Below are 144,179 nucleotides of genomic sequence, written 5' to 3' on the forward strand. Positions count from 1 at the left end.
ACATAACGATTATTTTCTGCTGAATGCTGCGCACATAACGATTATTTTCTGGTGAATGCTGCGGACATAAGGATTATTTTCTGGTGAATGCTGCGCACATAACGATTATTTTGTGGTGACAGTTGCGCACATAACGATTATTTTCTGGTGAATGCTGCGCACATTATGATTATTTTCTGGTGAATGGTTCGCACATAACGATTATTTTCTGGTGAATGCTTCGCACATAATGATTATTTTCTGGTGAATGCTTCGCACATAACGATTATTTTCTGGTGAATGCTTCGCACATAACGATTATTTTCTGGTGAATGCTTCGCACATAATGATTATTTTCTGGTGAATGCTTCGCACATAGCGATTATTTTATGGTGAATGTTGCGCACATAACGATTATTTTCTAGTGAATGCTACGCACATAACGTTTATTTTCTGGTGAATGCTGTGCACATAGCGATTATTTTCTGGTGAATGCTTACCACATAGCCATTATTTTCTGGTGAATGCTGCCCACTTTACGATTTCTGGTGAAATGCTGCTCTCTTTACGATTATTTTCTGGTGAAATGCTGCTCTCTTTACGATTATTTTATGGGGAAATGCTGCTCTTTACGATTATTTTATGGTGAAATGCTGCCCACATTACGATTATTTTATGGTGAAATGCTGCCCACTTTACGATTATTTTCTGGTGAAATGCTGCCCACTTTACGATTATATTATGGTGAAATGCTGCTCTCTTTACGATTATTTTCTGGTGAAATGCTGCCCACTTTACGCTTTCTGGTGAAATGCTGGTCTCTTTACGATTATTTTCTGGTGAAATGCTGCTCTCTTTACTATTAATCTCTGGTGAAATGCTGCCCACTTTACGATTTCTGGTGAAATGCTGCCCACTTTACTATACAGGTAACAATTATTTTCTGGAGAATGCTGCGCACATAATGATTATTTTCTGGTGAATGCTTCGCACATAACGATTATTTTCTGGTAAATGCTTCGCACATAACGATTATTTTCTGATAAATGCTTCGCACATAATGATTATTTTCTGGTGAATGCTGCGCACATAACATTTATTTTCTAGTGAATGCTACGCACATAAAGTTTATTTTCTGGTGAATGCTGCGCACATAGCGATTATTTCCTGGTGAATGCTTACCACATAGCGATTATTTTCTGGTGAATGCTGCCCACATAACGATTATTTGCTGGTGAAATGCTGCCCACTTTACGATTTCTGGTGAAATGCTGCTCTCTTTACGATTATTTTCTGGTGAAATGCTGCTCTCTTTTTACGATTATTTTATGGTGAAATGCTGCTCTCTTTACGATTATTTTATGGTGAAATGCTGCCCACATTACGATTATTTTATGGTGAAATGCTGCCCACTTTACGATTATTTTCTGGTGAAATGCTGCCCACTTTACGATTATATTATGTTGAAATGCTGCTCTCTTTACGATTATTTTCTGGTGAAATGCTGCCCACTTTACGATTTCTGGTGAAATGCTGCTCTCTTTACGATTATTTTATGGCGAAATGCTGCTCTATTTACGATTATTTTCTGGTGAAATGCTGCTCTCTTTACTATTAATTTCTGGTGAAATGCTGCCCACTTTACGATTTCTGGTGAAATGCTGCCCACTTTACTATACAGGCAGCACCTATACCCACCGTGGCTCGCTTAGTATGCCAGACTTGCTCCTTTTTTTGGGGGGGGGGGGGTGTCTTATAATAGTCAGCACCGGGTGTCAAACGCCCTAGGTACGCCACTGGCAGGAGGATTGCATAGTCCGAATGGCATAACCAGATATTCAAAGTGACCGAATTTGGATCTGAAAGCTGTCTTCCACTCTTCGCCTGCCCGGATCCGTATTAGATTATATGCTCTTCATAGATCGAGTTTTGAAAAACCTCTTGCTTCCCGTAACTTCTGGAAGAGATTCGACATCAAAGGTAATGGATAACGGTTCTTAACCATGATTTTGTTCAAGTCTCTGTAATCCACACATGGTCTGAGAGTTTTATCCTTCTTTTCAACAAAAAAAATCCCAACACCTGCTGGAGATGAAGAAGCCTGGATAAATCCTTTCGCTAAATTTTCAGCAATATAGTCCGTTAACGCCTTTTCCTCAGGTTCAGAGAGCGAAAAGGTACGGCCATACGGAAGATCCAGGAAGTAAATCGATCAAACAATCGTAAGGACGATGAGGGGGTAACTGATCTGCTTTCTGTTTACCAAATACATTCAGGTACTCATGATAACTGACTGAAACCAGAGATGTCCGAGACAACTAACAGAGAGCTGACTTGGTTCGGGTTACTAAGTTGAATACAATGTCTGTGGCAATAATCTGAAGAGAAGGTGACTTGTTTAGTGGACCAGTTGATAACTGGATTGTGTGCTTTAAACCAGGGCAGTCCCAAGATGACAGGATATATTGATGAAGAAACTATATCAAATTTTAATAGTTCAGAGTGCTGTGCTTGTATAGTGGAGAAGATTGGAATAGTCTCAATTGTAACCGGAGCTAATTGATGAACCATCAGCAAGATGGATATGTAATGGAGAGAGACGATTCTGAAGAGGCGGTTCTTGTAGGAGACAAAAAGGGCACATGGAGACCGGGAGCCCGATCTGGTGTATTATCAATGGGACACCAGAGGATAGATATTGAGAATGAAAATATACTCACAAAGGTGGGTTGCTGTATAGGCAACCACTCATCAGGCATGTGAGGAAGTGCCGTCCTCACTCGGTCTTGCTTTAGGTATTAGGGTCGGTCGCAACTCCAGAAAAAGATCACACTCCTGGGGGTTCCCACGTGTGCACTCCCCTGAATAGGGGTGCGGATAACTCTAAGGGGAGAGATTGGAGGTGCCCGTAGACTTGTACCTGTATTTCTAATTGTAAAGGTAGCCATACACTATCGAATCTGATCAGAGAGGGATCGTATGGCTACCTTTACTGCAAACAGATTGTGAACCGATTTCAGCCTGAAACCGTTCACAATCTGTGGTGGTGGTGGTGCTGCCGCCGCTTCCCCCATCCGCATACATTACCTGCTCCGCTGGCGCGAGTCCCGGGTCTCCGCTCTTCTTCTCCGCTCTGGTCTGGTCTGGTCTCCGGCATGCTTCCCTTCTTCCTGTCTGGGGGAAGTTTAAACAGTAGAGCGCCCTCTGTTTAACCACTTCGCCCTATCTGGACGGATATATCCGTCCAGATGGGCACTGCTGCTGCAGCCGTGTGGTGCGCGCGATCGGGCGCGCGCACGCGCGCGCTCCCGCTGCCTCCCGCTGCCCCCCCGATCAGTGAATGGGAATATAATTCCCATTCACCAATCTAAGTCTCCGGCAGAAATGCTGACGCTTTCTCATCAGAGAGCGCAGTATTTCTGCCCCCAGGAAACATCACCTTCTTCTTATAGTTCCTAGATGCGAGATCGTTCACATCTAGGAATTTTTTGAATGTGGCCATCTTGTGGCCAAATAGTAAACTGCACCCACATACCTAAATTAAATAAAAAAATACATTATATTACATCTGAAATTAGCTATTTACCTCCCAAACTAAAATTACCCAAATACATTTTTGTATTTAAAAAAAAATAAAAAAAATTACAATTAAAAAAAAAAAAAAACTACATAAATAGTTACCTAAGGGTCTGAACTTTTTAAATATACATGTCAAGAGAGTATCTTATTAATTTTTTTAACATTATAAGCTTATAAATAGTGATGGACGCAAATTGAAAAAATGCACCTTTATTTCTAAATAAAATATCGGCGCCATAAATTGTGATAGGGACGTAATTTAAACGTTGTAATAAGCGGGACAAATGGGCACATAAAATGCATGGGTTTTAATTACTGTAGCATGTATTAATTTTAAACTATAATGGCCAAAAACTGAGGAATAATGATTTTTTACCATTTCTATCTTAATCTTCCTGTTAAAATGCATTTACAGTAAAGTGGCTCTTAGCAAAATGTACTACCCTACTAATTAGTGGCGGAAAAAACAAGATATAGATCAATTAATTGTGATAAGTAACGATAAAGTTATTGGCGAATGAATGGGAGGTGAACATTGCTCGGATGCTTAAGATTTTCGACGCGGTAGGCTGAAGTGGTTAAACTTCCTGCCGGGACAGGAAGAAGGGAAGCATGCCGGAGACCAGAGCGGACAAGAGCGGAGAAGAAGAGCGGAGACCCGGGAGTCGCGCCGGTGGAGCAGGTAATGTATTGCAGCTCTATTGCGTCGGTTGTCGGGCACTTGAACGCCGCTAGCGATGCGCTCTTTACTCACGGGCGATCGACGGTTATTTTCCGCACGGCACGATCGACGGGATCGGACGGAATGGATCGAAATTCGGCGTGTAGCGCGAACGATTGGCAGCAGATTCGATCCCAGTGATCGAATCTGCTGTCGAAACGGCGGCAAATCGGGCCAGTGTATGGCCAGCTTAAGGGTAAAAGCTATACAATAGGGTGTACTGCAATTGTTCCTACCTTAAAGGAGTCAAACGCACACATAAGGTAGCGACAAAACTTCTTAAATTTTATTAAGGCCTTAATAAAATTTAAGAAGTTCTGTCGCTACCTTACGTGTGAGTTTGAGTCCTTTAAGGTAGGAACAATTGCATTATACCCTATTGTATAGCTTTTACTCTTAAAATTAGAAATACAGGTACAAGTCTACAGGCGCCTCTAATGCCCCCCCCCCCTTACGATTCTGAAGAGGTATTTGGTGAGATGTGGTGAAACTTGAATCAAGAAAACAACTGCAAGCTCCTGAATCCAAGATGTCAGATGTTCTAACGATCCCGCCTGGGAACTGTAAAGTAATAGGAATAGTGAAATTATTATCACCACCAGGAACAGGAACATAGAGATTTCTCGGTGAAATCGTTTTCTTACCTGACGTTTTCGCAGGACAAGATCTCACATAATGTCCAGGATTCCCACAGTACATACAGAGGTTTTCCCTTCTGTAACGGTTTCTTTCATCCGTAGAAAGGGATGGACGAATCATTCCCAACTGCAATTGGCTCACTGGAATCAGAAGATGCACCTTGATAGGACTGGGTTGGGGAACCAGCTGGACTGGAGCTAACAGAAGAGATCCAGGGTGGACGGGAGTATCCTGTTTTTTCAAGTTGGCATTCACGGAATCTCCGGTCTATTTGAATTGATAATTGGATCAGGCCTTCTAATGTTTCTGGCTCTTCAACACGAGCCATCTCATCTTTTAGGTTCTCAGAAAGTCCCATACGATACTGATAACGGAGAGCAGAATCGTTCCATGTGGTTTCGATAGCCCAACGATGGAATTCCGCCGTATATTCCTCAACGGGCCTATGGCCCTGGCGAAGGTGCCTTACCGTGGTCTCTGCTGTGATTTCTTTCTGTGGGTCATCATAGAGGGTTGACATAGCTTTGAAAAACTCGGTTACTGAGATCAGGGCAGGGTCTTTTTGTTCCATAAGGTTGTGGGCCCAAGCCTGGGGTTTCTCTAGTAATAATGAGATGATAAAGGTTGTAGCGAGTAAAACAGCTGGCAAGCATTTTTAACCTCTTGAGGACTGCAGTGCTTAACCCCCCTAAAGACCAGGCCTTTTATTGTTAAAATGGCCACTGCAGCTTTAAGGACAAGTTTCAGGGCCGCACAACACAGTACACGAGTGACCCCCCCCCCCCTTTTCCCCCCATCAACAGAGCTCTCTGTTGGTGGGGTCTGATCGGCCCCCTTAGTTTATTTTTTTTAAAATAAATATTTATGTTATTATTTTTCTATTTTTTTTTTTTACTATTTTCTTCTTTTTTTTCTTTGATCCCTCCCACCCCCCAGCCAGCCAATAATGGCGATCGGCTGTCATAGGCTTCTGCCTATGAGAGCCAATCGCTATCATGTGCCCCAGGGGGACAGCCGTGTCACACGGCTGTCCCCAGTGCAGCACTGCTGCTGATCGCAGCGCTGTACATGTAAATACACGGTGGTTTCGCCGTGTAAAAGTCTTCCAATCGGAGACTGAAGGCGGAGCTCCGCTCCACCCACCAGGCAAGAGGTGTGCGCGATCTCCTGCAAACTACTGCCCCAGGACTTTACGCCAATCGGCGTTAGCTGGTCATGGGACTGCCGCCGCGGCCACGCCCGTCGGCGTGACACGGTCGGGAAGAGGTTAAAGGCTCTGTATTTTGCACGGTCACCAGAAAAATGTTCAGGTAATGGAACACGTGCTTCTGGTGCAGGGAACAAAATCAGAGTTGTAGTTGGAGCTGGAGCTAATGATACAGGAGGAGAATTTACTGGAGGAGCAGGAGCTGCAGAAGCAAGAGAGTCCAGGCTACCTTCCAGATGGTTGTATCCAGATGGCAATTGTTTAATGGAGTCTGATTATGTAGTAAAGCAAGGCAATAGGTAATACAGGCAGTGTGCATGACAGGAGCGCACCGCAAATGCGCCGACCGATGGGAATCCCAGTGACGTATTTCCTGCCCAGCAGGAAGTACATCACTAGCCAGGGAGCGGACCTATGCATATGACCCTGTAACCACACGGTGGCGCAGGGACATATGAAGTCTAATTTCAGAGGTGTGATGCAGTGCTCGCATCGCATCACAAACAAACCTTAGGAGTGCAACCGACCTGAATGTTGAGGCTTAGGCCAACTTTTGCACTCTCATCAAGAGCAGTGGTGCTCATCCTGAACTCGTGATCATGGCTAACCCATGATCACAAGCCATTTTTCACGATCGCGGGCTCGGTATTCAGATCCCGTGATTTATAACGATCACGGTCCGAATTTGAGTGCATTCAAATTCCGCCCGTGATCACGGGCGGTATCCAGGGGATGACGTTGTCCGGCCAATCAGAGGGCCCCCAGCCGAGGCCCTAGCAACGAATCAGAGGAGGGGAGCCTGGTCCTCCCCTCCTCTATATAAAGCGGCGGCCATCTTGAGGAACTCGTCCTTGCTTGTGACTCTGTGATACTGAGAGCATCAGCAGTGCTGCTGTTCATCTGATCAAGTGCTTTTCTCACAGTTTACCCAGCTTTTTTGCATATTAACACATTGTACTGACTTATAGATAGATAGTTGATTGTTATAGTTCAGTCAGCTAGTATAGTGTATACTGTATACTGTGCTAGGCTAGCTGTTAGGTCTGTGTGCAGGCTAGGGCCTACTAGCCTAGGTAGCCTTAGCCTACTAGCCTGTAGGTTGGTTAGGGATTAGTTGTTGTGTAGTGTAGTTCATTTGTACTGTTAGTTGATTTAGTGTTAGACTAGCAGCTGCAGTACTAGTTAGCAGGCAGGCCAGCATCTGTTTGATTATTTCTGACTGCTGTGTCTGCCTGTATTGATTGTGTGTGACAGACAGTCTTTTAGGCTGGGGGCACACCAAAACCGCTAGCAGATCCACAAAACACTAGCGGTTTTGGGTGCGGATGACAGAGTTTAGTCCCAGTGCACACCGGGCGGATCTTAATGCGATCCGCCGGCCGCATCCGCGTGGCTAATGTATCTCTATGGGCTGGTGCACACCGGCGGTTTGAGGTTTTAAGCAAACCGCAAATGTGCAGCAAGAGGCACGTTTGCGGTTTGCTAAAAACCTCCAACCGCCGGTGTGCACCAGCCCATAGAGATACATTAGCCACGCGGATTTTCAGGCAGATGCGGCCGGCGGATCCGCCCGGTGTGCACTGGGCCTAAGTGTCAGTGTCTGTCACTCTTGTTAGTGCTACTTATCTACTGCTGTTAGTTTTATTTAGTCCACTACTACAAGTCTACTACTACAGCCAGGCAGCACCTATTTCTGACTGCTGCCTGTATTGTGAGTGTGACAGACAGTCTTAGTGTCACTGAATGTCTGTCACTCTTGTCTCAGTTAAGTGTTGTGCTGGTAGTTCATTCAGTGCCACTGACCGTTTACGTGCAGTGAAGTGAACTACCTGTCATTTTGACTGATTTGTGTATTTCGAAAAAAAATAAATAAATAACATTTTCTGTCACCACAATCACTCACCACACTTTATTAAAGTTCACACACTTTCCCCCCTTTTGTATACATATATTTTTTATTTTTCTTATTGTATTTGCGTTATATTGTGCAATGTCTGGCAGAGGCATCAGGAGAGGTAGCGCCATTGCTGCCACTGCTGGCAGGTCTGTGACTGGTCCGCCACCAGCCACTGACCGCAGAGTTGTGGGGGAGGGAGCAGAGGCGCAGCAGCAGCGAGTTGTGCCCATATTTGCCGTGGGTTGTCATCACAGACACATTGAGGAGAGTCAGGCACAGGCTGTCGTGGAACTGATGGTGGAGCAGCAGGCCACTAATTCCAGCAAGACCACCACCAGCGCTCCGGTCCACCACCGCTTGAGGTCATGTCAACCGCAGCGGCCAGCCTGCCCTCTCTGAGCTTGCTGTTTACCCCGCGGACCACGAGCACCTTGAGGGCAGTTGTGGCGGAGTTTGAGGAGGAGATGATGGGGACAGGCGAGGAGGAGTTTGAGTATAAACAGCCAAGGAGACAAGCACTACACCACAAACACAGGGTGCTGTATGCACTCAGACAATTGGAGCCGCCCCTTCTAAATATATAATATAGTCTCTACAGAAGGTAGTGCATACACAACTCAAGCTAATGAGCAATATACGTTTTAAAGAGTTCATATAGTCTTTATACGATCCACATCTGCCACTGAGGGACAATCTTCACAGTGCCTTGCTATATCTTCCTACTACCTCCACCAACACCCTGTGAGCAGACATTCACCGGATTGAAAGACCTCCACTCAGGTCTATTAAAGCCTTGGGACACTTTGGGCCGTTACCTACCTCACCACAGCGACCTTGTCACCTCCTTCTCCACTCACTGCAGATGTATCTCCATATACACGTGACCTCAAAACAAATGCATCACATAGTGTAAAACTATAAACATTTATTGTAGTATAAAAATCAATTGCACTCACAAATTGTCTTCTTGTTAGGTACAGCGTAGAGTTTGGTTACGGGCTCTCCCCCGTTTAGTTGGGCCCTGGCTGGCACTTGTAGTTCCTTGGCTGAAGGCGGGACGCTGTAGGCGAGCCGGTCCATGCCCCCATGGACTCCTGGTGCAGCTGTTTTGGGACAGACAGGTACCGCTACCTGTCCTTCACGGCTCACTGGGTCAGCCTGGTGGAAGGGGGTGAGGAAGCAGCAGCAGGACCATCATCGGGCACAGCAGCAGCAGTCCAGTGGGTGCTGCCACCCCGCGGGGTCAGGGGAGATGCAGCAGGCTCCTCTGATCCAGTTCCCTCCTCCGGCACACCAGCCGCCAAGCATCCCTGCCTCAGCAGCAGTGTGAAGGCCCGCCACTGCCAAGCGCTACTGGAGATGGTCAGCCTGGGGAAGACCAAACTGACGGCAGACAATGTTCTGGCCAACCTCAGGGAGCAAAAGCAGAGGCGAATGACCCCCAGAGGCCTCAGAGTCGGAATGGTGGTGTCCGACAATGCGGCCAACCTGCTGTCTGCTATCACCAGGGGACACTTGACCCACGTCCCCTGTTTGGCCCCATGTCCTAAACCTGGTGGTGCAGAAGTTCCTGCGCACCTACCAGGGGATAGACAATCTGTTAAAAGCGGCAAGGAAAATTGTGCGCCATTTCCGCCGCTCCCTCAGCAAACCTGGCCGACCTGCAGCAGCACGAGGGCCTGCCACGACACCGGCTTGTCATTAATGTGCCAACTCGCTGGAATTCCACCCTGGCGATGTTGGAGTGGCTGGTTGAGCAGAGGAGGGCTGTCAGCCGCTACATTGTTGACGCCACTGTTTCCGGCACCACCAACCTCCAGGTCCTTTCCAATGCACACTGGGGGAAGATGCAGCAGGTGTGCTTGGTGTTGGCTCCTTTCCATGCAGGGAACCAACATGGTGAGCCGGGAATAGGCATCCCTCTGTGAGTGGGTGCCCATGGTTTGTCTGCTGGACAGGGCCCTGTTCAATCTGCTGGAAGAGGCCGCCCTGACCCAGCTGGAGGCAGCTGTACAGTCCACCTCTCAGGAGGATGAGGAGGACTTGCAGTTGGTGGAGGAGGAGATGGAGGTCCCTGATCTTGTGTTCTCTGAGGGGGAACACCAGAACGCAGCTGCAGTGATGCAGTCGGAATGGTGGTGTCCGACAATGCGGCCAACCTGCTGTCTGCTATCAGCAGGGGACACTTGACCCACGTCCCCTGTTTGGCCCATGTCCTAAACCTGGTGGTGCAGAAGTTCCTGTGCACCTACCAGGGGATAGACAATCTGTTAAAAGCGGCAAGGAAAATTGTGCGCCATTTCTGCCGCTCCCTCAGCAAACCTGGCCGACCTGCAGCAGCACGAGGGCCTGCTACGACACTGGCTTGTCATTAATGTGCCAACTCGCTGGAATTCCACCCTGGCGATGTTGGAGTGGCTGGTTGAGCAGAGGAGGGCTGTCAGCCGCTATTGTTGATGCCACTGTTTCCGGCACCACCAACCTCCAGGTCCTCTCCAATGCACACTGGGGGAAGATGCAGCAGGTGTGCTTGGTGTTGGCTCCTTTCCATGCAGTGAACCAACATGGTGAGCCGGGAATGGGCATCCCTCTGTGAGTGGGTGCCCATGGTTTGTCTGCTGGACAGGGCCCTGTTCAATCTGCTGGAAGAGGGAGAGGCCACCCTGACCCAGCTGGAGGCAGCTGTACAGTCCACCTCTCAGGAGGATGAGGAGGACTTGCAGTTGGTGGAGGAGGAGATGGAGGTCCCTGATCTTGTGTTCTCTGAGGGGGAACACCAGAACGCAGCTGCAGTGGTGCGAGGGTGGAGAGGGCAGGACGAGGCTCAGGGGGCAGAGGAGGAGGACCGCAATGTGGTCTCTGGGGTTGATGATGACCCTGATGTCTCTGTTGTCTCTCACCTGTTCCCCATGGCAGCGCACATGCTGTGGTGCCTGCACAGGGACCCAGGGTGATTCAGATGCGTGCTCGGGAGAACATCTGGATCAGCATGATCCTGGACCCACGGCTGAAGGGGAAGGTGGGTCAGTTCCTGCCAGCTGGAGACCCTGAGCACCGAACAAGGGAGTTGCAGCGGGTCCTTGTTCGGCGATTGGAGGAAGCCTTTCCCCAGCCTTCCACCCCCTCTGTTCCTGTCCAGCCAGCACAGCAGCTGGTGCCTGCCGACAGCAGCAGCAGAATCAGGCGCTCAGTACACCTGCTGTCTCTGACTAAGGCACTCTACACGACGGTAGAGCTACAGAGAGAGGAGGTGCCTGCAGCAGTGGATCAACTAAGATTACTGTTGGACAGATATCGGTACAATGTGGTTTGATCCTGAATGCGGACATGTCTTGTATAATGTCTTTTCCACTTTCACATGCAGTTGGTCAGTTGCAATATTGGTGTGCGGAAATGACAAGTCTTTTCAATGATGTCACCAGTAAAGTTGTTTCCACGACGTTGGTTGTCTGTTTTCCGCAACTTTTGTTGGGTACGTATACGGACCTTAAATAAGTTATCAGGCAATCTTAATCTAAATCCGATTTAATTACCTGGGGCTTTCTCCAACCCCTCCCAGCTGTCTGTCCCATGCTGACAGCTCTGTTCACAGCCGCCGGCCCGGGGTCCCCGCACGGTGCAGAGGACAACCTCGAGGTCGTCCTCTGCGTTCTGCGTCTGTTAGGTTCTCTTAAGTCCCTGTTGACCCTCCCACGAAGGAAGAGGCATTACCCAGTAGTGGAGTCTAGGTGACCACGGGTCTTCACCCACACCCCCTTGAGGGGAGTGCAGGGATTGCCTCAGCGAGTGGTTGGGAGAACAGGTGACACTAATTGTGAAGTAGACTTTAAACAGATGAAGTATAGAGATCCAGGCCAGGAGGTGTACTACGAAGGTCGGAGTCACAAGCCGGCGGACAGTGCAGGCGGCAGACAGCAGTAATCCAGGTAACAAGCCAAGGGTCAGGGCAGGCGGCAGACAGCGGTAATCCAGGTAACAAGCCAAGGGTCAGAGCAGGTGGAGATCAGCGGTAGTCGGGGTCACAGGCCAAGGTCACAACAGAGAATCAGATCAGAATCAGCAGGAACAGGAACACGGTTCACCAACAGGCTAGCCAAACTGCCAGAACAAGCAGCACTGCAGCTGAGGGCAGTGCTGCTTATATACTTGAATTTGGCGCCGAAATTAACACGCGCAACACCTTGCGCACGCTCAACCCTATGCGCGCGCAATACTTTGCGCGCATGCGCACAGCGCGCCGCACCTGAAGGGAACACAGGAGAGCGAATGAGCCTCTTTGCGTGCGCACCAAGGACGACATCCCAGAAGGACGTGACCGGCCGCCAAGGCTAGTGTGACATTGCCCCCCCCCCACCCCCCCTGGGGGATCTGGCCTATCAGGAAATTTTATATGAAACCATTTCACCAGTCTAGGAGCATGTACATTACTCGCAGGTTCCCAGGAATTTTCTTCCACTCCATAACCCTTCCATTTAATAAGGTATTGAAGTGAATTCCTCACTCTTCTACTTTCCAGAATCTTTTCTATCTCAAATTCTTCTGATCCATCAATGAGGACTGGTTGAGGAGGAAGGGGAGAACGACCTGGAAAAGAATTACGTATCACCTTCTTCAGGCAGGAGATGTGGAAAATCGGATGAATTCGTAGAGATGCAGGGGGAGAAATCTTGAATGCCACCGGATTAATTTGCTATAGGATAGGAAACGGACCGATTAATTTTGGAGCTAATTTCTTGGAGGGACAACGGAGTTTGAGATTGTTGGTAGACAGCCACACGAGGTCTCCTGGGGAAAAAACTGGAGTTTCTCTTCTGTGTCTATTAGCGAACTTTCTCCCCCTTTCTTGTGCAGACTCTAGAGCTTGATGTACAGTATCAAAGTTCTTTTCGAGAGAAGAGAGTCTCTCTTGTACTTCAGGACATGGTGAGGAAACATCCAACCCAGGCAGGAACGAAGGGTGGAAGCCATAATTGATAAAAAACAGAGACTGAAGTGTGGATGAATGTGTAGAATTATTAAAGGCGAACTCAGCAGGAGCCAACAACGGATACCAATCATCTTGGGCAGCGGAAGTAAAGCATCTAATGTATTGCTCCAATGTCTGATTTGTTCGCTCCGTCTGCCCATTGGATTGAGGATGGTACCTGGATGAAAGAGAAAGATTGATTCCAAGACCCTTGCAGAGTCCTTGCCAGAACCTAGAAGTAAACTGTGCTCCACGATCGGATACAATATCTGACGGTAATCCATGGAGACGGACAATTTCTCGGTTGAAAACCTGAGCAGTCTCTGAGGCCGAAGGGACATGTTTAAAAGGCAAAAAATGGGCCATCTTTGAAAATCGATCCACGACCACCAGGATGGTGGTGAACCCTTCAGAGGGAGGTAATTCCACTACAAAGTCTAAGGCAATGTTCTTCCAGGGTCGAGTTGGAATAGGTAAAGGATTCAAAAGACCCCAAGGTCGAGTACAGATGCTTTTAGATCGGGCACAAACCTCACACGAGGAAACATAAGAATTGCAATCCTTGGACAGTTCCGGCCACCAGAAATGTCTCTGAAGAACTTTGTCCTGAAAGTAGTAAAGACCCTCCACAATCGGCAAATCTGGGACCGTGCTGAGGCAGGAGGAGGCTTGTTTGATATGATCCAGCAAGCTAAGCTGCAGAAGCAGAAAATGTTGGGATGACAGGATATTTTTGGGAGCAGGATCAACAGTAGTTTCCGGTTGGTACATCCTGGACAGGGCATCTGGTTTAACATTCTTAGCCCCAGGACTGTATGTCAAGTGGAAATTGAACCTGGAAAAGAAGAGAGACCACCGGGCTTGTCGGGGCCTCAACCTTTTCGCAGTATGGAGGTATTCCAGGTTCTTGTGGTCAGTGAGCATTAGAATTGGTTGCTCCGCACCCTCCAGGAGATAGCGCCATTCCTCGAGAGCTACTTTAATAGCTAGAAGCTCTTAGTCAGCCACATCATAGTTCCTTTCTGCCGTGCTTAATTTCCTAGAGAAGAAGGCCACTGGATGGAGAACGGCGTTTGGGCCAAAACGCTGAGACAAGATGGCCCCCACAGCTATCTCAGAGGCGTCCACCTCTAACACAAAGGCTTTGGAAGGATCGGGGTGTTTTAAAATGGGTGCGGAGGTAAAGCAGGCTTTTAACTTCTCAAATGCGGATTGAGCTTCAGGAGTCCATTGAAAAGTTTGTCGGGTGCTGGTCAGCCGGGTGATAGGAGCTACTATCCATAAGAAGTTCTGGATGAATCTCCTATAGAAATTGAAGCCAATGAAGCGCTGTACAGCTTTTCGATCCACCGGGACAGGCCAATCGAGAATAGTCGACACCTTTTGAGGGTCCATTTCAACTCCTCCTGGAGATATCTTAAGGCCTAAGAACTGGATATTTACTTTATCGAACTCACACTTCTCAGGTTTGGCATAGAGTCCGTGAGTGCGAAGGCGACTCAAAACCTTCTTCACGTGATTTCGATGTTCCTCTTGGGATGAAGAAAAGATCAGGATATCGTCTAAATAGACCACCATGAAATTGTCAATATAGTGTCTGAAAATATTGTTTACAAAGTGTTGAAACGTGGCCGGGGCATTAGTCCAAAGGGCATTACCAGGTACTCAAAATGCCTGAAGCGGGACCGGAAAGCGGTTTTCCACTCGTCTCCCTCGCGGATTCTGATCAAATTGTAAGCTCCTCGCAAGTCCAGCTTAGAGAAGATGCAAGCGGATCTGAGTCTCTGGAATAAATCAGGCATGAGAGGTAGCGGGTATCGGTTCTTGGTAGTAATCTTATTGAGCTCCCGGTAATCTATGCAGGGTCGAAGAGAACCGTCTTTTTTTTCGACAAAGAAGATCCCAGCACCAGCGGGAGTTATGAATGGCCGGATAAAACCTTTCTGGAGATTTTCTTCTATATAGTCTTTGAGTATCGCGGTCTCGGGTTCAGATAGTGGATACGTTCTTCCATAAGGAATGGGAGCTCCAGGTTGAAGTTCAATAGGACAATCATATGGACGATGGGGAGGAAGAGCGTCTGCCTTAGTCTTGTCAAAGACGTCCAAGAAATCGTGATATGCTGCAGGAATGATGTCTTTCTTAGGAGAATCCAAACAGAACAAAGTTCCGGCACGTGGAAAAGAAGAGCGTCGACAGTAATCTGAGGGGAAAGATACTTCACGAGAAACCTAATTGATGGTAGGGTTATGTGTTCTCAGCCAGGGCATCCCCAGGATCACGGGAAACAAAGGAGAGGGTAGCAGGTCAAAGCTGAGGTATTCTTGATGCTCCCCCTGGATAGTGACCAGAAGTGGCAGGGTCTCTGTAGTGATGGGGCCGGAGCCGATAGCTGATCCGTCAGCCAGCTGGATGGCGAGAGGTGAGCGTTTACGGCAAGTGGGAATCAAGAGTTGTTGGGCCACTTGACAATCCAAAAAACAGGAGCAGGCTCCAGAGTCTACGATGGCCTTAATCGTGACGGTCTCTCCTTGCGGGCCCTGTAACGAGAGGGTGAGCGGTATGTGAGAAGAAGAAAGCGGAGGAGAAGGGAAACCTCCCGCACCTACTGACAACTCAGGCTCACCAGAAGGTCTGACTGGCCAATTCATGCGGAAATGACTGGACGCCCCACAGTATAGGCAAAGGTTAGACGATCTCCGACATTGTCTTTCTTCCTGTGAAAGGGCCGGATGGGCCAGGCCTATCTGCATGGGTTCGGGTTCGTCTTGAACCACAGAGGTAAAAGGTACTGGAGCAGAAGATACTTTAGGACTAGGCAGGCTCCAGGCTGGTCTGACAGCCCCTGACCTCTCGGAACGTCTCTCCCTTAAACGTCTGTCTATTTGGATAGACAATTGGATCAAGTCCTTCAATGATTCCGGAACTCCGACTCTGGCAAGTTCATCCTTGAGTGTGTCTGAGAGGCCTTGACGAAACTGGAATCGAAGTGCAGAATCGTTCCAGGTCATATCTGCTTCCCAGCGGCGGAATTCCATAACGTAATCTTCCACCGGCCTTCTTCCTTGTCTTAGAGATTGGAGAGCAGTCTCAGCAAAGGCGGTCCTCCCAGGATCATCATAAATTTCCGCCATAGTCTCAAAGAAGGTATTAAGACTATTGAGAGAGGGATGCTGCTGCTCCACCAAACGAAGGGCCCAGGCCTGGGGTTCCCCCTGGAGAAGCGATATCATGGCTCCAACTTTAATCTCTTCGCTCGCATAGGTCCATGGAAGTAAAGAGAAGTGAAGACGACAGGCGCTCTGGAACCACCTGAACTTGGAACGATCTCCCGAAAACCTCTCAGGTAAAGGTAGTCTGGGTTCCGGAGGAAGAGAAGCAGCCCCCTCGACTGGCGCTGACCCATCACCAGCCGGAGCAGGTATCACAGGAGCAGAGGCAGGGGGTGAAACAGGAGCAGATGTTCCATCATAGACAGGAAGAGTGTTGCGAAGTTGATCCCGGAATTCTTGATAACCCCTTTGGACCTCATATACAGACACACGCAGTTGCGTAACCAGTTCATATAGGATCTCCACAGGGGAACGAGCTTCACTAGTGTCCATCTTGGCTGCTCGTTACTGTTAGGTTCTCTTCAGTCCCTGTTGACCCTCCCACGAAGGAAGAGGCGTTACCCAGTAGTGGAGTCTAGGTGACCACGGGTCTTCACCCACACCCCCTTGAGGGGAGTGCAGGACCACAACCCCAGGAGGGGGATGTGGAACTTCGCTGCCTAGTGCCCTACCAGGTCACTACTGGGATTGCCTCAGCGAGTGGTTGGGAGAACAGGTGACACTAATTGTGAAGTAGACTTTAAACAGATGAAGTGTAGAGATCCAGGCCAGGATGTGTACTACGAAGGTCGGAGTCACAAGTCGGCGGACAGTGCAGGCGGCAGACAGCGGTAATCCAGGTAACAAGCCAAAGGTCAGGGCAGGCGGCAGACAGCGGTAATCCAGGTAACAAGTCAGAGCAGGTAGAGATCAGCGGTAGTCGGGGTCACAGGCCAAGGTCACAACAGAGAATCAGATCAGAATCAGCAGGAACAGGAACACGGTTCGCCAACAGGCTAGCCAAACTGCCAGAACGAGCAGCACTGCAGCTGAGGGCAGTGCTGCTTATATACTTGAATTTGGCACCGAAATTCGCGCAACACTTTGCGCGCGCAATACTTTGCGCGCATGCACACAGCGTGCCGCGCGCCGCACCTGAAGGGAACACAGGAGAGCGAATGAGCCCCTTTGCGTGCGCACCAAGGTCGACATCCCAGAATGACGTGACCGGCCGCCAAGGTGAGTGTGACAGCGTCGTCCTGTGTGAAGCTCCATGTCAGAGCGTCGCAGAGGTCATCCTGTGCGTCCTGCGTGAAGCACTGCCGTCAATCAAGCCCATGTTGTCCACTGCGTACTGCGCAGTAGTTCTGCACCTGCACAGTATGCCGTGGACAACGTGGGCTTGATTGACAGCAGGGCTTTACGTAGGCGCAGTAAGGACCACCTCAAGGTTGTCCTCTGCACCATGCAGGGACCCCGGGACGGTGGAGGAGAGGGGAAAATGCGGCAGTTCATACCCCCCTCCCAAGCAGACGCCAGGATGAGCCACGTCCGGGATGCCCTTCTTCATTGGGTAGAAGATGCCTTTCCTGCACCTGTATCTTGGGCCCAAGCTACCAAGCCTCACCATACTCAGCAAAGGTCTTGTGGTCCCACTCAATAGCCAATCTGTGAACCTGCTGAGTATGTTGAAGGAATTTTATCAGCCTATGGCCTCGATTCATCATTCTCTTTGAGATAACTTTTTCCAGTTTGTTAAATTACCGAATTCGAAGTTTAGCGATTTCTAGTTGTATTCATCAAGGTTTTTCCTCATTCGGTGTGAATTCGATAACAATTTGGTAACCATTCGGTAACGTGTCGATATTTCCATTTTACAGCGGTAATTTAACACAAGGCTATAAGATTCCCATGGAATTGTGGGTAAAAGGCAGTCCTTTGAACACTACGTAGCAACATTCTGAATAGGGCTTAACACCTGGACCAGGATTCTGTAAGTGGCTTGGGACAATCCCACAATTTGATAGGAGCCTTTTCTAAAAAAATATAGTGCAGCTAGAAAATTAGTTAACCCTGGCACTGCCTGTGTTCTCTTACAAGATGATTCAAGAGAAATGCAGATATCCTGTTATAGCAAATACATCTATTCTCTTGCAAATTGATATGGTTCTAGATCTTATTCTTGCCCTTCTGCACCTTTGAATCACTCTCAAAATAACCACTTCAAATGGCTCCATCTTCTCTGTCAGCAATGATCTGACAGGAATAACGACAGAGCAGTGAAGGAGATAACTAATCCTAAATTTAACGATAAACCACGCCTACTTTCATTTTCATGAATTGCACTTTCTTCCGTTTTAACGCATCACTAACAAATTATTACCGAATTATTACCGAATGCTCGCTAACAGCTGTAGATAAATTTGATGAATCCTGAAATCAACTTAACGAATTCGGTATTTTACCAAACTGTCGTTAACCAATTCGATAAGTCTTGATGAATCGAGGCCTATGCCAGATACTCCTTCTAGCAGCAGCACCTACAGCGAACAAAGTGGTCACCGCCAGCAGCTGTCCCGTATGGTGAATGATTACTTGGGGTCGGCCAGTGCTCCAGACAATATGGAGAGTAATGATGACCCCATGGACTATTGGCCAAAACAACTGGATACCTGGCCTGAACTTGCTCAGTATGCACTGGAGGTTCTGGCATTCCCCGCCGCCAGTGTTCTTTATGAGTGAGTATTTAGTGCTGCCGGTGGGGTGGTCACCGACCATAAAAATGAACGAGTCATGGATCAATGATAATTACAAGGGCCCTCTCACTGACTAAATTACAATGTGCTGTTTTTCAAGCCTCAAAGGCCCTCCCTCTCAAACTCTGCTGCCTATCACTACCATTGCATATTTTTGCATTTTAAGGTAAAAAAAAATCCTGTTTTTGCAGCAATCCGACGTAATATCACTAACCCTTTGCTTTTGGCCAATGACTACTCTTGCTGCTTTAAAAAAAAAATTGTAAATACTGCCGTGAAACCACCTCTAGGTCCCATGGCCTACGACAATTCCTGCTGCTCCAAAACAAAAACTGCGGTGACCGCCATGGAACCACCTCTAGGTACCATGGCCTACGACATCCCAAACAAAAATTGTGATGACTGCCGTGGAACCACCTCTAGGTCCCATGGCCTACGACAACTCCTGCTGCTCCAAAACAAAAATTGTGATGACCGCCGTGGAACCACCTCTAGGTCCCATGGCCTATGACAACTCCTGCTGCTCCCAAACACAAATTGTGATGACCGCCGTGGAACCACCTCTAGGTCCTATGGCCTACGACAACTCCTGCTGCACCCAAACAAAAATTGTGATGACCGCCATGGAACCACCTCTAGGTCCCATGGCATACGACAACTCCTGCTGCTCCCAAACAAAAATTGTGATGACCGCCATGGAACCACCTCAAGGTACCATGGCCTACGACATCCCAAACAAAAATTGTGATGACTGCCGTGAAACCACCTCTAGGTCCCATGGCCTACGACAATTCCTGCTGCTCCAAAACAAAAACTGCGGTGACCGCCATGGAACCACCTCTAGGTCCCATGGCCTATGACAACTCCTGCTGCTCCCAAACACAAATTGTGATGACCGCCGTGGAACCACCTCTAGGTCCCATGGCCTACGACAACTCCTGCTGCTCCCAAACAAAAATTGTGATGACCGCCATGGAACCACCTCTAGGTCCCATGGCATACGACAACTCCTGCTGCTCCCAAACAAAAATTGTGATGACCGCCATGGAACCACCTCTAGGTCCCATGGCCTATAACTTCTCCTGCTGCTCCCAAATAAAAATTGTGATGACCGCCGTGGAACGACCTCTAGGTCCTATGGCCTACGACAACTCCTGCTGCTCCCAAACAAAAATTGTGATGACCGCCGTGGAACCACCTCTAGATTCTATGGCCTACGACAACTCCTGCTGCTCCCAAACAAAAATTGTGATGACCGCCGTGGAACCACCTCTAGGTTCCATGGCCTACGACAACTCCTGCTGCTCCCCAAAAAAAATTGTGATGACCACCGTGGAACCACCTCTAGGTCCCATGGCCTACAACGCCTCCTGCTGCTCCCAAATAAAAATTGTGATGACCGCCGTGGAACCACCTCTAGGTTCCATGGCCTATGACAACTCCTGCTGCTCTGAAACAAAAATTGTGATGACCTTCGTAGAACCACCTCTAGGTCCCATGGCCTACGACAACTCCTGCTGCTCCCAAACAAAAATTGTGATGACCGCCATGGAACCACCTCTAGGTCCCATGGCCTATGACAACTCCTGCTGCTCCCAAACAAAAATTGCGATGACCGCCGTGGAACCACCTCTAGGTCCCATGGACTACGACAACTTTTGCTGCTCCCAAACGAAAATTGTGATGACCGCCGTGGAACCACCTCTAGGTCCCATGGCCTACAACTTCTCCTGCTGCTCCCAAATAAAAATTGTGATGACCGCCATGGAACCACCTCTAGGTCCCATGGCCTACGACAACTCCTGCTGCTCCGAACAAAAATTGTGATGACCGCCATTGAACCACCTCTAGGTCCCATGGCCTACGACAACTCCTGCTGCTCCCAAACAAACATTGTGATGACAGCCATGGAACTACCTCTAGGTCCCATGGCCTACGACAACTCCTGCTACTCCAAAAAAAAAAAAAAATGACTGGTGGAGCAGCCACTAGGTCCCATGGCCTACGATGTTTCAAAAACGAAGTTTCAAATGAGATTACTGAAATTGTACTGCCGGAACGCAGAATTCCGTCGGAATGTAACAGCTACGGAATTTCGTTCTGACGGAATTCCGAATTTCCGCGGAAACGGAAATCGCCCTTTCCGATCATCCCTATACTTACCTAAGGAGAGGGAAGGCTCTGGGTCACTAGCCTAGTGACAGTTCTCATAGGTTTCATTTCATACATTTTCCTATCCAATCCAGTACAATGTGCAAAGTTTGGACTCGCGGTTCAGCTTAGCACAACGTGACAATTGGTTTTGTTTTTTTAAGCAACTGGAGGCAGGTCCTATTTTTCACATTTAGGATCCACTTCCCCAAGTGGGTGTGAACCAGCCCTTAGCAAGAAATGCATAACATTAGTGGGAGGAGCAATATGGGTGGTCTCATAAGCTCATGTCATTTCAATTTACCAATCACATGCAATATAGAAAAACGCATTGGATTATGTGCCGCGGAGATGAACCCTGAAAGGTTTTGTAACATTTGATAAACTCAATTTCTGCATAAATATTTTAACTAAATAATGAGAGCCAAAATTAAACAAATGAGTCTAAAGCATGATGCTTGTTCATTTATTTATTGCGAAAAATGATTCAAAGTTGCGTATTTGTGGATAGAACTATTTGAGCATTTGCTTTCAGTAATTGGTGTTCTCCCCTGGGGCAGCAATAATTGCAACTAAACATTTCCAGTAATTGCTTTTCATTCCAGAAGAATATGAGCCGTTTTGTATTACTGAACAAGTTCAACTTAAAGTGAACCTCCAGACTAAAAATCGACTTAGCAGCAATGAAAAGGCTTGGTGTTTCTTTAACAGTTTCACAGCATCAGAACTTTGTTTCTCTTATACAAGCCTCATTTTTAGATGCACAGAAGAAAACTGCCCGGGCATTTTTCCACTGATGCTGTGCAAAGCATGATGGGATTTTTTTTTAACATTTTGAATTTGACATTTGAAGCCTAGCATGTGCAGCTGGGAGGGGTGATCAGGACACAGGACAGTTGGAACTGTGTCTCCTGCTCCTTGTCACCTCCTTTCAACCAAAAAGATGGCTGCCCCCATGAAAAAGATGGCTGCCCCCATGAAATCACAAACATTTGCCTTTTCTTTTAAAACAAGGTGGGTAAGAGATTATATTACCTATCTATTCTAATTAACATAACTAATGTAACTTAATGACAGTATGTTTGTTTAGGCTGAAGTTCCCCTTTAAAGTGTACCAGAGCTGAATGCCTGTAACAGATTTATACATACCTGGGGCTTCCTCCAGTCCCCTGCGCATGGATCGCTCCCACGCCGCTGACGGCGGCATAGGAGCTGGAGGAAGCCTCAGGTATGTATAAAACTGTTACAGGCATTAAGCTCGGGGTTTTCTTTAAAGAGACTCTGAAGCGAGAATAAATCTCGCTTCAGAGCTCATAGTTAGCAGGGGCATGTGTGCCCCTGCCAAAACGCCGCTATCCTGTGGCTAAACAGGGGTAACTTACCCCCCGAAATCCCCTCCGTGCAGCCGGGGATCTCTTCCTGATTGAGGCAGGGCTAACCGCCGCAGCCCTGCCCCACGCGCGTCTGTCAGCGCGTACCTCCGCCTCTCCCCCACCCAGTCTTCCTTCACTGAGAGGGGCGGGGGAGAGGCGGCGATGTGCCGCTGATAGACGCGCTGAGAGGCAGGGCTGCAGCCGTTAGCCCTGCCTCTAGGAGCAGCAAAATCTACGACCAATTTGGTCATTGATTTTGCGGGGGGGGGGGGGGGGGGGGAGGGGGGTGAAGGGACCCCCGTTTAGCCGCGGGATTGTGGCGTTTTAGCAGGGGCACACGTGCCCCTGCTAACTATGAGCTCTGAAACGAGAATTATTCTCGCTTCAGTGTCTCTTTAAAGGAAGCCCGAGGTGGGCTCAAAAAAATAAAAAAAGTAGGCTACCTGATCCGCGGGGTGCTCCACACCGGTCCCGTGTGCCGCAATGGCCCACTTTCACCTCTGGGTCACGACACTGCAGTGAGAGACTGTGTGTCTCTCATAGTGTGCAGGGAGGCAGGGGCGCGGCTAGGGAGAGAGAACTGCCCAATGGCAGCTCTGGAAACCCTGCAGGAACGCCCCTGGATTTTGAACAGGGAATCCCTCTCCCTGTGTTTACCTCTGAGATAGCGACAAATATTGTTGCTAATCTCGGGCGGGGGGTGGGCTATAGCACGGCGGTGGGGGGGGGGCAGAGATTGGCGGTGTGGGGACACAGAGGCACGTTATAAGGCAGAGAACATGCCTCTGCGTCCCATATCCCCCCCCCCCCCCCATCTGCCCATCTCAGGTTCTCTTTAAGGACGTTGGATGGCTTCCTTACAGTACATAACTGCCCGCTTCAGTCCTCTCACAACACTTCAGTTAGATTAAGGACTCAGCTATTCTAGTTTCATAAATAGTGGCCTTGGGTTCTTTGAGAACTTCTGGTGTATTCATGCCTGGTTGTTGCAGTGATCTTTTCTTTGTGGGATGACTACTACTGAGGAGGGTGACAATGGTTTGGACCCCCCTATGTGCATCATCTCCCCAGTGGTGGGCTTGTGGAGCCCCACCTCTTTAGTTAGGTGTGGAACTACAGACGAGCAGCCCAGAGCTGTAAGGAAGCCACAACTCCTACTTTACTCCCTCTGCTAAAAGGGTCCATCCTTCAGATCATCAGGTGTGTTTATGGCTACACAAGTTATGGGTTTGAAGATTATGATTGCCACACTTGTTTTATGACCCTTGTGAGATGGGCCTCCAGGCTGGGAGGGTCATCAGGGGTAGGCAAAGAAAGGGCGTGAACACTAGGGAGCCTTATGATTTGTAGTAATGTCTTTAGTAATAATTTTGTAACCTTTTCTTGCCTGGTGAGAATCCATAAATGGTTTTGGAGATCCTTAGAAATATTGTGTTCATCAAGCATTTGTATAAATGACACAAATCAATTGTCAAAGAACTACGCCATACCTGTAGATTCTTCTATTTCTAACTGTACATTTCCTAACCTGGATTGTGTCTACTCTGTCTACCTGAGCCTTATTCTCCTAACCCTATTTTAATTTTAATTATAATTATGATTTTGCTAATTCTATTTCCCCCAACCCCAATTCTCCAAACCTGAACTTTTTGAACCCTAATTATCTTGACCCTAAAGGCGGCATTTACCGCCAAGCGTCCGGGATTCGTTGGTTAAACGTTCCCATTCAAGTGAATGGGAGCGTTTGACAACACTTGGCTATCATCAATTACCGTTGATTCCAGCAAACGCAGCGTTCCGATCCCAATTTTCCCTGTCGTTTCAGGCGACCCTGGACGCTTCATGCGGCTTCTAGGGTCGATTCACCGTCACGTCTTCATGTCCCCTTGCGGGGTCGAAAACCGCTGATGTGGCGGACACCTCCCGACGTATCTCTGCAGGAGAGCCCCCGAATGAGACGCCGCGAGACAGACGAGACGAGAAGCCGGAACCCGCCCGTCTGAACTGCCCCTAATTCCCCTACCTCTGCTTCTGTTAGCTCTCATTCTTGTAATCCTCATTTTGCAAGTTCTCTTAATAGAAACACAAGATGAAAATAAACTGATGGGAAAAACAATTGTATCTATACTCTTTCTCTTATTGTTTTACTGTTTCATTGTCTCTTCTCAGTGACACATACATAAACTATTGAACCTTTTTATCTCTTTCCTGCTCTCAGAAGCCATTGAAAAATATTTTATGGTTGTAATTCGTTATAAATGAGGGTTGCCCTATAGTTCTGACCAGGTCCTGACTGTACAGAACCTGCAATCTCTCTAACTTTCCTTCATTCCTTAATCCTTGATTCGAGTAACCCAACTCTTATTCTTTTACTTTAACCTCATTTTTTCTAAGCTTAGTTCTGCCAATTTTAACCCTAATTTTCTTAACTCCAATTCTGTTAAACATAACCCTAATTTTCCTAACTCTTAGTTTTTTAAAGCGTATCTGAAGTGGCATGATGATATAAACATAGGGATATACAGTACTAGTCATACTAAGAAATTGGATTCAAGTCATCAAGCATTACCGCATCCGGTAATGCTGAAAACAGCTGATTTTTTTCTGAGCATTTTGTAAAATGTCAATTCATCAAGGCTGTTACCATATGGCAAGTTGAAAATACCGAGCAGTGAGGTAAATTACCAACTTGTGCGGTAAACACCTCAACAAATGTCAACAAAATGTCAATAAGTCAAGATTACAGCATGCGGTAAAGCCCAGTATCAGTGTTCGGTGATGACCGGCAGATGTAGTATGTTGGAAACAGTGCGAAGACTGGGCGAGAACCGTGACTCACAGAAGCAGAGAGGTATAAGCTATGACTGACAGTAGCAGAGAGCCAATATCAACAGCTTCTGTCTCTTGCAAGTCCCTGTGATAGGATCTGAAGCCTTCTCAGGAGGGTCTATCTTTTCTACTATCCAGGCAGCAGAGGAGAGAGATCCCAAAGCAAAGAGGTTTCCCCTGTAGCCCTTCAGCCATTTAATCCCTCAGGTTCCTGTTGAAGATGCGGAGGAGCTAGTAGGGAAATCACCTAAGCGTGGTATGTGTGTAATATCTCCAGGAAAGTTATCTCCTGGAAGGTCATCTAAGCTGTGGCAATTAAACAAATTGTTAAGAAAGACTAATAGACAGATTTAGAGGGAGCAGAGGCACTATAACAAACATGTACATTCTAAAGAGATGCCTTTTATTTGTGTAATGTCGTCTCTGCACAAACAGCATGTAACAAAAGAGAGACAACTCCACACCGTTCTGCTGTTACCGAACAGGTTTTTGTGAATTGAAGCCATGTGTTTCGGTAAATTACCAAACTTCTACCGCACCTGTGAAAATCTTGATGAATTACCAAAAAAAGTGTAAAATACCGAATGTGGTATTTTAACTACTTTTTTTTCGAACAGGTTTTGATGAATTGAAGCCATTGTCTGAAGTTCCTTTCTGTTTCCCTGGAGAGAAAATGGAAAAAAAAAATTAGAACTGTTATCTGTGCAAATGATGCTGTCGAACAGTTAATGGAATTCAGCTCGGTGTCCTAAAAAGTAAATAATAGCCAAATCAGTTTTATCTGGCTGAGAAAACCCTCCTGATACAGTTTTAGTGCAACATCACAGATTTTACATCAGACTATCATGGCTGCTTTTTAGAATGCAGTCTTAAAAATTAAGTTCTTAAAGTGGACCTCTTGCACAGGACTGAAGAAATACATAGAGGAATGCACCCTGTATGTATTTAGAGTTTAGCCTATTTAATTCACCCTCATTTGTGTCTAATCACAAGTTGAAATCTGATCACTCCTCTGTGTCACATGCCTATGGCAGAGATGGCCATTTGAAAATACAGACTGCTTCCATGAATCAGGAAGTTGAAACAGTGCAGATGTATGTTAAGATTTGTATCAGCTGTAACAAAGAAATGTTTTTTGTTTAAATGTTATTATGCTGTTGTGTATCTTTTAGAGCAGAGAGGAAGTTCTGAGTTCAGGTCTGCTTTAAATTGAAAATAAAAATATAAATGTTCTATTTACCATTAGTAAAACACATACAGTTAATTATCTCAAAAGTTTATTTTCATTCCAGGTTTGCTTTAACCCTAATTTATGAGAATTAGTGTTAGGCTTCTTCCACACTTTAAAGTGTACCTGTAAGGAAAAAAAGTGCCCCTATGGGGTACTCACCTCATCAGGGCCAGCCTCTGGATCCAAAAAAAGCTTCCCCCATCCTTTGCAGGCCCATTCCAGCGCTGGTTCCCCCAGAAAGAGTTTGCCGACAGGCGCAGTGGCTCTGCCCCGTTCGGTTTTCTTCGGAAAAAGCTGAGCTGGACCGCGTCTGTCCCACAGTTACAATTGAGCCCGGCTATTTCCGCTGGAGCCCAAGCGCAATGGAGCTAGCGCGCAAGCGTGAGAGGGCTCGACTTTTAGGGGTCCCAGAGGTGGAAGGGGTCTGCGAAGGACAATGGGGGAAGCGGCTTTAGTATCTAGTGGCTTCCACCTCCCGAGGTGAGTACCCCATAGACAGAGATTTGTTTCCTTGCAGTCACACGGCAACAGTCCCGAATGGTCGCACCGCATACAGTGAGGCATACAGTACAATGACTGTATTCCTCACTTACGTGGTAAACGCACACATACATTTTTTTCATTGCTTATTGTTTAGGCAGAGCTTCTGTTTGGTTTCAAGGTGCGTTTGTAGTTTCTTGGGGGGGCTCAGCACACCTCTGATTAGTGGCCATTCGGAGGCGGCCTGGTGATGCGCTGATCCACCTTTGGGCAATTTTGAATTTTACTTGGTAGCGCACCCAGGCTATGCATATGCATAATTTAGGATTAGTTAGTGTTAGGGCCCCTCCCATGTGGCCCTTCGCAGTGGGAGGGACAAGTACTTAATAAGTTGCATGCAAGCTGTTACAGAAACCAACATCCTCCAATGGTAGACAGGTGCCTTTTATTTGAATGCTGGGTGTGTATTTTATCCCACTAGTGGGGCTTGCACTCTCAAGCAGGTAGTCATAAGGATGCAATCTGTTTTTAAGTAGCGCTGTTCCTTTCCTCGCCATGTACAAATGTGAGTAACTTTGGTCAGCTGCTCCCATGTAATAGCATTGCTTATTGATGTTTATGCAGAGCTTCTGTTTGGTTTCAAGGTGCGTTTGTAGTTTCTTGCGGGGGCTCAGCGCAACTCTGATTGGTGGCCATTTGGAGGCGGCTGGGTGATGCGCTGATTCACCTTTGCGCACATACATTTTTTCATGTTTTTGCTAAATTTCTCTAACATAAAATTGTGTCACAGCAAAACTGTTGTTGGCAAGTTTAGATGCTCCGCGCCGTTTGACATTCCCAGGTTCCCTCTGGCTATGCAAATGTCCTGATCTACAGCATCTCAACACATATTACCCCAGGCATTTTAGATGGGTGATGGCTTCAGTCACAGTCAAATTTAATCTAAAAATGTTCATGTGTAAGGAAATGATGTCGCCTTTCAATACATTGAGAAAGTGTTTATTTTAGGTAAGTAAAAACACAAGTGAATATTAAGAAATCACTGATAAATAACTAGGATGCAGTGCTAATTTATTTATATATTCCAAGTGGAATTTTAGGTAACAAAGTGGCTTACTGGTTAGCAGTTTTGGAGCTTATATTAAAGAGGAACTCCAGTGAAAATAATGTAATAAAAAAGTGCTTCATTTTTACAATAATTATGTATAAATGATTTAGTCAGTGTTTGCCCATTGTAAAATCTTTCCTCTCCCTGATTTACATTCTGACATTTATCACATGGTGACATTTTTACTGCTGGCAGGTGATGTCAGTGGAAGTAGCTGCTGTTAGCTTTTTTGGCAGTTAGAAATAGCTGTAAACACTTTCAGTTTACCTGCAGTTTCTTGGTCTACCTGATAGTGGCACTGGATTGTAATTTTGTGCTGCATGTCATTCCACTGGCCACCAAATGCCACGGGATTCCTTCCAAATGCCATGCAATGATGTACAGCGACCGCGATACTTCACTAGCATGGCCGCTACTCACCATTAGAAATACAAGAAACCCTGAATTTTGTTTCCTTAGGTATTGATCCCATTCCTTTGCATAGTAAAGTAAAGTAAAAATAACACTGTATATCACAATTCTTTATTTTATTACAAAGCTGCAAGGCATTAAAAAAATGAGATGTATCCCTTTTGAAAGGTTAATGACGTGGTCGGAAAAATACAGTAGTGCACTTTGTCGCTCCTAGGAGATCTTAGACTGATTTATGTGAATGCATGTGTATGGTAGAACCTGACAGGCCTCAACGTGAAATCCAGGTTATGAGCATGGGATGTTTGCTTGCTATGGGTAGAGTAGGGAACCTTTCCATAAGAGGAAACCTCATCGCTGGTGAAAGGGTGAAGTACACAATGCTTTTGCATGCAATCCATTTTAGAAGCTAATTTTCTCTTTCTGCAACTGTATACATTTGTAAACTAAAGGTGCCCATACATTAGAACGAATATGGGCAGATTCGACCAAGAGACAAATTTATCTCTAATAGAATTTGTCTCTAGTCGAATCTGCACATACACTAAAGGCCGATTCCCGTCCGATTTCAGCATGAAATCATCAGGGAATTGGCTGAGCCGCCGCGTCCGCCCCGCCGCTGCCCCCAAAATGTATAAATGTATGTAGTGTGTGCATTTATACATTACCTGTCCTGTAGCAGCTTCCGCACAGTGTCCATCCATCTCGCCGGGTAAGCCGCATACACGCATAGCGTCTGACGTCAGACCATGGGCGCCTTCGTGACGTCAGTCATAGCGCCGCCGGCATGTATGCGGAACCTGGTGAGATGGACGAAAACCATGTGGAGACTGACACCGGACAGGTAATGTATAAATGCACTACACACTGCATACATTTATACATTGCAGCGGCAGGGGTTTCGTCATCTCGTCGCTCATTCGCAATTCGGCCGCCGTACCGCCGCGCACCTGACCAACCAACTTCGGCCCGACATTTTCCAACATACACAATCGACCGTGCGGCCAATTTCTGTCCCGAAATTGGTCGCTTTATCAGGGCTGATAGCAAGCAGGCTGAGCAGTGAAGGATGAAACAGAGAGCAGGGTAGGTGTTTTCTCTAATATTCCCACTGATATATATATGGAAAAATACATGAGGGTGCTTTATCTCTGGTACACTTTAAAGGAAATCCGATGTGAAAATAAACTGACGAGAAAAACAATTGTATTTATCCTCCTCCTCCTAAAAAAGGGGGAACATTTATGGGCATAGCAGTTAACTTTGTCATATTGACTTGTAGACCTGAAAATTGCCCAAATGAGTCCAGTACTTTATTGTCTTGATGTCCCTGTTTCACTTGAACTATCATTCATGGATGAAAACTAGTGTTGCAGATTGAATTTAGGTAAAAGTCAACTTCATCACTAATATCAGTCATCTGCTTCGGGTTGTATCAAATAACAGATGTTCAATGAAAATGGGGTAGGCGCATAGGGCTATCCCATATTGCCCTGCTCCAGGAATTGGTGTCAGGGGACTCTGGTAGACATGCAAGTGTTGGCGCTTTGGTCACCTAGTATGTGCCCAATCCAAACCCAATAACAAAGAGCAGATGGGTGATTTAGGAGGTAATAAGTTTGTTGCTGTCTAGTTATATAGATCAGTGGTTCCCAACCTTTTCCGGCCCGGGGAACACTGTCCGACCAAATTTTTCTCCGGGGAACGGCGCGCGCGGGGGGGGATGCGGCCCCCGGTTGTTTGCGCGACCTAGTGGACAGTGCCGTGCGCAGCAGGCTATGGGGGGGGGGGGGGGGCTGGGGTGCGGCTGCATAGCTGGCATAGTTGCCTCAGTATAGCTAGTATAGTGCCCCAGTATAGCCAGTATAGTGCCCCAGTATAGCCAGAATAGTGCCCCAGTATAGCTAGTATAGTGCCCCAGTATAGTCAGTATAGTGCCCCAGTATAGTGCCCCAGTATACCTAGTATAGTGCCCCAGTATAGCCCCCCAGTATAGCCAGTATAGTGCCCCAGTATAGCCAGAATAGTGCCCCAGTATAGCTAGTATAGTGCCCCAGTATAGTCAGTATAGTGCCCCAGTATAGTGCCCCAGTATAGCCAGAATAGTGCCCCAGTATAGCCAGAATAGTGCCCCAGTATAGCCAGAATAGTGCCCCAGTATAGCCAGTATAGTGCCCCAGTATAGCTAGTATAGTGCCCCAGTATAGTGCCCCAGTATAGCCAGAATAGTGCCCCAGTATGGCCAGTATAGTGCCCCAGTATAGCCAGTATAGTGCCCCAGTATAGCCAGTATAGTGTCCCAGTATAGCCCCCCAGTATAGCCAGTATAGTGCCCCAGTATAGCCAGTATTGTGCCCCAGGATAGTGCCCCAGTATAGCCAGTATAGTGCCCCAGTATAGCCCCCCAGTATAGCGCCCCAGTATAGCCAGAATAGTGCCCCAGTATAGCCCCCCAGTATAGCGCCCCAGTATAGCCAGAATAGTGCCCCAGTATAGCCAGTTTAGTGCCCCAGGATAGCCAGTATAGTACCCCAGAATAGTGCCCCAGTATAGCCAGTTTAGTGTCCTCCCGCACGTCCCCGCGGCGGCCGCTGTTATTACCTGAACAGCTGCAGCTCTCCCCTCTCCAGCGCATGTATATTCAAGCAGCGTATCTCCGGCTGCTCTGTGTGATGCGGAAGGATGGAGGGCAGCGGCTTCCTGTAGCGGCAATATGTATCGCCGTTACTATGGTAACCGAGCCCTGCCTCCTGCGCATCACATACAGAGCAGCCGGGAGATACGCTGCTTGAATATACATGCGCTGGAGAGGGGAGAGCGGCCGCTGCTAAGGTAATAACAGCGTCGGCCGCGGGGACGGGTGGGAGGGGGAGAAGAGGACGGCACACCAGGAAACGTTCCGCGGCACACTAGTGTGCCGCGGAACAGTGGTTGAAAAACGCTGATATAGATCACTGCTGCTGCGGAGCAGAGTCAGATTTATTGAAAGGCCACAAAGGTCAAGGTCTTGGGTGGAAGCTGCCCAAGTAGCATCAACCCCTCCTAATAGCTTTGCTGCCAGGAGAGTGATCCAAGACTAAAACAATGTCATTTGGGTATTCAAAACTATTTTAATGTGGTTTTATGTTTGAAATCTTAAAAGTGAACCTAATACTAAAAGGACAAAGTTGTGCACATACAGTGCTGCCCATAATTATTCATACCTCTGGCAAATTTTGACTTAAAGTTACTTTTATTCAAAGAGCAAGTGTAACGATTGTGGGATATCTCCGTGGTCAGCGCACAAGATGTGCGCTGACACTGCGGAAGTCCTCCACAAGCGTGTCAAGATACTAGAACCCAGCTTTTGGTGCAAGCACCAGTAGAGGGGAATTCCCACCGGCAGATGGAGCTGTGGAGTGCAGAGGAATAAACCCTCTGCGCTGCCATAAATGCCAGATGGAAATTGTAAGAAGAAAAGCAACACAAGGCAAGATAGCCCCCAAAGAGAGAGAACATAGAGACAGAATCAATGTGTGTCCACCAAACTAGTCGCCACCCAGCGACGGTGAACACACAATGGTGGAAACGAAGTGGGAACGCAATCGCAAGAAAGGTGATTGCCAAATAGTGACACCAGACTGAGCAGGACAGAGCACGAGAGTAGCAAAGGCACAGCAAACAACAATAAAAGATAAGGAAAATAACAAACGCTAGCTAAACGCGAACACCGCACTCATTCGCAACAGCGAACGCGTTTACAGAGCGGTCTCCGCACGAAAAGCGCAACAGAGACAAGCACGCCACCCTAACTAGCCACAAGTAACACAAATGAGCACAAACAGACAAGACAGACAAATGAGGTAGCCAGTAGCAACCGCTGCTCCAGCTTACACTCCAGGAACTCAGATCAGAAGGATCCACAGCCGCTACCGCTAGAGACTAGTGCGATCCAAACAAGACAGACAGATGAGGTAGCCAGTAGCAACCGCTGCTCCAGCTTACACTCCAGGAACTCAGATCAGAAGGATCCACAGCCGCTACCGCTAGAGGCTAGTGCGATCTAAACAAGACAGAGCGATTCGCTATCAACCGCCGCTAGTGACAGCGCAATCGCGACAGACAAGACAGGACAGAATAGGCAGTACAAATTATACACAAACTGACTGCACTAACTAGGAATGCAAGGAGCACTCCCCAAGAATTAACTATACTAAGATAGCAGTGGCTGACACTCCAGGTGAGTGCAGAAGGAACTAACCTCTATGAGCAGCAAAAGACTCTGGGATCACATGGCATTTATACTGCAAGCCTTCAAAGGAGGCAGCTAGGCCGTTTGCATGACAAGTGTATGCAAATTGCCCAGCAGCAGAGCAAGTCTGACACTTGCAAAGCACAGGCAGGTCTTTTTTCCAGAGACCTGCAGCCCTCAGACTTAAGGAATGGACAAACAGCCGTCTGCCCGTGCAGACAGCTGAGCAGACCGTTACAGCAAGTAATTTTTTACGGGAAATTACATAGGTGTCTCCCAAATGATAATATGTACAAGAGGCATTATCGTGGGGGAAAAAAACATTTCTTAGCTTTTATTTACATTTGAGCAAAAAGTGTCCAGTCCAAGATTATTCATACCCTTCACAAACTGTCACAGTCTGTGGGAAAATCCAATGTTCTATACCATTCCAAATAGTCCAAGCTGTTCTAAAGCATCCTAATTACACTGTTTAATTGGGAACAGCTGTTTTAATCAACTCAACAGGTGAAAAACAGCAGCTCTCTGCAGTTACTTTGTGGACAGTCATGGCTAAGACAAAGGAGCTCTGTGAGGACCTGTGGCTGCTCCCAAGTCAGGAAAGGGCTACAAGGCCATTTCTAAATGTTTTCAAATTCCAGTGGCTACAGTGCAAAGTATTATTTAAAAATACAAGATGTTCCGCACTGTGGAAAATCTCAGAGGATGTAGTCGGAAGCCAAAAGTGACACCTGTGCTGGTCAGGAAGATAGTGAGAGAGAGTGAAAAAGAATCCAAGGATCACCACCAAGGCCATCCTGGTGAATCTGGGCGCTTCTGGTGGCAATGTCTCAAGGCAGACAATCGAACGGACGCTGTACACTGCTGGTTTTCACAAATGCAGGCCAAGGAGGACTCTACTTCTCCAGATAAGGCACACAAAAGCTTGCTTGGCCTTTGCAAATGCTCATCTGAATAAAGAAGAAGATGTCTGGTCTTCTGTATTATGGTCAGATAAAACAAAAATTTTATTATTTGGTCACAATGATGTTTCCTTCATTTGGCCTAAAAAAGGAGAAGCCTTCAACCCAAAGAACACCATCCCCACAGTCAAACATGGTGGTGGGAAAGTAATGCTTTAAGGGTGTTTTTCAGCCAAAGGACCAGGGAACCTAATCACAGTAAACGGCACCATGAAAAAAAGAGCAATTCATGAGGATTCTCAATGACAACATCAGGCAGTCTGCAGAGAAACTTGGCCTTGGGCAGCAAAAGTGGTGAAGAAATGGTTAGCAGATAACAACATTAACGTTTTGAAGTGGCCCAGCCAGAGTCCGGACTTGAATCCAATTGAGAATGTGAGGAGGGAGCTAAAGATCAGGGTGATGGCAAGAAGACCCTCCAACCTGAAAGATTGGAAGCTCATTGTTAAAGATGAATGGGCAAAAATACCTGTGGAGACATGCAAAAAGCTGGTCTGCAATTATAGGAAGCGTTTGATTGCTGTAATAGCCAATTATTGTGAAGGGTATGAATAATTTTGGACTGGACACTTTTTGCTCAAATGCAAATAAAAGCTGCGAAATGTTTTTTTTTTCCACAACAATGCCTCTTGTACATCATCTTATTATCTTTTAGGAGACACCCATGTCATTTCCCATCAAAAAATTACTTGCTGGCTGAATAAAAGTAACTTTAAAGAGAATCTGTACTGTAAAATTCTTACGATAAAAAGCATACCATTCTATTCATTATATTCTCCTGGGCCCCTCTGTGCTGTTTCTGCCACTCTCTGCTGCAAACCTGGCTTGTAATTACCAGTTTTATGCAGTGTTTACAAACAAAAGACATAACATGTGATAGGCTTAGAGTAGCTCAGTGTGTGAGTCATATAGTGTGCAGGTGGCCTGGAGAGGGTGTGTATAGCTTCTATCCAATCACAAGCAGCACAGCACATTCCAGCCTGACAGCCTGAGCCTGACAGACCCGACAGAGGAGAGAAGATTAGATCATATAATAGAGATAACACAGCCACTGTGCAACTAGGAAAGGCTGCAGTAAGACAGACCACATTAGAACAGCTATAGGAACTTATAGGATAGAAGAAATAAGGTTCAACATTTTGTTACAGAGTCTCTTTAAGTCAAAATTTGCCAGAGATATGAATAATTATGGGCAGCACTGTAGGTTTCTCTTAAAGGACACATCCAAGCTAAATAAAAAAACAAGATCTACTTACCTGGGGCTTCCTCAAGCCACTGGCAGCCTAACTCAGGGACGGATCTAGGGGGGGGGGGGGGGTCTCTTGCCCCAGGCGCAGTTTGTTGAATTCTTAAAAAGGCGGCAAAATTTGGATGTGGAATGGCAGTTTAGGCGCCAAAACCTGACCTTGCCCCAGGCGCAACTTGGGGCAACTTGGTCTAGATCCGTCCCTGGCCTAACTGTCCCTCACTTCAGCTCCCCTCCACTGCCGATGTCTTCTGTGCCTGCGCAAGCACATGGCTGTGCGGCTCGTGCTCCCGTGAGCATTCTGCGCAGACGCAGTACTTCTGTGCCTGCGTGAGCATATGGCTGTGCGGCTCGTGCTCCCGTGAGCATTCTGCGCAGATGCAGTACTTCTGTGCCTGCGTGAGCACATGGCTGTGCGGCTCGTGCTCCTGTGAGCATTCTGCGCAGATGCAGTACTTCTGTGCCTGCGTGAGCACATGGCTGTGCGGCTCGTGCTCCTGTGAGCATTCTGCGCAGACGCAGTACTTCTGTGCCTGTGCAGAACGCTACGTGAGTGCGATTGTGAGCAGCATGGCCGCGTACTCGCGCAGGCAACAGAGGGGTCCCCGGGACACCAGCTGTGTGCGAAGATGCGTCAAGGGACAGATAGGCTGGCAGGGGCTGGAGGAAGCCCCAAGTAAATAGATCTTGTTGTTTGTTTTTTTTTTTTTTTTTAGCTAGGACCTTCCCTTTAAAGATGGGAGAACCTTCTGAAACTGCACACTTTTATAAACAGACTTCCCTGCTGTAAACCATGCCCTGATCTGTGATTAAAAGAGAAGCTGATATTTTCCCTTCCACAGATTTATCACATTACTCTAAAAAAGGCGAGATTATCTTTTTTGTTTTCTGTACAAACACGGTGAATTTTAATGGCACGTCCACGTTGTGTGTTTATGAATTGGCTGCATAAAATGTTAACTTGTGTAATAATACCTTAGGGGTGCTATTTATTTCCTCCTGCAAAATGATCCTTTAAGATAAAACCGGAGTTCTCTATCCACCAAATAAGTGGGACAGGCAGCTGTGAACTCTCTCCCAGAGACGCTACTGTTATTTATATAATAAACCAAAGTTTAGACTCTCACAGATCTGACAGGCTTGGTAACATGACTTGTGAAGGCCACATTTCAGGCATGTGCTGGGAACACAATGTACTGCCTGCCTCAACACTGTTTACTGTTGTACAAAGAAGAACCTTACACAGGAAGTAGTAGGAAGGATCACTGTAGTGAAAAATTTGACAATCCAGTTTCCTCTCATATCCCAAATACATATTGATAGGTTAATTTGGCTTGTCCTCAGATTGGCTGTAGAGCATACATGTCAAACTCCTCGGCCCAAATCTGGCCTGTAGACTAGAGCCCTCAAATGTTTTCCTCCAAGGAGTTTCCCCACCTTGCATTATGTTTGACCCGCTCTAGGCCTCCAGGGAAGCTATATTGGACAAAAATAGACACCAGGGAAGTGCATAGGGGAGGGAGGAGACCACTAGACACCAGGGAACCTTATAGGGGAGGGATGGGGGTTACTAGACACCAGGGACCTGTATAGGGGGCAGAGGACCACTAAACACCAGGAAACTGTATAGGGGAGGGAGAAGGCATTAGACACCATGGGACTGTAAAGGGGAAGGAGAGGAGCCACTAGAAGCCAGGGAACTGCATATGGGAGGGAGGAGGCATTAGACAACAGGCTCCTGTATAGGGGAAGGTTGGGGGCATTTTAGACGCTAGCAAACTGTATAGAGCAGGAGGGGGGCATTAGACACCAGGGAACTTTATAAGGGCCCTAGACATTGAGGTTGGCCAGCCAATGGTCCCAGTGTTGAATTTCAGCTCACTTTGCATTTGACTTTTACTCTACCACTATAGACCATGGTGGGAATGATAGACAGTAACTATGGTAACTATGGTAGAGACATTAGACTGTAACCGTGGTACAGCAGATGCATTAGACTGTGACTGTTGCAATGTGTATTCAGCAACAACAGTCTATTATGTGTACAACTATTAGGTAACATGCATTACCAGCTATAACCACACGGTGTGCAGTGTTTTAGTAGTAAATGTCTTACTACATCCTGCGTCTGTAATGTGAGCTGTGAATAAAATTGTTGTTGTTATTCTTGTTGTGTAACAGGCGAGAAAGCCATAAGCCATGAAGCTGATTTACTGTATACAGTATCTGTTTCTCCTGCATTCTACATTGCTGAACAGTTAGAAGCTAGTTTACATAAACCTTCTATCAGTGACTATGGTAGAGATATTGGACTGTGACTATGGTTGGGACATTATACTAAGACTATAGAGGGAGATTAGACTGACATTTTGGTATGGACATTAGCTTATGACCATTAAAGTTACATTAGATTGCGATAAGCACGATTTACCTAGCAGCGCTCGCTAAATGAATCAAGCCCTATGGTAGGAACATCAGATTGTGACTATGGTAGGAACATCAGAGTGTGACTATGGTAGGAACATCAGAGTGTGACTATGGTAGGAACATCAGATTGTGACTATGGTAGGGACATCTAAGTGTGACTATGGTAGGGACATTAGATTGTGACTATGGTCGGAACATCAGATTGTGACTATGGTAGGAACATCAGATTGTGACTATGGTAGGAACATCAGATTGTGACTATGGTAGGGACATCAGATTGTGACTATGGTAGGGACATCAGATTGTGACTATGGTAGGAACATCAGATTGTGACTATGATAGGAACATCAGATTGTGACTATGGTAGGGACATCTGAGTGTGACTATGGTAGGGACATTAGATTGTGACTATGGTCGGAACATCAGATTGTGACTATGGTAGGAACATCAGAGTGTGACTATGGTAGGAATATCTGATTGTGACTATGGTAGGAACATCAGATTGTGACTATGGTAGGAACATCAGATTGTGACTATGGTAGGAACATCAGATTGTGACTATGGTAGGGACATCTGATTGTGACTATGGTAGGGACAATAGATTGTGACTATGGTAGGAACATCAGATTGTGACTATGGTAGGAACATCAGATTGTGACTATGGTAGGAACATCAGATTGTGCATATGGTAGGGACATTCGATTGTGACTATGGTAGGAACATCAGATTGTGACTATGGTAGGAACATCAGATTGTGGCTATGGTAGGAATATCTGATTGTGACTATGGTAGGAACATCAGATTGTGGCTATGGTAGGGACATTCGATTGTGACTATGGTAGGAACATCAGATTGTGACTATGGTAGGAACATCAGATTGTGGCTATGGTAGGAATATCTGATTGTGACTATGGTAGGAACATCAGATTGTGACTATGGTAGGAACATCAGATTGTGGCTATGGTAGGGACATTAGATTGTGACTATGGTAGGAACATCAGATTGTGACTATGGTAGGGACATTAGATTGTGACTATGGTAGGAACATCAGATTGTGACTATGGTAGGGACATTAGATTGTGACTATGGTAGGGACATCAGATTGTGACTATGGTAGGGACATTCGATTGTGACTATGGTAGGGACATCAGATTGTGACTATGGTAGGGACATCAGATTGTGACTATGGTAGGGACATTCGATTGTGACTATGGTAGGGACATTCGATTGTGACTATGGTAGGGACATCAGATTGTGACTATGGTAGGGACATTCGATTGTGACTATGGTAGGAACATCAGAGTTTGACTATGGTAGGAATATCTGATTGTGACTATGGTAGGAATATCTGATTGTGACTATGGTAGGAACATCAGATTGTGGCTATGGTAGGGACATTAGATTGTGACTATGGTAGGAACATCAGATTGTGGCTATGGTAGGGACATTAGATTGTGACTATGGTAGGGACATCAGATTGTGACTATGGTAGGGACATTTGATTGTGACTATGGTAGGAACATCAGATTGTGGCTATGGTAGGGACATTAGATTGTGACTATGGTAGGGACATTCGATTGTGACTATGGTAGGAACATCAGATTGTGACTATGATAGGGACATTCGATTGTGACTATGGTAGGGACATCAGATTGTGACTATGGTAGGGACATTCGATTGTGACTATGGTAGGAACATCAGATTGTGACTATGGTAGGAACATCTGATTGTGACTATGGTAGGGACATTAGATTGTGACTATGGTAGGGACATTCGATTGTGACTATGGTAGGAACATCAGATTGTGACTATGGTAGGAACATCAGGTTGTGACCATGGTAGGGACATCTGATTGTGACTATGGTAGGGTCATTAGATTGTTACTATGGTAGGAACATCCGATTGTGACTATGGTAGGGACATTAGATTGTGACTATGGTAGGAACATCAGATTGTTACTATGGTAGGAACATCAGATTGTGACTATGGTAGGGACATTAGATTGTGACTATGGTAGGAACATCAGATTGTGACTATGGTAGGAACATCAGATTAAGCCTATGGTAGTGACATTGTAAGAGAATGGCCCATTTTTAATTTAAACTTTATGTAATTAATTCATTACGTAAAGTGAATCCGATATGAACTTTTAGTCATTGCATAATTGTGCCCCTTACATATATTTTATAGGGCATTCCTCGAGCCAAATACTTTTTTGTTTTTGTTTTAATACTCTAATTCCCTATAAACTAAACAAGCCTCGCCCACAGGTTTTCAGAGAGCCAAGGCACTTTCAGACAGTAGCAAGGGCTCATGGGAGCTCAGTCTGGGCAGGAGGAGGTGGAGTTATTACTAGCCAGAGATTTCAGAGGCAGAGGGGAGGAGGGAGGAGGAGGGGGGATTAGGTTTTTTTGGCCAAGATGCAGATAAGCCTGCCTCTGTGTAATGTTTACAAACAACATGCTGCTGTCATTGTATCACAGGAAGAAATAATCATATTCTATTAAAGCTGTTTGCAGCTAGATTTGCTGTGTAAACTATCTAAACTTTAGATAAGATATATAGACAAGTTATTTCTTATAGTCAGTTTTTCATCTCGGATCCGCTTTAACATTTTCTTTTTAACCACTTAAGGACCGCAGTCTTTCCACCCCTTAAGGACCAGAGCCTTTTTTCCATTCAGACCACTGCAGCTTTATTGGTTTATTGCTCAGTCATACAAGCTACCATCTAAATGAATTTTACCTCATTTTCTTGTCACTAATACAGCTTTCTTTTGGTGCTATTTGATTGCTGCTGCGATTTTTACTTTTTATTATATTCATCAAAAAAGACACGAATTTTGGCAAAAAAATGATTTTTTTAACTTTCTGTGCTGACATTTTTCAAATAAAGTAAAATTTCTGTATACATGCAGCGCGAAAAATGTGGACAAACATGTTTTTGATTAAAAAAAAACCCCATTCAGTGTATATTTATTGGTTTGGGTAAAAGTTATAGCGTTTACAAACTATGGTGCAAAAATTGAATTTTCCCATTTTGAAGCATCTCTCTCATTTCTGAGCACCTGTCAGGTTTCATGAGGTGCTAGAATTCCAGGATAGTATAAATACCCCCCAAATGACCCCATTTTGGAAAGAAGACACCCCAAAGTATTCACTAAGAGGCATGGTGAGTTCATAGAAGATTTTATCTTTTGTCACAAGTTAGCGGAAAATGACACTTTGTGACAAAAAAAATAAATAAAAAAAAGTTTCCATTTCTGCTAACTGGTGACAAAAAAAAATGAAATCTGCCACGGACTCACCATGCCCCTCTCTGAATACCTTGAAGTGTCTAGTTACCAAAATGGGGTCATTTGTGGGGTGTGTTTCCTGTCCTGACATTTTGGGGGGTGCTAAATTGTAAGCACCCCTGTAAAGCCTAAAGGTGCTCATAGGACTTTGGGCCCCTTAGCGCACCTAGGCTGAAAAAGAAATGTCACACATGTGGTATCGCCTTACTCAGGAGTAGAGTTGGGCCGAACGGTTCGCCTGCGAACGGTTCCATGCGAACTTCAGTGGTTCGCGTTCGCGTCCCGCAGGCGAACCTTTGCGGAAGTTCGGTTCGCCCCATAATGCACATGGAGGGTCAACTTTGACCCTCTACATCGCAGTCAGCAGGCCCAGTGTAGCCAATTAGGCTACACTAGCCCCTGGAGCCCCACCCCCCCTTATATAAGGCAGGCAGCGGCGGCCATTACGGTCACTCGTGTGCTGCCTGCGTTAGTGAGAGTAGGGCGAGCTGCTGCAGACTGTCTCTCAGGGAAAGATTAGTTAGGCTTAACTTGTTCCTGTCTGGCTGCATACCTGTTCTGTGAACCCACCACTGCATACCTGTGCTGTGAACCCACCACTGCATACCTGTGCTGTGAACCCACCACTGCATACCTGTGCTGTGAACCCACCACTGCATACCTGTGCTGTGAACCCACCACTGCATACCTGTGCTGTGAACCCACCACTGCATACCTGTTCAGTGAACCTGCCACTGCATACCTGTTCTGTTCAGTGGACCCGCCACTGTATACCTGTTCATTGAACCCACCACTGCATACCTGTGCTGTGAACCCACCACTGCATACCTGTTCTGTGAACCCACCACTGCATACCTGTTCAGTGAACCCGCCACTGCATACCTGTTCTGTTCAGTGGACCCGCCACTGTATACCTGTTCAGTGAACCCGCCACTGCATACCTGTTCTGTTCAGTGGACCCGCCACTGTATACCTGTTCAGTGAACCCACCACTGCATACCTGTGCTGTGAACCCACCACTGCATACCTGTTCTGTGAACCCACCACTGCATACCTGTTCAGTGAACCCGCCACTGCATACCTGTTCTGTTCAGTGGACCCGCCACTGTATACCTGTTCAGTGAACCCGCCACTGCATACCTGTTCTGTTCAGTGGACCCGCCACTGTATACCTGTTCAGTGAACCCGCCACTGCATACCTGTTGTGTTCAGTGAACCTGCCACTGCATACCTGTTCTGTGAACCCGCCACTGTATACCTGTTCTGTTTAGTGAACCCGCCACTGTATACCTGTTCTGTTTAGTGAACCTGCCACTGTATACCTGTTCTGTTTAGTGAACCCGCCACTGCATACCTGTTCTGTTCAGTGGACCCGCCACTGTATACCTGTTCAGTGAACCCGCCACTGCATACCTGTTGTGTTCAGTGAACCTGCCACTGCATACCTGTTCTGTGAACCCGCCACTGTATACCTGTTCTGTTTAGTGAACCCGCCACTGTATACCTGTTCTGTTTAGTGAACCCGCCACTGTATACCTGTTCTGTTTAGTGAACCCGCCACTGCATACCTGTTCTGTTCAGTGGACCCGCCACTGTATACCTGTTCAGTGAACCCGCCACTGCATACCTGTTGTGTTCAGTGAACCTGCCACTGCATACCTGTTCTGTGAACCCGCCACTGTATACCTGTTCTGTTTAGTGAACCCGCCACTGTATACCTGTTCTGTTTAGTGAACCCGCCACTGTATACCTGTTCTGTTTAGTGAACCCGCCACTGTATACCTGTTCTGTTTAGTGAACCCGCCACTGCATACCTGTTCTGTTCAGTGGACCCGCCACTGTATACCTGTTCAGTGAACCCGCCACTGCATACCTGTTGTGTTCAGTGAACCTGCCACTGCATACCTGTTCTGTGAACCCGCCACTGTATACCTGTTCTGTTTAGTGAACCCGCCACTGTATACCTGTTCTGTTTAGTGAACCCGCCACTGTATACCTGTTCTGTTTAGTGAACCCGCCACTGCATACCTGTTCTGTTCAGTGGACCCGCCACTGTATACCTGTTCAGTGAACCCGCCACTGCATACCTGTTGTGTTCAGTGAACCTGCCACTGCATACCTGTTCTGTGAACCCGCCACTGTATACCTGTTCTGTTTAGTGAACCCGCCACTGTATACCTGTTCTGTTTAGTGAACCCGCCACTGTATACCTGTTCTGTTTAGTGAACCCGCCACTGCATACCTGTTCTGTTCAGTGGACCCGCCACTGTATACCTGTTCAGTGAACCCGCCACTGCATACCTGTTGTGTTCAGTGAACCTGCCACTGCATACCTGTTCTGTGAACCCGCCACTGTATACCTGTTCTGTTTAGTGAACCCGCCACTGTATACCTGTTCTGTTTAGTGAACCCGCCACTGTATACCTGTTCTGTTTAGTGAACCCGCCACTGCATACCTGTTCTGTTCAGTGGACCCGCCACTGTATACCTGTTCAGTGAACCCGCCACTGCATACCTGTTGTGTTCAGTGAACCTGCCACTGCATACCTGTTCTGTGAACCCGCCACTGTATACCTGTTCTGTTTAGTGAACCCGCCACTGTATACCTGTTCTGTTTAGTGAACCCGCCACTGTATACCTTTTCTGTTTAGTGAACCCGCCACTGCATACCTGTTCTGTTCAGTGGACCCGCCACTGCATACCTGTTCTGTTCAGTGGACCCGCCACTGTATACCTGTTCAGTGAACCCGCCACTGCATACCTGTTGTGTTCAGTGAACCTGCCACTGCATACCTGTTCTGTGAACCCGCCACTGTATACCTGTTCTGTTTAGTGAACCCACCGCATCAGTGCGCATACCTGTGCAGTTAAGTGAACCCACCTACCTACGTGAGTGCACGCAGTGTGATATACCACTCCGTGCATACCCGATATGGACAAAACAGGTAGAGGAAGAGGTAGTGCCAGAGCCAGAGGAAGGCCACCCGGCAGGTCTGCGCGAGGTCGTGTAAATGTAATTTCGTGTGGACCTGGCCCACAGTACAGTGCTCGGAAGAAGGCACGTCCCATCACCTCCCAAGATTGTCAGGACGTGGTTGAGTATTTAGCGACACAGAACACCTCATCTTGCTCAGCCACCAGCGCTACTACTAGCACCACTTCCGCTGCATTTGACACTTCGCAAGAATTATTTAGTGTTGAAATCACTGATGCACAGCCATTGTTGTTACAGCCAGATGAATTTTCACCAGCTAATATGTCTGAGTTACGCGGCAACACTATGGATGTAACGTGTCAGGAGGATGAAGGACCTACTGATGGTGCAAGTTTGGATTTGTCTGAGGCAAGCGAAGCTGGGCAGGATGACTACGATGATGACGGTAATAGGGATCCTCTGTATGTTCCCAATAGAGGAGATGAAGAGGGGGACAGTTCAGAGGGGGAGTCAGAGAGTAGTAGGAGGAGAGAAGTTGCTGAAACAAGCTGGGGCAGCTCTTCGTCAGAAACAGCTGGTGGCAGAGTCCGGCACCATGTATCGCCACCTATGTACAGCCAGCCAACTTGCCCTTCAGCATCAGCTGCTGAGGTCCCCATAGTGCCCACATCCCAGGGTGGCTCAGCGGTGTGGAAATTTTTTAATGTGTGTGCCTCAGATCGGACCAAAGCCATCTGTTCGCTCTGCCAACAAAAATTGAGCCGTGGAAAGGCCAACACTCACGTAGGGACAAGTGCCTTACGAAGGCACCTGGAGAAAAGGCACAAACAGCAATGGGATGGCCACCTGAGCAAAAGCAGCAGCAGCACACAAAAGCAAAGCCACCTTCCTTCTCCTCTTCCTCCTCCATCAGGTGCATTATCTGCTTCTGCCACTTTCTCCCTTCCACCTTCACAGGCACCCTCCTCCACTCCGCCTCTGCCCTTGAGCGGTTCCTGCTCCTCTGCCCACAGCAGCAGTCAGGTGTCCGTGAAGGAAATGTTTGAGCGGAAGAAGCCAATTTCGGCCAGTCACCCCCTTGCCCGGCGTCTGACAGCTGGCGTGGCGGAACTGTTAGCTCGGCAGCTGTTACCATACCGGCTGGTGGACTCTGAGGCCTTCCGTAAATTTGTGGCCATCGGAACACCGCAGTGGAAGATGCCAGGCCGCACTTATTTTTCGAGAAAGGCCATACCCCAACTGCACCGTGAAGTTGAGAGGCAAGTGGTGTCATCTCTTGCGAAGAGCGTTGGGTCAAGGGTACACCTGACCACGGATGCCTGGTCTGCCAAGCACGGGCAGGGCCGCTACATTACCTACACAGCCCATTGGGTGAACCTGGTGGTGAACGATGGCAAGCAGGGCGCAGCGGACCAAATTGTGACACCTCCACGGCTTGCAGGCAGGCCTCCTGCCACCTCCTCTCCTCCTGCTACATGCTCTTCGCTGTCCTCCTCCTCCTTGGCTGAGTGGCAGTTCTCCTCTCCAGCTACACAGCCCCAGCTCCGCAGGGCCTATGCTGCATGCCAGGTACGACGCTGTCACGCCATCTTAGACATGTCTTGTCTCAAAGCGGAGAGTCACACTGGAGCAGCTCTCCTGGCTGCTCTTAAGAAACAGGTGGATGAGTGGCTGACCCCGCACCACCTGGAGATAGGCAACGTGGTGTGCGACAACGGCAGCAATCTGCTTGCCGCTTTGCATATGGGGAAGCTGACACACATACCCTGCATGGCACATGTCATGAATCTAGTGGTTCAAAGATTTGTGGCAAAGTACCCTGGCTTAGCGAATGTCCTGAAGCAGGCCAGGAAGTTCTGTGGGCATTTGAGGCGGTCTTACACAGCCATGGCACGCTTTGCGGAAATTCAGCGCAAAAACAACATGCCGGTGAGACGCCTCATTTGCGATAGCCCGACTCGCTGGAACTCGACCCTGCTCATGTTCTCCCCCCTGCTAGAACAGAAGAAAGCCGTGACCCACTACCTCTACAACTACAGTAGAATGAAACAGTCTGGGAAGATGGGGATGTTCTGGCCCGACAACTGGACACTGATGGAAAATGCATGCAGGCTCATGCGGCCGTTTGAGGAGGTGACCAACCTGGTGAGCCGCAGTGAGGGCACCATCAGCGACTTAATTCCCTACGCTTACTTCTTGGAGCGTGCTGTGCGTAGAGTGGCGGATGAAGCTGTGAATGAGCGTGACCAGGAACCGTTACGGCAGGAACAGGCATGGGACCAATTTTCATCAGACCCAGCTGTTTCCTCAACACCTGCGGCAGCACAGAGGGGGGAGGAGGAGGAAGAAGAGAAGTCGTGTGCAGAAGACGAGTCAGACTCAGAGGATGATGAGCAAGGTGTTTCTTTGGGGGAGGAGGAGGAGGAGGAGGAGGGGACAGCGGCAGGAGAACAACCTCAGCAGGCATCGCAAGGGGCTTGTGCTGCTCAACCTTCCCGTGGTATTGTTCGCGGCTGGGGGGAGGAGGTTGACTTACCTGACGTCACTGAGGAAGAGCAAGAGGAGATGGAGGGTACTGGATCCGACTTTGTGCAGATGTCGTCTTTTATGTTGTCCTGCCTGTTGAGGGACCCCCGTATAAAAAACCTCAAGGGGAATGAGCTGTACTGGGTGGCCACACTACTAGACCCTCGGTACAGGCACAAAGTGGCGGACCTGTTACCAACTCACCGGAAGGTGGAAAGGATGCAGCACATGCAGAACCAGCTGTCAACTATGCTTTACAATGCCTTTAAGGGTGATGTGACGGCACAACGCCAGCAAGGTACCACTGCCACTAATCCTCCTCCCGTGTCCACGCAGTCAAAGACAGGACGCTCCAGCGATCTCATGGTGATGTCGGACATGCGGACGTTCTTTAGTCCAACACCTCGCCGTAGCCCTTCCGGATCCACCCTCCACCAACGCCTGGAACGGCAGGTAGCTACTGGCCTTAAGTGTGGATGTAGACACTGCTGTGAACAGCGATGAGGAACCCTTGAACTACTGGGTGCGCAGGCTTGACCTGTGGCCAGAACTGTCCCAATTTGCCATCCAACTTCTCTCCTGCCCTGCCGCAAGCGTCCTGTCAGAAAGGACCTTCAGCGCAGCTGGAGGCATTGTCACAGAGAAGAGAAGTCGCCTAAGTCACAAAAGTGTTAAGTACCTCACCTTTATCAAAATGAATGAGGCATGGATCCCGGAGGGCTGCTGCCCGCCCCAAGACTAAGTCAGTCCCCGCACACACAGCATCTCTGCCTGCACGCCGTGTGACTGGCTGCCTGGCCTGCCCCAAGAAGACTAAGTCGCTCCCAGTCCCTCCACACAGCATGTCTGCCTGCAGGCCGCTTGACTACCTTCTCCGCCACCACCAACAGGGTCCGGGACTCCAGGCGGATTGCTGAATTTTTTAGGCCGCTGCTAGCAGCGGCCGCTGTAATAATTTTTCTGGTGCGTGTACATGACTGCCTAATTTTTCTGGCTGCACTGCGGGCAGCTGCAACAACAAAAGAAAAGGCATGTACATGCGCCCATTCCCCTTCGTGATCATTACCTTGCCGTGGTGAAGGGGCTTGCGTATCACAATGAAGCAATGACCGGCGCCTAGATGAGTGTCTCGGGGGGCACACCCACGATAATAAGGTCGTTGCCTCATTGTGGTCAGACCAAATTTGATCAGCTGGACAGTCACTGTTCTGTCATTCAGCTACATCAGCCAGGCGACCATATGGGCTGTAAAGCCACCAAAACCTGCACTCTCGCCATGGTGCGCACCAGTCCAGCACGGCCGTCACTACACAAACAGCTGTTTGCGCTGCGTTACACGGTGAGTTTGGTGTGTCAGTGTGAAGCAGTACCTTAATTACACTACCTGATTGATGTATACACATGAAAGATGTTTGAAAGCACTTTAGGCCTGTCATTTAGCATTCAATGTGATTTCTGCCCTTAAAACGCTGCTTTGCGTCAAATCCAGATTTTTCCCGGGGACTTTTGGCATGTATCCCACTCCGCCATGCCCCCCTCCAGGTGTTAGACCCCTTGAAACATCTTTTCCACCACTTTAGTGGCCAGCATAATTATTTTTTTTTTTCAAAGTTCGCATCCCCATTGAAGTCTACTGCGGTTCGCGAACTTTAACGCGAACCGAACCTTCCGCGGAAGTTCGCGAACCAGGTTCGCGAACCTAAAATCGGAGGTTCGGCCCAACTCTACTCAGGAGAAATAGTATAATGTGTTTTGGGGTGTATTTTTACACATACCCATGATGGGTGGGAGAAATATCTCTGTAAATGAGATTTCTTTTGATTTTTTTACACACAATTGTCCATTTACAGAGATATTTCTCCCACCCAGCATGGGTATGTGTAAAAATACACCCCAAAACACATTATACTACTTCTCCTGAGTACGGCGATACCACATGTGTGACACTTTTTTGCACCCTAACTGCGCTAAGGGGCCCAAAGTCCTATGAGTACCTTTAGGATTTCACAGGTCATTTTGAGGCATTTATTTTCTAGACTACTCCTCACGGTTTAGGGCCCCTAAAATGCCAGGACAGTATAGGAACCCTACAAGTGACCCCATTTTAGAAAGAAGACACCCCAAGGTATTCCGTTAGTAGTATAGGGAGTTCATAGAAGATTTCATGTTTTTTTCACAAGTTAGCGGAAATTGATTTGTATTGTTTTTTTCACAAAGTGTCATTTTCCACTAACTTGTGACAAAAAATAAAATCTTCTATGAATTCCCCATACACCTAACTGAATACCTTGGGGTGTCTTCTTTCTAAAATGGGGTCACTTGTGGGGTTCCTATAATGCCCTGGCATTTTAGGGGCCCTAAACCGTGAGGAGTAGTCTAGAAACCAAATGCCTCAAAATGACCTGTGAAATTCTAAAGGTACTCATAGGACGTTGGGCCTCTTAGCGCACCTAGGTTGCAAAAAAGTGTCACACATGTGGTATCGCCGTACTCAGGAGAAGTAGTATAATGTGTTTAGGGTGTATTTTTACACGTACCCATGCTGGGTGGGAGAAATATCTCTGTAAATTAAAATGTTTTGATTTTTTTACACACAATTGTCCCTTTACAGAGATATTTCTCCCACCCAGCATGGGTATGTGTAAAAATACACCCCAAAACACATTATACTACTTCTCCTGAGTACGGCGATATCACATGTGTGACACTTTTTTGCAGCCTAGGTGCGCTAAGGGGCCCAACGTCCTATTCACAGGTCATTTTGAGGCATTTGGTTTCTAGACTACTCCTCACGGTTTAGGACCCCTAAAATGCCAGGGCAGTATAGAAACCCCACAAGTGACCCCATTTTAGAAAGAAGACACCCCAAGGTATTCCGTTAGGTGTATGGTGAGTTCATAGAAGATTTTATTTTTTGTCACAAGTTAGTGGAAAATGACACTTTGTGAAAAAAAACAATACAAATCAATTTCCGCTAACTTTTGACAAAAAATAAAATCTTCTATGAACTCGTCATACACCTAACGGAATACCTTGGGGTGTCTTCTTTCTAAAATGGGGTCACTTGTGGGGTTCCTATACTGCCCTGGCATTTTAGGGGCCCAAAACCAGGAGGAGTAGTCTGGAAACCTAATGCCTCAAAATGACTGTTCAGGGGTATAAGCATCTGCAAATTTTGATGACAGGTGGTCTATGAGGGGCCGAATTTTGTGGAACCGGTCATAAGCAGGGTGGCTTCTTAGATGACAGGTTGTATTGGCACTGAAGTGCAGGAATGTTCTCAATTCGTGACCTGGACATGGCAATTAAGTCGTACCAGCAGTAATCAGAAAAAAAATTTCTGTCACTGCGGTGGGGCGGGTGAGGGTTTGGCCGGGTGATCAGAAGCCCGCAGGGGGCATATTAGGGCCTGATCTGATGGGTAGCAGTGACAGGGGGTGACGGGGTGGTTGATAGGTGATCAGTAGGTGATTCCAGAGGAGAATATATGCAAGCAATGCACTGGCGAGTTGATCAGAGGGGGTCTGGGGGGCTAATTGAGGGTGTGGGCGGGTGATTGGGTGCCCGCAAGGGGCAGATTAGTGTCTGATCTGATGGGTAGCAGTGACAGTTAGTGACGGGGTGATTGATGGGTGATCAGTGGATGATTAGAGGGGAGAACAGATGTAAACAATGCACTTTCGGAGGTGATCTGAGGGTGGGTCTGCACGCAATCTGGGGGTGTGGGTGGGTGATCAGGTGCCCACAAAAGGCAGGTTAGGGTCTGATCTGATGGGTGGCAGTGACAGGTGGTGACAGGGGGTGATTAAAGGGTGATTGACAGGTGATCAGTGGGTGATTATAGGGAAGAATAGATGTATACAGTACACAGGGGGGAGGGTCTAGGGAGGATCTGAGGGTGAGGGGGGGGGGGTGTTCAGGAGCCCCCCGGGGGCAGTTTAGGCCCTAATCTAAAAAATAGCGTTGAGAAAGTGACAGGGAGTGATTAATGGGTGATTAGGGGGGTGATTGGGTGCAAACAGGTGTCTGAGGGGTGGGCAGGGGGGGGGGGTCTGATGGGTGCAGTGGGCGATCAGGGGGCAGGATCAGTGTGCTTGGGTGCTTACTTGGAGGGCTGCAGCCTGCCCTGGTGGTACCTCAATCACTGGGACCACCAGGGCAGGAGGCAGCCTGTATAATACGCTTTGTATACATTACAAAGCGTATTATCCGCTTTACATGCGGCAGATCGGGGGTTAACAACCCGCCGCCGCTGCAATTTGGCTGGAGGGTTGACGTCGCGGTTGGGCACATCCAGCGTGCGATCCCCGGCCAGCTAGTCCGCAATGAGCCGCCGCCGATCGGCGTATTGCGGTCGTTGCGGGCTCCACTTTGCCGCCGCCCCTAGGTAGGGGCGGTCAGCAAGTGGTTAAAATCACAATCCAGTAAAATATATATATATCTATATATAGGTGGTTGGGGGGAGATCTGGATATAAAAAGTTTTTTTTTTTACACTAAAATCGCACAGCCTGTCACGGCTGCAGGCTGTGCGTCTCTCCCTGTCACACAAGATCCACAGTGACAGGGAGAGGGAGGCGGAACGGCAACTATGTTGCCTTTCGGAGGGTGATCGCTGTGATTGGCTCACAGCGATCACACGGCAGGGAGCCAATCAGTGACGGCTCCTGCCGATACCCTGAAGCCTTAGCTGTCATAAGACAGCTAAGTGCAGCCGGTTCGGTGCGCGCGATCGCGGCGGGGAGCGGCGGCGGCGGTGATAGAGATCTACGCCCTGCCAGCCAGGAGCCCATCAAAACAGGGCGTAGATCTCTATCACTGCGGTCCGCAAATGGTTAACAGGGTAACTATGCCCAGCAGAGAAAACCAATAAATTTAAAGCACACCATTTAACTCATTAGCAGCTTCAATAAAGTCATCAAATTTGACATAAGTGCACTGCTTATGACCTCAGTTTGTGTAACTAGTTGTGCTGTAAGTTCTAGGAATGTTTTGATCTCTCTCTACTGGCAAAAACTATAGAAACTGAAAGCAGACATCCTCTGTTATTGTCTCACACTGCCCCCTAGTGACAAGTGGCCATAAATACACATTCCAGCAGCACTAATTAGAAGCAAGGAAATGTAACAAATAAGAAATAAAAAAAGTGCTAAAATAAATTGGGCTGGAGCACTTGCAAGCCTCTAAATAAACTGGCTGCTAAAGGGTTAAACAGTACCAGTTGTCTGGCTGTCCTGCTGATGGACTGCCTTTAACTACTTCCCGACCGCCGTATAGACAAATGGCGGCCGGGAAGCAGACGCCGCAAGGACCGCCGTATTGACAAATGGCGGCAGTCCTTGTTTGGGCATGGGCGGAGCGATCGCGTCATCCGTGACGCGATCCTCCGCCTCCGCCTGTCGCCGCTCACTCGCCGCAACATCCCGCCGGCCATACGGAAGCGCCGGCGGGATGTTAACCCGACGATCGCCGCATACAAAGTGTATAATACACTTTGTAATGTTTACAAAGTGTATTATACAGGCTGCCTCCTGCCCTGGTGGTCCCAGTGTCCGAGGGACCACCAGGGCAGGCTGCAGCCACCCTAGTCTGCACCAAGCACACTGATTTTCTCCCCCCCCCCCGCCCCAGATCGCCCACAGCACCCATCAGACCCCCCCCTGCCCACCCCCCAGACCCCTGTTTGCACCCAATCACCCCCCTAATCACCCATCAATCACTCCCTGTCACTATCTGTCAACGCTATTTTTTTTTTATACCCCCCCCCTGCCCCCTGCTCCCTCCTGATCACCCCCCCCACCCCCCAGATTCTCCCCAGACCCCCCCCAGACCCCCCCCCCCCCATGCACTGTATGCATCTATCCCCCCTGATCACCTGTCAATCACCTGTCAATCACCTGTCAATCACCCGTCAATCACCCATCAATCACCCATAAATCACCCCCTGTCACTGCCACCCATCAATCAGCCCCTAACCTGCCCCTTGCGGGCAATCTGATCACCCCCCCACACCAATAGATCGCCCGCAGATCCGACATCAGATCACCTCCCAAATCCATTGTTTACATCTATTCTCTCCTCTAAACACACACTAATTACCCATCAATCACCCATCAATCACCCCCTATCACCACCTGTCACTTTTACCTATCAGATCAGACCCTAATCTGCCCCTTGCGGGCACCCAATCACCCGCCCACACGCTCAGATTGCCCTCTGACCCCCCCTTATCAATTCACCAGTGCATTCATTACATCTGTTCTTCCCTGTAATAACCCACTGATCACCTGTCAATCACCTATCACCCATCAATCACCCCCTGTCACTGCCACCCATCAATCAGCCCCTAACCTGCCCCTTGCGGGCAATCTGATCACCCACCCACACCATTAGATCGCCCGCAAACCCGCCGTCAGATTACCTCCCAAACCTATTCTTTACATCTGTTATCTTCTCTAAACACCCACTAATTACCCATCAATCACCCATCAATCACCCCCTATCACTGTTACCTATCATATCAGACCCTAATCTGCCCCTTGCGGGCACCCAATCACCCGCCTACACGCTCAGATTACCCTCAGACCCCCCCCCCCCTTACCAATTCGCCAGGACATTATTTACATCTATCCTTCCCTGTAATAACCCACTGATCACCTGTCAATCACCTGCCAATCACCTATCACCCATCAATCACCCCCTGTCACCCCCTGTCACTGCCACCCAACAATCAGCCCCTAACCTGCCCCTTGCGGGCAATCTGATTACCCACCCACACCAATAGATCGCCCGCAGATCCGACATCAGATCACCACCCAAGCGCAGCGTTTACTCTCCTCTAAACACCCACTAATTACCCATCAATCACCCATCAATCACCCCCTATCACCACCTGTCACTGTTACCCATCAGATCAGACCCTAATCTGCCCCTTGCGGGCACCCAATCACCCGCCTACACGCTCAGATTACCCTCAGACCCCCCCCTTATCAATTCGCCAGTGCAATATTTACATCTGTTCTCCCCTGTAATAACCCACTGATTACCTGTCAATCACCTGTCAATCACCTATCAATCACCCATCAATCACCCCCTGTCACTGCCACCCATCAATCACCCCCTGTCACTGCCACCCATCAATCACCCGCTGTCACTGCCACCCATCAATCAGCCCCTAACCTGCCCCTTGCGGGCAATCTGATCACCCACCCACACCAATAGATCGCTCGCAGATCCGACGTCCGATCACCTCCCAAGTGCAGTGTTTACATCTGTTCTCTACCCTAAACACCCACTAATTACCCATCAATCACCCCCTGTCACTGCTACCTATCAGATTAGACCCCTATCTGCCCCTAGGGCACTCAATCACCCGCCCACACCCTCAGAATGCCCTCAGACCCCAGCCCTGATCACCTCGCCAGTGCATTGCTTGCATCTATTCCCCCCTCTAATCACACCTTGAGACACCCATCAATCACCTCCTGTCACCCCCTAGCACACCTACCCATCAGATCAGGCCCTAATTTGCCCCGTGTGGGCTCCTGATCACTCGGCCAAACCCTCAGATCCCCCTCAGACCCCCTTCCGATCACCTCCCCAGTGCATTGATTGCATCTATTTTCCCCTCTAACCACCCCCTGAGACACCCATCAATCACCTCCTGTCACCCCCTAGCACTCCTATCCATCAGATCAGGCCCAATACAACCTGTCATCTAAAAGGCCACCCTGCTTATGACCGGTTCCACAAAATTCGCCCCCTCATAGACCACCTGTCATCAAAATTTGCAGATGCTTATACCCCTGAACAGTCATTTTGAGACATTTGGTTTCCAGACTACTCACGGTTTTGGGCCCGTAAAATGCCAGGGCGGTATAGGAACCCCACAAGTGTCCCCATTTTAGAAAAAAAGACACCCCAAGGTATTCTGTTAGGTGTATGACGAGTTCATAGAAGATTTTATTTTTTGTCAAAAGTTAGCGGAAATTGATTTTTATTGTTTTTTTTCCACAAAGTGTCACTTTCCGCTAACTTTTGACAAAAAAATAAAATCTTCTATGAACTCGTCATACACCTAACAGAATACCTTGGGGTGTCTTCTTTCTAAAATGGGGTCACTTGTGGGGTTCCTATACTGCCCTGGCATTTTAGGGGCCCTAAACCGCGAGGAGTAGTCTAGAAAACAAATGCCTCAAAATGACCTGTGAATAGGACGTTGGGCCCCTTAGCGCACCTAGGCTGCAAAAAAGTGTCACACATGTGGTACCGCCGTACTCAGGAAAAGTAGTATAATGTGTTTTGGGGTGTATTTTTACACATACCCATGCTGGGTGGGAGAAATTTCTATGTAAATGGACAATTGTGTGTAAAAAAAATCAAACAATTGTCATTTACAGAGATATTTCTCCCACTTAGCATGGGTATGTGTAAAAATACATCCCAAAACGCATTATACTACTTCTCCTGAGTACGGCGGTACCACATGTGTGGCACTTTTTTACACCCTAAGTACGCTAAGGGGCCCAAAGTCCAATGAGTACCTTTAGGATTTCACAGGTCATTTTGCGACATTTGGTTTCAAGACTACTCCTCACGGTTTAGGGCCCCTAAAATGCCAGGGCAGTATAGGAACCCCACAAATAAACCCCATTCTAGAAAGAAGACACCCAAAGGTATTCCGTACGGAGTATGGTGAGTTCATAGAAGATTTTATTTTTTGTCACAAGTTAGCGGAAAATGACACTTTGTGAAAAAAAAACTATTAAAATCAATTTCCGCTAACTTGTGACAAAAAAATAAAAACTTCTATGAACTCACCATACTCCTAACGGAATACCTTGGGGTGTCTCCCTTCTAAAATGGGGTCATTAGTGGGGTTCCTATACTGCCCTGGCATTTTAGGGGCCCTAAACCGCGAGGAGTAGTCTTGAAACTAGTCCCAAGTAGTCTTGGGCCCCTTAGTGCAGTTAGGGTGCAAAAAAGTGCCACACATGTGGTATCGCCGTACTCGGGAGAAGTAGTATAATGTGTTTTGGGGTGTATTTTTACACATACCCATGCTGGGTGGGAGAAATACCTCTGTAAATGACAATCTTTTGATTTTTTTTACACACAATTGTCCATTTACAGAGGTATTTCTCCCACCCAGCATGGGTATGTGTAAAAATACACCCCAAAACACATTGTACTACTTCTCCCGAGTATGGCGATACCACATGTGTGGCACTTTTTTGCACCCTAACTGCGCTAAAGGGCCCAAAGTCCAATGAGTACCTTTAGGATTTCACAGGTCATTTTGAGAAATTTCGTTTCAAGACTACTCCTCACGGTTTAGGGCCCCTAAAATGCCAGGGCAGTATAGGAACCCCACAAATGACCCCATTTTAGAAAGAAGACACCCCAAGGTATTCCGTTAGTAGTATGGCGAGTTCATAGAAGATTTTATTTTTTGTCACAAGTTAGCGGAAATTGATTTTAATTGTGTTTTTTCACAAAGTGTCATTTTCCGCTAACTTTTGACAAAAAATAAAATCTTCTATGAACTCACCATACTCCTAACGGAATACCTTGGGGTGTCTTCTTTCTAAAATAGGGTCATTTGTGGGGTTCCTATACTGCCCTGGCATTTTAGGGGCCCTAAACCGTGAGGAGTAGTCTTGAAACGAAATTTCTCAAAATGACCTGTGAAATCCTAAAGGTACTCATTGGACTTTGGACCCTTTAGCGCAGTTAGGGTGCAAAAAAGTGCCACACATGTGGTATCGCCGTACTCAGGAGAAGTAGTATAATGTGTTTTGTGGTGTATTTTTACACATACCCATGCTGAGTGGGAGAAAGATCTCTGTAAATGGACAATTGTGTGTAAAAAAAATTAACAAATTGTCATTTACAGAGATATTTCTCCCACCCAGCATGGGTATGTGTAAAAATACACCCCAAAACACATTATACTACTTCTCCTGAGTACGGCAATACCACATGTGTGGCACTTTTTTGCAGCCTAACTGCGCTAAGGGGTCCAAAGTCCAATGAGCACCTTTAGGCTTTACAGGGGTGCTTACAATTTAGCACCCCCCAAAATGTCAGGACAGTAAACACACCCCACAAATGACCCCATTTTGGAAAGTAGACCCTTCAAGGTATTCAGAGAGGGGCATGGTGAGTCCGTGGCAGATTTCATTTTTTTATGTCGCAAGTTAGAAGAAATGGAAACTTTTTTTTTTTTTTCTCACAAAGTGTCATTTTCCGCTTACTTGTGACAAAAAATAATATCTTCTATGAACTCACTATGCCTCTCAGTGAATACTTTGGGATGTCTTCTTTCCAAAATGGGGTCATTTGGGGGGTATTTATACTATCCTGGAATTCTAGCCCCTCATGAAACATGACAGGGGGTCAGAAAAGTCAGAGATGCTTGAAAATGGGAAAATTCACTTTTTGCACCATAGTTTGTAAACGCTATAACTTTTACCCAAACCAATAAATATACACTGAATGGGTTTTTTTTTATCAAAAACATGTTTGTCCACATTTTTCGCGCTGCATGTATACAGAAATTTTACTTTATTTGAAAAATGTCAGCACAGAAAGTTAAAAAAAATCATTTTTTTGCCAAAATTCATGTCTTTTTTGATGAATATAATAAAAAGTCTAAATCGCAGGAGCAATCAAATAGCACCAAAAGAAAGCTTTATTAGTGACAAGAAAAGGAGCCAAAATTCATTTACGTGGTAGGTTGTATGAGCGAGCAATAAACCGTGAAAGCTGCAGTGGTCTGAATGGAAAAAAAGTGGCCGGTCCTTAAGGGGTAGAAAGCCCTAGGTCCTCAAGTGGTTAATACTTTTAGCCATAGATTCTTAACAAGCAGGCAGCAGATCAGATGTTTCTGACGGAAGTCTGGATGGATTAGCTGCATGCTTGTTTTAGGTGTGTGATTCAGAAATGACTGCAGCCAAAGTGATTAGCAGGGTGCCAGGCAATAATTATTGTTTTAGGCTCCTTTTACACCGGCAGGTGAAACCTGTGTTGCGTTGCCTTTTGCTACAGCATGGGGCCACAAAAGCAATGGAAGTCTAAAGAGACTTTCACGCCTATTGCAGTTCCTTTCAGTGCACCAGAAGTATCTGATTTGCTGCAAGGGCTGCAGCGCGTCACCGCAAACACCTCAATGAATGCACAAAGCTTGGGGTAATGCAAGTCCATGGGCGACGCAGTAAGTGTAAATGATGGAGCACGGTGCGGCACGCATGTGTGGACCATGGCACAGGGTCATATGAAGAAGGATTTGTGCTGTGCAGTGATGTGGCGGCAGGCTCAACTGCCAAGCAATCACTGCACCGCTACAGTGTAAAACCGGACTTAAAGGAAATAAATATGGCAGCCTCCATTTCCCTCTCTGTTCAGTTGTCCTTTAAAGAGGTCTTGTAACATAAAAACGTCCCCTGGGGGTACTTACCTCGGGAGGGGGAAGCCTCTGGATCCTATCGAGACTACCCCCGTCCTCCTCTGTCCCAAGGTAGTCTTGCTAGATGTCCCTGAATGGCAATCATGTAAATATTTACCTTCCCGGCTCCAGTGCAGGCGCAGTAGTGGCTCTCTGATCGGGATCAGGCAGAAATGGCTGATCCCAGTTGGGTCCATTCTGCTGCGCAGGTGCAAGACACCTGCACAGTAGAGCAGACGCGAGTGGGATTGACTATTTCCGCCTTAAGCTGGCCACTAATGGTCCAATTTCTAGCGAAAAATCGTTAGAGTGATCAGAAATTCCTATCGGATTGGTTGTAAATAATCTCAGTTGATGGGCACAATCGATAATGAACGATTATAAAAACAATCGTCCAATTGAATTTTCGTCGAACTAAAATTTGGATATTCTTGTTGGTCGTGATAGATAGGAAGCAATGATTGGTTAGTTGATGGTGTAGTGAACAGTTTTTCGTTCGATCAGAATTTCTGATTGCTCGAACGATTTTTCACTAGAAATTGCACTGTTAGGGGCTATCTTTAGTCCATCGGGGAGCCGGTACTCCGCCTGCGCTGGAGCCGGGGAAGACAAATTGTCGGCTATGGTTTTGAAGGGGCCCAGAGAAACCACCGTGGGATGGAGGAGGACAAGGAAAGCCTCAATAGGATCCAGAGGCTTCCCCCTCCTGAGGTAATTACCCCCCAGGGGCCATTTTTTTTGTTACAGAGTCTCTTTAAGCTTCAATCTAATTGCCAGATTTTTTCTTGGTGGGTGGGGGGCTAGATGTTTCCCACTGATTGTATTTGGCTATGAGCGGCTTTCCCTCCTGGTCCATTCACCTACATCTGCTCACAGAATGACGAAGCAGCACAGAGGTTCTTCCACGTGAGACGGACTCTGCCTTCATTAGGTGTTTAGAGTGTGGTGTATTATAGCCCTCTTCACCCTGTAGTCCTGGTTTTGCCTATGTTACCATGTACAGTATAAACCATCCCAAGCACTTTGTGCTTTCTCCATTATAGATCTCAGTCAGGTCAACTGCTGATGGATTCACTTTATTGGTGGGTTTAAATCTCATTGGTATCTCATGATTGGTTTGTGAGAGAGGGTATACTGTATTTAAAGAGGAACTGTAAAAATAAAAACATCCCCTGGGGGGTACTTACCTCGGAAGAGGAAAGCCTCTGGATCCTAATGAGGCTTCCCCCATCCTCCGCCCTAAAACTTCGGAGAGGTAAACATCTACGTACCATGATCCAGTGCAGTCACGGGTTTCCAAATGGGCTCAGGTGGAAATAGCGGAGCCCGATCGGGTCTGCTCTACTGTGCAGGAGGCTCGCACCTCTTTAAGCGGTGAATTTATTAGTGCTTATTATGGTTCTTCTGGCTTGAAATAAGGTCATTTGAGATCTAAAATGTGGGATGTGTTCCGAACTGCACAATAACTGAACTTGATTAGCAAAGTGTAGCCTCCCATTTTGGGGATGATCATTACGATGCAAACTTTTCTGATTTGGAATGCTTGGAATTAGGCTCATCAAATGCAGCTGTTTTGGATTGGTCCAATTTCATGCTGCATATCATTTGCATCATGTAAGTTAGGAAAAATTGTCTTCTCCCCAGGCATTGATGGGATCTGGAGGCTCCTGTACAGGTACTGTGCTAATGACTAGGAAGTTTTGAATCAGTAAAGATACCATTCAATGGCTAACAAAAATAAAAAAGGGGAAGCTTTTGGGCAATGTGCCTTCTTTAGACTCTATTCCCGTTGACTGACAGGGTTAGAACATACAGCTTATATAGACTGAACATCAGAATGAGGCACTTGGATTGCTTTGCAAATATTCAGTATCTCACAAAAGTGTTGGCAAACTTCTTGATCTACTATGGCAAGGCCTTTTCTGAGTGGAGCCTGTGTGGTCGTGTCCACTGTGCTGCAGTTCAATTTAAGGGTGTTAGCAATCTTCTTATGGCCTAGACCATCTTTATGTAGAGCAGGGGAGCCCATTGCGTCGATTGTGATCTATCAATAGATTGCAAAGGACTGCCGGGTAGATCGCGGTCGGACGCTCAAAGTAGTGAAGTGGCTGCAAGCGAACAGTGTAGCGCCGGCCAGTCACAGCGCATGAGTAAAGGTCGGGCTTCCAATGAGGGCGGCAGATGTGTCTGAGGCCCCTCCCCTCCAGCAGTTCCCATGGGCTTGGTTGTAGGCAGAGCCGCTGTCCTGTTGCAGCCACACTAGGTCATAGGAATGAAACCCCCTCCTCCTCCCCGGCTTCTACTTCCTGGACCAGGGTTCTTGGTCTCCTGCATGGAACCATCACTGCGTCTGGGGGCCATTGCTACCAGCCGCTGCTCTACCAGCAGCTTCTACCAGCACATCTATCCAGGACCAGCAAGTAAGCCAGGTTGACAGGTAATCTACTCAGCTCCATCCCCTACGGTGTACACTACATCAATTATGTCCAGAAATGGGGGGAGCAAGTCTACCTAATTATGTTTTTTTTTGGGGGGGGGGGAGAGGGGGCAGTTAGGGACAGTAGATCTCGGAAGACTTGGAAGCTTCTGAAAAGTGTGGGCACCCCAGATGTAGAGCAGCAATTCTGTTGTTAAGATCTTCAGAGCGTTCTATGCAATGAGGTGCAATGCTGAACTTCCAGTGACCAGTATGAGAGCGATACTACCAAATTTAACCCACCTACCCCCCATTCACACCAGAGACCTTGTAACACTAATGACTAACATGACCCCGGTAAAGGAAAATGTCTAATTGGACAAAGAAAAATGATTGTTCGTCATGCAAATAGTCTGCAAAAAAATAAGTTCTGGGTATGGACGTTTAGATTTCAGTTGCCTTAAACAATCTCGATTGTTGTACAGACAAACTTACTAGGTTCTGTCCTGAGCAGCACATACTGTCCTATGGTCAGAAGATGGGGTGGACCAACGGAAGGTATCCTAAGGGCAGCAAGAGTTTTTCAACTTGGAAAACAGCTGAGGATGAAGATTCAGATGTTGGGCGAAACATGTACTCCGAAAACAATCCCAAGTGTGTGTTCCGAGTGACAGAATTTTGCTGTCTGCAAAGTTTCAGGCTGATTGCTTAGTGATTGATTCAGATCAGTGAATAATGGCGCACAGTGCCTATGCATACAAATGGCGCCGCATTAAAAAGATACGCTTCTCGCTATTTATCGTTAGTACTGCATAATAATGGCGCACAGGGAAAAAAAGAAGAAAAACGGCACACACTAACGTTATTTATCAATAGTGACACACACTAAAGTTATTTATCAATAGTGCCGTTCATTTGCCAAACAGCAGACGTTATTGCCCACAGTAACGTTATTTATCAATAGCGCTCTACATAAGCCAAACTGCAGAAGTTATTTAACTGCAAAACGGTGAATGGATTTAATGTAACACTGTCAAGGTTAGGGTTAGGCACCACTGAGGGGGAGTCTTAGGGTTAGGCACCACCAGGGGGTGGTTAGGGTTAGGCACCACCAGGGGGTGGTTAGGGTTAGGCACCACCAGGGGGGTGGTTAGGGTTAGGCACCACCAGGGGGGTGGTTAGGGTTAGGCACCACCAGGGGGGTGGTTAGGGTTAGGCACCACCAGGGGAGTGGTTAGGATTAGGCACCACCAGGGGGGTGGTTAGGATTAGGCACCACCAGGGGGGATTTAGGCGTTAGGGATAGGTACAGAGAGGGTTCTGTGTGTTAACGCTAAATAACAATAAGGCTTTAACGTTAAATAACAATAAGGCTTTAACATTAAATAGCGATAAGCGGCAAACGGATTAGCGGCAACACCATGCGCCATTATTCGCAGGCGCCATTTTCAGATGGATCCGATTGACTAAGTTTACGTTTAAAAGTAAAATAAGTGAGAGCTGAAGAGTTTTTTTTCTTTTCTTTCCACTGTAGAGAAGACTTTGCAATTGCAGCCTGCCAGATGTTATTCAGGATCTGCATTCCCCAAGCTGGTGTGAAGTACAACATAAAAGCACCCTGGGAGGCGTCAGTGTAGACAAATGTTTTCTTTACTCCCTGGTAAACTTTCTCTTTCTCTCCCCAGTTCCCTGGCTCTTCTGTTGTCAACACTGCAGGAGCCATTTGTCATCTGCTGGAATGGAGACACAAACCAGATCTGTGTGAGATGTATAACAACATTGCCGCCTCCATGCTTTATCCATGCTTTTCATCTCTGTCATTAGAGATGGCTCGAACCTCCGATTTTAGGTTCGCGACCATCAAAGCGAACTTCCACAAAAGTTTGCGTTCCCACGAACCATGCAAACTGCAATAGACTTCAATGGGCAGGCGGACTTTCAAAACTATAAACACTAACTCTGGCCACAAAAGTGATGGAAAATATGTTTCAAGGGGTCTAACACCTGGAGGGGGGCATGGCGGAGTGGGATACATGCCAAAAGTCCCGGGGAAAATTCCGGATTTGACGCAGAGCACGGTTTTAAGGGCAGAAATCACATTGCATTCCTAAATTGGAGGCATAAAGTGCTTTAAAACATCTTGCGTGTGTATACATCAATCAGGTAGTGTAATTAGTGTATTGCTTCCCACTGACAGACTAACTCACTGTGTAACGCACCGTAAACAGCTGTTTGTGTAGTGATGGCCGTGCTGGACTGGTGCGCACCATGGCGAGAGTGCAAGCAATGGCAGTTTTCAAGCCCATATGGTCGGGCAGAGGTAGCTTAATGACAGAACAACAGTGACTGAGTGTCCAGCTGACCTTATCTTGGGTCAGGTGTGCCCCCCAACACACTCATATAGGTCATTGCTTCATTGTGATATGCAAGCCCCTTACCACGGCAAGGTAATGATCACGAAGTGGAATTGACACATGTACATGTCTTTTGTTTTGTTGTTGCAGCCAGGGATGGTCGTAGTCAGCCAACTTCGCTACGCTGGAAATACGCATAGTTTTACACAATTACGCTTCGCCAAACTACGGCTTCGAAAACAAATATTCGCTTCGTATGCATTTCGTAGAATACGTGTTAAAATATGCAATTACGTGTAGTGGGAAGCGTAGTGTATGCGGATACTTATGCCCGTATGCAGAAAATTGTACGCATTAATTTCTTTATAAATGCATACACTGGGAACCCTTCTATGCATACATTCCCCTTTCCAATGCGTAAATTTGTATGCATACAATCGCATGCGGAAAATTAGACGCGAGTAACGCATTCGTAGTTCACTACGCAATACACATGTTAACTACGCATAGTGAGCGTAAGCTACGCGTAAATTCGTAAGCGAAGTTTTTAAACTTCGCCTATGAACTACGATGTGTAGATGCGAACTACGATGCGTAAATTCGCACTGGCGTAGTTTCTGCTCATCCCTGGTTGCAGCCGCAGTGCAGCCAGAAAAATTAGGCAGGCATGTACACACACCAGAAAAATTATTATAGTGGCCGCTGCTAGCAATCCACCTGGAGTCCTGGACCCTGTTGGTGGTGGCGGAGAAGGCAGTCAAGCGACCTGCAGGCAGAGATGCTGTGTGGGGGGACTGACTTAGTCTTGGGGCAGGCAGCAGCGGCCAGCAGGCAGGCAGAAATGCTGTGTGGGGACTGACTTAGTCTTCAGGCAGGCAGTAGCCCTCCGGGATCCATGCCTCATTCATTTTGATAAAGGTGAGGTACTGAACACTTTTTTGACCTAGGTGACTTCTCTTCTCACTGACAATGCCTCCAGCTGCGCTGAAGGTCCTTTCTGACAGGAGGCTTGAGGCAGCTCAGAGTGTCTACATCCGCAGTTAAGGCCAGGTAGTCGGCTACCTGCCGGTTGAGGCGTTGGTGGAGGGTGGATCCGAAAGGGGTAAGGCGAGGCTTTGGACTAAAGAATGTCTGCATGTCCGACATCACCATGAGATGAGATTGCTAGAGCGTCCTGTCCTTGCATGGAGGGTGAGAGGTCTAGGGCTTGCCCGCACTTTCCTCTAGGTATCGCATGGTGGTTTGGGAGTCCCAGCCAGTGAGAGAGACTGAGGCCCCCGGCTGTCGTGCGGAACCAGTGATTGTGATTTTAAATTTCTTTCTTGCAGCTTCCAGGATGCGGTTGACAGGTGAGTGGTTAGGGAGGGGACCGTGTGGGAGATGTGCCTACACGCGGTGTCCCTGTAACCGATGCAATCTACGATTGCGTCCAACCAAAGCCTCCCACCTTAATTCTAATTTATACAATTCCTGCTAGATATGGTACCGCAGGCAAAGGGTGTATAATAGTACACCTGATTGGCTGACTGGCGTCTGCTGACCAGATAAAGGCAGGAAATTGCTCTAGCTGGGAGTTAGCAATTGTGTTTGTTGCAGTTAGCATTCAGTTTAGAGGCGGTGGGGGTGAGTACACTTTAGGCGAGAGGTCCAGGGCTTGCCCATACTTTCCTCTAGGTATCGCATGGTGGTTTGGGAGTCCCAGCCAGTGAGAGAGACTGGGGCCCCCGGCTGTCGTGCGGACCACTGTTTGTGATCTTCCTCAGTGATGTCAGGTAAGCTCTATTCCTCCCCCAGCCACAAACAATGCCACGGGAAAGGTGAGCAGCACAAGCCCCCTGCGACGCCTGCTGCGGTCATTCTTCCGCCTCCTCCTCAAACAAAACACCTTCCTCATCTTCCCCAGACGACTCTTCCTATTCCCCCTCCTCTGTGCTGCAGCAGGTGTTGATGAGAAATCTTGTTCTGGTTGTGATGGTTCCCATTACTCTTCTTCCTCTTCCTGTTCATGCTGCTCTACAGCTTGATCCACCACTCTACGCACGGCACGCTCCAGGAAGAAAGCATATAGGATAAAGTCGCTGATGGCATCTCCACTGCGACTCACCAGGTTTGTCACCTCCTCAAAAGGTCGCATGAGCCTGCAGGCATTACGCATGAGTGTCCAGTACCTCGGCAAGAAAAACCCCAGCTCCCCAGAGCCTGACCTTTGACCGTAGGTGTACAGATAGTCGTTGACAGCTTTCTACTGTTGTAGCAGGCGGTCAAACATGAGGAGCATTGAATTCCAGCGAGTCGGGCTATCGCAAATCAAACGGCTCACCGGCAAGTTGTTTCTCTGCTGAATATCGGCCAAGTGCGCCATGGCTGTGTATATACGCCAAAAATGCCCACACACCTTCCAGGACTGCTTCAGGACCTTCTATAAGCCTGGGTACTTACACACAAATCTTTGGATTATTAGATTCAGCACATGTGCCATGCAGAGTACATGTGTCAACTTTCCCAAACTCAAAGCCGAAATGAGATTGCTGCCGTTGTCACACACCATGTGTCACACACACACTGGATCAATAGGGATATGTGAGGGAGCAGGCTGGTGTTGTACTTTATACTGGTTGAACTCGATGGACGTATGTCTTTTTTCAACCAAAATAACTATGTAACTATGTTGCAGATCTCCAGTTGGTGCGGGGTCAGCCACTGATTAGTGATGGGCGAACAGTGTTCGCCACTGTTCGGGTTCGCCCAGATTTTGGCCTGTTCGGGTTCGGTTCGGCACCCCCCGAACACCTCATGGTGTTCGGGAGGGTGCTCGGGCACGCTGCCCGAACCCGAACAGGCCTTCTTTGTTCGGCCGAACACAGCCGTGTCCGGCCGAACATAGCCCCCTATAGGGTCCCAGCATAAAGGGAGAGCATGCCCCGAGCGCGGATGGGGGTCGGAAATGCCCCCCACCCCTCCCCGCTAAGCTCTCCCTTCTGCCGGTACCCTATAATTAAATTTAAGTGCCCAAAAGTACCTGAGGAGGAGGAGGGCAGGAAGCGGGAAGCCGGAGTTCTTGGGCACTAGTACCATCTGGTGCTTCCGCCCTCTCTTGACGCACTTCCTGTTTACATTTGAAGTCGTGTCAAGAGTGCGCAGAAGTACCACGATGACGCGTACGAGGGTACGTGTCATCATGTAGATGACGCGTACCCTCGTTCGCGTCATCGCGGTACTTCTGCGCCCTCTTGACGCGACTTCAAATGTAAACAGGAAGTGCGTCAAGAGAGGGCGGAAGCACCAGATGGTACTAGTGCCCAAGAACTCCGGCTTCCCTCTTCCTGCCCTCCTCCTCCTCAGGTACTTTTGGGCACTTAAATTTAATTATAGGGTACCGGCAGAAGGGAGAGCTTAGCGGGGAGGCGTGGGGGGCATTTCCGACCCCCCACCCCGTGCTCGGGGCATGCTCTCCCTTTATGCTGGGACCCTATAGGGGCCCCAAAGGGACATGTTCGGGTTGGGTTCGGGGTTCGGCTCGAACATGCCGAACATCAGGGGCATGTTCGGCCGAACCACACCGAACCCGAACATCCAGATGTTCGCCCAACACTACCACTGATCCACCTGTTTGTTCAGAGCAGCCAGGAGAGCTGCTCCAGTGTGACTCTCGGTTTTGAGGCAAGACATGTCCAAGATGGCGTGACACCATTGTACCTGGCATGCATCACAGGCCCTAGGGAGCTGGGGGTGTGTAGTTGAAGAGGAGATCGCAGCACCAGTAGAGTAGTACTACCACTCAGCAAAGGAGGAGGAGGATTACAGCGAAGAGGATGTAGCAGGAGGAGTAGGAGGAGAAGAAGAGGAGGTGGCAGCAGGCCTGCCTGCAAGCCGTGAAGGTGCCACAACTAGGTCAGCTGCACAGCTACGTACTCCCTGCTTGCCAGCGGTGACCAGGTTGACCCAATGTGCCCTACAAGTAATGTACCTGCCCTGACCGTGCTTTGCAGACCAGGCATCCGTAGTCAGATGGACCCTTGACCCAACGCTGTGTGCCAGAGATGACACCACTTGCCTTTCAACATCACGGTACAGTTTGGGTATTGCCTTTTTCGAGAAATAATTGCGGCCTGGTATCTTCCACTGCAGTGTCCCAATCGCCACAAATTTTCGGAAGGCCTCAGAGTCCACCAGCTGGTATGGTAACAGCTGGCGAGCTAACAGTTCCGCCAAGACAGCTGTCAGACGCCAGGCAAGGGGGTGACTGGCAGACATTGGCTTCTTCTGTTCAAAGATTTCCTTCACGGACACCTGGCTGCTGTGGGCAGAGGAGCAGGAACCGCTCAAGGTGAGAGAAGAGTGGAGAAGGGTGGCTGTGAAGGTGCAAGGGATAAAGCGGCTGAAGATTCTGCACCTGAAGGAGGAAGAAGAGGTGGAGGGTGGCTTTGCGTTTGTGTGCTGCTTTTCCTCAGGTGGTCATCCCATTGCCGTTTGTGCTTTTTCATCATGTGCCTTCGTAAGGCAGTTGTCCTTACGTGGGTCTTGGTCTTTCCACGGCTCAATTTTTGGTGGCAGAGAGTACAAATGGCATCGCTGTCATCTGAGGCAGACACACAAAAAACTTTCCATACTGCTGAGCCCTGGAATGATGGCACTGTGGTGGTGGCATCAGCAGCTGACCTTGAAGGGCATGTTGGCTGGCTGTCCATAGGTTGCGATACATGCCGCCGGACACTGCCACGAGCTCCTCCTGCTTCTTTCAGCAACTTGTTTCCTCTTACTCCTCTCTGACTCCCCCTCTGAACTGTCCCCCTGGTCATCATGTCTATTGGAATCCCACGTGACATCCATGGCAGTATCATCATCGTCATCATCATAATCATACTCCACAGTTTCGCTTGTATCAGACACCTCCAAAACTGCACCAAGAACAGGTACTTCATCATCCTCACACCTTATGTCCATACTGACGCCTAACTCAGACATATGAGGTAGTGTAACTTGCTTAGCGCCTTCATCTTGTTGTAACAATAATGGCTGTGAATCAGTTAATTCCCCACCAAATAACTCCTGCAAAGTGTCAAATAGAGCGGATGTGGTGCTAGTAGTAGCGCTGGTGGCTGCGGAAGATGAGGTGTTCTGTGTTAAATAGTCAACTACGACCAGACAATCTTAGGAGTTGATGGCACGTGCCTTCTGAACACTGTACTTTGGTCCAGGGCCGCACAAAATCACATCAGCACGACCTCGAACAGACCTGCCAGGTGGCCTGCCTCTGGCTCTCCCTCTGCCTGTTGTTTTGTCCATATTGGGGGATGAAGTGAAAGGTATGCACTGACTTGACTAGTACAATGTGCAGTCAATAGTTTAGGAGAGAACACAAGGCACTGGCACTAAATGCAGCAGGGATGGATACAACCAAACTGGGCTTACCTGCTGCGTGCATCCAATAGTAGTCCACAAGTCCAATAAAAAAAAGGTGAAAAAGATGGGCACAGCTGCTTAAAAGCCCTTTATTTGTGGCTGGGTAGACACATATAGGTTACAGTAGTGGGGGGAAGGCGAAGTCTGACAGCTGTTTCGCAGGGACTAGCCCTGCTTCATCAGAGACGATGTGACAATGTGCAGTCACCCAGATGCAGTGAAAGGTATACACTGACTGCTGATATAATGCAATGTGCAGTCACACAGGTGCAGTGAAAGGTATGCACTGACTGGTATATAAAACAGTTTGCAGTCACACAGATGCAGTGAAAGGTATGCAGTGACTGCTAGTATAACAATGTGCAGTCACACAGGTGCAGTGAAAATGGATGCACTGACTGCTGGTATATAAAACAGCGTGCGGTCACAAAGATGCAGTGAAAGGTATGCAGTCACTGGTATTATAATACAATGGGCCTGATTCACAAAGCGGTGCAAAGTGTTTGCACGCCTGTGAAAAGCCCGTTATCATGCCTAAACTCAGTTTAGGCGTGATAAAATGAAACTCGCGAGAAATTCCCATTTGCAAAGTGTTGCGGCGCACAGTGCAGTACGCGCGATGCGCCCATTAAACCCTATGGGCGCCGCGTGCGGAATTCCGCGATTGCGCGCGCAAGACTTTGCGCGCGGGACTTTGCGCGCGATAAAGAGCACAAAGCGGTGCTGACTCAGCAGTGCAAAGGTTATCACGCCTAAAGTCTTTTGGGCGTGATAACTGAGTTATCACCGCTTTGTGAATCAGGCCCCATGTGCAGCAGTCACACAGGTGCAGTGAAAGGTATGTAGTGACTGGTATATAAAACAGCGTGCTGTCACACAGATGCAGTGAAAGGTATGCAGTAACTGATATTATTATACAATGTGCAGCAGTCACACAGATACAGTGAAAGGTATGTAGTGACTGGTATATAAAACAGCGTGCTGTCACACAGATGCAGTGAAAGGTATGCAGTAACTGGTATTATTATACAATGTGCAGCAGTCACACAGATACAGTGAAAGGTATGTAGTGACTGACTGGTATATAAAACAACGTGCTGTCACACAGATGCAGTGAAAGGTATGCAGTAACTGGTATTATTATACAATGTGCAGCAGTCACACAGGTGCAGTGAAAAGGTAGGCACTGAATGTGCTGGGCCTGGCACAGTATAGCAATTAGCAAGGGCCAGCTGCGACAGACAGGGCTGTATATGCAGTGTCAGTGGGCCACACAACAAAAAGAGCCATCTTGGGGTGCTGTTCAGCAATAAATATCAGCAAGGAGCAAGCTAACAGACCTCCTAACTATGGCTTTCTCTATCTCTCCAGTGTCTCTCCCTTCTCTCACTAATACTGCAGCACACAGAGTTAGAAAATGGACGCTGCTGCTGCTGCCTTATGTAGGAAGGGGGGGGGGGGGCTCCAGGAGGGAGTGCAGCCTGATTGGTTGCCATGTGTCTGCTGACTGTGATGTGGAGGGTCAAAGTTTAGCCCAATGATGTAGTATAGGGGGCGGGTCGAACTCGCATAAAGTTTGCGTTTCGGCACGAACGCGAACTCGCGTTGTTTTGTTTGAACCGTTCGGGCCTTCTCTATCACTAATGATTCTGGTCGCCCTTTGAGCTGCAGCTCTGGTGCTTTGAGTCTGCCAGGAGAAAAGCATGATATAAATGTTCTGTGTCTTATTAAGACTGACTTACAGCAAACCTGGAGGCTAAATTCCAACTACAGCAATTTTATTTTGACCCCTTCCTCCCACGTCCTAACTGGAACTTAGTTTCTGTAGCACCCTAAGCTGCGGGCTACCAAAAAACAGCCTGGCATCTCTCCAGTCCCTACTGAACTCTTCTGCCCGTCTCATCCAGCTCCCTTCCCGCTCCTCTGATGCAGCCCCTCTCTACCACTCTCTCCATTGGCTGCCAATCACCCAAAGGATCTAGTTTAAACTCCTCACTTTATCATAAAGCTCTATATAAGTTGTCATCTTCATGCATTTCCTCTCTAATCTCCAGATACCATCCTACCTGGAAGCCATGAGACCCTCCTGTCCACTAGCTTGGTCACGTCCTCTCACTCTGCAACCAGGACTTTTCATGAGCATCACTTCTCCTTTGGAACTTTCTCCCACAGCCTGCTCATCATGCTTCGAGCCTGGAAACCTTCAAATGTACTTTCAAAACACACCCATTCAGACAAGCCTATAATTTGCTATAGGTAGCATTGGAAGCTCATTGTCTCATCCACTAATCCCCTGCGTCTCCTCGCCTAGTGTCTACACGCACTACTCTCTATATTGTAAGCTCTTAAGGGCAGGGGCCTCTTCCTAGTGCTTCTTATTTTACTGTAATTTATAATATGATCATGTACCAGAATTGGTGATGTCTGAAACCACACATCAAGAGCTGTATTATGTAGATAGGATTCACTTGTCTGTCACTATTCACAGAGTAATGATTTACTGTTTGTTTCTGCCCTGCTTACACACACACACTTTCTGACAGATCATATGAGAACAGCTGAGGGATTTTTTAGATACAGAGAAGCATCTGAAGAGAAGGACCTGTACTTTTTCCTTACTTGCATGCTTCCCCCCACCACCATTCGGAATGAGCTATTCCTGGCTGTAAAGTCTGTTTACACTGCATGAGAGAGAGAGAGACAGACAGACACAGGAACTCACAAAGCTGCAGCTGATGAGTTATTTACACACATTTGAAGCTATATTTCCGCTTTCTATCATTCTGAACAGATTCCAGTCACAGTATTAGAGCCAGTGAAGATTGTTTCTGTATGCTGGATGTGCTGGACACAGCCCTCTGTAGTAATGCCCACAGTGAGAACTGTTCTCTGTAAATGTAATTTTCTTCATATAAAACATGAAAAGATGAAAAAAAAGCCTTTGCATTGCTATCTGCTAGTAATTAACTTTGATAGTTGTCCTTTAAGGAAAAGCTGCAGGCCCAGCCTCAGTTTCTCCGTTTTGTAACATCAATGAAGGAACCTGGAGCCAGCAAGAGAACTCCTCTTAAGGCTGCTTTCCATATTGAATTAATGCCTAAATAAAGAACTTTTCATTTGACCTTCCACAACAAAGGACAGACATCTTCAATCTCTTAAGTATTAATTTCCTCATTTTCCCTTTTATTAATACTTTATTATATAACTCCACCTGAGAAAAAGTGGGTCTTATAGTCCGAAAAATACAGTATATACAATACACTATATTTCATCTATTGTGAGCAACTGCTTAACCACATAACGACCGCCCCCAGCCGATGGGCGGCGGCAAAGTCTGGGCCCAAACGACCGCAATACGCCCATCGGCGGGGGCGGCTGCGGGAGTGGCTATGCGGCGATCGCGTCATTCGTGACGCGATCAGCCGCCGGGGACTGGCTCCGCCCCCCGTTCGCCGTAACCCGCCGGCCGTTCGGAAGCGCCGGCGGGTTACTGGCATCCGGATCGCCGCTGCAACAGTGTATAATAGGCTTTGTAATGTATACAAAGCCTATTATACTGGCTGCCTCCTGCCCTGGTGGTCCCAGTGTCCGAGGGACCACCAGGGCAGGCTGCAGCCACCCTAGTCTGCACCAAACACACTGATTTCCCCCCCCCCTGCCCCCTGATCGCCCACAGCACCCCTCAGACCCCCCCCTGCCCACCCCCCAGACCACTGTTTGCACCCAGTCACCCTCCTAATCACCCATCAATCACTCCCTGTCACTATCTGTCAACGCTATTTTTTTTTTAAGTCCCTAATCTGCCCCCTACTCCCTCCTGATCACCCCCCCACCCCTCAGATTCTCCCCAGACCCCCCCCAGACCCCCCCCCCCCGTGTACTGTATGCATCTATCCCCCCTGATCACCTGTCAATCACCTGTCAATCACCTGTCAATCACCTGTCAATCACCCGTCAATCACCCCCTGTCACTGCCACCCATCAATCAGCCCCTGATCTGCCCCTTGCGGGCAATCTGATCACCCCCCCACACCAATAGATCGCCCGCAGATCCGACATCAGATCACCTCCCAAATCCATTGTTTACATCTATTCTCTCCTCTAAACACCCACTAATTACCCATCAATCACCCCCTATCACCACCTGTCACTGTTACCCATCAGATTAGACCCTAATCTGCCCCTTGCGGGCACCCAATCACCTGCCCACACGCTCAGATTGCCCTCAGACCCCCCCCTTATCAATTCGCCCGTGCAATATTTACATCTGTTCTCCCCTGTAATAACCCACTGATTACCTGTCAATCACCCATCAATCACCCCCTGTCACTGCCACCCATCAATCACCCCCTGTCACTGCCACCCATCAATCAGCCCCTAACCTGCCCCTTGCGGGCAATCTGATCACCCACCCACACCAATAGATCGCCCGCAGATCCGACATCAGATCACCTCCCAAATCCATTGTTTACATCTATTCTCTCCTCTAAACACCCACTAATTACCCATCAATCACCCCCTATCACCACCTGTCACTGTTACCCATCAGATTAGACCCTAATCTGCCCCTTGCGGGCACCCAATCACCTGCCCACACGCTCAGATTGCCCTCAGACCCCCCCCTTATCAATTCGCCCGTGCAATATTTACATCTGTTCTCCCCTGTAATAACCCACTGATTACCTGTCAATCACCCATCAATCACCCCCTGTCACTGCCACCCATCAATCACCCCCTGTCACTGCCACCCATCAATCAGCCCCTAACCTGCCCCTTGCGGGCAATCTGATCACCCACCCACACCAATAGATCGCCCGCAGATCCGACATCAGATCACCTCCCAAATCCATTGTTTACATCTATTCTCTCCTCTAAACACCCACTAATTACCCATCAATCACCCCCTATCACCACCTGTCACTGTTACCCATCAGATTAGACCCTAATCTGCCCCTTGCGGGCACCCAATCACCCGCCCACACCTCAGAACGCCCTCAGACCCCAGCCCTGATCACCTCGCCAGTGCATTGCTTGCATCTATTTCCCCCCTCTAATCACACCTTGAGACACCCATCAATCACCTCCTGTCACCCCCTAGCACACCTACCCATCAGATCAGGCCCTAATTTGCCCCGTGTGGGCTCCTGATCACTCGGCCAAACCCTCAGATCCCCCTCAGACCCCCTTCCGATCACCTCCCCAGTGCATTGATTGCATCTATTTTCCCCTCTAACCGCCCCCTGAGACACCCATCAATCACCTCCTGTCACCCCCCTAGCACTCCTATCCATCAGATCAGGCCCAATACATCCTGTCATCTAAGAGGCCACCCTGCTTATGACCGATTCCACAAAATTTGCCCCCTCATAGACCACCTGTCATCAAAATTTGCAGATGCTTATACCCCTGAACAGTCATTTTGAGAAATTTGGTTTCCAGACTACTCACAGTTTTGGGCCCGTAAAATGCCAGGGCAGTATAGGAACCCCACAAGTGACCCCATTTTAGAAAGAAGACACCCCAAGGTATTCTGTTAGGTGTATGATGAGTTCATAGAATATTTTATTTTTTGTCAAAAGTTAGCGGAAATTGGATTGTTATTGTTTTTTTCACAAAGTGTCATTTTTCACTAACTTGTGAGAAAAAATAAAATCTTCTATGAACTCACCATACCCCTAACGGAATACCTTGGGGTGTCTTCTTTCTAAAATGGGGTCACTTGTGGGGTTCCTATACTGCCCTGGCATTTTAGGGGCCCTAAACCGTGAGGAGTAGTCTAGAAAACAAATGCCTCAAAATGACCTGTGAATAGGACGTTGGGCCCCTTAGCGCACCTAGGCTGCAAAAAAGTGTCACACATGTGGTATCGCCATACTCAGGAGAAGTAGTATAATGTGTTTTGTGGTGTATTTTTACACATACCCATGCTGGGTGGGAGAAATCTCTCTGTAAATGGACAATTGTGTGTAAAAAAAATCAAAAATGTGTCATTTACAGAGATATTTCTCCCACCCAGCATGGTTATATGTAAAAATACACCACAAAACACATTATACTACTTCTTCTGAGTACGGCGATACCACATGTGTGACACTTTTTTGCAGCCTAACTGTGCTAAGGGGCCCAAAGTCCAATGAGTACCTTTAGGATTTCACAGGTCATTTTGAGACATTTGGGTTCAAGACTACTCCTCACGGTTTAGGGCCCCTAAAATGCCAGGGCAGTATAGGAACCCCACAAGTGACCCCATTTTAGAAAGAAGACACCCCAAGGTATTCTTTTAGGTGTATGATGAGTTCATAGAAGATTTTATTTTTTGTCACAAGTTAGCGGAAATTGATATGTATTGTTTTTTTTTTCACAAAGTGTCATTTTCCGCTAACTTGTGACAAAAAAAAAATCTTCTATGAACTCACCATACTCCTAACAGAATACCTTGGGGTGTCTTCTTTCTAAAATGGGGTCACTTGTGGGGTTCCTATACTGCCCTGGCATTTTAGGGGCCCTAAACCGTGAGGAGTAGTCTAGAATCCAAATGCCTCAAAATGACCTGTGAATAGGACGTTAGGCCCCTTAGCGCACCTAGGTTGCAAAAAAGTGTCACACATGTGGTATCGCCGTACTCAGAAGAAGTAGTATAATGTGTTTTGGGGTGTATTTTTATACATACCCATGCTGGGTGGGAGAAATCTCTCTGTAAATGGACAATTGTGTGTAAAAAAAATCAAATAATTGTCATTTACAGAGATATTTCTCCCACCCAGCATGGGTATGTGTAAAAATACACCCCAAAACACATTATACTACTTCTCCTGAGTACGGCGGTACCACATGTGTGGCACTTTTTTGCACCCTAAGTGCGCTAAGGGGCCCAAAGTCCAATGAGTACCTTTAGGATTTCACAGGTCATTTTGCCACATTTGGTTTCAAGACTACTCCTCACGGTTTAGGGCCCCTAAAATGCCAGGGCAGTATAGGAACCCCACAAATGACTCCATTTTAGAAAGAAGACACCCCAAGGTATTCCGTTAGGAGAATGGCGAGTTCATAGAAGATTTTATTTTTTGTCACAAGTTAGCGGAAAATGACACTTTGTGAAAAAAAACAATTACAATCAATTTCCGCTAACTTGTGACAAAAAAAAAAAATCTTCTATGAACTCACCATACATCTAACGGAATACCTTGGGGTGTCTTCTTTCTAAAATGGGGTAATTTGTGGGGTTCCTATACTGTCCTGGCATTTTAGGGGCCCTAAACCGTGAGGAGTAGTCTTGAAACGAAATTTCTCAAAATGACCTGTGAAATCCTAAAGGTACTCATTGGACTTTGGGCCCCTTAGCGCAGTTAGGGTGCAAAAAAGTGCCACACATGTGGTATCGCCGTACTCAGGAGAAGTAGTATAATGTGTTTTGGGGTGTATTTTTCCACATACCCATGCTGAGTGGGAGAAATATCTCTATAAATAGACAATTGTGTGTAAAAAAAATAAAAAAATTGTCATTTACGGAGATATTTCTCCCACCCAGCATGTGTATGTGTAAAAATACACCCCAAAACACATTATACTACTTTTCCTGAGTACGGCAATACCACATGTGTGGCACTTTTTTGCGGCCTAACTGCGCTAAGGGGCCCAAAGTCCAATGAGCATCTTTAGGCTTTACAGGGGTGCTTACAATTAGGCACCCCCCAAATGCCAGGACAGTAAACACACCCCACAAATGACCCCATTCTGGAAAGTAGACACTTCAAGGTATTCAGAGAGGAGCATAGTGAGTCCGTGGCAGATTTCATTTTTTTTTGTCGCAAGTTAGAAGAAATGGAAACTTTTTTTTTTTTTTTTTTTTGTCACAAACTGTCATTTTCCGCTAACTTGTGACAAAAAATAAAATCTTCTATGAACTCACCATGCCTCTCACTGAATACTTTGGGATGTCTTCTTTCCAAAATGGGGTCATTTGGGGGGTATTTGTACTATCCTGGAATTTTAGCCCCTCATGAAACATGACAGGTGCGCAGAAAAGTCAGAGATGCTTGAAAATGGGAAAATTCACTTTTGGCACCATAGTTTGTAAACGCTATAACTTTTACCCAATCCAATAAATATACACTGAATGTTTTTTTTTTTATCAAAGACATGTAGCAGAATAACTTTCGCGCTCAAATGTATAGGAAATTTTACTTTATTTGAAAAATGTCAGCACAGAAAGTTAAAAAAGTCATTTTTTTGACAAAATTCATGTCTTTTTTGATGAATATAATAAAAAGTAAAACTCGCAGCAGCAATCAAATAGCATCAAAAGAAAGCTGTATTAGTGACAAGAAAAGGAGGTAAAATTCATTTAGGTGGTAGGTTTTATGACCGAGCAATAAACCGTGAAAGCTGCAGTGGTCTGAATGGAGAAAAAGGCTCTGGTCCTTAAGGGGCGAAAAGACTGTGGTCCCGAAGTGGTTAAAGAGGCACTGCAGTGAAAATAAGTGCTTAATTTTTACAATAATTATTTATAAATGATTTAGTCAGTGTTTGCCCATTGTAAAATCTTTCCTCTCCCTGATTTACATTCTGAAATGTATCACTTGGTGACATTTTTACTGCTGGCAGGTGATGTCTGTGGAAGGAGATGATGCCGCTTTTTTGGCAATTGGAAATGGCTGTTATTTCCCACAATGCAACAAGGCTCCCACAGTGTGATATCAGTACCTAGGTGCTGACATCACACTGTGGGAGGGGTTTCACCACAATATCAGCCATACAGAGTCCCCTGATGATCCGTTTGAGAAAAGGTAAAGATTTCTCGTGGAAAAGGCGATATCGGCTACTGATTGGGATGAAGTTCAATCCTGAGTTACAATTCCTCTTTTCAGTAGTGATTTTACTTTGAAAGGGTACTTTAGGAAGTCCTTCATACGATATGGAAGGGGTAAGGCTGTCTGCTAAGCACAGACAGTATTGCTGGCACTTCCTTACTTGGTTTCACACAGCGAGGGGCTCGGGGCATACAAGTTATCACCACATAATGTACAAACATGCACAGATGAAGAACAAGGGTTCGGTTGCCTACAGAGCAGGATCATCCACCAGGCAACCTAGGCAGGTGCTTGGGGCCTAGTGGGTGTCAAGAGGCCCACCAGCCACCTTCTCTTACCTCTCTCCACTTCACATTACCAAAAGAACCACAAGAGGTCCCCAAATCTACTACCTTGCCTAGGGCCCCCTTACATCCATCTCTGCATACACAAAGCGAAGGATTCTGCCCTGTTCATTCATTTATTGGAGCACTGTACCAATAATCATTTTATGTGCGCTTCTTCCGAGGCTAGGAAGAAATGCGTTGCCACATGAAACGATCGTCAGGAACTTTCCACTCAGCACTCACCACCTCCATGCCATAGGGTATTTCATTGCACTCTGTGCTGTTTTCTGTACAATTCGATTTTAAAAATTGCATCTTATGAAAAAATTGTGCCTTTAATGGGCACATTAATAATGAAAGTTCTTTATTTATTGGTTTGTTTGTTTGTTTTTACTAAGTGTCTAAAAGCATTTAGTAACATCATAACTGAATTTGCAGCTGTGCAAGATGAACATCCACCTTTTGTCCACAAGATGTCCTCGTAGCACAGGAAAAGAAGCAGCAAGACTCTTGTACCCATTTGTTGAAGATAACTGCTGTGTGCTGCAGAAATTTGAGGCAGCCATGAGCCTTCTTCTATATGATGGCAAACTATTGATTATTCCCTGGTCAGAATCGATCGGGGAGTAGCACTAGCAATTATTTATCAGCCTTGCACCACTTGATTTGTCTGAAAATCTGGATGCAGTTACAAAACCAGGGGCGGACTGACAACTCATGAGGCCCCCGGGCAATAGGATATTAGGGGCCCCATACACCCGCATGCCACACCTGCCCACCCTCAAGCCCCACCCACACACAGCCCCACCCACATAACCTACACTTATTACAAAATTATAGGTAGCCAGGCATAGTTGCCACCAGTATAGGGTAGCCCATATAGTTGCCACCAGTATAGGTTAGATAAGTAGGTGCCCCCAGTATAGGTTAGATAGGTAGATTCCCCCAGTATAGGTTAGATAGGTATGTGCCCCAAGTATAGGTAGATTCCCCCAGTATAGGGTAGATAGGTAGGTGCCTCCATTATAGGTTAGATAGGTAGGTGCCCCCAGTATAGGTTAGATAGGTAGATTCCCCCAGTATAGGTTAGATAGGTAGGTGCCCCCAGTATAGGGTAGATAGGTAGGTGCCTCCATTATAGGTTAGATAGGTAGGTGCCCCCAGTATAGGGTAGATAGGTAGGTGCCTCCATTATAGGTTAGATAGGTAGATTCCCCCAGTATAGATTAGATGGGTAGGTGCCCCCAGCATAGGTTAGATAGGTAGGTGCCCCCAGTATAGGTTAGATAGGTAGGTGCCCCAGTATAGATTAGATAGGTAGGTTCCCCGAGTATAGGTTAGATAGGTAGGTGCCTCCAGTATAGGTTAGATAGGTAGGTGCCTCCAGTATAGGTTAAATAGATAGGTGCCCCGAGTATAGGTTAGATAGGTAGGTGTCCCCCAGTATAGGTTAGATAGGTAGGTGCCCTGAGTATAGGTTAGATAGGTAGGTGCCCCCAGTATAGGTTAGATATGTAGGTGCCCTGAGTATAGGTTAGATAGGTAGGTGCAGGAGGGTGGGCGCAGCGGCAGAGAGATGGGCATAGTGTATTTACAACTCACCTTCCGCTGCCGATCCCATGCATGTCCTTCCTGTCCGGCGTCTGTCGCATGTGGTCACCTCATTACAGGGGGGGGGAGCTGTTACCAACATGACGGACGGCGGGGGAGGAAGTAGGAAGAAGCTGGAGGCTGCGTGTGGGGACCGCGGAAGGTGAGTTTGTATCTACGCTATGCCCGCTCCCCCCTCCGCTTCGCCCAGTGCCCCCCCCTCCTGCCGTTCAATCTGGCGCCCTGGGCTATTGCACCATTCGCTCAGGGCTAGAAACGCATATGGGCCCCCTACTGACCATGGGCCCTTGGTTCATGCCTGAGTGCCCGAATGGTCAGTCCACCCCTGTACAAAACTAAGCTGCTATAGATGCCCTGACACTCCCCCCTGACAGGGCAGGTTCTAGACTTTTTGCTGCTTGGAGGAAACTTGTGAGGATGCAAATAAGTTGAGTGTTTTTTGGTTAATTAAAGTCACAGTTTGTTACCTATATCTTCTCCGAGTTTCATTTGGGAGGAGGTAAATCCACCTTTACCTCCTCTTTTTTAAACTGTTTTTAAATATTTTAGTTCACTTTGGTGCCTCTGAACCACATGTGTATTTGTTTCCCACTGTGAGTGGAGAATATACGGAAGCAGGAAACTTGGTTGCCTGTCACTAATGGACAATTTGGCACCATAGGCACTAATGCAAATATCAGCTGTTGAGCGTTGAAAGCAGAAATGTTGGCACCCGGTAAATAACGGGTGCCGGGCCCATGAAACCAAAATGTTTCGTTCTTGAAAATGATTGTTTTGAAATTCATCGTTTTCAAATCCTGAAAGGTATTGTTTTTGAAATGTATTTGTTTTTGTATTTATGTTATTTGCGATGGGGCTAAGAACATGGGGGCCAGTTAAGGTAAGGTATCAGGAAGGGGGTATTGGGTTAGGTGTCAGGAAGGGGAGTTTTAGTGTTAGGTGTCAGGAAGGTGGGGTTTAAAGGTTAGGCGTCATGAAGGGGGGTTTTAGGGGTAGGTGTCAGGAAGGGGGGTTTTAAGATTAGGCATCAGGAAGGTGCTAGCATAATATTGCCCCTGTTTAACTCTCTAGTAAGGCCACATCTGGAATATGGAATTCAGTTCTGGGCACCACATTACAGGAAAGATATTGCAGTTTTAGAGCAGGTGCAGAGACGAGCAACAAAATTGATACGTGGGCTGGAGGGTCTCACTTACCAAGAAATGTTAGATAAACTGGGTTTATTTAGTCTAGAGAAAAGAAGCCTTGGAGGGGATCTAATTAACATGTATAAATACATCAGAGGGCAGTATAAAAGCTTGGCGGATGATCTTTTTGTCCCTAGGTCTTCTCAAAGGACTAGAGGACATGATCTGCGCATGGAGGAAAAACGTTTTAGCCATTTATTTAGGAAAGGGTTCTTTACAGTAAGAGTGATTAAGATGTGGAATGCATTGCCACAGGAAGTAGTTATGGCAAACTCTATACCTGCATTTAAAGGGGGCTTAGATGCTTTCCTTGCGTTGAAAGACATCCATGGTTACAATTACTAGGTAATACCTAATGATGTTGATCCAGGGATTTTATCTGATTGCCATCTGGAGTCGGAATTTTTTCCCTTTTGGAGCTAATTGGACCATGCCTTGTAAGGGTTTTTCGCCTTCCTCTGGATCAACAGGGATATGCGAGGGAGCAGGCTGGTGTTGAACTTTGTTCTCTGGTTGAACTCGATGGACGTATGTCTTTTTTCAACCCAAATAACTATGTAACTATGTAAGGTGGGGTTTAGGGTTAGGCATTGGAAGTGGGATGGTTCTGTGTGGGACTAGGGTTCATCCGCTCCCATTTTTCCTCGGGCCCCTATTTCATGCATGCGGGCGTACTCCCCTGTTGTTTTGCTCATACCACCAGAGAGCTACTTTTTATCCCAAGTGGGGTTGGGTTTTTTCTCCCCACCAGCATATTGTGTTGCAATATCACTGAAATACAACATACTACACTGTATTGGTTGCCTCACACATCCTTTCCCCTCCCTCTTTTCTTTTAGTGATCATATCTAGAGTTGGGCCGAACCTCCGATTTTAGGTTCGCGAACCGGGTTCGTAAACTTTCGCGTAACGTTCGGTTCGCGTTAAAGTTCGCGAACCGCAATAGACTTCAATGGGGATGCGAACTTTAGAAAAAAAAAATTATGCTGGCCACAAAAGTGATGGAAAAGATGTTTCAAGGGGTCTAACACCTGGAGGGGGGCATGGCGGAGTGGGATACACGCCAAAAGTCCCCGGGAAAAATCTGGATTTGACGCAAAGCAGCGTTTTAAGGGCAGAAATCACATTGAATGCTAAATGACAGGCCTAAAGTGCTTTAAAACATCTTGCATGTGTATACATCAATCAGGGAGTGTAATTAAGGTACTGCTTCACACTGACACACCAAACTCACCGTGTAACGCACCGCAAACAGCTGTTTGTGTAGTGACGGCCGTGCTGGACTGGTGCGCACCATGGCGAGAGTGCAGGTTTTGGTGGCTTTACAGCCCATATGGTCGCCTGGCTGATGTAGCTGAATGACAGAACAGTGACTGTCCAGCTGATCAAATTTGGTCTGACCACAATGAAGCAACGACCTTATTATCTTTTGTGTGCCCCCCGAGACACTCATCTAGGCGCCGGTCATTGCTTCATTGTGATACGCAAGCCCCTTCACCACGGCAAGGTAATGATCACGAAGGGGAATGGGCGCATGTACATGCCTTTTCTTTTGTTGTTGCAGCTGCCCGCAGTGCAGCCAGAAAAATTAGGCAGTCATGTACACGCACCAGAAAAATTATTACAGCGGCCGCTGCTAGCAGCGGCCTAAAAGATTCAGCAATCCGCCTGGAGTCCCGGACCCTGTTGGTGGTGGCGGAGAAGGTAGTCAAGCGGCCTGCAGGCAGACATGCTGTGTGGAGGGACTGGGAGCGACTTAGTCTTCTTGGGGCAGGCCAGGCAGCCAGTTACACGGCGTGCAGGCAGAGATGCTGTGTGCGCGGGAACTGACTTAGTCTTGGGGCGAGCAGCAGCCCTCCAGGATCCATGCCTCATTCATTTTGATAAAGGTGAGGTACTTAACACTTTTGTGACTTAGGCGACTTCTCTTCTCAGTGACAATGCCTCCAGCTGCGCTGAAGGTCCTTTCTGACAGGACGCTTGCGGCAGGGCAGGAGAGAAGTTGGATGGCAAATTGGGACAGCTCTGGCCACAGGTCAAGACTGCGCACCCAGTAGTTCAAGGGTTCCTCATCGCTGTTCACAGCAGTGTCTACATCCACACTTAAGGCCAGGTAGTCGGCTACCTGCCGTTCCAGGCGTTGGTGGAGGGTGGATCCGGAAGGGCTACGGCAAGGCGTTGGACTAAAGAACGTCCGCATGTCCGACATCACCATGAGATCGCTGGAGCGTCCTGTCTTTGACTGCGTGGACACGGGAGGAGGATTAGTGGCAGTGGTACCTTGCTTGCGTTGTGCTGTCACATCACCCTTAAAGGCATTGTAAAGCATAGTTGACAGCTGGTTCTGCATGTGCTGCATCCTTTCCACCTTCAGGTGAGTTGGTAACAGGTCCGCCACTTTGTGCCTGTACCGAGGGACCGGGTCTAGTAGTGTGGCCACCCAGTACAGCTCATTCCCCTTGAGGTTTTTTATATGGGGGTCCCTCAACAGGCAGGACAGCATAAAAGACGACATCTGCACAAAGTCGGATCCAGTACCCTCCATCTCCTCTTGCTCTTCCTCAGTGACGTCACGTAAGTCAACCTCCTCCCCCCAGCCGCGAACAATACCACGGGAAGGTTGAGCAGCACAAGCCCCCTGCGACGCCTGCTGCGGGTGTTCTCCTGCCACCGTCCCCTCCTCCTCCCCCAAAGAAACACCTTGCTCATCATCCTCTGAGTCTGACTCATCTTCTGCACATGACTTCTCTTCTTCCTCCTCCTCCCCCCTCTGTGCTGCCGCAGGTGTTGAGGAAACAGCTGGGTCTGATGAAAATTGGTCCCATGCCTGTTCCTGCCGTAACGGTTCCTGGTCACGCTCATTCACAGCTTCATCCGCCACTCTACGCACAGAATGCTCCAAGAAGTAAGCGTAGGGAATTAAGTCGCTGATGGTGCCCTCACTGCGGCTCACCAGGTTGGTCACCTCCTCAAACGGCCGCATGAGCCTGCATGCATTTTTCATCAGTGTCCAGTTGTCGGGCCAGAACATCCCCATCTTCCCAGACTGTTTCATTCTACTGTAGTTGTAGAGGTACTGGGTGACGGCTTTCTTCTGTTCTAGCAGGCGGGAGAACATAAGCAGGGTCGAATTCCAGCGAGTCGGGCTATCGCAAATGAGGCGTCTCACCGGCATGTTGTTTTTCCGCTGAATTTCCGCAAAGCGTGCCATGGCTGTGTAAGACCGCCTCAAATGCCCACAGAACTTCCTGGCCTGCTTCAGGACATCCGCTAAGCCACAAATCTTTGAACAACTAGATTCATGACATGTGCCATGCAGGGTATGTGTTTCAGCTTCCCCATATGCAAAGCGGCAAGCAGATTGCTGCCGTTGTCGCACACCACGTTGCCTATCTCCAGGTGGTGCGGGGTCAGCCACTCATCCACCTGTTTCTTAAGAGCAGCCAGGAGAGCTGCTCCAGTGTGACTCTCCGCTTTGAGACAAGACATGTCTAAGATGGCGTGACACCGTCGTACCTGGCATGCAGCATAGGCCCTGCGGAGCTGGGGCTGTGTAGCTGGAGAGGAGAACTTCTACTCAGCCAAGGAGGAGGAGGACAGCGAAGAGCATGTAGCAGGAGGAGAGGAGGTGGCAGGAGGCCTGCCTGCAAGCCGTGGAGGTGTCACAATTTGGTCCGCTGCGCCCTGCTTGCCATCGTTCACCACCAGGTTGACCCAATGGGCTGTGTACATAATGTAGCGGCCCTGCCCGTGCTTGGCAGACCAGGCATCCGTGGTCAGGTGTACCCTTGACCCAACGCTCTTCGCAAGAGATGACATCACTTGCCTCTCAACTTCACGGTGCAGTTGGGGTATGGCCTTTCTCGAAAAATAAGTGTGGCCTGGCATCTTCCACTGCGGTGTTCCGATGGCCACAAATTTACGGAAGGCCTCAGAGTCCACCAGCCGGTATGGTAACAGCTGGCGAGCTAACAGTTCCGCCACGCCAGCTGTCAGACGCCGGGCAAGGGGGTGACTGGCCGAAATTGGCTTCTTCCGCTCAAACATTTCCTTCACGGACACCTGACTGCTGCTGTGGGCAGAGGAGCAGGAAGCGCTCAAGGGCAGAGGCGGAGTGGAGGAGGGTGCCTGTGAAGGTGGAAGGGAGAAAGCGGCAGAAGCAGATGATGCACCTGAAGGAGGAAGAGGAGAAGGAGGGTGACTTTTCTTTTGTGTGCTGCTGCTGCTTTTGCTCAGGTGGCCATCCCATTGCTGTTTGTGCCTTTTCTCCAAGTGCCTTCGTAAGGCACTTGTCCCTACGTGAGTGTTGGCCTTTCCACGGCTTAATTTTTGTTGGCAGAGCGAACAGATGGCTTTGGTCCGATCTGAGGCACACACATTAAAAAATTTCCTCACCGCTGAGCCACCCTGGGATGTGGGCACTATGGGGACCTCAGCAGCTGATGCTGAAGGGCAAGTTGGCTGGCTGTACATAGGTGGCGATACATGGTGTCGGACACTGCCACCAGCTGTTTCTGACGAAGAGCTGCCCCAGCTTCTTTCAGCAACTTCTCTCCTCCTACTACTCTCTGACTCCCCCTCTGAACTGTCCCCCTCTTCATCTCCTCTATTGGGAACATACAGAGGATCCCTATCATCGTCATCATCGTAATCATCCTGCCCAGCTTTGCTTGCCTCAGACAAATCCAAACATGCACCATCAGTAGGTCCTTCATCCTCCTTACACGTTACATCCATAGTGTTGCCGCGTAACTCAGACATATGAGCTGGTGAAAATTCATCTGGCTGTAACAACAATGGCTGTGCATCAGTGATTTCAACACTAAATATTTCTTGCGAAGTGTCAAATGCAGCGGAAGTGGTGCTAGTAGTAGCACTGGTGGCTGAGCAAGATGAGGTGTTCTGTGTCGCTAAATACTCAACCACGTCCTGACAATCTTGGGAGGTGATGGGACGTGCCTTCTTCCGAGCACTGTACTGTGGGCCAGGTCCACACGAAATTACATTTACACGACCTCTCGCAGACCTGCCGGGTGGCCTTCCTCTGGCTCTGGCACTACCTCTTCCTCTACCTCTTTTGTCCATATCGGGTATGCACGGAGTGGTATATCACACTGCGTGCACTCACGTAGGTAGGTGGGTTCACTTAACTGCACAGGTATGCGCACTGATGCGGTGGGTTCACTGAACAGAACAGGTATACAGTGGCGGGTTCACTGAACAGAACAGGTATACAGTGGCAGGTTCACTGAACAGAACAGGCATGCAGTGGCGGGTTCACTGAACAGTACAGGTATACAGTGGCGGGTTCACTGAACACAACAGGTATGCAGTGGCGGGTTCACTGAACAGAACAGGTATACAGTAGCAGGTCCACTGAACAGAACAGGTATACAGTGGCGGGTCCACTGAACAGAACAGGTATGCAGTGGCGGGTTCACAGAACAGGTATGCAGTGGCAGGTTCACTGAACACAACAGGTATGCAGTGGCGGGTTCACTGAACAGGTATACAGTGGCGGGTCCACTGAACAGTACAGGTATGCAGTGGCAGGTTCACTGAACACAACAGGTATGCAGTGGCAGGTTCACTGAACAGAACAGGTATGCAGTGGCGGGTTCACTGAACAGTACAGGTATACAGTGGCGGGTTCACTGAACACAACAGGTATGCAGTGGCGGGTCCACTGAACAGTACAGGTATACAGTGGCAGGTTCACTGAACAGAACAGGTATGCAGTGGTGGGTTCACTTAACAGAACAGGTATACAGTAGCGGGTCCACTGAACAGAACAGGTATGCAGTGGCGGGTTCACTGAACAGTACAGGTATACAGTGGCGGGTTCACAGAACAGGTATGCAGTGGCAGGTTCACTGAACAGAACAGGTATGCAGTGGCGGGTTCACTGAACAGGTATACAGTGGCGGGTTCACTGAACAGAACAGGTATACAGTGGTGGGTTCACTGAACAGAACAGGTATACAGTGGCGGGTCCACTGAACAGAACAGGTATGCAGTGGCGGGTTCACAGAACAGGTATGCAGTGGCAGGTTCACTGAACACAACAGGTATGCAGTGGCGGGTTCACTGAACAGTACAGGTATACAGTGGCGGGTTCACTGAACAGAACAGGTATACAGTAGCGGGTCCACTGAACAGAACAGGTATACAGTAGTGGGTCCACTGAACAGAACAGGTATGCAGTGGCGGGTTCACTGAACAGTACAGGTATACAGTGGCGGGTTCACAGAACAGGTATGCAGTGGCAGGTTCACTGAACAGAACAGGTATGCAGTGGCAGGTTCACTGAACAGGTATACAGTGGCGGGTTCACTGAACAGAACAGGTATGCAGTGGCAGGTTCACTGAACACAACAGGTATGCAGTGGCGGGTTCACTGAACAGGTATACAGTGGCGGGTCCACTGAACAGAACAGGTATGCAGTGGCAGGTTCACTGAACACAACAGGTATGCAGTGGTGGGTTCACTGAACAGGTATGCAGTGGTGGGTTCACAGAACAGGTATGCAGTGGTGGGTTCACAGAACAGGTATGCAGTGGCAGGTTCACTGAACAGGTATGCAGTGGTGGGTTCACTGAACAGGTATGCAGTGGTGGGTTCACTGAACAGGTATGCAGTGGTGGGTTCACAGTACAGGTATGCAGTGGTGGGTTCACAGAACAGGTATGCAGTGGTGGGTTCACTGAACAGGTATGCAGTGGTGGGTTCACAGTACAAGTATGCAGTGGTGGGTTCACAGAACAGGTATGCAGCCAGGAACAAGCTAAGCCTAACTAATCTTTCCCTATGAGAGACAGTCTGCAGCAGCTCGCCCTACTCTCACTAATGCAGGCACACGAGTGACCGTAATGGCCGCCGCTGCCTGCCTTATATAAGGGGGGTGGGGCTCCAGGGGCTAGTGTAGCCTAATTGGCTACACTGGGCCTGCTGACTGTGATGTAGAGGGTCAAAGTTGACCCTCCATGTGCATTATGGGGCGAACCGAACTTCTGCAAAGGTTCGCCTGCGGGACGCGAACGCGAACCACGGAAGTTCGCATGGAACCGTTCGCAGGCGAACCGTTCGGCCCAACTCTAATCATATCCAGTACTCAGTATATATTTTTGTACTAAAATTAAGTTACCCTTTTAAGGAAAACTGAAGTGAGAGGAATATGGAGGCTGCCATATATTTTTCCTTTTAACCTTCTTAGTGGTAACCCCGAGTCAGACTCGGGTCGGAAATTCACAGCTCTGAGCGGTAACCCCGAGCCTGACTCGTGGTAGCCACTGGGAGTTATGGGGAGACAGTGCAGCATGGTTTCATTTTAACTCACCTTCCCCCGGGATCCATACACCAGCACCCATTCTCCTTCCAGTCCTCGGAGGCTCACGATCCCTCTGGTGAGATCTCAGTCCGTCGTAATGACATCAGATGGCGATCTCTCTTCCATCACCCATCTTCCACCACTGGGTGGTGCTGTAACGCTGACACAACAAATTTCCAATGGGTTCGCACACTCTTAGATACCAAATCCAGTTTATTCAATATGCGTGACACACCATTCCAGAAAATCAACGAATCGTTTCGGGGCCCCTCAGGGTCCACTTTGTCAAGGTAACAGTACAGAATGATTCTGTACTGTTACCTTGACAAAGGGGACCCTGAGCGGCCCCGAAACGATTTGTTGGTTTTCTGGAATGGTGTGTCACGCATATTGAATAAACTGGATTTGGTATCTAAGAGTGTGCGAACCCATTGGAAATTTGTTGTGGACTTTAACACGGTTCAGCACCTCGACTGTGGTGTGCGATCCCATACTCTGTGCATTGGGTAATGCTGACACAGTCTCCTGGATCCCGATCACATGTCATATGTGATCTGATGTGATTGGAACCCAGAAGACCTGCGAGAAGTTCAGAGCCGCCAGTGGAGGAAGAGCAGAAGCCGGAACAGGTAAATACTTCTTACTGCTGCCAGCTCGTTTGCCAGCACTAGGCAGCCAAGCACCGGCGTAACTACCGGGGATGCGACCCCATCAGCCGCAGGGGGGCCCTAGGCCCACCAGCTGTGTGCGGGGGGAGCGCTGCTGCCCGCCCGATTCTGGGACCTCCAAGCCAGGTGTTGAACTGGCCAGTTCATTCCCGCAGCCTCAGTCTCCCGGGCAGAGCAGGGCTACAGGAAGATGGCTGCCGAAGCTCTGCACTAGAGACTATTTGTGTCTCCAGTACAGGGCTTCGGGCGCCATCTTGCCATAGCCCTGCACTCTGCCTGTCAGCGCGGGGGATGTGCTGCAGGAGGATCGTCGGGGGAGCTTCGCACCAGAGGCCGGGAGAGGAGACTTCTACCAGGTGAGTTCATTGTTTATTTTTTTTTGTTTTTTTTTTCACAGGTGCATTTTATTTTAATAACTGCTGCCCACATTGCGATTTTCTGGTGACTGCTGCCCACATTGCGATTTTCTGGTGACTGCTGCCTACATTGCAATTTTTCTGGTGACTGCTGCCTACATTGCGATTTTTCTGGTGACTGCTGCCCAGTGCCCACATTGTAATTTTTCTGGTGACTGCTGCCCACATTGATATTTTCTGGTGACTGCTGCCCGCTTTACAATTATTTTATGGTGAAATGCTGCCCACATTATGATTATTTTATGGTGAAATGCTGCCCACTTTACGATTATTTTATGGTGAAATGCTGCCCAGTTTACGATTATTTTATGGTGAAATGCTGCCCACTTTATAATTATTTTATGGGGAAATGCTGCCCACGTTACGATTATTTTATGGTAAAATGCTGCCCACTTTACGATTAATTTCTGGTGAAATGCTGCCCACTCTACGATTAATTTCTGGTGCATTATGATTATTTTATGGTAAAATGCTGCCCCATTACAACTATTTTATAGTGAATCGCTGCCCCATTACGATTATTTGGCACCTGTGGGGGAGGGGACCATCCAAATTTTCGCAGGGGGGCCCAGCAATTTCTAGTTACGCCCCTGCAGCCAAGCGAGATATGCCGTCAGAGGCTGTCACTGCACCAGCAGCTTTCAAACTAAGCATTTCATTTGAAGCTGCTATTGGGTTAAAAGAACTACACAAACAGCTTTTATGTTTCCTCCCATTATTAGTTAAAGGGAAGCTTAAAGTAAACCAGAGCTGCAAAAAAAATAAGATTTGATACTCACCTGCAGCTTTCTCCTGCCGCATATAATAGGCTCAGTCGCGTCAGTCCGAGTCTACTGTGCATGTGCAGGAGGTCGGCGCATGTGCAGAAGGCCCAGAATGGACCCGACTGATCCTGTCATCGTGGCTGAACGGCAGACCGCGGGAGGACGGCGTGGATCTCAGATGGGTTTATGCTGCATGAGGAAGCTGCAGGTGAGTATCAAATCTTTATTTTTTACAGCTCTGGTACACTGTCAGTGAAATTAAAAAAAAGATTTTTAACTTACCTGGGGATTCTTCCAGCCCCCTGGACTCGTACTGTGCCTACGACTTCCTCCTGCTCCCCTCTGGCCAGCAGCGGTGACCCCCACAATTCTGGCCTGTCGCCAGTCGGCGGCTACTGCGCATGCGCAGCCCCGAGCAACGCGCGGCCTTGGTTGCACTCCCGCCGCTGGGAGTATTCTGCACATGCATAGTAGCAATTTCCGGGCATGCGCAAAACACTCCCGGAGTTCGACTGGGGACCGTGCATGCACAATATCCCCCCACTGGCAGCTAAAATTCATGGTAAAAGTCACCTCTCAGGTCCCATAAGCTGCTCAAGTGAATGTTGGCTGCCTTTCTGAAAATCTGCCTGATTCGGCCCATTATCAGTCTATACAAATGCAAGGCCTGGCTTGATATTTCAGCTCTGAGAGCAGATTAGCGGCCACACTATCTGACCAGGTTGAAGAATACTTTTTCTTTTTTTGTCTTTCCACTCCAGCAGAGCTGAGGATGATTCTGCGTGCCGACACTGTTCAGTTTCTGCAGACAGAGGCGGCTCAGGCTGGACTCCCCGCCAGGGGCGTAGCAATAGGGGTTGCAGAGGTAGCGACCGCATCGGGGCCCTTGGGCCAGAGGGGCCCCGAAGGACCCTGCCTCAACTACAGAATTAGCTCCTCTATTGATCCTGTGCTTATAATTATCACTTCTATAGATACTTTGAATAGTGGTAATCATTAACAAACTGCTCCCCATCCCCTTCTTGCACCTCTGACACTGTAGTTGCCTTTGGCAGGTTTTGGTGCGTCGTATCAATTGTTACGTATAGAGTGCTTGGGGGGGCCCCATTGTAAAACGTGCATCAGGGCCCACAGCTCCTTAGCTACGCCACTGCTCCCCGCTGAATGCTGATCAGCCTCCCAGGTACTGGCGCACTGCAGGACGAATAATTACTAATATTCTCTATATTTATATGTAGTAGCTTGGAAATGTGAAGAATAGAATACGCATGAGCTCAATCAGGAAGGGGATAACAGCTGCAAGTAAAGTAATACAGATATAAACAAGCAAGGCGTTCATGCTTGCTACACAGCCATAGCAGTTAAGTCACTTGATTTTTCACTGACCCGAGGAAGCGGGCAAACACCCGCGAAACGCATTGTCAACTTTACGTGCACGAATTCAATAAAATACCTTTTTTTTTCAATAAACTAGTCCAACTTCTACAAGAGAGGTAAGATTACCTCTCTTGTAGAAGAGGTTTTTATTGCCCAATATTGGTCAATTTCTGATGCCTAACCCTAACACCCTCCATCCTGATGCCTAACCCTAACCACCGCCCCACGTCCCTACCCCCACCACAAATAACGTAAATAGAAACAAAACACCACATTTCCATATGTAGTTGTGACATAGTGCGCATGTGCAGAGCACTTCTTGCCACAGGGGCGCGTCAAGGATGCGCAGCGCCTGCATAGTGCACACCATCACTCCCGATGTAGGTTTGGGGGGACATTGGGCCTTAATGGAGGGGGACGGAGGAGAACGGGGGCAGCGGTTGAAATAAGAGCCTCCTATAAATGCCTGCTCCCTGTTTTTGAATTTCTTAAAGTGCTAAGGTATCCTTTAGGGCTCTTACACAGTAAGACTTTGCGTTTGATGCGACGTTAAGGTCGCATAATGTGCCCCTAATGCAACACATTGAAAGACTATAACTTGGACGTTATTTAGCCCTTTGAAGAAGAACTTTAACCAAGGATTGTTTTGCGGTCAGTAGCTGACACTCCCTTTCCCACAAGAAATCTTTAACTTTTCTCAAATAGATCATCAGAGGGTCTGTATGGCTGATATTGTGGTAACACTCCTATCACAGTGTGATGTTATGACCACGGTCCTGACAGTTTTGCTGTCTGTGTTGCATTGTGGGAAAGAATAGCTTTTTCCAACTGCCAAGCAAGCAATATCTCCCTCTATGCATAGAACTCTCAGTAACGAACATTCCGTACAGATCACCTGGCAGAGCTAAAGTTTTCACCACCAGTGATACATTTCAGAATGTAATTAATACTGTAAAAGATAAGTAATTATATTCATTATCTTATTTTCACTACAGTTCCTCTTTAACTCTAATCACCAGTGGATGTCTAGCGCTACATATGCGTTTAATGCCGGAAGTGGCTGCAGGGCTGGTTCTAGACTTTATACTGCCTGAGGCAAACTTGTAAGGATGCCCCCCCCCCCCCCTCCATTCCTCCAGTTTGGAATGATCGCACAGGACCTGACAATTTACTCTGCTTCATTTAATGTTCTCACATGACATGCTGCAGCTCAACACAATAGCACACAGGCTGGCTGTGAGTCTGTGACAAACAAACTGCTCACCCTCAGCCTCTCCATTCCTCCTCAGTCACAAAAGCAGTGCGCCACCTCCTCCCTTCTGCTGTGCAAGTCAAATGAGACTCTGCTGCTCTCCTGCCTCCCCCTCCTCACTCACTGTCAGACTCCTCACACAGCACAACAAGCTGCTTTTCCCCAATAATGACCTCTTCACCTCGCTTTCCTCTCGTTCCTCCTCCTGCCCTGACTGCATGGTGTTAGTATAAACTAGGGATGGGACGAATCCACAATTTCTTCGAATCCGAATCCGAATCTAAAAAGGTTCTCGAATATCTCGAACCTTTCGAATCCCGAATCTAACGAATCCTGCGGCATAGGTGCCCCCTAGTACAGGTAGCCAGGCATAGGTGCCCCCAGTATAGGTAGCTTATGGTTCAGGTGCCCACAGTTTAGCTAGCGTAGCCAGGCATAGGTAGTCAGGTACAGTACATTGTGCCCCTCAAAGACAAACAGAATGCGAGTATAGTACTTTTCTTACTGTAGCAAGATGTCTGTGGTGGTCTCTGTCTTGGGCGGCAGCTTGTGTGAGGCTCAGGCGGCAGCTTGTGTGAGGCTCAGGCAACAGCGAGTATCTGGCTTGTGTGGGGCTTGGACTGCAGGCATTCATAAAGGGAGAAGGGTAGGAAAGGCTCATTATATGAGTTCAACCAAACCGTTTTTCTCAAAGAACAAGCACATGATAATCAAATGAAATGACAGTATAGGTAGCTTCTCGTAAAGGTGCCCCCAGTATAGGTAGCCAGGCATAGGTGCCCCCAGTATAGGTCCCCCCAGTATAGATAGCCAGGCATAGGTGCCCCCTAGTACAGGTAGCCAGGCATAGGTGCCCCCTAGTACAGGTAGCCAGGCATAGGTGCCCCCTAGTACAGGTAGCCAGGCATAGGTGCCCCCTAGTACAGGTAGCCAGGCATAGGTGCCCCCCAGTACAGGTAGCCAGGCATAGCTCCCCCCCAGTGTAGGTAGCCAGGCATAGGTCCCCCCCAGTGTAGGTAGCCAGGCATAGGTCCCCCCCAGTGTAGGTAGCCAGGCATAGGTCCCCCCCAGTGTAGGTAGCCAGGCATAGGTCCCCCCCAGTATAGGTAGCCAGGCATAGGTCCCCCCCAGTATAGGTAGCCAGGCATAGGTCCCCCCAGTATAGGTAGCCAGGCATAGGTCCCCCCCCCCAGTGTAGGTAGCCAGGCATAGGTCCCCCCCAGTGTAGGTAGCCAGGCATAGGTCCCCCCCAGTGTAGGTAGCCAGGCATAGGTCCCCCCCAGTGTAGGTAGCCAGGCATAGGTCCCCCCCAGTGTAGGTAGCCAGGCATAGGTCCCCCCAGTGTAGGTAGCCAGGCATAGGTCCCCCCCAGTGTAGGTAGCCAGGCATAGGTCCCCCCCAGTGTAGGTAGCCAGGCATAGGTCCCCCCCAGTGTAGGTAGCCAGGCATAGGTCCCCCCCAGTGTAGGTAGCCAGGCATAGGTCCCCCCAGTGTAGGTAGCCAGGCATAGGTGCCCCCCAGTGTAGGTAGCCAGGCATAGGTCCCCCCCAGTATAGGTAGCCAGGCATAGGTCCCCCCCAGTGTAGGTAGCCAGGCATAGGTCCCCCCCAGTGTAGGTAGCCAGGCATATGTCCCCCCCCCAGTGTAGGTAGCCAGGCATAGGTCCCCCCCAGTGTAGGTAGCCAGGCATAGGTCCCCCCAGTGTAGGTAGCCAGGCATAGGTCCCCCCCAGTGTAGGTAGCCAGGCATAGGTCCCCCCCAGTGTAGGTAGCCAGGCATAGGTCCCCCCCAGTGTAGGTAGCCAGGCATAGGTACCCCCCAGTGTAGGTAGCCAGGCATAGGTGCCCCCCAGTGTAGGTAGCCAGGCATAGGTCCCCCCCAGTATAGGTAGCCAGGCATAGGTCCCCCCCAGTGTAGGTAGCCAGGCATAGGTCCCCCCCAGTGTAGGTAGCCAGGCATAGGTCCCCCCCAGTGTAGGTAGCCAGGCATAGGTCCCCCCCAGTGTAGGTAGCCAGGCATAGGACCCCCCCACCACAAAATACAAGTAGGCCGCCCGACCTCATGTAGGCCCGCACCCGCCCGCACCCGACCCCGCCCGACCCCCACCCCCCTCATCCATCCAGCCAGGCAGGCAGGCAAGCAAGCAAGGTAGGGCAACCCCCCCCCCCACATACTGTACCTGACCTGTCGCTTCTTCTTCTCCGTCCGTCCACGCCTTCAGCTCTTGCGACGTCCGCGCCGGGTCTTCTCCGCGAGAGCGACGTCTTCAAGGGGCAGCGTCAACGTCATCACGCGGCGAGGGGGAGCGACGCGCGGATGGAACGCGAACGCGAGGTCGGAGGTGGTCGCGATGACGTCACAAGCGACGCGTAATGCGACGAAATGATGCGGCGGGTTGCGCGGATTCGTCGGATTCGAATGCGCGCAAATGGCATGGGGATTCGAATCCACGAATCTCGAATCTTTGTTAAGATTCGATGGATTCGTGGATTCGACGGATTCGAAGTCCCATCCCTAGTATAAACACAGTACAAACATGCCGCCCCTGTAATCTCTGCGCCTGGTGCAAATGTTTCACCTTGCTCCATGAGAGAACCGGCCCTGAGTAGTGTAAGAAACTATACGTTGCCAACAACACTACACCTTTATTCCAGCACCAGCAACTCATTCATAAGAGCTGCAAACACGACTCTCATCACAGCAACAGCATAGGAGATGCTTCTTAGGCGTCCTCAAAGTTTCTGAGTTTATTCAGTCAACAGATAAGACAGTACATTTTGTTACATCTTAGCAAAGCAGATTGTTCTGTAGTAAGTCAGTTGCGTTACAGCTTCTAGATTCCATTCCTGGTGAATGGTAATCAATCTTTATCTTCAGTCTATACTACTAAGCTACATCTAAACTATGTATATACAGCATACAGTTGGATAAGTTAACAAGACATAAATAAAGGTAAAAGGGTTGAAGCCAGCAATGACAGGAAGCAGAAGACTGCCTCTCTGCAGCCTATCATCTGGCTTAATACTGGTCAGGAAAGAGTTAATCATCATCTGAGCCATACCCCCAAGCCTACAATTGGTGGGCATGGGCATGTGACCCACCTTAATTAATATTCCATTGCTTTATACCCTAGTTACAAAGAATGCAATGTTTTATAAATATCGGCTTTGTTTACCTTTCTGTCGTCTAACAGTCGGGGCAGTTTAGACCTGTGGCCTTCCACAAGGAACATGTCCCTGGTAACTGACCGCATCATCTCTTCTGCGAGAAACTCTGCTTAACCTCCTTGCCGGTCTAAAAAATCCGGCAAGGAGGCAGCGCCGCACTTTTTTTTTATTTTTATTTTTTTAAATCATGTAGCGATCCCAGGGCTCGCTACATGATAGCCGCTGAGCGACGGCATCCCCTCACCCACTCCGATCGCGGGGCCTGAGATATCCTCCTGCGCAGGTTACCCCGAGCTGAGCTCGGGATAACCGGCAAGGAGGTTAAAGGTAGACTCTGCGAACCAAGCCTTTTACCTAACCTCAGTTCAGGCAACTGAGGGCTACATATAATACTTGAATTATAACAAGTAGCTGACATCTCCGTAGAGGTAAAGGCTGAAATCTAGCTGTGTGTAATTCATTGCATTCATAGCACAAAAGATAACACCGCAAAAAGCGCTGCCACCAAACGTGGGGTTCAACAATGCCATGTGCTTCCTGCTCAGAGCAGAACAACTCCGCTCTGAATTGCCCAAATTATACCTTTGACGCAAACTGACGATTACAGCGGCCCGCACCGAAAGTGTCGGAGAGTGGCTGGCTGATGGATTATCATACTTCCCATTCTGCTGTCAATGTTCCCTCGTCTGTATAGAAATTTTATTCTATTTTCACCAAGTCAAATTCAAAGCCCCCTGCAGCTAATTATAACTGTCGGCGTAGTCAGCTGTCGCGGCTTGATTGATTTCGTACTGTATTTTTTCTCTTTAAATGCGCGCTTTGCAGAGCAGGTAAACAACGATCTGCCGCTCTCGCCCCGGCTATTATTTGTAACCCGCCATCAACTGCTGATCACTGACAGGGCATAGATGGGCAGACACAAGCAATAAGGTAATCCATGCAATCAGCTTAGCCTTTTATACTTAATTTTCAGCTATCCAGTAACCATGGCAAAATAGACCCCAGAGACTAAGGGCTCGTTTCCACTAGTGCGGCGTGCGTCTCGCAGACGCACGCCGGCACTGAGCGGGTGGGCGGGATCACAGGCGAATCCCATGAGGGATTCGCAGCCTCCGCCGCGAATTCTGCGGGGGGTTCCGGCCGAATCGCTCCCGCAAGCGATTTGGCCGTGGCGCCGCTATCCCCTATGGCAGAGTTTCCCCGTGCGATTCATGTGCGGGGAAACTCTGCGGAATCGCGGCGGAAACCGCGATAGTGGAAACGTGCCCTCAATGGAAACGCTCTAACATAAGGCTACTTACACACTAAGACGTTGCGTTTTAGGGGACGTTATGGTCACATAACTCACCCCTAACGCAACGCCTGGTGCTCTCTGATGTGGACGTCAGAGTGAGCCGCGTTGTGCAGCTCACTCTGGCGTCCGTGATGCGTACTCTTGGACGCATGCGGCATCACGTGGTTCAGCAGGCCAATCACCGCACAGAGCAGCGCTCCAGGAAGTAAACACTGCACGTGACACCGTGCAGTGAATATTAATTAGCCATGTGCCTGGCTGAGGAGGAGGAGGGAAGACCTGCTCCTCCAACACTACTGAGCATGTGCACACAGTCTAACGCAGCTTAGCTGCTTATAACATACAGCATGCAGCACTCTCAACGGATGTGCTGCATTACAATGTAACGCAACGTGGGCACTGTGAACAGCCCATTGAATTTTCATTACTGTGCGGTGGGCTGCGTTGCAGGTTGCACTAACGTGCGCCTGTAACGTCTTAATGTGAAAGCAGCCTAAAGGAGATGTAAGCTCGGTCTCTTATACTCAGTGGACAGTGAGATACGTATAATTCTGAATTGATACAAATTTCATGTTCAATTCATTAACATTTTTGCAGCTTGGAATCAGACCAATCAAAATCATCAGAAACTGGAGCATTGCAAAGATGCACAAATGAAATAAGATTAAGATCAGCTCAAAATGACTAGCATGCCGTTGACCATCTCTTTTCAGTATTAGATGATTGATTAATAATTGATGATCTCTATTGTGAAAATCGTAAAATGTAAAATGCGTGTAAACATATCTAAATAAAAATGTACATTTCTTTCAGAGTAAAATGAGCCGTGAATTACTTTTCTCCTATGTTGCTGTCACTTACAGTAGGTAGTAGAAAACTGACAGAACCGACAGATTTCTACTACCTACTGCAAGTGACAGCAACATAGGAGAAAAGTAATTTATGGCTCATTTTTCTCTGGAAGAAACGTACTTCTTATTTGTATGTGTTTACATGCATTTAAAATTATACAATTTTCGTGATAGTGGTCCTTTAGAATAAGCCTGACGTAAGGATTTATACAGGCTGGTTTTACACCTAGCCCATTGAGCTTGCGGTGCAATGCTCAGCCCCAACGCACAAAACGTCATTCATATGACTGTGGCAGAGTGTGCCAACAGGGTCATATGCGTAGCGCCACCAGCCCCCCCCCCCCCCCCCCTCCTCAAGGCCTTTGCTGCCCGTCGCCCCCTTCACTCAGCAATGTACTCCCTGCTGGACAGGAAGTACATCACTGGGATGGGTTTCCCGGTCGTATTCACGTTGTTCCGCACATGCAAGTTGCACCTCCGCTGCCAACCTAATTCCTTGCATTTGATTCATTTCTGGTACACTTTTTGGCTAGGTTCACAGTAGGACAGTGCGTTGTGATGCGATGTTAAAATCGCAACGCAACATTATAATGCATCCCAAAAAAAAGGTGGTAATGCACATTAAAGCTGCATTACCATGGCATACAGAAGGTACAGTAAAGCATACAGGCAATGAAAAGTATACTTTCCTGTACTTGGTAACGTGTGCGTTTAGAGGCAACGCACTGCAGCAGTGTTACCATAATGCTACAAGTTACAATGCAACGCTAACGTCACACTGTGAATGTCCCTTAGGCTTTTAATTGCATTGCGAAAAGCTGCATTATAAGGGCCCATTTACACTGAATCAGTTAGTGTGTGTTAGTATGTGTTAGTACATGTTTTTTCCATAGCAGTGCATTAGTGAAAAAGTGTGAAAGGTGCCATAGGAAAACATGGGCTTTACTTTGAAAATCAGTTTTCTTTCAGTTTTAACTGAGAGCAACTGATTAAGTGTAAAAGGGGCCGTAGACGTAGGGCCGGGTTCCACTACAAAGTGATGCGAATGCGGCTACCTAGCCGCATCGCATCACTTCCGCCGCCGGCCGGTATTGGAGGAGATGGGACGCGGCTGCGGGCGGATGCAGCCGTGCGAGAATCTGCAGCATGCTGCATATTCTCGGCTCCGCACCGCTCCACACAACATGCATGCAGTGGTCACTCTTCCATTGCTGTGCATGTGTTTTAGGACACCTGTGGTGCGATGCGGCTATGTAGCCGCATCGCACCGCTCCTAGTGAAAATGGGCCCTTTATAAAGCAGCACCACAATGTCCTACTGTGAACCTAGCCTTAAAGATTCTTGGGAAATCCTACCCCCCAAAGCAAAAAGTTTTTATACATACCTAAGTAGAGAGAAGGCTCTGTATACCATAGAGCCTTTCTGGTCCTCACTCCGTCCTTCATGCGCCATTACCAGTGGAACCTCCCTATTAGGTTGAATCACTCGTCGGCACCAGTTGAAGTTTACTCGTTGTTCTGGTCTTTGGAACTTCTCGTGCAGTATGTGCAGTTCTGATGACGCTAACCACTATGGCACAACATCTACTAGTTGCTGTTGTTACAACCGAAACCCGCTTCAATCCTCAGAATGAGACGTCCGCTCAGCATAGTATAAACCCCATATTAGGACATCTCCCTGGAGACTGCAAATCATTAATGGAAACATCGAAGATACTTTGTTTCTCTGGAGCAGTCAGCCATTAATGTAACCGGCGATCACAGCCACACAAGGCCGTTCTCTAATTTCCCGAGCCTCGTGCAGAGCCAAGGCATCAGGCCTCCTGCCTCTAGAAGATGGATAACAAGATAATCCCAGATCCATACATGGAGGAGCCGCGAGATGACGGATTAAACGGCGGCATTAACAGTCACCGCCGTGGAAACCGGCTTGTGCAATCGATAAACAGAAGCAGTTAGACGCCAATTCCCTTCCGTGGGAGGCGTCGTGTTATCCTTTTAATGGAGGAGATAACCGTGGCTCCCCTTCCACAACATGCTTTTAACTTCCTGTGAGATCTCTGGACTTCACATCTGCCCCGCTTCCTGCAGACTCTTGTTACCATCGAAAACAAATCACTCAGATACTGTTTTGCTTTAGCTGTAAAGCCTCATCTACACGCGTAGATGAGGCTCCGATCCGGCGGCTCGATTAGCCACCGGATCGCCTCTTCCGCGTCTCCGCTCGCCCGCGCGTGCGCCAGATTCGATACCCGCTTGTCCCCGCGCCGCTTATCTTCCGCTTGATTACCTGCCATTGTCCCCTCGCGGGGAACGAGCAGGGAATTGGCGGTAGCAAGATCCGACCTGTCGGATCTTATCAATTGAGCCGCATCAGCGGCTCGATTGATAAGCCACATCGCCGCCTCATCTACGCGTGTAGATGAGGCTTAAGGGCTTGTTCACACTATGGGCTTGATTCACTTATGCTGGGATTACACCATACAATTTTCTGTTAGATTTTTCTGTTAGATAAATTTCCAACATGTTGAATTTAGAGAATCTATCTTATCATCTATCTGCCGAGCAATTAGACATTGTTCTACTCAGCAGGAGATGACCAGAAGACAATGCACCAGAGATAATGACCATTCTCTACAGAAAATAATCTAATTATGCATTCTAACAGAAAATCTAATGTTGGGAATAGATGGGTCGACCGGCCAGGGCCGGGCCGAGGCAAGAGAGGCTCCAGCCTAAGGGCACAGTGTAGGAGGGGGCGCACAACTCACTCAGCTATCATTCCCCTATTGTGTATGAAGCAGAGAGAAATATAAAAAAGGGATACATGGCAGTGACTGCAAGCCAGATAACTAGAGATTAAGGTGTTTGAGGCCCTGGGGTGCCTCTTAGTCTAATGGCAATCAGTGTGTGACGGCTGGGGTGGGAGGGATGGAGGGGCGCACTTTGGTGTCTCAGCCTTGGGTGCTGGAGGACCTTGTCCCGGCTCTGTGACCGGCGGCTCGATAAGCCGTCGGATCGACCCCAGCCGCGTCCCCGCTCGTCCGCGCGGATCGATTACCGCGGGATCGAGCGGGCGGGGGTCGAGCGGCTTGATCGGGCCAGCTGAATATTATCAGCTGACCGGATCAGCTGGTCGATACACGGTACAGAAACGTACCGTGTATCCCCAGCATAACAGAAAAATCTAACAAAAGAATCTAACAGAAAATTGTATGGTGTAATCCCAGCATAAGACAAATAGCAAGCCGTATCAAAGTTACCACTCCTTATCAAAGTTAACACGCCTTATCAGATTAGCATAGCGAGATCTGCGAACCAGCAGGGGCTTAGGGCAGGACGAGTGGGGATCTCGTCATTGCCAATTAGCAGGCATAATTTCACTATGCTACTCTGATAAGGTGTGGTAACTTTGATAAGGTGTGCTATTTGTCTTAGTGAATCAAGCCCTATGAGCGTTTCTGATTTTTTTTTTTTTAAGCGCTGTCGATTTTAGAAATCGCCCTAAAAGTGATTGTGCAGTGATTTCCTATGAGAGAGTTCACATGTGCACGTTTCAATTTTATTAAAATCGCTAACGTCAGGAAATGAATAAACGAATCGCTCAGCAAAAGCGGTTAGGCCCCATTCACACTTGAGCGTTTTGCCGGCGATTTCAGCAAAACGCTAGCGCTTTTGAAAGTGCTAGTGTAATAAAACCCTTTGGGCCCATTTTTACTTGGGCGATTTGCGCTAATCGCCGCAAATCACCAAAATCGCGAAACGCAAATGCATAGCCTGCACTATTTTCAGGCCGATTTCCCGGCGATCGCATATCAGTGCTATAGAAGCGCTAAACGCGATTGCGGGGGAAATCGCTGCACTGTCCAGTGATTTTTCCACGTGAAATCACGGAAAAATCGCCGGCGTTTTGCGCTTCTAAGTGTGAATGATGCCTTAGAAAATCACTTACAAAAGTGCTTTTCTTAGCGCAGGGTTCAGTGCTTTGAAAAGCTCTCTACTAATCGCTCAGCGCTTGCGATATCGCTGGCGATTTATAATGTGAATAAAGCCTTAAAGAGACACTGAAGCGAGACTAAATCTCGCTTCAGGTCTTATATATAGCAGGGGCACGTGTGCCCCTGCTAAAACGCCGCTATCCCGCGGCTTAACGGGGGTCCCTTTACCCCCAACCCACCCCCCGCAAACCTGGGTCGGAAAAAGGTCGCTGGAGCTGATCTTCCTGGAGGCAGGGCTAACGGCTGCAGCCCTGCCTCCAGTCGCGTCTATCAGACGCGCATCGCCGCCTCTCCCCCGCCCCTCTCAGTGAAGGAAGACTGAGAGGGGCGGGGGAGAGGCGGAGGTACGCGTCTGACAGACGCGCATGGGGCAGGGCTGCGGCGGTTAGCCCTGCCCCAACCAGGAAGCGCTCCCCCGCTGCTCGGAGGGGGTTTGGGGGGACAGGGACCCCCGTTAAGCCGCGCTATAGCGGCGTTTTAGCAGGGGCACGCATGCCCCTGCTAGCTATGAGGTCTGAAGCGAGATCTATTCTCGCTTCAGACTCTCTTTAAGGTGGCCATACAATTATGGATTTTCTTCATCGATATCCGGCCAAATCCATCATTTGATCGAATCTGATAGAAATTGATGCTACAAATGACTCCTGATTGACCGATTTTCAGCTGAATCAGTTGATCACACAGGCTTGTCGGGAGCATGCCACTAGCGGTGTTTGTTTTGACAGCCAACAAAACTACGCTCATCTGTCCATAGCTTGGTTCTGGTCTCTTCTCTCCCTGCTAGCTGCTTCTTCCTCTCTTGAAGAGACTGTACAAAAAAATTCCCCTGGGGGGTACTCACTTCAGTAGGAGGAAATATCTGGATCCTATCGAGGCTTCCCCCGTCCTCCTGTGTCCCACAGCGGTCTCGCTGCATCCCACGGGATGCACAGCCTACAAATTTGTCAGGCGGTGCAATATTTATCTTTCCCTGTTCCAGCGGGGGCGCTGTTGCAGCTCTCGGCTAAGAAATAGGCAGAAATAGCCAATCTCAGTCGGGTCAGCTGCCTGCGCAGTAGAGCAGACCCGACTGGGATCGGCTATTTCCGCCTATTTCCTAGCCGAGAGCCGCTACTGCACCAGCGCTGGAGCCGGGAAGGTAAATATTTACATACCCGTTGTTAGGGGAGCTCTATCGCTGCCGCCATGGGACGGAGGAGGATGGGGGAAGCCTCGATAGGATCCAGAGGCTTCCCCCTCCAGAGGTAAGTACCCCCAGGGGCATTTTTTATCGATACAGATCGTCTTCAGGGATGGTCGTAGTCAGCCAACTTCGCTACGCTGGAAATAAGCGTAGTTTTACACAATTACTCTTTGCCAAACTACGGCTTCGAAAACAAATATTCGCTTCGTATGCATTTCGTAGAATACGCGGTAAAATACGCAATTACGCGTAGTGCAAAGCGTATTGTATGCGGATACTTATGCCCGCATGCAGGAAATTGTACGCATTAATTTCTTTAGAAATGCATATTCTGGGAACCCTTCTATGCGTACATTCCCCTTTCCAATGCGTAAATTTGTATGCATACAATCGCATGCGGAAAATTAGACGCGAGTAACGCATTCGTAGTTCAATACACATGTTAACTACACATAGTGGGCGTAATCAACGCGTAGCGGTACTTCGCTAGGCGTAAATTCGTAAGCGTAGGTTTGAAACTTCGCCTATGAACTACGATGCGTAGATGCGAACTACGATGCGTAAATTCGCACTGGCGTAGTTTCTGCTCATCCCTGATCGTCTTTAACTTTTGTGTTCCGGTGTGTCTGTGTGGGGTCCAAAATGCCAAATACTAGAGGCCTCTAGTGGTCATCTGAGGTACATGCCACAGTGCCCCTAGTGTTTGACCTCTGCATTACACCACACATGTGCCCTGGGACTTGGGAGTGAAGAGACAGCAGCCAGCTGGGAGAGCAAAGACCGGGACTATGGGGGGGAGAAAGGGACTGAGAGACCCGGCAGTCAGGCACAGATTTTCAAAGATTTCATGCTGATATCAATTGAAAATCTGTGTGTAGTGTGTGGAGGGAATCAAATCGTGCAGATAGATCCCTCCCTGATCAGATAATGATCTGTTGGTCTTATCGATCAGTGTATGGGCAACTTTAGTGTGGCGTGGAAAGTCTACACCCAAATCAATGGCTTTAACCCTCCTGGCGGTTTGCAAAAAATCCGCCAGGGGGCAGCAAACTCTTTTTAAAAAAAAAAAAAATTTTTCTTTTCATGTAGCGAGACAAAGTCTCGCTACATGATAGCCGCAGCTCAGCGGCATCCCCCCAGCCCCTCCGATCGCCGCCGGCGATCGGAGATCAGGAGATCCCGTTCAAAGAACGGGATCTCCTGGAGGGCTTCCCCCGTCGCCATGGCGACGGGCGGCATGACGTCACCGACGTCATCGACGTCGTGACGTCATTGGGAGTCCCGGCCTACCCCTTAGCGCTGCCTGGCACTGATTGGCCAGGCAGCGCACGGGGTCTGGGGGGGGGGGGGGGCGGCGCGGCGAGCGGAGGCACCTAATCGGTGCGGAGCGGCGGCGATCAGACTGCACACGCAGCTAGCAAAGTGCTAGCTGCGTGTTGCAAAACAAAAAGTGTACAAATCGGCCCAGCAGGGCCTGAGAAATCCCCCTGCGCGGCATAGCCCGTGCTCAGCACGGGCTTACCGCCAGGGAGGTTAAAGCAACCCTGTATTGAGTTTTTGCTTATTTAAAGCACGCCTGAACAAGATGCAAAACTGGGAATTTTAACTTACCTGGGTCTTCTCCCAGCCCCCCATAGTCTGCCAGGTCCCTCAGCATGCACAGAATGCTCCTGGTGACTGGAGTGCAATCATGAGTACTTTAACCCCTAAGGGCTCTTTTCCACTATGAAATGCGATCACAATTGCGTTTCAATTTCCACCATGCGATTGCGATTGAGCTACTATACTCAGTATAGTAAAGCTCAATCGCATCCAAAACGCGGCAGGACGACAATCGCATTTTGACCAAAATCGCATCGCAATCGGATAGCACTAATGGAGATTGCTGCTGCAGTTTCCATTAGATTAAAGTACCTTGCGATTTGCGATCAGAATCAAATCGCAGGGTAGTGGAAAAAGGCCCTTACAGACCGACATAGTTCAAAATCTAAGCCATACTTGTGGCTGTAAGCATCAAACACAACGTATATTTCGCACTACGCGGTCCTAACATTCCAGCCACAATCGCGCGCCTACGAGACCAGAGATTAAGCTGTCAATTGACAGCTTAGTCTCCTGGCATTAATCAGGAGCAGCGCCGATTGGCTCCTGATCACATGATCACTACCATCGCCGGTGATGGTAGTGATCCCATTAAAAACAGATCACACTTACCCTCTGCGTTCCCCCGACAATCGCAGCTCCTGACCATCCTCGTAGGCACCCAGCCTTGACTGACTGAAGTATGCGTCCCGCCTTGATGATGTCATTAAGCCAGGACTGCGTACTTGTGTCAGTACGGAGCTGGCTGTTGTAATGACGGTCACTGCTGCTCGAGGCTGGAGAGAGGAGGAAGCTGAGTAATACCCAGCCTTGCTTCCTGCTGCCGATCTCTGCATGGGGGGAAGGCAACTAGACCACCAGGGAATGTTTAGGGAATTAGGGATATAAAGGGCAAGGATGTGGTGTGCCACCACTAGAGACTGCTCTGTTCCTTAAAAAGGCCCAAAGTAGGCAGTCCTGAAGGGGTTAACTGGTGGTGTATACTGAGCAACAGTTTCAGCTGTGTTTTGGAATTGCTGGCTGCCATTAACCAGTTAGAACTCAGCTCTGCCTCTGTCCAGTGTCAGTGTGTCACGTACCTGGAGATATGGAGACCGATGTGCTGAGGGCAGCAGCCCCTGCGGCTTATCAAACAAAGGCCCTGAGCTGGAAACAGGGAACTCTGGTTAACACGGGGCAGGAGTGTTTACAGATCCAGACGTTGTAGCAAGCAGGAACTGGAGACTCCCGCAGGACGGGTCTGGTACTGCAATGACCCGTACACCAGAGATGATGTTGCCACGCAGGTCCTGTAGAAGGATAACTGAGAAGCAGATCCCTGAACGGTCCAAGGTCGGTAACAGAGCGGGTAGTCAGACAGGCAGGGTTCGGCAACGGAGCGGCTTATCAGACAGGCAAGGTTCAGCAACAGATCGGGTAGTCGTGCAAGGCAGGGTTCGGCAACGGAGCGGGTTATCAGACAGGCTGTCATGATCTGTTCCTGCTGGTGACATTTGTGAACTGTATGGACTTCCTCTGTTCACCAGCAGATGTCCCCCCTCATTTCAAGAAAATTGCAAAATCTTCATGAAGTTCCCTCTGTCCACCAGCAGAGGTCTCTGCATTCAGGAACTGTCTCTGCAGCCTTGTAGGATGTCACATGACCATCCTGCACAGTATATAAGTCCAGCTCCAACAGAACACCTTTGCTAGTTCATTGGTGATGAGAGCCCTAGAGCCTGTGTTCTGGTCCTTTTCCTGTTACCTGATACCTAGTACCTGATTCCTGCTACCTGTAACCTGTCTGCCTGCTACCTGATTGTTTGACTCCCTGGTGTATGATATTGGCTTTGTCTGACTATTCTTCTGCTCCCGATTGTATTGCTTGATGTCCTGGTATCTGATCTCGGCTTGTTGACTAACCTTCCCTGCTGCATATGTCCTGCGCTTGAATGTATATTATCCTGTGTGTGTATATATATGTATATATTAGTTAGTTAGCTTAGTTAGACAGGGTCCGGGGTTCACTGTGTGCACACTGTATATACTGTATATTTGGTTTATGTATGTCTGATCGTAAGACATTGCCTGCAATCGTATTGCCAGTTTGCAATCATATTGCTACTTGTACAGTTCACTTGTATTTATGTTCATGCACCAATTGCAGCAACACTTGTGTATATATCCTGCCCTTGTAAATAAACCTTACATTATTTCACTTTACCTGTGGTTTGGTCTTCAGTATTTCCATAATAAGTGATAATCTGCATTTAGTGCAAAGCTATGTGCACTGTTCATAACACAGGCAAGGTTCGGCAACAGATCAGGTAGTCGTGCAAAGCAGGGTTCGGCAACAGAGCGGGTTATCAGACAGGCAAGGTTCGGCAACAGATCGGGTAGTCGTGCAAAGCAGGGTTCGGCAACAGAGCGGGTTATCAGACAGGCAAGGTTCGGCAACAGATCGGGTAGTCGTGCAAAGCAGGGTTCGGCAACAGAGCGGGTTATCAGACAGGCAAGGTTCGGCAACAGATCGGGTAGTCGTGCAAAGCGGGGTTTGGCAACAGAGCGGGTTATCAGACAGGCCAAGGTCAGCATGGAGCAGGATCAGAAATCAGGCAGACTAGTGTCACGTCATGGGAGCAAACTTGCTGCAATACCACAGCACAGAGGTCTGGGCTCTCCAGGCTTAAATAGGCCGTTTGGCGCGCACGGCGCAGCGCATCACGCGCGCAACAAGAAGGAGATGTATATAACAGCCGTCTTTGCGCACGTGCGTGCACAGCAATCATGCCAACGCCTTGCGGTGCCAACGCTTTCGCCACGCATCGCAACGCGCGCTGGAGAGCACCGACAAACCCCCTCAAGGAGGCCTGCCGAGACCCCCCAGGACGACTGCCAGCATCCGTGTGTGCCAGCCGCCTCACCTAGACAGATAACTGACCGTGACACAGTGCAGCAGACCATTCAGTCCATTCATTGTCACGCGCTGGCGGCTGTGGATGTTGATGTACCCAGGAGTTCTCAAGACATAATGAGGAAGTGATGAACAGCAGCAACAAAAGTTAAGCTGAGAGAGGTCTCAGATGCCCCTATAATGACGGAGTGCAGCCACCAGTCAATGGTAAGGTGAGAGAGATAGCATGGATGGAGGTCAGTATATGGGGAGGTGGGTCGGACGGATGGAGTGCTTTTGGAGAGCATATAGTGACAGGGCAATTTTCACCCATCGGGAGGTGAGAGACAGGAGCCCTATGGCAGGTGCCATGTCTGCACTCCATTAGATACGCCAATACTCACAGTCTAATGTCCCTCTCACTCAGGGCCGGATTTCTCACTAGGCCACATAGGCCATGGCCTAGGGCGCCAGAAATTCACCCCTGTTTGGGGCGCCTGAGGGCTTAAAAATGTGTGCAGCCAGGGGAACGTCTGTCAATTCATGCTCCTGAGCCGCCCACGCTCTGCCCGGCCGCCAGTTGCAGTCTGCACTCTCTCCTGCAGCTCGCCTCTCCCCCTCCCAACAAACACTACACAGACTGCATCACCAGAGCGAGTTTGCATTCGCGGCAGGAAAGCTGGACGGGCTCTGCACACTCCCAGCTGTAACAAACGGATTCTAATATTAGATGGATCCGGACACTCACACAGGGAGGGACAGCTTTGCTTCTTCTCTATTGTCTTCCGTCCCCATCCAGCCAATCGCTACGCTCATTTGCTGACAAGCGCCCAATAGCGTGGCTGAGGAGGAGTGGCTTGGCTAGCACTATCGGTTTTTCACTGACTGGTGGTGCCTGGCGCCAGACTTGAATTGCCATTTGGCGAGAGGGATGGAAGATACCCCCGACGGGTCCTGGCACACTGTGCACATGCACACTGCACAGGGGGACATGGCAGCACTAGGTAGCGATCGTGGTGGAGCGGAGCAGAGCCCAGCCGAGCAGTGTGAGTGGCAGCCCAGTACACATGACACTGCACGCATGAGACACAGGCAGCCAGACCTGGTCTGTCCACAGCCGCCCACTGCTATCTACAAACTTTAATGCAAGGTGGATGGACCGGGTCTGACTGCCTCTGTGCTTCATGTGTGCAGTGTCATGTGTTTACTGGTGGAGCCGGAGGGAAAGAGGACTGGTCTCGGAGACGGAGAAGAGTGCACGCAGCTGGCGGCTGACTGTGGGTGGCATGATTGATAGCACTTAGTATGGTCTTGTTGTACAGCCAGGAGGAGGAGAGGAGAGGACTGAGAGTTCTGTGTGCAGTTCGCAGCTCCATCTGATTCCTGTGATAGTGAGTGAGTAATAAACATACAGATTTAACCTTTGAACTCTGTCTGCCCTGCCTGTACTTGTCTCAGCCCTGCAAGCTGTATCCTGCAGGTACACTTCAGCCTAAAGGTGTCCATACATCAGGAGACTTGGCTGATCGGCCATCCAATTCGATAATTATTATCGAATTGGATGAAAGTAGTTGCCGCCAAGAGCATGTCCAACCAATGATGCAACCAATTTTGGGCTGAAATTGGTTGCAAGTATTGATCGGACATTCTGTAAGATCCAAGGGGCTCAATCAGGTGTGCAATGGTAAGGGTGTGTAATATCGAGATGAGCAGCAAAACCCCCGGCACTGTCCCCTAGTGTAAAATGCACCCACCATGCCCCTGTGTGAATACTTTGCCTGTCAGTGTCCACAGCTACACGCCAGCATATTGCGCATGTGTGAGGAAGACTATGGAGGCAAAAGAGGATACTAACAGGTATAGTATTCATGCACGGGGGTTGGGGGTACATTTTACACTAGGGGGGATAGCGGCCAGGGGCGGTGAGGCAACGAGGTGGCGTGTGTGGGGGGGGGGGGGGGGGGGGGGGGGCGGCTGGTGATAGATGGCCTAGGGCGGTAAAAAGTACAAATCCGGCCCTGCTCTCACTACAGTATAGGCCCAGTTTATAGCGGAACCTATTACCTACCAGTGTGTTTTTGGGCTGCAGGAGGAAACAGAGCACAAGGTAGAAACCCAGACAAATCCAGGGTGAGTAAACAAACTCAATACAGAGAGCGTCCTGTCAGGAATTAGTGATAAGCCAAAAAAATATTTTTGTTATGGAGGCAGAGGCGTATCTAGAGGGGTGCAGGCAGGGCTCATGCCATGCATGCCATAGGACTATGGGCGCCATGCCTGTTCCTGTGCTGGGCTGCCCAAGCCTGCCTCTGTGCTGTGTATCATGCCTGTTCTTGTGCTGGGCTGCCCATGCCTGCCCCTGTGCTGTGTTTCATGCCTGTTCTTGTGCTGGGCTGCCCATGCCTGCCCCTGTGCTGTGTATCATGCCTGTTCCTGTGCTGGGCTGCCCAAGCCTGCCTCTGTGCTGTGTATCATGCCTGTTCCTGTGCTGGGCTGCCCAAGCCTGCCTCTGTGCTATGTATCATGCCTGTTCTTGTGCTGGGCTGCCCATGCCTGCCCCTGTGCTGTGTTTCATGCCTGTTCTTGTGCTGGGCTGCCCATGCCTGCCCCTGTGCTGTGTATCATGCCTGTTCCTGTGCTGGGCTGCCCATGCCTGCCCCTGTGCTGTGTATCATGCCTGTTCTTGTGCTGGGCTGCCCATGCCTGCCCCTGTGCTGTGTTTCATGCCTGTTCCTGTGCTGGGCTGCCCATGCCTGCCCCTGTGCTGTGTTTCATGCCTGTTCTTGTGCTGGGCTGCCCATGCCTGCCCCTGTGCTGTGTATCATGCCTGTTCCTGTGCTGGGCTGCCCATGCCTGCCCCTGTGCTGTGTATCATGCCTGTTCCTGTGCTGGGCTGCCCAAGCCTGCCTCTGTGCTGTGTATCATGCCTGTTCTTGTGCTGGGCTGCCCAAGCCTGCCCCTGTGCTGTGTATCATGCCTGTTCCTGTGCTGGGCTGCCCATGCCTGCCCCTGTGCTGTGTATCATGCCTGTTCCTGTGCTGGGCTGCCCATGCCTGCCCCTGTGCTGTGTATCATGCCTGTTCTTGTGCTGGGCTGCCCATGCCTGCCCCTGTGCTGTGTTTCATGCCTGTTCTTGTGCTGGGCTGCCCATGCCTGCCCCTGTGCTGTGTATCATGCCTGTTCCTGTGCTGGGCTGCCCATGCCTGCCCCTGTGCTGTGTATCATGCCTGTTCCTGTGCTGGGCTGCCCAAGCCTGCCTCTGTGCTGTGTATCATGCCTGTTCTTGTGCTGGGCTGCCCAAGCCTGCCCCTGTGCTGTGTATCATGCCTGTTCCTGTGCTGGGCTGCCCATGCCTGCCCCTGTGCTGTGTATCATGCCTGTTCCTGTGCTGGGCTGCCCATGCCTGCCCCTGTGCTGTGTATCATGCCTGTTCCTGTGCTGGGCTGCCCATGCCTGCCCCTGTGCTGTGTATCATGCCTGTTCCTGTGCTGGGCTGCCCATGCCTGCCCCTGTGCTGTGTATCATGCCTGTTCTTGTGCTGGGCGGCCCAAGCCTGCCTCTGTGCTGTGTATCATGCCTGTTCTTGTGCTGGGCTGCCCAAGCCTGCCTCTGTGCTGTGTATCATGCCTGTTCTTGTGCTGGGCTGCCCATGCCTGCCCCTGTGCTGTGTTTCATGCCTGTTCCTGTGCTGGGCTGCCCATGCCTGCCCCTGTGCTGTGTATCATGCCTGCCCTGTTCCTGTGCTGGGCTGCCCAAGCCTGCCTCTGTGCTGTGTATCATGCCTGTTCCTGTGCTGGGCTGCCCATGCCTGCCCCTGTGCTGTGTATCATGCCTGTTCCTGTGCTGGGCTGCCCATGCCTGCCCCTGTGCTGTGTATCATGCCTGTTCCTGTGCTGGGCTGCCCATGCCTGCCCCTGTGCTGTGTATCATGCCTGTTCCTGTGCTGGGCTGCCCAAGCCTGCCTCTGTGCTGTGTATCATGCCTGTTCCTGTGCTGGGCTGCCCATGCCTGCCCCTGTGCTGTGTATCATGCCTGTTCCTGTGCTGGGCTGCCCATGCCTGCCCCTGTGCTGTGTATCATGCCTGCCCCTGCGCGGCATGTCTATACTCGTACCTCCCCGTCACTCAGATCTCATATCAGATTCATTCTGTTATCTGTGGAACATGCTACTTAATTTATGTATGTAGGGCCCACATGGCTTAGTGTTAGAAAAGAGGACAGACGGGATAAGAAGAAATAGTTCTAAAAAAGTTACTTCAGCAATATCCCAAGCCAAAAAAATCAGACAACATAACACATGTATGTGAGAAAAGATGCTTTTTTTTTAATGGGGAGGGTGCAATTTCAGTGTTTGCCATAGGCTCTATATTACCCAGATACGCCCCTGTATGGAGGACTCCACTTACCCAGGGAAAACTACATTTAGCCAATCAAAGACTAACTATGTACTCAAATTCATCCTTACCCAAAGCTAGGGTCACATTATTTGAATCGTATGCGTTTTTGAAAATGCATGCATAAAGCACATAATGATATGTGTCTATGGGCCGCACACAAAAAAAACGCATTGGTATGCATTTTTCAATGCCTTTTTAGGTGCGTTTTTATAAACACTGAACAAGTTCATTCTTTCTGAATACTGTAATGCTTTCTTATAATAAAAAAAACCACGGATCAGTGAATAATGGCGCACAGCGCCTATGCATAAAAATGGGGCCGCATTAAAAAGATACGCTTATTGCTATTTATCGTTAGTACTGCATAATAATGGCGCACAGGGAAGAAAGTAGAAAAACGCCACACACTAACGTTATTTATCAATAGCGCCGTTCATATGCCAAACAGCAGACGTTATTGTGCACAGTAACGTTATTATTTATCAATAGCGCCCTACATAAGCCAAACTGCAGACGTTATTTAACTGCAAAACGGTGAATGAATTTAATGTACCATTGTCAAGGTTAGGGTTAGGCACCACCAGGGGAGATTTAGGATTAGGCACCACCAGGGGAGATTTAGGGTTAGGCACCACCGGGGAGGTCTTAGGGTTAGGCACCACCGGGGAGGTCTTAGGGTTAGGCACCACCAGGGGGGTGGTTAGGGTTAGGCACCACCAGTGGGGTGGTTAGGGTTAGGCACCACCAGTGGGGTGGTTAGGATTAGGCACCACCTGGGGGGTGGTTAGGGTTAGGCACCATCAGGGGAGTCTTAAAGTGAACCTTAAGTGAGAAAAAAAAATTGAGTTTTACTCACCTGGGGCTTACCTCAGCCCCCTGCAGCTGATCGGTGCCCACGACGAGTCGCTCTGATGCTCCGGGTCCCGCTGGCGGCCACTTCCGGTTTCGCCGTCAGGACCCGTCAGGCTGGGGAACGCGGCTGATACTACGCGTTCCCAGCCAAAATCGCACCCCTATGCGGCCATATGTCCGCATACGGGTGCCTATGCGGACATATGGCCGCATAGGGGTGCTATTTTGGCTGGGAACGCATAGTATCAGCCGCGTTCCCCAGCCTGACGGGTCCTGACGGCGAAACCGGAAGTGGCCGCCAGCGGGACCCGGAGCATCAGAGCGACTAGTCGTGGGCACCGATCAGCTGCAGGGGGCTGAGGTAAGCCCCAGGTGAGTAAAACTCAATTTTTTTTTCTCACTTAAGGTTCACTTTAAGGTTAGGTACCACCAGGGGGGTCTTAGGGTTAGGCACCACCAGGGGGGTGGTTAGGGTTACGCACCACAAGGGGGGGTTTAGGGGTTGGGGATAGGTACAGATAGGGCTCTGTGTGTTAACTCTAAATAACGATAAGGCTTTATCGTTAAATAGCGATAAGCGACAAATGGATTAGCGGCAACACCGTGCGCCATTATTCGCTGGCTCCATTTTCAAATGGATCCAAAAAAACAAAAACAACAACATTTTTTTTTTTACTTGTTAAATATGAATATTGATTAAATCGCAAACAGAAACTCATGAAAAACACATAACGCACGATAAAACGCGAACGTATGGAAAACTGCAAAAAAGTATGTACGTGCATCGACAAGTGTGGCCCTAGGAGAGGGAAGCCTCTGGTCCCGTGAACCAGGTATTAAAATATTTAAATCAGAATTATCTGATCGCTCAAACAATTTTTTTTTTTAAATCGGATAGTTAGTGGTCACTGTTAGAAGAGGAGCAAGGCAAGCAAGTTAGCCAGGCAACTGGTATTGCTTAAAAGGAAATAAATATGGCAGCCTCCATATAGCTCTCACCTCGGGTTCAATTTAAAAAAAGACTTTTACGTGGTGTTAATCCACTCTTTCCCCACAAGATGGTGCTGTTGCTGCACTGCTGGTGGACTAGATGCTGAATCATGTAGTGCTTTAGAATGAGGAGATCTTGGTTTCTCCAGCTATGGATGATGTTCCCTGTTGTTTCTTTGACTCTCTTGTCCAATTTCCAGCTAAACGTACTCTTTTGGGAAGGTATACAGTAAGGATGTATACAATACACTATATGAACGTGTCCTGATGGGTGTGACCAAGGCTGAAGCCTGCAGACCATTGCTGGGGTGTATAACCATTCAGGAACGGAACTAGACCAAGTTGCGCCTGGGGCAAGGTCAGGTTTTGGCGCCTCTACTGCCATTCCCCATCCAAATTTTGCCGCCTTTTTAAGAATTCAACAAACTGCGCCTGGGGCAAGATACCCGCTTGCCCCCCCCCCCCCCCCCCCTCCTAGATCCGTCCCTGTAACCATTAGGAAGGCTGAGATGTGCATGTGCTGCCGATGTTTCCGTAAGGCTGACATTGCGGATTCCCCTATAGAGCAGGTTCTCAGCTTATGTCGGCATTGTGGTCCCAGCGGGGGTTTCTGTTGTTCCAACTACACATAAATTAAACATAGTTATCTCCCTGAATATAACAATAACTGCTAAACAATAACTGCTATGGTTGTGTTCCATATGTATATTTTGATTTCTTATCTCCTTTAAGGGGAAGTGACAGAACAAACCTTTCTGCATATTTAGCAGTACAGGGAATTCTCTCAGTTTAGGCCAACTTCTATAATTATGTTCCTCATACACGCTAATGAGGGGACCTGCTTACTCAAGCTGATGTTTGGTGTTTTCTAGCACAGATTACACTGCAGGCAGAGGCGTAGCTAGGGTTTTCAGCGCCCGGGGACAAAGACTATTAATGCGCCCCCCCCAAGGTGAAGGTTGCGGTTATGGGTGGAGCCAAATGTACATGGAGGTTAGCAGGCTCACGCTCACCCACCCTCCCTCAGTATGTACATTCCAGCATGTTCCAAGACAAATTCAGCAATCATGAGCCCCCCCCCCCCCCCCCCATCAAGACAAATTCAGCAATCACGAGCAAACATGAGGCCCCCAACATGACCAACTCAGCAATCATGAGGCCCCCAACAAGACAAATTTAGCAATCATGAGGCCCCCAACAAGACAAATTCAGCAATCATGAGGCCCCCAACGAGACAAATTCAGTGATCTTGAGGCCCCCAACAAATCATGAGGCCCCCAACAAGACAAATTCAGTAACCATGAGGCCCCAAACAAAACAAATTCAGCAGTCATGAGGCACATAAATAGACAGCATTTGACATAAATAGGCAGAATGCCCCCTTAATATGGTAGACACATCTCACCTGGCAGCAGTTCCCCAAAATACACTCAATTGACAGCAGTGGTTGCCCAAAAATAGGTATCCCCAGTTCTATAGGTGTCCCCAGAATAGGTGGCCAGCAGTATAGATGTCCCCAGAATAAGTGGCCAGCGGTATAGATGTCCCCAGAACAGGTAGTCAGGGGTAGAGATGTCCAAAGAACAGGTAGCCAGGGGTATATGTGCCCCGTATATGTAGGCAGGGGTATATGTCCCCAGTATATGTAGCCAGAGGTATATGTGCCCAGTATATGTAGCCAGGGATATATATGCCCAGTATATGTAGGCAGTTGTATATGTTCTCAGTATATATAGCCATGGGTATATGTCCCCAGTATATGTAGTCAGGGGTATATGTCCCCAGTATATATAGTCAGGGGTATATGTCCCCAGTATATGTAGCCAGGTGTATATGTGCCCAGTATATGTAGTGGGGGGTATATGTCCCCAGTATATATAGTCAGGGGTATATGTGCTCAGTATATGTAGCCAGGGGTATATATGCCCAGTATATGTAGCCAGTGGTATATATGCCCAGTATATGTAGCCAGTGGTATATATGCCCAGTATATGTAGCCAGGGGTATATATGCCCAGTATATGTAGCCAGGGGTATATATGCCCAGTATATGTAGGCAGGGGTATATGTGCCCAGAGTAGGTAGCCAGATGTCCCCCTCCCCAGCAGGAGGGGAGCAGCTCAGAGAAGAGGGAAAGCTGCTCTCCCTCCCTCACTGTCCCCTCCAGCAGACTTAGGTGCCCTGGGGTGAATTGGGCAGCCACAAATGGCCCCTACCTGACCTTGGGCTCCAGCTCCACGCACGCACGGAACATCCTCCACGCTGTCTGCCTGACTGTTTAGCCTCTAGAGAGGGATGGGGCTGGCTGGGCTGGTCTGGGGCTCAGGGGCCGGTGGGCTGGGCTGGCTGGCTGGCGGCGCCTCTTCTGCCGCTCTGCGCAGCGTTCCACTTCTGTATGGACGCTGCGCGGCGGTGCGCCGATCATGACGTGTGACGTCAGTGACGTCACTCGCTGAGTGGGGATGAGGAGATCCGGCCCGGCGGTGAGCGCTGCGTAGCAGCGTATCAATACAATAAATGAATTTAAAAAAAAAAAAACACTGCAGCTGAGCTGGGGGCGCCCTAGGTGACCTAGCGCCCGGGGGCACTTGTCCTACCCCGACCCCCCCTAGCTCCGCGTCTGACTGCAGAGCAGATTGTACCAAAACTTCCAGTAATGTGCTATCAGAACAAGTCCAGCCACAGGGCAGTGCTCTGCAGAGCACCAAATCTCAGTGACCCTCCACAGAATAAACCTCAGTGAACCTCCATAGAGTACCAGATCTCTGAGAATCTCTGCAGACTAACTAATATTTGTGAATATCTGCAGAAATCTCAGTGAATTTCTGCAGTGCACAATAACAAATCTCAGTGACTGTATGTAAAGCACCAAATCTCTGCAGAATAACAAATCTCTGTGAATCCCTTCAAAATAGCAAATCTCATTGAATCTCTGCAGAATAACAAATAATCTCTGAGAATCTCTGTAGAGTAACACATCTCTGTAAATCCCTTACAGAGATGTGTTGCTCATCTCTGTAAGGGATCAGTCTGCAAAACCTTCGTGATTTCCTGTTGGGCGGCGTGATCGCTGTGTGACACGGCTGTCCCCCTGGGGCACAAAAGAGTGACCGGCGGTGATAGGCTGAAGCCTAGCACAGCCGATCGCTGTGATAGGCTGGCTGGGGGAGGGAGGCTAGCTGGGAGAGGCAGCAGAAACGTGTTTTTTTTAAAGAAAAAGACAATATAAATATTTATATTAACAAAATTAAACAACGTGGTGTGTGTGTGTGTGTGTGTGGGGGGGGGGGGGGATCAGACCCCACCAACAAAGAGCTCTGTGGGTAGGGAGAAAAGGGGGGGGGGGGGGGGAATCACTTGTGTGCTGTGTTGTGCGGCCCTGCAGCTTGGCCTTAAAGCTGCAGTGGCCCTTTTAGTAAAAAATAGCCTGGTCTTTAGGGGGGTTTAGCACTGTGGTCCTGAAGTGGTTAATTAACATTAATAAAAGTTATATTTTAGGTATTATAGTTACCGGTTAGGAGGGGCTTTGTATCAGGAACTGTGGTTCAGTCCCAGTATTTTGCTGTCATTTACCCAATCCTAGTTCTCTTAGTACAGTGTTTGCCAGTAAATCTCAGTGAATCCATGTACAGTACAAAATGCACATGCGAGAGCGAGGGGCCCCCCCGACACAGGACAGGTAATGTATAAACGCACACATGTACATGTATACACTAGGGAACAGCGGCAAGGAGGCACCTGCGGCAGATGCAGGGGACTGCTGAAATCAATTAGGAATTGGCCTGCGGTGTATGGACAGCCGACAGATCTCTCTCCGATCAGATTCGAACAGAGATAGATTTGTCTCTTGGTCAAATCTGCCCATCATCGCTTGATCTATGGGCAACCTTACTGTGACACCCCACGACTTGTCGTCCACCCACTATAATATCTCAGCAAATAACATACTAGTATAAGTTTGGGTTATTGTATTGTGATCATTATGCTACTACATCTGGTTACACTGAGCTTTACTGTTACACTGTAGATGTTATTGTTGCAGTTCCTGTTGGAAAATATCGCACTCTTTCATTTTTATGAAACCTCTCATCCCGTATTACAGTATATTGTATAAAGCCGATGTGATTGAGATATCAGGGAGCCGCGGCGATGATTGCAAGGCCATAGCAGGCTCCCCAGGGGTCTCTTGTTCTTCTCATTATTGCCTGTACATTGACCTTGGGGTGGCGGATTGATCCGCACCGCCTGCGCTGGGCCCCTGCTCTGTTATTTCATTGATTTCCAACCTGTGGAATCTTCATTCGGAACTCCAGAGAATTCCCAGCATTCCGTCTCCCCCCTCCCGGCCACAGGTTTGTATTCACAGAACAATATATATACCCTGCTCAGTCTTTAATTGTAATAAGCTACTGATGCTGGAATTCAGGGGCCTGTAAGGGATTGACAGCAATCTAAAGGCCTTAATTGCACACATGTCCGATACAATCAAGGCTGGGAGGATACAGGGATAGAACAAACCACAACTGGACCTTTTAGGCCTTTTTCACAACATAAATCGCTGAAGCCATTTTGCGATTTTGTGTGTGTGTGTGGGGGGGGGGGGGGGGTGTTTAGCGCCTCCCGGCGTTTAGCTGCGTGGTAGTGATTGTTAGTAAAGCACTTTTCTAGCTGATTTTGCAGAGCGATTTGTTTTTTCACTTCCTGACGCAAGTCAGGAAGTGAACTCTTTGGCCTGGAAAATAATAAATACAATGTATTTATTCATGAAAGCACTGGGGAAATGTCTATACAAAGCGCTTTTTCAAGCGCTTTGCGATTTCTTTGTACCATTTAAGGCACATCGCCCCAAAAATGGTACAGGCGGCACTTTGCAGAGCGGATCGGAATCTAACCGCTCAGATGTGAGCGCTCCCATAGGGAATCATTGCACAAGCGCTTTTAGGGCGATTTTGAAAATCGCGGGCACTTGAAAAAAAATTAAAAGTTAACCTTAGTGTGAAAAAGCCCTTAAAAAGGTTTTGCTGCTAGGTGGCAAATGTTTGCAACTCTTAAAGGACATCCGAGGTGAAAATATACTGATGAGAAAAACAATTGTATCTATCCTCCTTCTCCTAAAATGACTTTTTTTAGATATCGCACAGTTTTATTTAATATTTTTTAATCTAGTTTCTAAGATTTTACTGCTTCATTGTCTCTGCTCAATGACACATGTATTGAAGTATGCCAGAGCTAAAATCTTTGAATTATTGACCCTTTTTATCTCTTTCCTGCTCCAGGAAGCCATTTACTGATAGGAAAGTATTTTATGGCTGTAATTACTTATCAGTGAGGGTTATGCTTTAGTGAGTCTGATCCAGTCTGACCCGGTCCCGACCCGGATAGAAACTGCCCCTTACATACCTGATGTTTAACTCTTTCAGGAAGAGAAAGAAAAAAGGGAACACAGCCTAGTTATCTGTGTGCTTGGCACTGTACATACACATCTATCTCATCATGTCACATGTCAACTCGGGTATCCTCTAAGGCCCGGTTCACATTAGCGTTCCCTGTCCGGATTCGCCAGGCCGGATCCGGACCGTATACTGTACAAATGGAACGTACGTTCCGCATAGCAATGCAAAGGCTATGCGGACGTTCACACGTGTCCGTTCCGTACAGTACGGAGCCGGACCGGATCCGGACTCCGGAGGCTTTTCCAACATGCGCTATTTTTTGGGTCCGGATCATCCGACCCACGCAGCCGGACCGGATCCTGACTGCACCATCCGGAAATAGAAACCAATGGGGAACGGAAAGCACAGAACACACTGGAGACAAACACCTGACTTTCTACCCCACTTCCTATGCGTATTTATAGCGGCCATTTCGGATGGGGACACATGGGCCCAGCATATCTGGAGTGGAGCAGCAGTGACACACGTGCTGGAGCTGTTTGGCAGTATGTCGGAGGTGGAGGTGAGGCCTACAGCGGAGGACCTGATTCTACAGGTGCACCTTCTGCTGACCCCAACAACTTTATGGTAATTTTGTTATTTTTTTCCCCCACGGATCCGGATGGCAGCCTGATGCATGCCTGATGCAAACGTACGGTTCCGATCCGGATCAGGTCCTAATCCGATCCGGATCCGGTCCGTTTGCATGCCAAAACGCAAGTGTGAACGGGGCCTTAGGTGGCCATACATCAGGTGACTTGACGGGGAATTGACCATCGAATTTGATTATTATAATTGAATTGGATGAAAATCGGTGCCGTCAAGAGCATGACCAATCGGCAATGGGACCAATTTCGAGCCGAAATTGATCGCATATATGGGTTGGACATGCTTTAAGATGTTGGGCCGACTTGCTTGATCAGGTGCGCAGCTGTAACTGTGAGCAACATGGGGACTAGCGACCAACACGCCGAAACGCCTGGCACTGTTCCCCTAATGTAACAATGTACCTGTCAGTACAATCTGTCTGTCTGAATATATAGCGATGGGAAGGAATCAATTATTAATCATCGATTGCCCCATAAATGGAATTCAAAAGTATCTGATCATTTCAGATAGAATCGAGCTGCAGAAGGGATCAACAATCTGATCAATGATAACATAAATGATCGGCTACAACAACAGCCTCTAATTTCAACCAAACCGATCACAGTTGTCGGATTGGAAAGTTGGTTATTTATTAAAACTGTACCGCTAATGGGCATGTTACTGCAGACCTGAACTCAAAACTTCCTCTTTGCTCTAAGACATAAGCAACAGCATAAAAACCTTTAAAGAAAAACATTTCTTTGTTACAGCTGATACAAATCCTGCAATAAATGTGCAATGTGTCTACTTCCTTCTTTCATGGAAGGAAACATAGGTTTACAAATTAGCTGCTCTAACAAGGCAGTCAGCTGACACCGCTAAGAGATCAAATTACAGCTTGTGATTAGTCACAGATGAGGGGGAATTAGACAGCCTAAACTCTCTAAATACATACAGGGAGCATTTCTCTGTTTTCCTTCTGTCCTGTGGAAGAGTTCAGGTCTATTTTAATTCCCTTAAACCCCTTTTCAGACGGATGGCTGAATTACGCAGTTCAGTCTTCAGTCTGCTGCCCGCAAGTGCAATTTGGGTGCAGCCGAATTGCAGCGGCCGAAACACCGTGCGTGTCAAGCGTTGACAAGCGGTGGTGTTACTGGGCAGCGGAGGAACATGACATGTTGGGCTCGATTCACAAAGCGGTGCTAACCCAGTTAGAGACTTTAGGCATGATAACCATTGCACCACGCTGGTGAAAAGCCAGTTTAGGTGTGATAAGTTTAGGCATGATAAGTTTAGGTGTGATAAGTTTAGGCATGATAAGTTTAGATAAGTTTAGATCACTTGCAAAGTCCCGAACGCAAAGCAGCGCCATTAAACTTTATACGAAGTGCACCAGACTTTGCTAGCGTAAAACTTTTGATCAGCTGTGCACTGTGGTGCTAACCCAGTTGGCGCTTAAACTTATCATGCCTAAACTTATCACACCTAAACTTATCATGCCTAAACTTATCACACCTAAACTTATCACACCTAAACTTATCATGCCTAAACTGAGTTTAGGCATGATAAAGGGCTTTTCACCAGCGTGCTAACTGTTAGCACCGCTTTATGAATCAGGCCCGTTGAGTCTGAGTGTGGCTGTGTCTGTACAGCGCCAATACTGAGTGCTAAAAAGAGCCCGGCCAGTGCAGAAGGGCAGCTGACACGCTGTGAATTCACCGCTTATCAGCTGCCCATGTGAAAGGGCCCTGACTCTGGCCTCCAGCCATATCACCACCGTCACAGCTGTTAAAGTGTTAATCCAGCGAGGCCTCTCAGCGGAAGGTGCTCTTCCTAGTTATCAGAATGGTCTTTTTCTGCATCTGCTTGTGGATGTCTCCAGTCCCTCGGAGATCTTACCCTTGATATGACAATTCTTCACACTTGGCTGGCGATTTGTATACGTTGGTAACTGCTGCGACAGATAGAGGGATCCTCGTATGAGCTGTGATCTGCTCCTCCGCGGCCTGTGCTGTGCGGGAGAGGGGAGGGGGCGGTATTTTGGCTGCACAATTATAGAGACGTTATTAGGCGTGATGGATAGACGCTGTCTCGGAGCCGGTGTCCCTGGGGTGCTGCCGCGGCGAGCTGCCTTCGCGCTGCTTTACGGCTTTCCGCAAGCAATTTCATGGTGGCTGAATGTGAGTGGCGGCCCCTGATATTTACTCTGCCGCTTCGCTCTCTCCGGATGGCTCTCTGCAGATATCTGCAGGAAATTTGGGCAGCGCAGTGATTAGCAGAGGCGGAGACGTTTCTAAAGGCCAGGTCCCTTGTCAGCTTTCTCAACTAACTTTGGGCACTAGGAAATGTTTTTAGCTAATCAGCAAAATTTCCTCATTTAGGGAAGGGAAGCCGACTGGGGGTTTCTTTATAATTTAATTGTTCGCCTTGGCTTGGCACCTGATTACAATAAAGTAGCCTCCACCCTTTCCCTGCTGTTCCTGTACTGCAGCAGGGGCAGCCATACTATCCCAGGAAAAAATACACATATATAAGTAGATAAATACTTGTTCTACTTACATAACATATAAATGGAAACCTGTTCCAGGCATTTTCCATCTTTATTGCCTCTGACTGAAGCCAATCCTGCTGTCATTTCCTCCCTAAGGCCCAGTGCACACCAAAACAGCTAGCAGATCGTCAAAACGCTAGCGGTTTTTGGAGCTGATTTCAGAGCGATTCTAGGCATGTTTAGAGACGTTCTCTAAACATGCCTAGCGTTTTTGGGAGCGTTTTTGTGTAGCAGATTACACATATTGTTACAGTAAAAGCTGTTACTGAACAGCTTCTGTAACAAAAATGGCTGGAAAACCGCTCTGATCTAGCGTTTTCCACAGCGGTTTGCGTCTTCCCTATACTTTACATTGAGGACGAAACACTTCTGAAAACCGCAAATGTGCAGCAGGAGGCACGTTTGCAGTTTGGAAAAAAACTCAAACCGCCGGTGTGCACCATCCCATTGAAATACATTAGCCAAGTGTTTTCACTGGCGGATGCGGCTGACGGATCGATGCTAAAACCGCTCAGTGTGCACTGGGCCTATCTCTTTTTTTCCTCCTGCCTAAAATGGTGTATGCATTGCCAGACCTCCTCCCTACTGAGCTCTGTACTAAAACCTGCACTGTCATATCTAGCTTGCTTTATAAACACATGTGAGCAGCTTCTGCAGAGGGGTGAGGTATATTTCGCTTCTCAGCCTCCTGTTATACTGAACTGCCCTCAGACAATCAGTGAGGAGCAGGAATGTGGGAGGGGTGATAAAAAGCTTTTCTCTCCTGTATTGGAGAGGGAGGGCTTCCACTAGACACCAGGGAACTGTATAAGGGAGGCAGGGAGGGCCACTAGACACCAGGGAATTGTGTAGGGGAGGAACGGGAGCATGCCGCTTGTAATATTGGCGTGTGGATAAAAGTGTGGCAGGGGCGTGTCTTAGTGTTCCTTTTTCCTGGCTCTAAAAGTTGGAACTGGAGGTATGCTTAACATTGCGCAAAGGTGGATCAGCGCATCACCAGGCCGCCTCCGAATGTCCACTAATCAGAGGTGCGCTGAGCCCCCCCAAGAAACTACAAATGCACCTTGAAACCAAACAGAAGCTCTGCATAAACATCAATAAGCAATGCTATTAAATGGGAGCAGCTGACCAAAGTTACTTACATTTGTACATGGCGAGGAAAGGGCTATTTAAAAACAGCGCTATTTAAAAACAGATTGCGGAAACCAACATCCTCCAATGGTAGACAGGTGCATTTTATTTGAATGCTGGGTGTGTATTTTATCCCACTAGTGGGGCTTGCACTCTCAAGCAGGTAGTCATAAGGATGCAATCTGTTTTTAAGTAGCGCTGTTCCTTATCTCGCCATGTACAAATTTGAGTAACTTTGGTCAGCTGCTCCCATGTAATAGCATTGCTTATTGATGTTCATGCAGAGCTTCTGTTTGGTTTCAAGGTGCGTTTGTAGTTTCTTGGGGGGCTCAGCACACCTCTGATTGGTGGCCATTCTGAGGCGGCCTGGTGATGCACTGATCCACCTTTGCGCAATTTTGACTTTTTACTTGGTACGCACCCAGGCTATGCATATGGATAATTTAGGATTAGTTAGGGTTAGGGCCCCTCCCATGGGGATGACTTCTTCGCAGTGGGAGGGACGAGTACTTAATAAGTTGCATGCAAGCTATTACGGAAACCAACATCCTCCAATGGTAGACAGGTGCATTTTATTTGGAGCGCACCCATGCTATGCATATGCATAATTTAGGATTAGTTAGTGTTAGGGCCCCTCCAATGGGGATGACTTCTTCGCAGTGGGAGGGACGAGTACTTAATAAGTTGCATGCAAGCTATTACGGAAACCAACATCCTCCAATGGTAGACAGGTGCATTTTATTTGAATACTGGGTGTGTATTTTATCCCACTAGTGGGGCTTGCACTCTCAAGCAGCTAGTCATAAGGATGCAATCTGTTTTTAAGTAGCGCTGTTCCTTTCCTCGCCACGTATGCTTAACATTGTTATACAAAGAGAGATAAACATTTCCTCTTTCAAGTATTGTTTCTTCCTTGCATTGGGCTTTTAAACGCGGCGGCAGAAGTTAAATGTGGAACTGCCGAGGATACACAACTGTTTTCCTCTATACAGCATGCTCTCTCCATTCAAGTACTCCACAAGAGCCCTCTATTCAGAAGCAAGCGGAGATAGTGACAATCAGTCTGCACTTTGCCAAGTGATGATTTGATATGAAATCGCCCCCTCCCCATTGTGTGGATCTTAGCTAGCCCAGTCCCTGGGACTCACAATCTGTATCTCTTCATCTGATAATCCATTTATCTTTGTGACTGTACAGGATAACATTATCTAAGCCAGGGAATTTTAATTAGATGAAGAAAAGGAGGCTATATTTGCCGCTGCTCCCACAGCAGATAATTCACGCTGAGATGGATAATTTGCTTTGCTGTCATTCGAGACATAGTTTTGCAAAGCGCAGTGATGTAAGAGGCATTCTGCAGATCACTGAGTACTGCAAGTGTCTTTCTGTACATCCATCAGGATCTGGCTTTCAGCCTGTGTGGACACAGATTTAGGCCCCGTTCACACTTGCATTTTGGCAAGTAAATGGACCGGATCCTGATCGGATCAGGACCTGATCCTGATCAGAACCATACGGTTCTGATCCGGATCCGGTCCGTTTGTATCAGGCATGCATCAGGCTGCCATCCGGATCCATGGGCAAAAAATAGTGAAATTTAAATAAAACATGTTGGGGTTAGCAGAAGGTGCACCAGACATGCTTGGCCCATGTGTCCCCATCCGAAATGGCCGCTTGGATACGCATAGGAAGTGGGGTAGAACGTCAGGTTTTTGTAGGCAGTGTGTTCTGTGCCTTCCGTTTCCCATTGGTTTCTGTGTTCCGGATGGTGCTGTCAGGCTCAGGTCCGGCTCCGGTCCGGGTGCGTGGGCCGGAGATCCGGACCCAAAAAATAGCGCATGTTGGAAAAGTGTCCGGAGTCCGGATCCGGTCCGGCTCCGTACTGTACGGAACGGACACGTGTGAACGTCCGCATAGACTTTGCATTGCTATGCGGAACGTACGTTCCATTTGTACAGTATACGGTCCGGATCAGATCAGGAAAATCCGGACAGGGAACGCTAATGTGAACCGGGCCTTAAAGGACACCTGGGGTGAAAAAAAAATCATAATTTATATGTACCTGGGGCTTTCTCCAGCCATCTTCAGGCCGTTGACTACGTCACTGTCCTCCCGGGCTGCTCCGATCCACAGCTGGACGGCCTGGTACATTTAAAGTGGAGCTGTCAGCCTGGCCATACTATCTCAGAAAAAAACCCTCATAATTATGTGGATAAATACTTGCTCTTCTTACATAACATATGTATTGCTCTGTCCACATTTTGATTTTAGTAATTTTTTTATTGTAAAAAAAAAGAAAATCCTTCTTAGGATTTTCCATTTTGTCTGTGTCTATCTTGAAGCCAATCCTGACATGATTTCCTCCCTTACTCTGTCTGTGTTTGCATTGGCCGCCCTCCTCCCAGTCTTTAGACACTCCCACCCAGCTTTGCAATAGAAAGTGCACTGAGAAATATTGGCAAATCAGAAAGGAACAGAGGTGTGGGAGGGGAAAACAGGAGGGAAAGAGGCTTCAGCCAATCAGGCTGCATTAGTTAAGTCTGAGGGGAAAGTAAAGAAGAAAAAAGAAAACCCAGGCACCCAGCATGCACTCCAACTTCCTTTGTGTGGCAGATGTAGCAAATAAGAGCCAGGGAAACTGGGGAATGATGTTTTATGGAGAAGAAAAAATAAGAGTGATTTTTAACTTTTGGATTGCCTCCTTAGCATCCTTATTACTTGTTTACCTGATAAAAATAAAGAACTGATTTTTTATTTTATGCCTGACAGTTACTCTTTAAGAACTTTCTCTGTGCAGGATTCAATCAGGGTCGGTTCACACTTGCTTTAAAAACGTATCCACGAGATCCGTTTTTAAAGCTTGGTGAAAACACAGAAAGTGGATCCTATGTTAAAAATAGGATCTGCTTCCACTTGTACAAAACACAGATCGTACACGGATCCACGTGCCGCGGAACACAAGATGGAACGTAGAGTCCGGATTTTACATTTTCCCCCCAGACTGGACAGGAAAACATGTCCAATGAAAGCCTATGAGAATGGACACTGTCCACTAGGCTAGTCGCTGCATCCGCATCGCCCGTTTTTGTCACATCCACTCCATGACGTAGTATTCCTGTGTCCTGCTGCCCATCACCACCGATCGGTCCCTTCTGAACAGCCCAGAGACCGGGAATTCTCCATTGAGCTCCAATAAGAATCCTCAGCAACAGGGAGAATTCTCATTGGTTCATGTTGAACCAATGAAAACTCTCCTGTTTTGCTGTTGCTAGGGAGAATCAGCCTGTTGCAACCTATGGAAAGCCATGCTTCTGCTGGCCTCCAGTCCGCTGAAGGGACCAAGCGGCGAGACAAGGTGAGCGGCGATGCGGACCCAGAACGGACACGGAAGGCGCCAAGGCGTGCAAGGCGGATGCAGAATGGATGTATGTGCGTTCCGTTTCCATTCTGCATCCGATTCCGGACCAATGTGAACAGAGTCTCACTGTAACACCTTAATACACTTGCTAGATAAAAGATGTTGAAAAGTCAAAGATCAATGACTGCACATTTGCAGCAGATAATTGTCTAAAGTGCCCAACAATGTGAAATGATAACAACCAATAGAAAGAACGTTCTCCACTCTCCAGCACAACTAATAATCTATCCTGGCAGATCCATTCGGGTGATTATTGTTCATGTGAAACGTGTGTACAAATATTGTTGGATCATGAACGGCCATTGGTTTGTGTGCCCATGTGCTGCATCTATGTATAAACTTGGAATATGCCGGGTCTGTCTCTCCTGTTAGCACAGTGTTGTGAGTGGCTGTGGCATTGCAGTATGTACAGAATCATTGCTTGTCACATAGCAGATGTTGTTTGCTCGTTGGGAATTGTTCGCACACTACACTTTTATCTAGTGTCTCAGCTTAATTAAAGCCAACCTGAACTGAAAATAAACTTAATGAATTGCATGTGTAGTACTATTGGTAAACAAAGCATTAGTAACATAGAACAGAGTCTCATATTTTTATTTTCAGATTTAAAGGATATATGATGTGAAGAAAATTATATTAGAGACTAGTAAAAAGGCCTGCCCGTTAAATGGGCGCTAGGCCACAGCAATGCGCGCACATACGCGTCCCGCTTGCTCGTTCCCCACTGTCTGAAGTATATGCACACAGGGAGCTGCTTGCTTGGCAGTTGGAAAAAGCTGTTATTTCCCACAATGCAATGAGAACTTCTGTGAACCACACACAGCAAACGGTCAGGTCCGGCCATGTATGCGCTTTGAGTCCAATGGGAGAAAAGCGCTTTACAAATGTTATTGTATTGTATTGCGTCCTAACTGCCCTGACTGTGCACATGCTCAGTACAAAAAAGCCAGGGACACACAACCATTCAGTTGATGACGCAGGGACTCTTGCATTTTATTGTGTAGGATTTACTTACCTAGGGCTTCCTCCAGCCCCTAGAAGCCTCTGTGTCCCTCACTGTAGCTCCACCATCAACCACTCTTCTGGAGTCCCCTCCATAGTGGCTACCAAGCTGGTCAGGTCGGCGGCATCTGTACATGTACTTCAGCGCGCCTGACTACAAGAGCGCAACCGCGAGTGGGGTGTCCATGCACCCCACTCGCCTCCGATCTGGCTACCTCAGCAGCCGTTATGGAGGGAACCCAGGAGACTGGCTGGGAGTGGAGGTGTAGCGAGGGACACAGAGGCTTCTAGGAGCTGGAGGAAACCCCAGGTAAGTAAATCAGATATTATTTTCTTCACCTCGTGTATCCTTTAAAGGGACTCCGAGCACCTCTCATGGCCATGCCTTTAAGACTCCGACCAGTACTGCAAAGTACTTAACCACTTTACCCCGCCTGTATGAATTTCTCCGTCCCTTTTTCCATCCTTTAGCCCCCAGGGACGGAGAAATCCGTACTCTCCGCGCTCCCGCTGCTGCCCGCGCTCCCGCTCGTAAACACGCCGCCGGCCGCTCGTAAACACGACGCTCGCCCGGAGATCAATGAACGGGAAAATCCATTCCCGTTCGTTGATCTAAGCCCCGCAATGATCCGCTGCTCTCCGATGAGCAGCGCGATCATTGTGAAAAAAAAAAACACTTACCCAGCCTCCTACTACTTCCTCCAAGCGTCCGGAAGGATTAAATAAAAAGTTACTGTGGCCATCTTGTGGCCAAATAGTAAAACTACACCCTAAACATTTTTCACATACAAATAAATTAATTTTACACAAAAAATTAACTCATTACCTCCCACACTCCCAATTTTTTTATTTTTTTTTGTAATTAAAAAAAAATATTAAAAAATGTACAATAAAAAAATACATAAATAGTTACCTTAGGGACTGAACTTTTTAAATATTTATGTCAGGAGGGTACAACACTGTTACTTTATAAACTATGGGCTTGTAATTAGGGATGGACGCAAAACTGAAAAAAATGCACCTTTATTTCCAAATAAAATATTGGCGCCAAACATTGTGATAGGGACATAATTTAAACGGTTTTATAACCGGGACAAAAGGGCAAATACATTTCATGGGTTTTAATTACAGTAGCATGCATTATTTAAAAACTATAATGGCCGAAACCTGAAAAATAATGAATTTTTTCCCACATTTTTCCTATTTTCCCATTAAAACACATTTAGAATAAAATAATTCTTGGCATAATGTCCCACCTAAAGAAAGCCTAATTGGTGGTGGAAAAAACAAGATATCGTTCATTTAGTTGTGATAAGTAATGATAAAGTTATAGACGAATGAATGGAAGGAGTGCTGAAAGGTGAAAATTGCTCTGGTGGTCAGGGGGTAAAACCCCTCAGTGGTGAAGTGGTTAAAGATGCATACCTTTCTACTCTCCTCTTTCATTTGATGCCTGAATCGCTGTTCTACACCAAATAGTTTTCGTTCTATTTCAATTAAAAATTGCGGCTGCCATCTTGGCTACCTTATAACTTCTGGTCACCCCTGTCTTCTCTGTTAGAGAAGTGCATCACTGAATGAAGCCGGAAGAGGAAGTGACACGCATGGCCATTGCAAGAGGCTCCTCCAGCGGGGTCATACTACGACTTTGTTGGAAGTCGTCTGGCTTAAAGGCATGCCCATGAGAGGTGCTCGGAGTCCCTTTAAAGGCTGAATAATTAAGGGCTCTTTTAGACTACATGCTATTGATGCGTTTTTTTCTTCCTGTGTTGCTAGCATCCAGTGAAAATCACTCGATCGGTCGATAGATCAGGCCAAAAGCTGAACCGATTTCTCAACGATTCATTGAGCGTGATTGACTCGACTAGATATCGACGGGGAAAAATTAGTGATCGTATGGCCCTCTTAAGCTGTGGCAGTAGGGAGGAAAAATGAAAGGGCACTGAGCCCTTTAACACTGAGCTGGATTGAAAAATAAAAATGAAAAGGGCAGAAGTGATGTCACTTTTGGCATCACAGAGAAACAGTAAAGATGGAAACCAGAAGAAGTATTCTTTTCTTTTTCATATCACATTTTTCCTAATTCTTACAGTGAACACTAAAAAAAACAAAAAAAACCCCAGTTTAGGTAAGTAATTTTTTTATTGTATGTGGAAGAGGTTCGGTGGTTCTTGTAGGGACCAAAAGCACCTAAATGAGAAGTAGAGAGAGACAAGGAGGAGCCCAATGGTGCAGTATCGTTAGTTATAAGGGGTCAAAAGCATACATGAGTATATACTCACAAAGGCGGATTGCAGTTCCTGCAACCACCATATAGGCCTGCAGGGAATTCACCGCCCTCGCTTGGTGCTCCGTCGCCTGTCGGATACTGGACGGTCGCTCTCCTGTAGTTCAATACACTTTCCAGAAAACTGTAAAGCTATTACCTTCAAAGGAGGTCTGACTGACAGAAGGGTGGGGTGGAGGCCCCCAAAATATATGGGTGTTAAAACTTTAAAACATAACGTGTAAACGAGAGGTGTAGGCGCCTCTCTACTGCTTATGCTGCTAAGGCATTTTTTGTATTGACCAGAAGAAGCGGGCCATGACCTGCAAAACCCGTTGTCAATTTTTTGGATTAAAATTTTTCCAGTTGAACTGGTGTCTGTATCTTCTGGAGAGGTAAGCGATTACCTCTCGTTTACACATGTTTCAAAGTTTTAACACCCATATATTTTGGGTCAGTGGCTTAGCTAAGGAGCTATGGGCTTCGGTGCAAGTTTTACATTGGGGCCCCCAAGCACTTTGCACATAACAATTGACACGGTGCACTAAAACCTGCAGGACATCCACAGTGTCAGAGGTGCAAGACGGGGATGAGGAACAGTTTGTTAATGAATATCTCTATTTAAATCATATGTAGAAGTGATTATTAACAGCACAGGACCAGTAAAGAGCTAATACTGCCATTGAGGAGAGGTTCCTCAGGGCCCCTCTTGTCCAGGGGCCCCCGATGCGGTCGCGACCTCTGCACCCCCTATTGCTACGCCACTGTTTTTGGCACCTTCCCCCCACCCTTCTTATTGGATGATTTTAAAAAATGAAAACATTTCAGTCATTATAGAGTTCCATCCCACTTTAAAGAGAAACCGTGACCAAGAATTGAAGTTCATCCCAATCAGTAGCTGATACCCCCTTTCCCATGAGAAATCTTTTCCTTTTCTCACACAGATCATCAGGGAGGTTTGTACGGCTAATACTGTGGTGAAACCCCTCCCACAGTGTGATGTCAGGACTCAGGATCATGGTCCTGACAGTTTCCAGTCTGTGAACCTCATTACATTGTGGGAAATAACAGCTGTTTACAGCTGGGTCCAACTGCCAAAAAAGCAAGCAGCATCCCCTTCCACTGACATCACCTGCCAGCAGTAAAAATGTCACCATGTGATAAATGTCAGAATGTAAATCAGGGATTTAAAAGATTTTACAATGGGCAAACACTGACTAAGATCATTTATACAGTGTACATAATCATTGTAAAAATGAAGCACTTTTTTAATTACATTATTTTCACTGGCGTTCCTCCTTAAGGAACACCACTGAAGACTGGTGACAAATTCTGCTCCTTCATACACTGCTGACCCGGTTTTGATTTGCGGCCAAAGCTTACATTTGTTGTCTCTTCTCCGGTGTAACCTGGAGTCTCTTCTCTGATCTGGAGGTGCAGCTTCATCCTCACAGAGCCCTGGAGAGCTGGCATTTCACTGCAGAAAACGCCGCGCACAATCTGCAGACATCTGTTTCTACAGGAGACCCTCTGGGACGTGTTATTCTGTGTTACGCACCTCGGTTCAGTGTGGAGGATGGGGGAGGGGGATGTCAATCATTTCATGCAGGGATTGAAAACCTTTAAAGGAGAACTGTAGTAAAATACAGATCTAAGGCCAGGCATGCGTGAGTTGCGGATGCGTAGCCAAAGTCTATGGTGACTTCCTGGTGGATGATAACAACTCGTATAGGGGGCGTTCAGAGTGGGAGGCAGCGGAAACTGTGCAGGAACATGACAAGTAACAAGCTCTACCAAGAGTGTAACTAGAAACTTCCGGGGCCCCAGCAAAACTTAGGATAGCCCCCACCCCATAGCTCCCAGCTGTCCCTCTTTGGGAACCCTCCTCAAATTGTCCCTCTTTCAGGACTGATGTACAGATCTGTGTAATATGTATACTTAGCTCCCTCTGTCCCTCTTTCTTCCTCATTTGTCCCTCTTTCAGGACTCAAACACACATCTGTGTAAATATGTGTATATTTCTACTGACAAATGTGTTTAATTGACTCTAAACTTTATTCCTAGCCTTTAAATTGATATATTTCTTATTTTCAAATGTTAATATGAAGGCAAATGAACCAGGATAGAAAGGACCAGTGTGATTTAAATTATAAAACAACATATTTTTCTTATGAAATCTTTTAGTGTGCGTGACTAGGGGTGTGATGCGGGCGTGGTTAGAGGTGTGACAGGGGCGTGGCTTAAGTGTCCCTCTTTCTGATCTCAAAAAGTTGGGAGGTATGCCCATCCCCAGATCTCAGTATTAGTCTTGTAATGCTTTAGGTTCAATATTGCATTACGATTCTGGCAATTGTTATGTCTCTCTACAGTATGTATTTCAGTACTGCCTGCCACTTGGTGGTACATTTCTGTAATGCCCTTTTACCATTATTTAAATGTTTCCCTCCTACTATGTTAGTCACACGCAGGGCCGGTTCTAGAGTTTTTGCGGCCTGAGGCAAACTTGTAAGGATGCGCCCCCCGCCCTTCCCGATTTCGATTGATCGCACATTTCACATTCATTTAATGTTCTCACATGACATGCTGCATCTCAGCACAATAGCACACTGGCTGGCTGGGAGTCTGTGACAAACAAACTGCTCACCTTGAGCCACTCCATTCCTCCTCAGTCAGGACAGCAGTGCCACCTCTTCCCTTCTGCTGTGCAAGTCAAATAAAACACTGCTGCTCTCCTGCCTTCCCCCTCCTCACTCACTGTCAGACTCCTCACCCAGCACAACAAGCTGCTTTTCCCCAATGATGACCTCTTCACCTCGCTCTCCCCTCGCTTCTTCTCCTACTCTGACTGCATGCTGTAAGTGTAATCACACAGTAGAAACATGCTGCCTCTGTAACTCTGCTGCCTGATGCAAATGTTTCACCTTGCTTCATGAGAGAACTGGCCCGGGTCACATGACACTGCAGTAGTACAGAATAGAAGCCTTCTGACTCCTGTGCTGTCCATGGTGCTGAACTGGGTGTGGCCCTCAGTCTGGTTTATAAACATGTTTGTAGAGTTCATTTGGATTCTCCAGCTGGTTGTTGCAGTGCTTGTTCTGCTATTACAGATGCTACTGGTAGGACCATGAGGAACGCACAGGAGGCTTGAAGCTGAAGTGAGCAGAATACGGACGCTGCCATCTTCATTCTCTAATAAACAATGCCAGTTGCCTCCTCTGCTGATGTCCTGCCTCTATTACTATAAGTCACTGGCCCAGAATGAACAGCAGATTAGAAGCTGTGACTCTGCTCTGACTCCGCTGGCTGCATGCTTGTTGCAGGTGTGTGTCTCAAACACATCCAAAGCCAAAAGCTAAGCCAGGCAACTAGCATTGTTTACAGCAGCTCACCCTGCTGCCGAATATTGTATAAATAAGCAATTTTATTCATTATGTTATTTTCACTACAGTTCAACTTTAAGACATGCCCTGACTACACCTCTAATTACACTCCTGCCCAGGGCCGGCGCTTCCATAGAGGCAAAGGGGGCAATTGCCCCAGGGCCCCAGAGCCTATGGGGCCCCCCAAGGTGCTCCTCCTCCCCTCCAGCTACGGTGACCCATGACAGTGTGGATTATGTGTGTTTACTCTGTATAGGAAAAGGAGGAGGTGAATAATGGGAACCCCAAAAATGCTTTTTAGGGGACATATGATGCAGGGCCGGCGCTACCATAGAGGCAAAGGAGGCAATTGCTCCAGGGCCCCAGAGCCTGTAGGGGCCCCCAGTGGCTACAAGAGGAAACTTTTTTTCAAAAATCGATTTTAACGTTTCAAAGGAAAAAAATACACATTTAAAAGCCCGCCGACTTTAACGGTTAATAGCAAATCACCTTAAAGAGAATCTGTATTGTTAAAATCGCTCAAAAGTAAACATACCAGTGCGTTAGGGGACATCTCCTATTACCCTCTGTCACAATTTCGCCGCTCCTCGCCGCATTAAAAGTGGTTAAAAACAGTTTTAAAAAGTTTGTTTGTAAACAAACAAAATGGCCACCAAAACAGGAAGTAGGTTGATGTACAGTATGTCCACACATAGAAAATACATCCATACATAAGCAGGCTGTATACAGCATTCCTTTTGAATCTCAAGAGATCATTTGTGTGTTTCTTTCCCCCATGCACTGAAGTTTCAGGCTGCTCTTTTTTTTCCTGCAAACAGCTTTGCCCTTGTTTGTAATTCCTCAGTATGTGAAAGCCCAGCCAGCTCAGAGGACGATTTATCCAGCTGATTAGAGCAGCTTCTCTCTTCTCTCTTATCTAAATAACACACAGGCAGTGTGCATAGAGGGGCCAGAAAGGGTGAGTTCATAGCAGAACCACAACACTGAAGAACTTGGCAGCCTTCCAGACACAGGCCGACAAGTCTGACAGGGGAAAGATACATTGATTTATTACAGAGACTGTCATAGTAGAAAGTGCTGCAGTTAGCCAGAACACATTAGAATAGCTTTTGGTACATGTAGGATGATAAAAAACAGGATGCAATTTTTGTTACGGAGTCTCTTTAAATTCTAGAAACCCTAAATTTGCAGGATTTGTTAAGGAGATCCTTGGAAATAAGAGGAAAAAACTATTTTTCAAAAAGACCTTATAGTTTTTGAGAAAATCGATTTTAAAGTTTCAAAAGAAAAAAGTATACTTTTAAATGCGGTAAATGTCACTTTTAGTAGCAAACCTAACGGTAGTGTAATTTTACATGTATCAAAAGAAAGAGCAATACATTTCCTGACGGGGTTTCCAGGGGGTCTATACGCAGCCGCAGCGCTTTGCCCAGGGATCGCTATACAGCCGCAATATGGCTATATGAAGATCCCTGGCATTTTTCCTATTTTCCCAATTTTTTTTTTTTTTATGTTTAGAGTGTGGGAATTTTTTTTTTAAACTATGTGGGGTCCCCCCTCCTGAAACTTTTTAACCCCTTGTCCCTCGTGCAGGCTGGGATAGCCAGAATGTGGAGCTCCGACCGATTGGGGCTTCACACCCTGACTATACCAGCTGCAAAAAAGGTCCCTTAATGCCGATTTTTGTTCCGGGGTATCTGTTGGGGGCCCCCCAGGTTTATTTTGCCCTGGGGCCCCATTGTTGCTTAAACTTCCTGATATGATGGAAACCTAGTGACATTGGGGGGAGGGGCGGCAGCCGGCTCTGGGGCTCTGGGTGTGATTTGGTTGGAAGGGGAGCTTCAGGTGGGTCCCAAAAGTAACTTTTTCCCCAGGGTCCCATTTTAGCTAAAACAGGCCCTGTCCCTGCCACACCCTAGCCATGCTTACCATAAGCAAAATCATTTTTGAATTCAAACAACGCCGGTCCTTTCTATCAACACTAGTTTTCCTTCATATTAACATTTGAGAGTTAGAAGAGAGACAGAGGGATTTGGTTCACAATGATGGACTGTCCCTTCCGAAAAAGGGACAGTTGGGAGCTATGCGATCTATCATTTAGTGGGTATGTAGCATTACAACAGATGCTACCCCTGGAAGAGGGGGCTGCATATGGAGTGGGAGAGGGGTTGCTGCACATGGGGTGGACAGCCTCCCTCCCTTATTTGCTAGGCACATGTGATGTGATCTACAGCTGCTGCAGATGTAAGGGAGGCCTGTGAGGACCATATTGCTTCAAAACTTAGAGATTTTTTTTACTCTTTTTAGTTTTTACAGTCTGCTTCACCATAAACCTGGCTGCCGGGGGAGCAGTTGGATTTGATAAGTTTTAGGTTTTAGTGGGAAATTTTTAAGCCCGCTTTGAAATGAGATGTTGTTTCGCTCTTCAGACATCCTCCTCATCTGCATCCCAGCTAAAGAGAGAAATTTACGAGCAGTTTTAAAACTAGTTAAAAGGCAACACGGCTGCCGTTCCCCCATCCGTCTCCCGTCCTCATAATAAAGTGAGTCGGTATTTCATGGTTTCCTGGCACTTTGAGTGTGTGGGCCTGTGGAGCCGAGCGAGGCGACCAGCTGTCCCATCTTCGCTGGAAATATCTGTCCATTAAACGTGGAAATACAGCCGGGACACTTCATCCCGCCAGTAAATAAACCAATGTGACTTATAGTGGCAGGTGATAAAATGAGGCGGGACAACCGGAGGTCAGTAATTGTTTGACCTTCTCATAAACCTACAAATAGCTGCGTATCTGCAGCACTTCAGTTTATGATGTTACACCGGAACGCCTGACAAACAGGAACGTGCATCTTCTGTTTGCAGATATAGGTCAGTATTGCTCTCTGTGCGGTCAGGCTGAAATTCAATAGCTTGTTGTCCCTATGATTTCTTTTCATTATATCCTGATATTTTGATCCATAGATTTCCTTGTATACTCGCGTATAAGCCTAATATTTCAGCACCAAAAATGTGCTGAAAAGTTACCCCCTCGGCTTATATGCGAATCAGTGGAGCAGAACAGATGGTGGAGCTGGTTTTGTTAATGGCAGAGGAGAGTGAGAATCGTGCACTAGTGATCCTGCTCTTGCTAGCTGGCTTCCTGCTGTGTCCGTACCTGGCAACCTGTGCAACATGGTGTGCAGAGTGCGCTGCTCAAGACTACCTGTGTCTCCTGGCTTGTTGAGCGTGCAAGCAATGTGCCAGCGGTGCAATGATCAGGTGTTCTTCCTGTGCAACATTCGCTGTGTCTCATATCTATGACACCATCTAGTGGCATCTTGAGACACAGCGGTATCATCCTTGAAGCACATCTGGCTATGGGAAGAAGAAATGACTTGTACTGCTGGCACACCTGGCTTCTCTGGAGGGGGCTATTCTTGGGAGGGGGCTTATATGTGAGTCAATGGGCTTGATTCATTCATTAAGACAAATAGCATGCCTTACCTAAGTTAACACGCCTTATCAAAGTTAACACACCTTATCAGAGTAGCATAGCGAGCGCTACAAACTTATGCCTGCTAATTAACAATGATGAGAGCTCCACTCGTCCTGCCCTGAGCCCCTGTGGGTTAGTAGCGCTAGCGATGCTACTCTTATAAGGATGTTAACTTTGATAAGGCATGTTAACTCTGATAAGTTGTGTTATCTCTGATAAGGCGTATTAACTCGGATAAGGTGTGTTATCTCTGATAAGGTGTGTTAACTCAGATAAGGCATGCTCTTTGTCTTAGTGAATCAAGCCCAATCACTTTTTCCTGATTTCTGAGGGCAAAGTGGGTACCTCGGCTTATATGCGAGTATATACGGTATAAATGAGTGTCCCCTTTATTTCTACATGACTCCAATTCCTGTTTCCATAGCCTCTTTTAGGAGCAAAGTCAGATCAATGCATCTCTAGAGTCTCCCCTGACGCTTATATCTGGTCTTTGCTTCCCCTCCCCTCATCCGTGTCTGATAAATCTTCAAGCTCCAGACATACAGCAGATGAAATTTGGACAAGTCGGCCAATAACGACCTCCTCTGCAAAGAACGAAGAAAGGGTGAGGTGAATGGAACCCCTTAGAAAAAAGCACAGAGACAATGGGAGCCCAATAGCACAATATATGTCCCTTGGATTTGAAGAATGTAGGAGAGAGAAATCAACTCACAAAGGCGGGTTGCAGAGAGGGGCAACTGATCACATGAAGCAGATGGAGAACTGTGACCTGTCTCCACTTGGCTATTCCAGGTATAGCTGGATATGGAGGGTTGCACTCTTAAAAAACATGATTGGTCCTACGGGTGGCAAGGCCTCCAATAACTCAACCCCCCCCCCCCCCCCCCCAGGAGAGGGAAGTAATACTAACACAACAAGGGTGAAGAGGCGTTCAATATTTCAATATGAGATAAAATTGGGTAAAAAACAAATAAAAAAGAAAGGTGTAGAGGTGGCTTAAATCTCAAAATGACTCTTTTTTTAAATTGTTTTCACCCCTGGCTTATTTTATTCTTACACTCTGAGCGTTAGGTTTTTTTTATTTGTTGGTTTGGGTTTTTTTTAAGTTTTTGCTAGGATGACTTCACCAAAGACATTCTTACATCTACTATGAAAACAACTTTATTGATGACTTTGGTTCCTCGCACAAAGGTATGTGGACCCAGCATGAACAGACCTCTGTGCTTACCTCAGGTAGCTTTACCTTGGGTCAGGTATCCAAATCCAAAGAAGCTTTATTGGCAAGAATAAATACGTTTATCACTGCCAAAGCAAAACATTTGTATTAGCATGAGAAGGGGTGGTTTTGGGAATAAGGGAAGGGTATAGGTGGCTGGGGTATATAGTCCATGTGGGTGAGGAGGGTATAGGGGGCAGTATAAGGGGTATAGAGTCCATGGGGTATCATGTTTCTCTCGGTGGCAGGTGGCGACATATTGATCCGCTATTTGCACGGTTGTTTCCTCTTCCCCCAGTAGGAAATAGAGTTTCCTCTCCCCATCTGTGGAGGTGAAATCCAGGATGTGGATGGAGAGTATCTAGAAGTAGGCTGTTAACACAGGTCCATATTTGCTGCAGTATAGCAGGAAGTGGGCCTCATCCTCCAGAGCCCCCAGGTCACACTTCCTGCTCAGTCCTCCTGGGGCTTCCATGTCTGTCTGTCTGTCTCTATCTCCAGACGGTACAGTCTCAGGTTCTGTCTATTTGTGGGGCGGTGTAGCCTCTCCAGATACAGGGAACCATGGAAGCTGTCTGCATCCAGCTAAACATGCCATGGATAAAAAATATATTCCATCACCTCTGAAGGGTGCCTTGGCTTTTCCCCAGTTTGAATAACCCAAATAAGAGCATAGTGTTACCCAGGCCTGGATTTACATCACAGGAGCCTCGCCCTCCACGAACCTATGAACCCTCACCAAACTGCACTGCAAGTGTGCTGGCTGTCACTTCTCCCTTACTTCCCTTGCCTGTCATATGTATCTACAGATGTCCCTTAGTATTAGGTAGTCAGAAGTAACCTCAATATTAAGTCGCTAGAGGTGCCACAAGGATTAGGTAGCTAGGGGAAGCTAAGCATTAAGTAGCTAGACGTGCCCCTGACTGAAAGGTGTTCTGGTCAGGGGAATGCAGAGAGTAGGGTGAGTAACCTCTCATATACGCTCTTATCAGGACTCTGCATAGGGAAGGAGGGAGGGAGGCGCTCAGGGAGGGGAGTGAGCCGCCTTTCCATCATCAGGTGCCTGTAGGCACGAGCCTACAGTGCCTTATGGCAAATCCAGCCCTGCTGTTACCCCTTCAGCAAATACATTTCCTCCTCCACCACACTAGTACAGTGCAATCAGATGGTGCTGGTAAACCAAATGGACATTGCTGCTGCAGAACAGTAAAGAGGCAGTGTAAAAAAAAGGTCTTGTTCACACTATGGACTTGATTCACTAAACCGTGATAACTCAAATATCACACCTTATCAAAGATATCACACCTATGCTACTCTGATAAGGCGTGTTAACTTTGATAAGGTGTGATATCTTTGATAAGGTGTGATATTTGAGTTATTACGTTTTAGTAAATCAAGTCCTATGGGCGTTTGTGCATTTTTTTTAAGCACTGGCGATTTTAGAAATCGCCCTGAAAGCGATTGTGCAATGATTCCCTATGAGAGTGTTCACATATGAGCGGTTCGATTAAGATCTGCTCACCAAAGCGCTGCCTGTAACATTTTATGAGCGCTTTGGCTTAATAGAAGGTATAGGGAAATCGTAAAGCACTTGAAAAAGCGCTTTGTATAGCGATTTCCCCAGCGCTTTTAAGAATAAATACATTGGATTTATTATTTTCTGGGTCAAAGAGTTCAAAGTGAAAATCTCAATTGCTCATCAAAAGCGCTTAGAAAAGCGATTACACAAAATCGCCCAACGCTCAGAAAACGCCGGTAACCGCTTGAAAAAAAATCGCACACAAAAATGCTCAGCGCTTCCGATTTATAATGTGAACACTGCCCAAAGGTGGCCACACACGATACATCAAAATGATCCGATTTTACGGCAATTCGATAAAAACGATCGGATCTCCCGAAAAAAAATCGAAACCTTTTTTTTCATTCGACTGAAAAATTCGATCGGATTTCCAGTTTTTTTTTCAATTTTTATCTATCCAGAATGCCAGATATTTTTCTTCAATTTCTCTAAACATTGTATGGTGTGTGTTAGATTGTCAATTTATTCTTAGCAATTTTCTCAGAGTTTCCAATAATTTTTATCAAAATTAGGGAAAAATATAACATAGGTGTGTGGTACATTGGTCATATTTTTGAAATGTTACAGTCAGAAAAATTGATTGCAATTGATTGCAATTCTTAAATTGAACAGATATTTTTTTGACCATTCCTACATATTGAAGGATCACGATATATCAGGTCAAGATTTCTGGTCCCTTTTTTCTTTATTTTCCAACGGCTCTATTTTATTTTTTTTGTCCCTTGTTGTTACCATAGTGAGGACGTCCATTCAGTTCCCATCCAATGCATGACAAATTTAAGTTCACTTATTATTTCATGCTGGGCAGAGCAGGGACAAGGTCCTCCAGCACCCAAGGCTGAGACACCAAAGTGCGCCCCTCCATCCCTCCCCCCCAGCCGTCACACACTGATTGCTATTAGACTAAGAGGGCCACAGGGCCAACAACCTCCCCAACACCTTAATATTTAGTCCCGGTGCAAGTTTTACATGGGGCCCCAAGCACTCTATTGATATGAAGCCCCAAAACCTACAAAGGACAGCTGCAGTGTCAGAGAGGTGTAGTCAGAGTAAGGAAGCAGTTTGTGAACCTCCCTGGCGGTAACCCCGAGCTGTGGAGCTCAATGCAGAGCAATAGAGCGCAGCGGGCGTTTTTACTCACCTCCCGGGGGATCCAGACGTCAGTAGCCATTCTCCTTCCTGTCCTCCGAGGCTCTGAATCACTCTGGTGAGATTGCCTTCAGTGATCTCACTACAGAGTTACAGCACCACCTGGAGGACAGAGGGTGAATTGCACCAGGGAGGTGAGAGAGAGCAGGGGCTGCTGCTGTTGTTCTGGCGGCATGATTTTTTCCCCTGGTTTTAGGGTCTGAAACTTTCAGGAAAGGACCCTAAAATCTGGAAATAATCTGGAAATAATTATACCACCAGGGAGGTTAACGATTAACACTATTCACGACTATACACGATTCACATATAGAGGTATTCATTACCAGCATAGCATCAATGAACAGTTAATAAGATGGATGAAGGAGGGCCCCCAGTGAGCTCCTGTAGTCCAGGGGCCCGGTGTGGCCCCGTCATCTGCATCCCCTATTGCTATGCCACTGTATTGTTTCTTTTTAAAGGGCATGTGCAGGACAGATCAGACAGCACATTAGCTGCCTGATCTGACATTGCACTGGCACAGTCACTCATTTACAATCATCCTCTAGGTTTCCACGGTGGTTCATTGGTGTCCTCCTTAACTTCACTGCCCTAGGCAGAGGCCTTTGATGCCTCACGCTAACTATAGAAGTTTGTACTATCTTTCTGAAAGTACATTAGAACCTTCTCATGGAACGGAGATTTACTCCAAGAGATGAAAAAAAAATCAAAGGACGTTTATCTGGGCGATGGATTGAGTAAAGCGGCGAATAATTTAAGAAAGATCCGTAAAACAGAATTGATACCCGGCGCCGGGGTAAGCGTTTGCCCTTGGAAATGGCGCGATCCTGCTTTAATGAGACTCTGGTGACTCATTAAACCTTTAAATAAAATCTTTTATGGCTGAAGCTCAGACTGCCTCCCTCCGCCGCGGCTCCTCCGAAAGCGCCTTTCCGCCAAAGGGAATCGGTGGCCCCATTCGCGAGGTTCAGCTGAATGTTACTAAGATTTAATGTTCTCCTCCGACAGTAAATATATGGTTACGGCGGCGGTAGCGAGGGCATTTTTCACGGGCCGGCATTCACTAATTGTCAGCAGAAGCTGTGGCGATATTTATCAAGCCTGTTGTATAATTTATGACACCCATAATCCATTTGCCCGCCTAATTGAGAACTGACGGCCATCACTGCGGCAGAAAACTGCCGATGACGGCGAGCTGACAGCGCTGAGACGTCGGACGCAATTTCATCTGTTAAAAATGAAGGGAGGGGGAGTAGGAAGGGAAAGAAGTGGAGAAGGAGTAGAGGGAAACAGCGTGGGAATAAAAGGGGGGATGGTCTGTCTGGCAGGGGGGATGCCCCTGGACCCGTTATGATGATCTGTCTCTGGCCTCTTAAAGGGCCAAGAGCCCAAAAATATGAGAGGGAGCTGAACCCTCAAGATAGAAGGTTTTTCAGTTACCCCTATGAAAGGGAGAGTGGACGACGTCCACTTAATGTTAGGAGGCAGGGAATACTGCCTATTTTTAACCTTGTCACTCTTTGTTTCGGGTTTCTTTTTTCCTTTTCTCTCTTTTTTTCTGGGTGTTATATTGGAACCTTCCCACTTGTCTGTAAAACACAGGTAAAAGAACAAAGAAATGACGCAGATTAATATGTTCTCCCAGAATGTCCATGGGTTAAACATCCCTGAAAAAAGATCAATTTTACTCCAGAACCTTTATAAACAGCAAATCCAGGTGGCTTTTCTACAGGAAACTCACCTGAAGGGGGAACAACATCCTGGGATTACGAATAGAAGGTACCCGACAGCATATTACAGTAACAATATGGAAGCTAAGAGTAAAGGGGTGGCGATACTTCTAGCAAATAGTATACGCCAGGAAAAAATAGAGGTAATTAAAGATACACAGGGCAGGTATTTGCTAGTAAAGGGGGTCTTTAATGATAGAAAGATGACATTAGGGGTGGTATATGCTCCGAATATAGGTCAAGTGGGGTTTGTTGAGCAATTTTTGGGTAGGTTAGATGAGTTTGCGGAGGGGGTAATAGTAGTGGCGGGAGATTTTAATCTCGTAATGGACCCCCAAATAGATACCTCCACGGGGAAATCATCCCTTATTAGGAGAGCCCATCAAAGGGTTAGGAGGGATTTTAACAAACGCCAATTAGTGGATATCTGGCGAATTCAGCATCCCACATCAAAGGACTATACGTATTATTCGTCACCACATAAGTCATACTCTAGGTTAGATTATTTTTTTATCTCACACAGTCTCCTATCAGAAGAAATAGAGACGAAAATTGAATCCTCTGTGTTATCAGACCATTCCCCGGTTACTCTTAGGGTGGGATTTAGACTGAGGGAGAGGGGCCCATGGAACTGGAAATTAAATGAATCTCTGTTGAGAAAAGAGGAAATTGTTCGGACGCTAGGAGAAGAATTAAAACAGTATTTTGAGGAGAACGCTAAAGGTGAGACATCGCCAATAGTGGTATGGGAGGCCCATAAGGTGGTAATGAGGGGAATCCTAATAAGGGAAGGGAGTAGAATAAAGAAGGCAAGAGAGGGGGAAATAGCGGGATGCCTGGCAGAGATAGCAAGACTGGAGGCACAACATAAAAGCACGTTAGCTGAAAATACATGGTCGGACCTTACAAGAGAAAGGGAAAAACTTAAGAACTTTTTATTTACTAAAGCGAAATTTGCAGCAACTAGATGTAAAAGAAATTTCTATGAATTTGGAAATAAGGGGAGTAAAATATTGGCCAGACAATTAAAGCAACAACAGACCGCGAATTATGTTCCCTTCCTTTGTGATAACAGGAGCCAGAAGCATTATAGGAATGAGTCATTGTGTGAGATGTTTCGTAAATACTATGCCAAATTATATGGGATTGAGGAGGGTGAACTGGGGAATGGGGAGGGCATGCAGGACTATGTGACGGCCTCAGGCATGGGAAAATTGCATCCTATGGATGCAGAAAGTATAGAAAGAGAAATTTCGGTTGCAGAACTGGACAGGGCATTGGGGCAAATGCCGGGGGGAAGGGCACCAGGCCCTGACGGGTACACCCTTGATTATTATAAAAAATTTGGAGAGACCCTGAAACCTTACTGGGTGAGGGCGTTAAATGCCATTAAGGCAAAGGACAATCATGAGGGGAAATTGGGACGGGACTCACTGGTTTCACATATAACTGTAATACCGAAAGAAGGGAAGGATCTGGCATCCTGTGCGGGATATAGGCCCATATCCTTATTAAATATTGATTTAAAAGTCCTAGCAAAAATTTTAGCGAATAGGCTGGCCCCACTAATAAAAGAGTTGGTGCATTATGACCAAGTGGGGTTTATACAGGGAAGGGAGGCAAGGGACAATACCCTTAGGTCGGTGGATGTGATTCAGTGGGTGTGGTCCTCACCTGGCCCTGTCGTCCTGCTATCCACGGACGCGGAAAAAGCGTTCGACAGGGTCAGGTGGGGATACATTAAAGTGGTCCTGGAACATATAGGGTTGGGAGAAAATATGAGAGCCTGGATCACATCCATGTATAGAGACTTGACAGCTAGAGTTAAAGTTAATGGAATGCTGTCTAGCCCCCTGGAAATAACAAACGGAACCCGGCAGGGCTGCCCGCTTTCACCCCTGGTGTTTGCCCTAACCTTGGAGCCCTTTTTGAGAACAATTAGAGGAAATATAGATATTACTGGAGTAAAAATAGGACCAACGGAACATAAGATCGCGGCATATGCGGATGACCTTTTATTCTATGTGACAAATCCAAGTATAGCAATGCCCAACCTGATGAGGGCATTTAAGGAATATGGGAAGATTTCAAATTTTAAGATCAATTGGGATAAATGTGAGGCGATGAGTATGGGGATGAGGGAGGAGGAGGTTGAATTATTAAAAGCAAATTTCCCATTTAGGTGGACGAAAGACTCATTAAGCTATCTGGGTATAAAGTTGGCTAGAAATATACAGGGAATTATAGGGTTAAACTATTACCCACTCCTTAATATAATAAAGAAGGACCTAGAAGGTTGGGCAAAACTCAGACTTTCATGGTTCGGAAGGATCAACGTACTTAAAATGAATATCATGCCGAGGTTGTTGTATGTCTTCCAGGCCCTCCCTGTTCCCCTACCCAGAAGTTATTTTGATGAATTAAAGAGGGTGTTTACAAAGTTTGTGTGGCAAAATAGAAGGGCAAGGTTAAAATTTGCATTTTTGGCGCAATCAAAAGACAAAGGGGGACTGGCAGTGCCTGACCCCATGAGGTACTATCAGGCAGCGGTATGTACGAGGGTGGTGGACTGGAATATAAATAAATCATCAAAACAATGGGTCTCGTTGGAGAGTGAATTATTTGAGGGGGATTTGAGAGAAGCACCATGGCTTACATATATTCC

The 144,179-nt window shown here is 47.7% G+C and overlaps 1 long non-coding RNA gene across 1 annotated transcript; it reads right to left on the bottom strand.

The window, feature by feature from the left end:
• Positions 1 to 25,623: 25,623 nt before the first annotated feature.
• Positions 25,624 to 104,659, bottom strand: LOC137538619 (uncharacterized). Its single transcript, XR_011024849.1, has 3 exons — positions 104,572 to 104,659; positions 91,904 to 92,018; positions 25,624 to 25,851 (listed from the first exon to the last, which is right to left on the bottom strand). It is a non-coding gene; the product is annotated as an uncharacterized lncRNA (long non-coding RNA).
• Between the last annotated feature and the right edge of the window lie 39,520 nt (positions 104,660 to 144,179).

This window comes from Hyperolius riggenbachi, chromosome 11 (genome assembly GCF_040937935.1).
Source record: "Hyperolius riggenbachi isolate aHypRig1 chromosome 11, aHypRig1.pri, whole genome shotgun sequence".
In the NCBI taxonomy this organism is placed as follows: domain Eukaryota; kingdom Metazoa; phylum Chordata; class Amphibia; order Anura; family Hyperoliidae; genus Hyperolius; species Hyperolius riggenbachi.